The sequence below is a fragment of the Myotis daubentonii genome, chromosome 8 (assembly GCF_963259705.1).
Source record: "Myotis daubentonii chromosome 8, mMyoDau2.1, whole genome shotgun sequence".
Classification (NCBI taxonomy): Eukaryota; Metazoa; Chordata; class Mammalia; order Chiroptera; family Vespertilionidae; genus Myotis; species Myotis daubentonii.
Genome location: NC_081847.1, coordinates 38,487,278 through 38,611,134, shown reverse-complemented (window position 1 = coordinate 38,611,134; position 123,857 = coordinate 38,487,278). Strand labels below are relative to the sequence as shown.

The 123,857-nt window shown below is 45.4% G+C and overlaps 3 protein-coding genes and 3 pseudogenes across 12 annotated transcripts in view; 3 read left to right on the top strand and 3 right to left on the bottom strand.

Moving 5' to 3' along the window:
- Window positions 1-4,410: 4,410 nt before the first annotated feature.
- LOC132239593 (large ribosomal subunit protein uL14-like) lies at window positions 4,411-4,911 on the bottom strand (annotated as a pseudogene).
- Window positions 4,912-9,320: 4,409 nt separating this feature from the next.
- On the top strand, window positions 9,321-74,260 carry SAMHD1 (SAM and HD domain containing deoxynucleoside triphosphate triphosphohydrolase 1). Of its 3 annotated transcripts, none has more exons than XM_059706078.1 (16): window positions 9,322-9,600; window positions 15,167-15,233; window positions 22,297-22,366; window positions 28,258-28,418; window positions 31,203-31,318; window positions 33,230-33,300; window positions 34,452-34,607; window positions 36,831-36,931; window positions 37,131-37,239; window positions 38,892-38,983; window positions 41,112-41,227; window positions 55,472-55,608; window positions 56,469-56,564; window positions 67,163-67,267; window positions 68,072-68,209; window positions 72,182-74,260. In XM_059706078.1, exons 1-16 carry the CDS (start codon window positions 9,396-9,398, stop codon window positions 72,305-72,307), a joined length of 1,866 nt encoding a protein of 621 aa, XP_059562061.1. In that variant the 5' UTR covers window positions 9,322-9,395; the 3' UTR covers window positions 72,308-74,260. The 3 variants fall into 3 exon arrangements, with proteins under 3 accessions (XP_059562062.1, XP_059562061.1, XP_059562063.1); XM_059706080.1 differs by lacking the exon at window positions 9,322-9,600 and adding an exon at window positions 9,898-10,026; XM_059706079.1 differs by lacking the exon at window positions 34,452-34,607 and having other exon boundaries at window positions 9,321-9,600.
- Window positions 49,785-51,579, bottom strand: LOC132239587 (rRNA N6-adenosine-methyltransferase ZCCHC4-like; annotated as a pseudogene).
- LOC132239591 (heat shock cognate 71 kDa protein-like) lies at window positions 56,575-63,053 on the top strand (annotated as a pseudogene).
- Window positions 74,261-76,257: 1,997 nt separating the features above from the next.
- On the bottom strand, window positions 76,258-88,648 carry TLDC2 (TBC/LysM-associated domain containing 2). 6 transcript variants are annotated; one of them, XM_059706084.1, is made up of 7 exons: window positions 88,283-88,648; window positions 86,196-86,306; window positions 83,809-83,943; window positions 82,972-83,124; window positions 82,680-82,805; window positions 78,596-78,669; window positions 76,258-77,159 (listed from the first exon to the last, which is right to left on the bottom strand). In XM_059706084.1, exons 2-7 carry the CDS (start codon window positions 86,226-86,228, stop codon window positions 77,024-77,026), a joined length of 657 nt encoding a protein of 218 aa, XP_059562067.1. In that variant the 5' UTR covers window positions 86,229-86,306; window positions 88,283-88,648; the 3' UTR covers window positions 76,258-77,023. The 6 variants fall into 6 exon arrangements, with proteins under 6 accessions (XP_059562067.1, XP_059562066.1, XP_059562064.1 ...); XM_059706083.1 differs by having other exon boundaries at window positions 83,782-83,943; window positions 86,196-86,277; window positions 88,283-88,623; XM_059706081.1 differs by having other exon boundaries at window positions 83,782-83,943; window positions 88,283-88,622.
- Window positions 88,649-96,391: 7,743 nt separating this feature from the next.
- MTCL2 (microtubule crosslinking factor 2) overlaps window positions 96,392-123,857 on the top strand; it is a 59,901-nt gene continuing 32,435 nt past the window's right edge. Inside the window, exons 1-3 of one of the 3 annotated variants that reach the window (XM_059706070.1) lie at window positions 96,392-97,517; window positions 115,471-115,695; window positions 121,720-121,878. In XM_059706070.1, the coding sequence (XP_059562053.1) occupies window positions 96,843-97,517; window positions 115,471-115,695; window positions 121,720-121,878 (1,059 nt within the window). In that variant the 5' untranslated portion in view covers window positions 96,392-96,842. The remainder of the gene's footprint in view (window positions 97,518-115,470; window positions 115,696-121,719; window positions 121,879-123,857) is intronic. The other 2 variants (XM_059706072.1, XM_059706069.1) reach the window with 2 other exon arrangements.

Genomic DNA, 123,857 nt, shown 5'->3' with positions numbered 1-123,857 from the left:
ACCTGCTATCTCTCTTTTCCTTCTGGTACCCCTATAATGTGAACGTTGGTACACTTGATGTTGCCCCAGAGACCCCATAAAATTATCCTCATTTTTTAAGTTTCCCTTCTCTTTTTGTTGTTCTGACTGGTTGTTTTCTGCTCCCTCCTTCTTCCAAATCAATAGGTCAATCACCTCTTGCCCCTCCCATTTTCCCTTCCCTTGACTCAAATCAAGACTGAACTCTGTACTTTCTTAAGATGGATTTGAGGCACCACTAGAGCTCCCACTTTGTCAATTGGTACCTTCTTGATCAGTAAGCCTTTCCTTACTTCAAACTCTGACATTTTGGTATTTTTGTTCTTTTAAAAAATATATTTCTTTATTGATTTCAGAGAGGATGGGAGGAGAGAGATAGAAACATCAATGATGAGAGAGAATCACTGATCAGCTGCCTCCTGCATGTCCCCCACTGGGGATTGAGCCTGCAACCCAGGCATGTGCCCTTGGCCAGAATCGAACCTGGGATACTTCAGTCTGCAGGCTGATGCTCTATCCACTGAGCCAAGCCGGCTAGGGCAGACATTTTGTTTTGTATTAATTCTCATCTGAGTATATTTTTTTCATTGATTCTTTTTTCTTTTCTTTTTTCTTTTCTTTTCTTTTTTCTTTTCTTTTCTTTTCTTTTTGAGAGAGTAAAAGAGAGAGGGAGAGACAAAGGGAAACACCCATGTGAGAAAAACACATCAACTAGTTGCCTCCTGCATGAGTCCTGACAAGGGCCCATGCCAGGGAGGAGCCTGCAACCAAGGTACGTGCCCTTGGTCAGAATTGAACCTGGGACCCTTAGGTCCACAGGCAGACGCTCTACCCACTGAGCAAAACCAGTTAGGGAAAACTGACATTTTGAATTCTGGCTTTTCAAAGCATTGGGCACATGGACTTTGGACCAATAACAATTGAATTTGTACCCAGTTCAAGTTGTAGAAAAGAACAATGGTTTTCAAGGCAGATCTAGTTTCAAATCCCCATAACCTTAATACATGTATTTGACCCTGGGCAAGTCATTAGACCTCTCTGAGCTTCCTTTCAGAAGGGTATAATACTGGGATCTTTGACCAGAACAATTTTCTTTTTCCTGATAAAAGACTTTGTCCTCTTACCCAAAGGGTAAGATGTGACATGATTAGGTCAGTCATTTTATAACACAGCAATTGGCCCAGGAATTAATGCAATCCAAACTTGAAGTGATCTAGACAAATAAAAGAGAAACATGCAAATTAACCATCACTCATCACTTTGCCACTCTGCTACACCCACCAGCCAATCAGAGCGACTATGCAAATTAACCCAACAAAGATGGTGGTTAATTTGCATACACAGGCACAGAGCTAAGACTGAAGACGACTGAAGAAGGCGGTGGCCATGAAGCTGGAGCGAGCAGGAGCTTGGGTTGCTCCCAAAGATGGAGGAAGCCAAGCTTCCTGCCAGCCCTGTACTCTGCTCAAGGAGTGGCTGGGGGCCTGGGTCACCAGGGGAGACCCAGGCTTCTAGCAAGCCCTGGCCTCCGCTCGAGGAGCTGGAAAAAAAAAAAAGGAGCTTGGAGCAGCTAAAGTGGAGAAGCCAAATCTCACTGCTGCGGATGGACCAAAGGCCTGGGTCCCAGGTGCCGGAGGAAAACTGGTGCCGGCTGCCAGGGGAAGGAAGGCCTCTTGTGCGAATCTTCGTGCAATGGGCCACTAGTCTCTTTATAATTTTCTGTTGTAACTGGAGAAACAGAGGCTTTCTTTCATCTCTAAATGTGGAGCCATTGAGATGGGACCTCAGAGCTGCTTGCAGCTTTTAAGTTTTCTTATTCCTACATGGTTTGCATTCAACTTGACCTCATTTCTTAGCACTTCCCCTTACTCAGTTTGTCCATCATCACTTACTGTTTCTCAACTCTGGGCATACTTCTGCTTCAATGACTTTACACTTTTACACTTTCAAAGTCTTTGCTGTTCTTTTTGTCTGGAATGCTTTTCTTCCAGGTAACCACATAGCTGACTCCTTCATCTCCTTCAAGTCTCTGCTTAAATGTCACTTTTTCAAAAGGACAATATGACAACTGAATCCAAAACTGTGACCCTATTCTCCTCCACTCCTCTTCCTTTCTTATTTTATTCAACTAGTGGCCCGGTGCACGAAAATCGTGCACATTAAAAGGGAATTAATTAGCGGAAATATTTTAATATTGCTATTTGCCCTTTCTCTATAATAGAAGTGTGAGAGATGAAAGGAAATTAGTAAAATGTATATGAAAATAATATATAAATCTATTAATAAATAAACAGTAACAAAAGGATATAACAACAGAGGCATGATATAAAAACAACAAAAACATGCCCTAGCTGGTTTGGCTCAGTGGATAGAGTGTTGGCCTGTGGACTGAAGGGTCCCGGGTTCGATTCCAGTCAAGGGCACATGCCTGGGTTGTGGGCTCCATTCCCAGTAGGGGGCATGCTGGAGGTGGCCGATTCTCTCTCATCATTGATGTTTCCTATCTCTCTTTCCCTCTCCTTTCCTCTCTGAAATCAATAAAAGTATATTAAAAAAAATTTTTTTTTAAAGCCAACAAAAACATGATATGAAAATGATAAAAACATTATGTGAAAACAACAAAAAAATGATATAAAAACAACAGTGGTGCAAACAATGACTGATAAAGTGATTTAACTTATTCTAATATCTCCCTGTACACCACATTAAAAGTGAAAACACGCCGAGACCGGTTTGGCTCAGTGGATAGAGCGTCGGCCTGCGGACTGAGGGGTCCCAGGTTCAATTCCGGTCGGGGGCATGTGCCTGGGTTGCGGGCACATCCCCGTTGGGGGGTGTGCAGGAGGCGGCTGATCGATGTTTCTCTCTCATTGATGTTTCTGACTCTCTGTCTCTCTCCCTTCCTCTCTGTGGAAAATCAATAAAATATATTTAAAAAAAAAAGAGTGAAAACACTTTGAGTGCTTGACTAATTTCCCTTGTGCTGAAGTATTTAGAACTTTAACTTTAATGTCACATGCTCTTCGAACTCGAGAGAAAGCAACATATAACTGAACATGTGCGAAAACGGGTTCAGGTAGGAATATACCTACTCTGTCTAGAGATTGTCCTTGTGATTTATTAATAGTCATCGCAAATGCTGGCATCATGGGAAACTGTCGTTGAATCAATTTAAATGGGAACCCAGTGTCAGATGAGGACAAATCAATTCTTGGAATCAGAACAACCTCTCCCTCTGCAGATCCTGTTAATACTTCAGCTTTGATAATGTTAGGTCGTAATCTTTTGATAATAAATCTGGTACCATTACAAAGACCCCATTTACTATTAAGATTTCTCAATAGCATGATGATTGCACCCACTTTCAATTTTAATTTATGACATGGCATTCCCGAAGGAGTAATACTATTAAGAAATTCGATGGCCGGACCGGTTTGGCTCAGTGGATAGAGCGTTGGCCTGCGGACTGAGGGGTCCTGGGCTCAATTCTGGTCAAGGGCATGTGCCTTGGTTGTGGGCACATCCCCACTGGGGGGCATGCAGGAGGCAGCTGATCAATCTCTCTCATCGATGTTTCTAGCTCTCTGTTCCTCTCCCTTCTCTGTGGAAAATCAATAAAATATATTTTAAAAGAAAGAAAGAAAGAAAGAAATTCGATGGGAAAATTTTCCTTTTCAGCATCATCTGTTGAGTCAATGGAATTATCACTCAAATATATGTGAAAATCTCCATTAAGTATATCCAAAATTTCTTCATTTAATTTTTGAACGTGCTCATTTTTTGGACATTTTTTGGACACACGTTTAGATATATTTTTAATATTATCTATAGATAAACTATTTCCAAAGGTAGCTTCAATAATAGATCCATTACAAATCATTTCACAGGGGATTTCAATATCCATTCCTAAATGAAAACTGCTATCAAGTTTGCCATCTCCAAGTTTTACTAACCATTCACTATAAGCAGAATCCTCTGATCTCATATTTGTTGTAAGAGATAACTTTCTGAAACATCCCCAAATATTACAGTACTTTAAACTCGTTTGTACTATGGCTGATTGCATAGCATGCGGTACAATACTGAGTCATTGTTGAAAATCCCCTCCAAGAAGGAGAACTTTCCCACCAAGTTCATAATTTCTCTTAGTAATCTGTCTATGGCGTTTATAGCATGACTGGATGCCATGGTGCATTCATCGATAATAAGCTGGGCCTTTTTAATAGTTTTAGCAACTTCACTGTTTATATCAAGTCTAGAAATTGAAGTTTCATTTAATGGAATTGGTAATTTATATTGGGAATGAAAGGTCCTTCCACCGAGGAGTAAATTTGTAGCAATTCCTGTAAACGCTGTGGGTAAAACAGTACCACCACGACCTCTAATATAATATTTTTTTTCATGTCATCAATTTTTAATGGGTTTTTCCTTTACAAATACACCAGAGAATCATGCAGTGCTGCCAGCATTGGATGCAATCCTGGGCCACAAGTCTGCACACTCTTTTGCAACTGGTCCTGTGATGGCAGAACCTTTCATTTCCCCTTTATTGTTTACTATGACCCCTGCATTGTCCTCAAAATAAGGAAACATGCCATCTTTTCTCCGGTATGACTTTCGTTGTCGAATTACCACCGCTGGATGTACCTTCTTTCTGAGCTCCGGTTAGCCTTTTTTGACTGTGGCCATCACCATGTCACCCACACCAATGGCAGGAAGTCTGTTCAGTCGTCCCTTGATCCCCTTCACGGAGATTATATACAGATTTTTGGCTCCGGTGTTGTCAGCACAGTTGGTCACAGCTCCTACCGGAAGACCCAGAGAAATCCGGAACTTCACCCTGGAGGACCCACCACGTCCTCTCTTCGACATCTTGGACGTCGGAAAAGGATGGAAAGGTCTAATATAATATATTAAAACTTTATAAAGATATGCCTCCACGCTCCGAGGGTGGGTTCCTGCCTCAAACCTTGCCCTCGTGGGAAACAGCTCGGGGAGGGCGCAGCCATTTCCAAGGCGACCCCTACAGGATTGACTTCCCTCCGGTTGGTTGAGCTTCAGACATGACGTGTTACACCCAGGGTTTTTATATAAATAGATCCTCACCCAAGGACATGTTTAATGATTGTTGATGTTCTTTGTGAACAGTGACGCTGAGATGAGCTTGGCGTGCAGGATTAAGTTTAGAGAAGCAGAGGGCTATTGCTAGTCAGGCAAGTAGCAAAGCCCCCAAAGCCCTCATGACTCTTATTTGGGGAGTACAGCAAATAACAATGGAGTACAGCAAGTAACAATGATTAACAAGCATGCTTATGAGATCATCTGAGGAAAGTTATACATTTAACTATTAATTTCCTATGTTATACAAAGACTCTTTCCACCTGCAGCAGTGCACCCTCCCTTGAACTTTCCATGCCCTCATGGACTATTTATCACCTCAAGGAAAGTTCTGCCCCTAAACAATAAGTCTTGCTTGCAAGACTTTGTTCTGACGTGGCCTGCTTGCAGGCTCCCATCTTTTCTTGGCAGAACGTCCTCTTCTAGTTAACTTCATTCTGCTTGACTAGCTACAATGATTTTAGGTAGAGGAGAAGGGAAAGAAACATTGATCAGTTGCCTCCCATACAAGCTCTGACCAAAGATGGAACACACAACCTAGGTATATACCTTGACTCGGAATCAAACCCAGGATCTTTCAGTATACAGGATAATGCTCCAACCAACTGAACCACCCAGCTAGGTCTCCTCCTCTCCTCTTAAAAAATTATTTTTCCCAGAGCAACAACTTCTAACATATAAATTTATTATTGCTAATTATATTATTACTTAGAGACCTGATGCACGAAATTCATGCAAGAGTAGGCCTTCACAGCCCTGGCTGCCTCGGCTTTTGCGGCCCTGTCTGCCTCATGGCCCTGGCGGCCTTGCGGCCAAAGGAGAGAGATAGAGAGAGAAACATCAATGTGAGAGAGACTCATCGTTTGGTTGCCTCCTGCATGTACCCTGACTGGGGCTGGAAATGAAACCTGAAACCCAGGTAGGTGCCTTTGACCTGGAATTGAACCTGAGACCCTCAATTTTCCATGCCTACGATCTAACCACTGAGCCATGCCAGTTAGGGCTATTTATTTTTTTTAAATTATTGATTTATTTATTTTAGAGAGAGAGAGATTTGTTGCTCCACTTTTCATTGATGATTCTTGCATATACCCTGACCATATCAGGATGATGCTCTAACCAACTGAGCTACCCAACCAGAGAGTTGAGCATTATTTTTATCAGACAAGAAAATAAATACTTTTAAAACATATACATATTTTATTGATTTCAGAAAGGAAAGGAGAGGGAGAGAGAGACATAAACATCAATGATAAGAACCATAGGTAAGCTGACTCCTGCAAGCCCCAGCCGAAGATTGAGCCTGCAATCCCAGTATGGGCCCTGATCAGGGATTGAACCATGACTTCCTGGCTCATAGGTCAATGCTCAACCACTGAGCCACACCAGCTGGACTTTCTTTTGTTTTAATGTGTTTTTTTAATTGATTTCAGAGAGAGGAAGGGAGCGGGAGAGAGGGATAGAAATATCAATTATGAGAGAGAATCATAGATCAGCTGCCTCCTGCATGCCCCCTACTGGGGATTGAGCCCACAACACCAACATGGGCCCTGACAGGGATTAGAATCATGACCTCCTGGTTCATGGGTCTACGCTCAACCACTGAGCCACACGGGTCGTGCAAACACCTTCTTTTAAAATGAATTTTCGCTTGGCTTTGGGATTTGGGCAGATGGGTAAAAAATAATGTCTTGAGGAAGTTAGGTTTAGTAAAGGTTGAAGAGGAAGTGATAAGGGACCAGGACTGACACTGAGATCCAGCAGCACTGGTTGAAGATGAAGTTGGGGAGAGATGTAAAACCACACGTTAATGCTGCCATAAACAAAATTGCTTAGCTCATCTGGATGGGTGGAAAGTAGCTGGGGAAGGGCAGGGAAGAATTGCTCGGAATATTCAAGGTCATCAAGCAATGGGTCTTAAATTAATTGAATGTATAGTCTTTTCTAGTCCTAATATGGTGAGATCAGAGGAGAGCTTAAGCACTTATTTTTCTCAATATGAACCAAGCACAGAGACTGTTTAAAAAATATATATATATACATATATATATGTGTGTGTGTGTGTGTGTGTATATATATATATATATATGTATATATATATATATATATATATATATATATATATATATGTAATTTATTCTTTTACAGAGAGGAAGGGAGAGGAATAGTTAGAAACATCGATGAAAGAGAAACATCCATCAGCTGCCTCCTGCACACCCTGCACTGGGGATGTGCCCGCAACCAAGGTACATGCCCTTGACCAGAATCGAACCTGGGACCCTTCAGTCCGCAGGCCGACGCTCTATCCACTGAGCCAAACCGGTTAGGGCCAGAGACTGTTTTTAGTAAGTATTTGTTCCCAGATTGTGGAGTATGGATGGAATAAGAACACCAGGACTGTAAGTGGAGTTAAATGCACTGACAATCTAGAAAGTGCCCAAGTTTTGGAGTCAGCTTTAAAATTCAATTCTGTCACTTGTTCACGGGGGCTTGAGCAAGTACCCAGCCATCAGAAGATTGAGGGCCCCTAGAAAGTAGGGGATTAGAGGGGAAATAATAAATATGGCATTAAATTACATTCTTTAACAAACAAAAACAAATGGAAAATTAAAGTTCTGAAAAGCAATTTGTTTTGAGCAAACCCAGGGATTAAATGTTTATATCACCTGCTTTTATCTTACTAGGAAATCTTACTGTCAGGGCAGATTTCCTCACAAATCTTATAAATACAAGTTTTCAAACCAGCCGTTTCCAAGTTAAGTCTTTCAGATGTATGTTATTTGTTATTTTACCCTCTTGTTTCGGTTTCACAAGTCTTGACAACTGTCTGGTCTTTTCTCAAATTATTCTAGGGCTTATGGGTGTGGTTTTCCGGACCTGGCCCTTCTGTGCAGATTGAGGGCCAGTAAATCACTCTATACTTTCCCCTACAGGTCTATAGGACAAGGAAGCCATACAAAATTTTGATTTAACTAATGTAAAATAAGTTTATATCAAAACTCTCATTAACAAACAATTGTTGGCAAGTGATTAAGAGCAAAGATTTTGGAACCAGGCTAGATTGCATGGATTTGAATCTTCTATGTTTCATCACTTTTTAGCTGTGTGATCTTTGGCAAATTATTTAATTTTTTCTCTTTACCTTATATCCTAAAGTCATTGTGCTATTTAAATGAATAAATATTTGTAAAGCCCTTAGAACAGTGCCTGGCACACATTAAAGCTCTGTTTGCTAAGAGTATTTTGTTTACCTTTAGCCTGCTATTTCATACTGTTTGATTATTTGCCTCATTCATCCTTCATCCCCTAGCTGGGTCTATGGCTGGGTTGATATAAAGTTGTACTGGCTTTAGTAGTGGTAGTACGTGTCCTTTTACCAGTTAATCACATGGACCAGGATTTATAGGGAACTTTGGGTCCTGTCCCAGAGTGGCTAAAGTGAGGGGGAGATGCCTGCCATTTTCTCAAGCTGTTACCAACCGGTAGTAAAAGTACTTAAAGATAATTGTAAGTAATCAGATTGGCCCCTTTCTTTCTTCTGGGCAGGGGGCTAGAATGGAGAGAGGGGTTGAGGATTCTTTTAGAGAGAAATTTGAAGTCAGCTTCCCTATGGAAACCTGAAGATAGGCTAAGAATTCATGGATAGGCATCCCCTATTCATGGATAGAGCCCTCTCACGGGCAAGCAATACTGTAGAACTTGTGAAATGCAAGAAGACATTTTCCCATCAAATTTGAAATCATTCCAGGGTCTTTCAGTTCAGCTTCTTGCCCATTTTTTCTCTTAACTGGAAAGATGCTGGAAGCCTTGATGGCCTTTTCGGATTCTTTTCAGTCTGGTGCATCTGAAACACCGGTAAGTCTGGGGTACTCATTTGGAGGAAAGTACCCTCAACTCACCTTAAGAGCTCCTGCTACGGACGGTGGCCTGACTTCCACGGGTAGGGGGCACAATCATTTCTCGCGCCTGTCTTTATTAGCATCACCCTGAGTTTTGCTTCTCGCCGCTCAGTTTCCCTTAAACGCCCAGGGCTCAGTAGAGGACCTCTGGCTGGTCAGTGCGCTTGCGCAAAGGACCGGCGGCTGAACTGGCTGGGCTGTCTTGCCCCCAAGGGCTGTGCTGTCAGGGCGCCTGCGCAGAAAGCCAGTAGGCTGGCAACGTTAAAAGGACTCGCTGCCAGCGTCGGGCGGTCAGTGCGCCTGCGCGAGAGCTGAGCGCCGCGGTTCTTGACTGTGCTGCGCCGGACGCTGTGTGGAACGATGCAGGGAGCCAATTCGGAGCAGCCCCCGAAGCGGCCCCGCTGCGATAGCAGCCCAAGGACGCCGCAGAACACCCGTTTCAAAACGGCGGAGGGGTCCCCGGATCCCCTACCCTCAGACCACAAGACCTGGAACCCGGAGCAGGTGTGCCTCTTTCTGAAGCGCAATGGCTTCGAGGATTCCGCACTGCTGGACCGCATCCGAGGTAGCAGGGCTAGAGGGCTGAGGGGCTGGGGGACGGCGACCCGAGGCGGTGACCGCAGGCCTGAGGCAGGGCGCCTGCGGGCAGTGAGCAGGGGGCCTCAGAGAGGACCCAAAGCGGAGGAGCGAGACGCGACGCGGGAGGCGGCAGAGGGACGGACCCGGGGCGGGGGCGCCAGGGCGGGGTGACCTGAGGCGGAGAGCCTCTGAGAAGGGGGCCTGAGGCGGGGGAGACCTGGCGTGGGAGGCGGCAGAGGGGACGGACCTGAGGCGGGGGCGCCTGAGTGGGTGATACCCCGAGATGGTGGAAGGAGAAGTGGGGCGTCAGGAATGGGGGTCCCGTAGGAAGGAAGCTAACATTGGGGCTTATGAAGCTGCGTGGGGCAATCGGGCTAAGTCTTCAGGGACTTGCCACCCCGGCGCCGGACAGGTGAGACTCTAGAGATTTCTTTTCTTTTCTTTTCTCTTCTCTTCTCTTCTCTTCTCTTCTCTTCTCTTCTCTTCTCTTCTCTTCTCTTCTCTTCTCTTCTCTTCTCTTCTCTTCTCTTCTGTTCTCCCCTCCCCTCCCCTCCCCTCCCCTCCCCTCCCCTCCCCTCCCCCCCTCTCCTCTCCTCTCCTCCCTTCTTCTTTTTCTTCTTTTTCTTTTCCTTCCTTCCTTCCTTCCTTCCTTCCTTCCTTCCTTCCTTCCTTCCTTCCTTCCTTCCTTCCTTTTTTCTTTACTTTTCTTTCTTTTCTTTCTTTCTTTCTTTCTATCTGTCATCTATATATCTGTGTAGATAGATATATAGATGTACATACATATAATTGATTTCAGAGAGAAAGGGAGAGGGAGAGATAGAAACCCCAATGATGAGAGAGAATCGTTGATCAAACCCCAATGATGAGAGAGAGTTGTTGATCCGCTGCCTCCTGCACGCCCCACACTGGGCATTGAGCCCACAACCCCGGCCCGTGCCCCGACCGGAATCGGGTCCCTTTTTTGGTTAGAAGACCCTTTTCCTCAGACCTTGGCCAGAGGATTGCTGTCATCCAGGCCCACCAGGCTTGGAGATCCCGCAGCGCTTGAACACTTTCCCCGTTAGAGTGTATTCTGATGCTTCATAGTTTCTCTTTCCTTTACACACCCATTTCCCCGTTAGGGTGTCTTCTGATGCTTCATAGTTTCTCTTTCCTTTACACACCCATTTCCCCGTTAGGGTGTCTTCTGATGCTTCATAGTTTCTCTTTCCTTTACACACCCATTTCCCCATTAGGGTGTCTTCTGATGCTTCATAGTTTCTCTTTCCTTTACACACCCATTTCCCCATTAGGGTGTCTTCTGATGCTTCATAGTTTCTCTTTCCTTTACACACCCATTTCCCCGTTAGGGTGTATTCTGATGCTTCATAGTTTCTCTTTCCTTTACACACCCATTTCCCCGTTAGGGTGTCTTCTGATGCTTCATAGTTTCTCTTTCCTTTACACACCCATTTCCCCGTTAGGGTGTCTTCTGATGCTTCATAGTTTCTCTTTCCTTTACACACCCATTTCCCCATTAAGGTGTCTTCTGATGCTTCATAGTTTCTCTTTCCTTTACACACCCATTTCCCCATTAGGGTGTATTCTGATGCTTCTTAGTTTCTCTTTCCTTTACACACCCATTTCCCCATTAGAATGAATAAATATTTGTAAAGCCCTTAGAACAGTGCCTGGCACACATTAAAGCTCTGTTTGCTAAGAGTATATTCTGATGCTTCTTAGTTTCTCTTTCCTTTACACACACCCATTTCCCAAAACTTGGGGATTTCCCAAAGGGGATGGAACTTGTTGGGTTAATCTCTGAATTCCCAGGAAATAGCATTCCAATTAGGGGTCAATGTATGTTTGTTGACTACTTGCAGAGCTTGGTAATGATCATGTTTTCTTCTCCAAAACCAGTTTCTCTGGCTAAATCTGGACACTGGGGTTGTTCAGTTGGTCTCTGGACGCCCAGCAGCCCACCACTCGGCCATGTCACATGGGGAGGTGTGCAGGTTGTGAGTTTTAAGCAACTTGACTGACTCATCCATCCACTTGAAATCTATTCAACTTCCCCTTACTGCCTGTGAAGCTTAATTTATCTGGCTTTGTCCTCAGTAGAGAGGTGGTGTGATTTGCATATTCTGTGAACTTTTGCAATGTTGGCTGCAGCCCTGTTTGCCTAGGCTGGGGGACTAGGGTGGGAGGAACTTCAGTGGTCCAACGTAAAGATAACTTGATGTGTATAGAAATTGTACTTCTCTTTTCCCCTCTCCCCGTTTTAATTTCCTCCACTACTGGGATTGGAATTTTTCTTTGAGAAGTAACAAGTGGGGATGAAGTAGTTTTACAGTTTCTGTCTCCAAAATGTGATTGGCTATGTTGCCTCTCTGTTTCAGTGGTGTTCTGTAGATTAATTCATCAACTTTCAAAATGACCTGTTCTCTTGAGTCCACCGTCTAATGCCAATACGAGACACTGCATGCTTTTAATTAGTAAAAACAGATCAAGTGTTTGCAGTTGCTCATTTCTTACTGCCTGCTTTGTCTTGACCAAACTTTAGTCAGGCTTCTCTAACTCTTGTTTGCCTCCAAAACTGAGCAAACACTGCACAAGTGAAATATGCCCTCTGGTCAGCTTTTCCTGGGGACACTGCCCTGTCAGACCCCACTGGGGTCCAATACCCTTCAATGATTCTGCTTATCTCCGCTTGCCTCTCCTTAAGTCTAAAACAACAACACCACCATTTTCTGTTTGATTTTTAAAAAATATATATATTATTGATTTTTTACGGAGAGGAAGGGAGAGGGAGAGAGAGTTAGCGATGAGAGAGAAACATCGCTACTGGGATGTGCCCACAACTAAGGTACATGCCCTTGACCGGAATTGAACCTGGGACCCTTGAGTCCACAGGCTGACACTCTATCCACTGAGCCAAACCGGTTAGGGCCTGTTTGATTTTTTAAAAATGTATTCTTATTGATTTCAGAGAGGAAGGGGGAGAGAGAGAGAGAGAAACATCAATGATGAGAGAGAATCATTGATTGGCTGCTTCCTGCACGCCCCTACTGGGGATCGACCCCACAACCAGGGCACATGCCCTTGGTCGGAATCAAAACTGGGACCCTTCAGTCCACAGGTGGACGCTCTATCCAATGAACCAAACCGGCCAGGGTTTCTGTTTGATTTTGAGCTGATTATTTATTTTTGAGATTGGATTGTTCTCCCTACTGCAGCAATCTTTCTAAGTCCAAATTTGTTTTTATATGACAAAACTAAGCACAAGGTGCTGGGGTCCTTTTCCTCATGATGAAATACAGTCTTACAGGAACCCTGAAATTCAGAGGCTATAATATATATATTTTTACAGGGGATGTGTTTGAGGTCCAAATATGTTAACTAACTTTCCACAGGTTACACAGCTAGAAAAAGGCAGAGTTTGATTTTAAAGAGGTCTTTAGATTCCAGAATTCATGCCAACTATACCTTAATAAGTGTTCTCTTCAAAAACCATTGGATTCCCCTCAACAGTAAAGGAACAAACAAATCAATAAATAAATAAAAAAAATTGGAGCCCTAGCTGGTTTGGCTCAATGGATAGAGCATTGGCCTAGGGACTGAAGGGTCCCAGGTTTGATTCCGGCCAAGGGCACATGCCCGGGTTGTGGCTTGATCCCCAGTAGGGGATGTACAGGAGGCAGCCAATCAATGATTCTCTCTCATCATTGATGTTTTTTTCTCTCTCTCCCTCTCCCTTCCTCTCTAAAATCAATAAAATATATTTAAAAAAATAATTGGAGAGTATTCCCAAAGTTATAAAATCAACTAAGAGGGAGGGGAAAAGAATGGAAAAATGAGCAAAACATAAGAACAGACTATTGACAACCGGCCAGGAAACAGAAAAAGACATTGTCTCAAAAGTAATTGTAAAAATACTGATTTTTAAAAAAATATATATTTTATTGATTTTTTTTTTTACAGAGAGGAAGGGAGAGGGATAGAGAGTTAGAAACATCGATCAGCCGCCTCCTGCACACTCCCTACTGGGTATGTGCCTGCAACCAAGGTACATGCCCTTGACCGAAATCGAACCTGGGACCCTTCGAGTCCTCGGGCCGATGCTCTATCCATTGAGCCAAACTGGTTAGGGCTGAAAATACTGATTTTTAAGTTTAGTTTGGAAAATGTTTAAAGGTTGATAATAGGTGATAGGTGCCCTGGCCGGTGTGCTCAGTGAGTTGGGTGGCATCCCTTGCATGAAAGCGTTGCTGGTTCTACTAGTTTTCCCCGTCAGGGCACTTGCCTAGGTTGTGGGCTTGATCCCTGGTACAGGGCATTGTTGGAGGCAGTTGCTCAATGGTTCTCACAGATGTTTCTCTCTCTCCCTCTACCTTTCTCTCTTTCTAAAAAATAATAAAAATATTTTTAAAAGATTGATAAGAGAAGAAATGAGTAATCCAATATTAATGAAATTGTTAGTAGAATGGGGAAAAGTAGATTATAAACTGTAATTTTATTTGTGTAAAATTATGTAATTACATAGGTAAATGTCTTGAATGATATCCAAAATGTTAACAGTGGTTATCAGGAGAATGTAAGTTTTGATATTTGATATTTTTGTATTGTTTGGATTTCTGAGATTGCCTAATTTTTTTTAATATGCATATTTATTGATTTCAGAGAGGCAGGAAGAGAAGAGAGATAGAAACATCAATGATGAGAGAGAATCATTGATAGGCTGCCTCCTGCACGCCCCCACTGGGGATCGAGCTCCCAACCTGGGCATATGCCCTGTATGGGAATTGAACCGTGATCTGGTTCATAGGTCAATGCTCAACCATTGAGCCACGCTGGCTGTGCACCTTTTCTTTTTTCTTTTCCTTCCTCCCTCCCTCTCTCTCTCTCCCTCCTTTTCTCTCTCTCTCTCTCTCTCTCTCTCTCTCTCTCTCTCTCTCTTTCTTTCTTTTTACGTGACTGTGAAAAATAGATATTTTTATAAAAAATATTTCCCACCCACCTCCACCTCCCCTTTGGTAATCATCATTACCTTTAGAAAGATTTTTGTTTGTTAGAAAATAAATAGTCCAGAGTTCTAGAATCTGAGGTCAGGAAGGACTAGAATTAATTATATAGAAAGAGAAAGAAAAACCATATATGTAAGTCTTTCAAAACACAGAGTATTGTGTGCTTTACTTGAAGGTTTTAGAACTAAATCAACACTTGGCCATCCCTCAGGCTGTGGGTTTGACCTGATTATTCTAAGAACAATAGGATTTCCCTATCCCCTCCCAAACCTTAACTGCTTTAGGAGGAAGCTACCAGTTTTGCAGCTGCACTTCCTTGCAAATAATTTACTCAATTAATTAAAAAATGTTTACCTGATTTATTATAAAAGCCTTTCTAATTAAAAGTAAGACCTTCTCAGATGCAAATAGAAAAGTGCCACAGTCCCACTGCCTGTAGTGGATGCACTCAATAAATGTTAATCTGAGTAAATTCTGGTGGGTTCAAATGGAAAGAAATTGTTGTAAATACTGAAATCATTCATCTCTTTTTTACCTTTTCCTCCATAGAAAAGGAAATCACAGGTTCATTACTGTTCAATCTTGATGAATCTCATCTTGATAATCTTGGAATAAGGTAAGAATGATAAAATTCACATTGTAGCCAACAGTGCTTGCTATCTTTATTTATTTTTAAACATTTTTTTATTGATTTCAGAGAGGAAGGGAGAGAGAGATAGAAACACCAATGATGAGAGAGAATCATTGATCAGCTGTCTCCTGCACATCCTACTCTGGGGTTCGAGCCCACAACCCCAGCATGCGCCCTGACCGGGAATCCAACCATGACCTCCTTGTTCATAGGCAAACGCTCAACCACTGAGCCATGTCAACTGGGTTCTTGCGGCCTTTTTATTCAACTTTGAGGGACAAAGCCCAAGATTGCTAATATTAACTGTCTACATTTTAAATCTTGAAAGTATTTTATTTTATATTTTTAAAAAATATATTTTTATTGATTTCAGAGAGGAAGGGAGAGGGGAGAGAGAGAAAGAAAGAGATAGAAACATCAATAATGAGATAGAATTATTATTTTTTAAAATGTATTTTTATTGATTTCAGAGAGGAAGGGAGAGGGGGAGAGAGATAGAAACATCAATGATGAGAGAATCATTGATAGGGTGCCTCTTGCATGCCCCCCACTGGGGATCAAGCCCGCAACCCAGGCATGTGCCCCTGACCAGAATCAAACCCAGGACTGTTCAGTCCACAGACCGATGCTCTATTCACTGAGGCAAATTAGCTAGGGTGAGATAGATTATTGATCATCTGCTTCCTGCACCCCCCCCCACCGGGGATCGAGGCAACCCAGGCATATGCTCTTGACCGGAATCGAACCTGAGACCCTTTAGTCTGCAGGCTGATGCTCTACCACTGAAGCAAACCAGCTAGGGCAAATCTAGGAAGTGTTTTTAAAACAATCCACAGTTTTAAACAAAAATACAGTTGTTTTTGTTTGTATTTGCTGTGTAAATTCTGTTTAATATTATTAATGATTCCTATTTTTTAAAATGAGCCTTTGCAAAGTTGGTAGCAACCAAATTTTTACTCTCAATTTCAGGATTAATTGAATTATACACATCAGAATATAGTTAAGAACTCATAGGGGCAAAAATGTTGGCAAGAAGAATCAAGTCTAGAATCCTATCTTGATCATATTTCTAGAACTTTTAAAGCTATCTTAAGACTGGAATATGTCTCGGTTATTAGATTTAGAGACACAAAATAATTTGGCACTTTTTAGTTAATTAATTTGGGACAAGTTATTTAACCTTCAGGTTCTGCACCTGTGAAATGGATAATAATAATAAAACAATGTATGTCAAGTGATTAGTACATGATAAGCCCTTAATAAATGACATATATGTTTTATATATATCTTTATGTATGGCTGGAGGTTCTAAGGTCTAGATCAGTGTGGGTCCATTTAGAAGACCTCAGTTGAGTCCTCACTGGTTTGGCTCAGTGGATAGAGCATAGGCTTGCAGACTGAAGGGTCCCAGGTTCGATTCCGGTCAAGGGCACATGCCCAGGTTGTGGGCTCAATCTCCAATGGGGGGTGGTCAGGAGGCAGCTGATCAATGATTCTCTCTCATCACTGATATTTCTATCTCTCTCTCCCTCTCACTTCCACTCTGAAATCAATAAAAATATATTAAAAAATAAAGACCTCAATTGAGGCCCTGACCAAGTAGCTCAGTTGGTTAGAGCATCATCCCCATATACCAAGGTTGTGGGTTCATTCCTGGTCAGGGCACATACAAGAATCAATCATCAACTGATGAATGCATAAAATAAGTAGAACAACAAATTGATGTTTCTCTTTCTCTCTCTAAAAATCAATAAATAAAAATTTAAAACACATAAAACTCAATTGAGGATGCAATATTTAAATATTCCTTAAAATGGAGATTTTGCTTCTTTTAGAGAATTGACAACAGTGGTGAAATGTAGTCTTTTCTTATGGAATTCCACTTACCTAAATGTTGTTTGTGGGAACAGTAACCAAAGAATCAAATCAAGAGATTATTCTGAATTGCTTTGTGTACTTGTTGCTTAATAATTGATAACAGAAGTAGATTGTGAAAAAAGATCACTGTTCCCCCCCCCCCCCCATTTATTTTTATAAAGAGTGGAAGAGAGGAAGACAGGGAGGGGAAGAGAAAGACAGAAACATTGATGTGAGAGAGACACGTGGATTGGTTGCCTCCCACACGAACCCGGACCAGGGCTGGGGATCAAACCTGCAACCCAGGTACATGCCCTTGACTGGGAATCAAACCCTTGACCCTTCGGTCTGAGGGACAACACTCTAACCCAGTGGTTCTCAACCTTCTGGCCCTTTAAATACAGTTCCTCATGTTGTGACCCCAACCATAAAATTACTTTCATTGCTACTTCATAACTGTAATTTTGCTACTGTTATGAATCGTAATGTAAGTATCTGACATGCAGGATGATCTTAGGCGACCCCTGTGAAAGGGTCATTCGACCGCCAAAGGGGTCGCGACCCACAGGTTGAGAACCGCTGCTCTAACCACTGAGAAACACTGGCCGGGGTGAAAATAGGGACCTCATCTTGCTTCTTCATAACCACATTTCAACCCCCTTCTCTTTCTCAAAGTCTCCCTTACTACCTATTTTCTATGTATAATAGTTGCTTACTATTTTTTAAATATATATATATATATTTTAATTAATCTTTATTATTGAGATTATTACGGATGTCCCTCTTTTTTCCTCCCATAGCTCCCCCCCACCTGGTTCCCACCCCAACCCAGGCCCTCCCCACCCTATTGTTTGTGTCCATAGGTAATGCATACATGCATATAAGATCATTGTCTAATCTCTTCTCGCACCCCCCACACACACCCCGTTTCCTCTGAGAACCATCAGTCTGTTCCATTTCCATGCCCCTGATTCTATTCCATTCACCAGTTTATTCTGTTCATTAGGTTATTTATTTATTTGATTTTTAGATTCACTTGTTGATAAATATGTATTTGTTGTCACTTTGTTGTTCATGTTTTTTATCTTTACCTTTTTCTTCTCCCTCTCCTTAAAGAATACCCTTCAGCATTTCATATAATACTGGTTTGGTGGCGATGAACTCCTTTGGCTTTTTCTTGTCTGTGTAGCTCTTTATCTGACCTTCAATTCTAAATGATAGCTTTGCTGGGTAGAGTATTCTTGGTTGTAGGTTCTTGCTATTCATCACTTTGAATATTTCTTGCCACTCCCTTCTGGCCTGCATGGTTTCTGTTGAGAAATCAGTTGATAGTCACATGGGCACTCACTTATAGGTAACTAACTTTTTTTTCTTTGTTGCTTTTAAGCTTCTCTCTTTGTCTTTTGCCCTTGGCATTTTAATTATGATGTGTATTGGTTTGGTCCTCTTTGGATTCCTCTTGTTTGGGGTTCTCTGTGCTTCCTGGACTTGTAAGAGTATTTCTTTCACCAGGTAGGGGAAGTTTTCTGTCATTATTTCTTCAAATAGGTTTTCAGTATCTTGCTCTCTCTCTTCTTCTGGCACCCCCATAATTCAGATGTTGGTATGCTTGAAGTTGTCCCAGAGGCTTCTTACACTATCTTCATATTTTTGGATTCTTTTTTCTTTTTGCTCTTCTTGCTGGGTGTTTTTTGCTTCCTCGTATTTCAAAACATCCATTTGATTCTCGGGATCCTCTAGTCTACTGTTGAACCCCTGTGTATTATTCTTTATTTCTGTCAGTGTATGCTTAATTTCTGACTGGTCCTTTTCCATTTTTTTTGGCATTCTCACTAAGATCCTTGAAAGTCTCACTAAGTTCCTCAGAGGTTTCTTGAAGATTCTTGAGTAACCTTATAACCATGGTTTTGAACTTTATATCCAGTAGTGTAAAATATATTTTTATTGATTTCAGAGGGGAAGGGAGAGGGAGAGAGAGAGATAGAAACTGGGAATCAAGCCTGCAACATAGGCATGTGCCCTTGACTGGAATTGAACCTGGGACCATTTAGTCCATTGTCCGACACTCTATTCACTGAGCCAAACCAGCTAGGGCAAGTTGCTTACTATTTTAATTGGATGGAATTTGTTCCAATAGAGTCTTTCTTTTAAAGGAAACTATATACTTTGTGGACCCAAATATTATTCTTTTATTAAATAATATTTATAGAGGGCTCACTATGTGTTAGACACTCTTCTAGGAATTAGGGACACATGAGTAAACAAAATAAACAAAATTCCAAAAGGAACACCATATGGCATACTTATGTGCCTGCCTCTTATAACCCTGAGGTAGATTCTGCAGGACTCCTCATGCTGTGTTTTCCTATACAGCGGCCACTAGCTACATGTTTAAATTAATTTAAATTAAATATAAATGTCAATTCCTGCCCAGCCAGCGTGGCTCAGTGGTTGAACCAGGAGGTCAGGGTTCAATTCCTGATCAGGGCATATGCCTAGGTTGTAGGCTTGATCCCCAATAGGGAGCATGCAGAAGGCAGATGATTAATGATTCTCTCTCATCATTGATGTTTCTATTTCTCTCCCTTTCCCTTCCTCTCCGAAATCAATAAAAAAATATATATATTTTAAGGAGTCAGTTCTTCAATTACACTAGCAATATTTCACATACTCAATACCACTTATGGCTAGTAGCTACTATGTTGGACTAGACAGACTTTACTTTTCCATCATGGCAACGTTCTACTGGACAGAGCTGCCCTTGAGGATCCTAGTGGGGCCAGCGAAACTTGTTCCTAGCAGTACCAGTGCAGCAAACTTCCAATATACCCTTGTACTTTTTCCTGCTCTGCCGGGGTCGAACCCCAGCAGGTCCAGGGGTCCCCAAAGGTGTGGACGGAGTCGGTGAAGAAGGAATGACATGGAGGCAGCGTTCAGGTGATCATCATAGCCAGGTTCTGTAGCTAGGTTCTCCAGACTGGTTCTGTAGCCAGGTTCTGTACAGGCTCTCCAGTCAGGTTCAGTGTCCAGGTTCCAGTCAGGTTCTCCTGCCAATCTCTGTAGTCAGGTTCAGTCCAGGATCCCTTGCCATGTTCTCCCGCTAGGCTCTGTCTCTAGGCTCCGAGGCCAGTCCCTTTCCAGGATCCTCCGGCATGCTCTCTCCAGCGAAGTTCTTCTGTCTCTAGGCTCCGTGTAGGTTCTGTCTTCTTGATTCTGTTCTAAGTTCTGAATTGTTGTCTTGTTGCATCTGTATTTATACCAGTTGATTCTAATCCTGTCAATTTCTATTACAAAGGTTAGGGCGTTTCTTATCTCCATTCCAGGGAGTAAAGATTATGTAGCTTAAGCATGATTGTTTGTAGTTAAATTGATTAACTACCCGACTAGCACTTAGTTAAGGAGTTTCATCCCCTCCCTAACTTCAGGGGAAAATCCCTACCTGGGGATTCAACCTTTCTCGGAGAGGTGACCTTGGTTAAAACACAGCACCAAGAAGGTGAGCAAACATATTAAGAACCGTATGCTATATATGCCAGGTCCCTTGAAACAGCAAGGATGGACCGGCTCCCGGCACCGCTCATTTCCTGTTTCACTCTTCCTAGTCCCCCACTCTTATTCCCTGGATTCACATCCTAAAATACATTACCTCTATGTCAGCCCTCATCCTAGACCAGGGGTGGGAAACATCCAGCCTGTGGGCCATATAAGGCCTGCAAAATCATTAATTAACTCACCCTAGGGGTGAGTTAATTAAATGTTTGACCAAATATAGTAGGCTAATTTTTAAGTTGATAATTTTGTGTGTCTGGAGAATGATGTTATAAATATCCAAATGGCCCTTGGCAGAGAAAAGGTTCCCCACCCCTGTCCTAAACTCTGCTTTCTGGGGAGAATCCAGTTTAGGCAAGTACTTGTATTTCCTTAATTTTATGATCTGCTGTTGATTTAAAAGGTTTTTCTAGGAAATAAGAAACATTGTCACATTAAATGTGTGCCCCCTCTATCCTCCCTCTTTTTCTCTAAAAAAATCAATGAATACATTAAAAAAAAAAACAGCTGATGAGGAGGATAGAGGACTAGTAAAACACAAGATATGGTGCTTTGATGATTATCACCTTAGGTCTCAGGGTACAATATAGACGCCAATTGTAGCGTTTCTGACTCCAAGTCTATGTAGGGCTTTTAGCAAAATATTAATTTTTTCAATCCAGTTAGCTAGTAGATCAGGAAAGGTGAACCCCTTGCCTGCCAACAGTCAGCTGGGCTAATATGCCTGGACCATTTAGTAAGTGTAAATTAAACCAAACCCAGCTTTGGTTACCTGCCACAACAAAAGCCAAACTTGTGAGATAGGTACTGGTGTGAAGGAAAGAGGTTTTCAAGTTCCAGCCACTTGAGAAAATGGGGGACTCTCATCCCAAAGCCATCTTAACATCTCAGTGGAGGCAGGGGTTTTTATCAGGAAGGAGAGGGGAAACAGAACAACGAAATCTGGGAGGGGGCTGTGGATGTGCAGGCAGTTTTTGTTGGTCCAAACATGGAACTTGTCAGCCAAGTCTGGTGTTCAAGCTGTCCCAGGCCCAGACAGGACTTAGGATACCCGGTTTCTACAATATGCTCAAGAAAAGGCTGTAATTGATTTATGGCAGGCATAACTAACCATGCCTTTGTGGTAATTGTTTTAAAAAAATATATATTTTATTGATTTTTTACAGAGAGGAAGGGAGAGAGACAGAGAGCCAGAAACATCGATGAGAGAGACACCGATCAGCTGCCTCCTGCACATCCCCCACTGGGGATGTGCCTGCAACCCAGGTACATGCCCTTAACCGGAATCGAACCTGGGACCCCTCAGTCCGCAAGCCGACGCTCTATCCACCGAGCCAAACCGGTTTCGGCTGTTTTTTAAAATATATATTTTTTATTTCAGCGAGGAAGAGAGAGGGAGAGGCAGAAATGTCAATGATGAGAGAGAATTGTTGATTGGCTGCCTCTTACATGCCCCTACTGGGCATGGAGCCTGCAACCAGGTCATGTGCCTTGACTAGGAATTAAACTGTGACCTCCTGGTTCAAAGGTCAATGCTCAACCTCTGAGCCACGCTGGCTGGGCTTGTCATTCCTTTTAATCTTCTGTAATGATTATTATTACGCAAATCATGATAAATTTGCTTATCCTGTTAAAATTTTAGGTCCCTGGGGGAGAGAAAGAAGCTGCTTAATTCTATGCAACTGAGTCAAATTCATGTTGATACAGTCAAGGTAAGAATAATCTAAGGTTATTATGTTTTTATTTTATTTTATTTTTTTAATATCTTTATTGATTTCAGAGAGGGAGAGGGAAAGAGAGAGAGAATCATTGATTGGCTGCCTCTTGCACCTCCCACAATGGGGATTAAGCCCACAACCCAGGCACGCGCCCTTGACTGATCGAACCCAGGACCCCTCAGTCCGCAGGCCGACGCTCTATCCACTGAGCCAAACCAGCTAGGGCAGTTTCTTATGTTTTTTGAGTATAAAGTGAGAATAGAAGGAAATCTGCTTCTCAGTAATAGGATTGTGAATAATGGGTTTTGGCTTTTTTAAGCTTTCTGCATTTTCTAAGGTAAGTACAAAATATTTACATCAAAGGAAAACTAAAATATTTTAAACACATAGAGAAGCATAGATCACTGCCCAGCCTGTCAAATCTTAACATTTTGCCCAACTTGCTGCAAATCTATTGTTTTTAGAACAAAATATTAGAAACAATGTAAGAGTTCCTTTGTACCCCTACTAGATTATATTTTCATCCTTTCTTCCTCAAAAGGAATCACCATCCTGAATTGGTGTTTAGTAATTTTCATGAATGGCCTTGGCTGATGTGGCTCAGTTGGTTGGAGTGAAGTCCTATACCCCAAAAGGCAGCAGGTTAGTTTTCTGGTCAGGGCACATACCCAGGTTTTGGGTTTCATCTCTGGTTGTAGTTCATGTGGGAGGCAACTGATCAAAACTTCCCTCTCACATTGATGTTTCTCTCTCTTTCTAAAATCAATAAGGGTTATTGGGTAAGGATTAAAAAAATAATTTTCATGAATGTTTTGTACTTTTATTACATATTTGTGTATAGCCATAAATAACGTACAATATTGTTTTACATGTTTTTAAAAATTTTTACATAAATCATTTCACAGTAAGTAACATTCTAAACTTTTATTTAACATTATATATATTTTTTATATTTATGTATATATATATATTTTTTAATCCTCATCCAAAGAATTTTTTTATTGATTTGGGGTGAGGAAAGACAGAGAAAATAAAACATCGAATGGTTGCCTCCAATACTCGACCTGACTGGGGATCAAACCTGCAACCTGAATATGTGCTCTGACTGGAACCAAAGACTCTTGTGTGCGCAGAATGACACTCCAACCAACTGAGCCACACTGGCCAGAGCTAACATTCTATTTTTGAGAATCATCCACAGCGACACAAATAGTCCAAGTTACCCTTAGCCATAGAATAACTTTTGTTTTTTGTTAACTTTAGAAAGAGGAAGAGAGGGAGAGAAAACCAATGGGTTGCCTCCTACATGAACCCCAACTGGAGACTGAACTGGCAGCCTGGGTGTGTGCCCTGACTGGAATTGAACCAGCAACCTTTCAGTGCATGGGACAATGCCTCACCCACTGAGTTACACTGGCTAGAGCAACTCTTTTTTTATCTAAACAGCTTTACTGTGATATAATTCAGTACCTTACAATTCACTCATTTCCTTTTTAAAAATATATTTTTATTGATTTCAGAGAGGAAGGGAGAGGGAGAGAAAGATAGAAACATCAATGATGAGAGGGAATCATTGATTGCTGCCTCCTTCACACCCTGGACTAGGGATCCAGTCTGCAACCCCGGAATGTACCCCGACTGGAAATTGAACCACCACTTCCTGGTTCATAGGTTGGCACTCAACCACTGAGCCACACCTGCCAGGCTAAATGTTTTTTAAAAGCTTCTCAAGTTGATTAGTCATTATTATAATCTAAATTATAAGAGTTCTTTATATATTCTGGATACAAGTCCCATATCAGATATAAGATATGCAATTTTTTCTCCCATTCTGTGGATTGTCTTTTTTACTTTCTTATTGGTATTCTTTGGAGCAGAAATTTTTAAAATTTTGATGTAGTCTAGTTTACCTATGTTTTCTTTTTTTGCCTCTTGTGCTTTTGGTGTCATATTTAGGAAACAATTGTCTAAACCAAGGTTGCACACAACCTTTTTTCTTGACTCTGTTTTCTTCATGCTAAATTTAGTTAAATTGGCCTCTAAAGCCAGGAATTACATAATGGTGAGGAGGAAATATAGAGCTTAACACAATAGGCACTAATTTGTCAAATGTATTAATCTTAAAGTGCAATGCCTGCTTTATGTATTTTCTCTTACCTATTATGTGTTATTATAGAATCACCAACTCTGAATAATCTTTTTCTAATGAGTCCCTCTTTCCTTTCTTCTGGGTAGAGCTGAACACTCCTTTGTTTGTTTCTCCCCATTCTCTTTCCCTGCTACTCTGAACATAGATTCTGTTATCTTTCCAAGAGGGCAGAAATGATACCTTACCCATCTGTTATCCCCAGTACTTGGCATATACAGAGGATTTAATAGACTTGTTTCATTTTGCTTGGCTAGTAACACAGTAGAGTATATAGCCTTTAAAAGTGACAAGTAGCCCTAGCTGGTTTGGCTCAGTGGATAGAGTGTTTGGCCTGCGGACTAAAGAGTCCCGGGTTCAATTCCGGTCAAGGGTACATGCCTGGGTTGCGGGCTCGATCCCCAATAGGGGGCATGCAGGAGGCAGCCAGTCAATGATTCTCTCTCATCATTGATCTTTCTCTGTCTCCCTCTCCCTGAAATCAATAAAAATATATTGAAAATAAATAAAAGTGATAAGTGGACCATGTAACTATATAAAGGAGCAGTTTATTTATTTTTGTTAATCCTCACTGGTGGATAATCTTTCATTGTTTTTTAAAGAGAGTGGGAGGGAGGGGGAGAAAGAGAAAGACAGACAGAGAGAGACACATTGATTGGTTGCCTCCTACATGCACCCCAACCAACCGGGGCCTGGGATCAACCTGCAACCCAGGTAGATGCCCTTGACTGGGAATTGAACCCTCAAGCCTTTGGTGTGTGGGCTGATGCTCTTACCACTGAGTCTCCAGCCAGGGCTTCTTTGAAATTTTTAACAATACATAGATTCTTATTTGTTTGTGATGGTTGCATTGATTTCCTGTAAAGGGGAAGAAATAGACTAGTACAGTAAGTCCTCATTTAATGTTGTGAATACTTTCTTTGAAATAGCAACTTTGAGCAAAATGACATATAATGAAACCAGTTTCACTAAAGGCTAATTGATATAAATAAGAGTTAAGTTCCTATGGCATATTTCTGGCCACAAAAACATCACCAAACCTCTAAATAAGGACCCCAAATACTTGTAACATAAAACATTGAAATTAATGTGAACTATACATACATTTAAGAACAATTAATAAAAACAAGGTAAGAGAATGATTTTCCAATATGCTTATTCCAGTTCAGGATTGCAAGTGGCCGGACTCCATCCTGGCAGCTCAGGATGAAAGTATGACCTTCCATCACAGGGTGCTCCCACATGCACATCCACATTCACTCAGACTTGTAGACATGCCAGTGAACCTCATGCACACATTTTTGGGGTGTGAAAGGAAACCGGAACACCTGGAGAAAACCCATGCAGATGTAGGGAGACGATACAAACTCTACACAGACAGTGGCCCTGGCCAGGAATCTTTTTTTTTCTTTCTTATCAACATTATAAGGAAGCATTGTTTATTGAAATGATGTTATTCAGTGACCTGCTCTTTATGATTTTCATGTATTTAAAGATTATGGAACTTGTTTTTTTTCTGCAAGGATATTCACAGGGTTGAATTATGACATTTATGGGTCCTTCTCCTCCAAGATATTTTGACATCCTCCTTGGTGTATTATTAGAAGTGACTAAAATTGTTATCTTTTACATTATAAAGTAGTTTTATAGAACAGGGTGAAAAAATTCATACTCACTAAATACCAACCATAAGTCAAATTTTTATTAATGTACATACATATTGTTTAACAAAGTTGTAAATTCTAGGCATTACTTGACTCAGGCTTTTGGTACCCAATGTGAATTGAGCTATTTTTAAACTCATCGCCAACATGTTTAAATGTTGGACCAGATGACCCCTTTAAGATTCTTTATAGTGTTGAGCTTCTGTAATTCATGTTTTATATATTTCTGTGTATGGACATGGTACACTTTAATTGTAAAGCATGTTAACATACATTAGTTGGCAATAGTGCTTCAACAGTAGTTGTTGAAAACCTGTGTACCAGACACACAGTTTGATGGGTTCTGAAAACATGGCAGTAAACAAGACAGACAAGGTTCTTCACCTTCCAAAATTCCATATATTTTTAAGGAACTTCAATTTGAAGCAGTTTGAAAATTTACCAGGCTCCTTTTTTATTCTGTAGCTTTCTCTTTAAAAGTCAGTTATAGGTAGTTAAGAAAGATGTATTTTTAAAGAAACAGAGAGGGACATTAAATCTTCACCCATATTTAAAGCTATTTAGAGTAATGGTGAATTTATCTTTAATAAGTATACATATTTCTGAGTGACATTATAAGTATTATATAATTTACTAGTGGCCCAGTGCACAAAATTCATGCACGTTAAAAGGGACTTAATTAGAGGAAATATTTTAATATTGCTATTTGCCCTCTCTCTATAATAGAAGTGTTAGAGCTGAAAGAAAATTAGTAAAATGTATATGGAAATCTCCCTCCTGTCAGAGTCTGGGGTGTGCCATGGGACCTAGAGTCAAGTCCCTGCCTACCACCCATACGCACTTAAACGCAGGAGACCCAGACCCAGCCGGCCCCACCCCCATCAAGCCCCTCCAGGCGGGGGGATGCAGCCTCAGGTCCTCCAGCCCAGCGCCAGGTGGGGGGCGTAGTCTCAGGTCCCCCATCCTGGTGCTGGCATGGGGGCGCAGCCTGAGCTCCCCCATCAAGCCCCGCCAGGCGAGGGGTACAGCTTGAGGTCCCCCGTCAAGCCCCGCCAGGTGGGGAATGCAGCTTGAGGTCCCCTGTCAAGCCCTGCGGGGCAGGGGGCATTGCCTGAGGTCTCCCTGCCTGGTGCCGGGGTGGGGGCGTGGCCTGAGATCTCCAGGCCTGGCACTGGGGCAGGGGGAGCGGCCTGAGCTCCCCCACCAAGCCTCGCCGGGCGAGGGGTGCAGCCTGAGGTCCCCTGTCAAACCCCATGGGCAGGGGACATGGCCTGAGGTCCCCCATCAAGCCCTGCAGGGCGGGGGGCGTGGCCTGAGGTCCCCTGTCAAGGCCCGTGGGGCGGGGGGTGCAGCCTGAGGTCCACCGTCAAGCCCCGTCAGGCGAAGGGCGTGGCCTGAGGTTCCCCGTCAAGCCCTGCCGGGCGGGGGGCTTGGCCTGAGGTCCCTCGCCCCAGACAGGCACCATGCAGCCTCAGGTCCCTGCTCGCCCCAGACAGGCACCATGCAGCCTCAGGTCCCTGCTGTTCAGTCGTGATGTTACGGCGTCCCAGCTAATTTGCATATTTCTCTATTATATAGATAGATATGTTCCTGCCTATGATTTCTTACCTATATGATAGGAGGGTTTTTTCTTTTCTTTCTTTTTCAATCTTTCTTAGGATTTTAGTGGTGGGTACTATATAGATACATTCAGAAAAAGATGTAGACACAATGCCAGTAGTAATATGGCTTATGTGATCTGAATGAGAGTGTTAAAATAGTATGTTTAACTTGAATACAAGACTAACTTATTAATGGCTAGTTAAGTAATATATAATAAAAATATTGAAATCCTTATATTTCTGTTTTTAGGTTCATTAGAAGAAGTAAAATACACCCAAATCTAATATACTTAATCTGTCTAGTAGTGATATCTAAATAAGATAATGATATTAATACCTTGTTATTTTCCTTAGTATTAGTCTTGAGACTAATTAAATGGCTTTGACTTTGCACTATAGATAGGCATGGCTACATAAAAATTTTAAATAGAGTTATGAATTTTTACTTATATTAGTTTAAACATAATTTTCTAGGTTATTAATGATCCTATCCATGGCCATATTGAACTTCACCCTCTCCTTATCCGAATCATCGACACACCTCAATTTCAGCGGCTTCGATACATTAAACAGTTGGGAGGCACTTACTATGTTTTTCCAGGAGCTTCACACAATCGATTTGAACATAGTCTAGGGTAAGAAGGGGATCTGGGTGGGGAACTTACAGTTACGTATTAAGTATCTTCTCTATCTCATTAAATGATTGTCTGGTCTTTTAGAGAATAGTTTTACAAAAATGGTAATAATATGAAACATTCGAGGTTTTGATTTACTATGCTATATTTTATTTATTTTATGTACTCTTATAAGCCACTATAGATCCTTCCTAGGAAAATAATGTAAGTGTCTATTGAGTGGTCATTTGGTTGAAATATTTGTGTTTAAAAAAAGTTACTGGTATAATTAACTTTGTAAGTTTGATTATATAATTTTCTTGTAGTCCCTGTATAGTTGTATACAGATTGTCCTTTGAAAACAGGAAATGTATAAATCAGATAAGCATTCATAAACTCAGAGAAGATGGCGCTTCCTATGCATACAACTAAGTGGAGACTGTGGTCTGTTTTTCCATTATCAAATGTAGGGGTGGGGCGCGTGGGGACGTGGGAAAAGAATAATCAAAGAACTTATATGCATACTAGAGGCCTGGTGCACAAAAATTTGTGCACTCGGGGTGGGGGGGGTCCCTCAGCCCAGCCTGTGCCCATTTGCAGTCCAGGACCCCTTGGGGGATGTCCACCTGTTGACTTAGGCCCACTCCCAGGGGGATCAGGCCTAAGCTTGCAGTCAGACATCCTTCTGGCATCCAGGGAGCCCTTGGGGGATGTCCGACCAAAGACTTAGGCCCCCAAGGGAGCTGTGATGAGGAAGCTGGGGTGACAGAGGAGCCACGCTATCCTTCCCTGCCGCCCTGAGTCGGGTCGCACACGGGACACCCGGACAGCAGGCGGGCGGGCTGGCGGATCGCTGCTGCCCCGCCCGGCCGCCCCGGGTCGGGTCGGGTCGCACACGGGACGCCTGCCGCCCCAGGTCACAGATAGCAGGCCTGAATGGCAGCAGGGCAGGCGGGATGGCGCTGTCCCACCCCACCACCCCAGGTGGCAAATAGCAGGCCTGGATGGTGGCGGGGCAGGTGGGATGGCACTGACCCGCCCTGCCTGCATTATACAAATTAGCCACCATCTTTGTTGGCAGTTCATTTGCATATCACGCTGATTAGCCCATGGGAGGCGTAGCGAAGGTGTGGTCAATTACCATGCTTGTCCATTATTAGATAGGATGGACACAGACAATAGAGTGGTGAAGGCCTGGGGCAGGATGCTGGGGGTGGGAGTAGGAAGGGGGGGTATCTAATACTTTTAACAATAAAGATAGTTGTAATTCCAGTTTGGTCCTGGGAGTGTGTCCATGCAGCATCGACCTACTCTGCCACTATTTTTAATCTCTGAACAATAAAGATGAATTTTTAAAATAAGTAGAGCCAGGAGGACATAAACAGGGAAGAACTAGACAATTTTCCATATTTTCTTTTAAGAACTCATAGTATTACTTTTAATATATATATATTTATTGATTTCAGAGAGGAAGGGAGAGGGGAGAGAGAGAGAAACATCAGTGATGAGAGAGAATCATTGATTGGAAGCATTTTTAATTATCCAGAACACATGTATCTACTCAGATGTTCATTCATCAACAAATATTTATTGAAAACTTGCTAGGCCCTACCAAATCAACAAGATAGCAATTATCTCTAACCTCATGGGGCTCAACATTTAGAGAAGAAAGGTACTGTATTCATTCAGAAATTACTTTCAGAGGGAAGTGCTAAAAGTGCATTTAATATTTGTTAGGCATTTTATCTCTTCAATCTGTGTTGTAAACATTACAAAGTAGAAGTCCTCCCTCTCCCCAGCCCCTGGCAACCACCCTTCTACTTTCTGTTTCTATGAATTGTACTATTCTAGGTACCTCATATTAGTGATATCATACAATATTTGTCTTTTTTGTGACTGGCAGTTTCACTTTGTATAATTTCCTCAAGGTTCCTCCATGTTGGAGCATATGTCAGAATTTTCTTACTTTTTAAGAGTAACTAATATTCCATTGTATGTATCTATTACATTTTGTTTATCCATTCAGTGGTGGACACTGAGTTGTTTCTACCTCTTTGGCAATTGAGAACAGTGCTGCTAGGAACATGAGTGTACATATATATCTTAAAGACCCAGACTTCAATTGTTTTGGATATATACACAGAATTGGAGTTGTTGAATCATGGTAATTCTAGTTGTAAATTTTAAAAAAATATGTTTTTATTGATTTCAGAGAGGAAGGGAGAGGGAGAGAGAGAGAGAGAAACATCAATGAGGAGAGAGAATCACTGATCGGCTGCCTCTTGCATGCCCCACCCTGGGGACTGAGCCCATAACCCAGGCATGTGCCCTGACTGGGAATCGAACCGTGACCTCCTGGTTCTTTGACACTCAACCACTGAGGCACACCGGCTGGACTAGTTTTCATTTTTTGAGGAACCACCCTAGTGCCTGCATTATTATACATTTCCATTAATAGTGTACAAGGGTTCCAATTTCTCCACATCCAGGCTAACACTTGTTATTAATTATTTTGTGTTTTTTTGTTTTGTTTTTGAGTAATAGCCATTCTAATGGGTGTGAGGCATTGTTGTTTTGATTTTGCATTTCCCTAATGATTAGTGATGCTGAGCCAAGAGGTCCTGCTTTGGGGATTCTGTTTGTGTGTTCCTATCAAGTTCCGAAACACACTATTCTGTTAAGTTGCCTTAGAGATATATGACAACATTTGAGAAACATTAAAGTTCTTCAGGGCCAAAATATCACTTGTATCTTCAAAACTAAAGAGTGATTTCTTTGTTTTGTTTTGTATTTTTTGCTCTGCAGTGTAGGATATCTAGCAGGATGTCTAGTTCGAGAACTGAGTGAAAAACAACCAGAGCTGCAGATAAGTGAACGAGATATGCTATGTGTTCAGATTGCTGGGCTTTGTCATGATCTCGGTAAGCTATACAAAAGCCAAGGTTGTTATGAAAAACTATAACATCTTTGAAAATAAAAAATCCAACTAACCAAGAGAAATATGAAAATTGTGTTTTAATTCTTCAGTTAACATTAATATAAATGTGCCACTGCATCTTCCTAGAATCATCCATAAGGCCAAGGGGTTGCTATTTCATTTTTTTGTAGCTTTTCAGTGAATTTCCCATGTCAAACATCGTTGCTACAGGTTATAAGAAAGGACTTTCTGATAGTGAGGTTTTTCTAGTTACTCTGTTTAAGATGATGTGAATTTGATTTTTTAAATATATTTTTATTGATTTCAGAGAGAAAGGGAGATGGAGAGAGAGATAAAAACATCAGTGATGAGAGAGAATCATTGATTGTTGCCTCTTGCATACCCCGCACTGAAAATGGATCCTGCAACCCAGGCATGTGTCCTTGACTGGTCCCTTCAGTCTGCAGGCCAACACTCTCTCCATTGAGTCAAACTGGCTAGGGCAAGACTGTATTCTTTTATCACAGGAGTTTTGCCCCATCCTTGTAGTTTAGTCCTACCCTGATAATTTGTGTGTGCCCTTAGGGCAGGAAAGCGGAGGTGTCTGTGTTTCAATAGTGATACTTTTCTTTTTTAATGTTTAAAAAATATTTTTTTATTGATTTCAGAGAAGAAGAGAGAGGTAGACACATCAGTGATGAGAGAAAATCATTGATTGACTGCCTTCTGCATGCCCCCCACCCCACCAGGGATCGAGCCCACAACCTGGGCTCTGACCAGAAATCAAACCGTTACCTCCTGGTTTATAGATCAACCACTGAGCCACACCAGCTAGGCACTATACAGATACTTAAAGGGATAGGACACTCTCTTCACCATGTCCCCTTGGAGATGTCAATAGGATTAAATTTGATAGATTCCTGGTATTTTAAGAGGGAATCATTGGGAAATCTTTGCCAGTCCCCAGAAGTTTGAGTACTACAGTAATAGGCCTTTATGGGTGACATGCAAAAGGGCCCAGGCCTGGTCCAGGTGGGTTCCCTCTCCAGCAAAGTAATTCACTTCTACAGAAATTCTGATAATTCCAGAATTTGGTTTCACTTCAACCAAATTTCATATTAGTAAATGTTATGAAATGTTAAAATCACTTATGATTAAGATAAACTTGTGATTTCCACTTTGATGGTTCATATTATTGGTAAAAACCCAGGAAACAATCTCAACGTGTGTATATTTATTCTGAATATATTATCTGCATTATAGAATTTACATAAAAATAGATGTTTTAAAGGATGAGCATAATAAAGTTTTGATATTTTATTCCTGCATCCCAGTGGATTGTCTTAAAATAACTGCTATTTTAATGCAGATATTCAACCTGCAGTTGCCAAAAGTTTTTTGCCATTAACATTCTTTTAAGTTACATAAAACTGTCTTTTCACCAGTTATGCGAGTTCTGGTGACACAGAGACCCCTCTATAAAGAGCTTACTTTCTGCCCTAGCTAGTTTGGCTCAGTGGATAGAGTGTCAGCCTGCGGACTAAAAGGTCCTGAGTTCAATTCCAGTCAAGGGCACATGCCTGGGTTGTGGGCTCAATCCCCAGTAACGGGGCGTGCAGGAGGCAGCCAATGAATGCTTCTCTCTCATTATTGATGTTTCTATCTCTCTCTCCCTCTCCCTTCCTCTTCTAAAATCAATAAATATATATTAAAAGGAAAAAGAGCTTACTTTCCCATATGGTTCTGCTTCCTGTTCTCTTGTTTTTAGAAAATAGGAAGGAAGGATTTATCCCTGTTTGTGATGTATTTGTAGATTATTGATTTCTGTTGATATTCAAGGTAAAGCTAAAACGATTTTAAAAAATAAACTCAGTTTTTACATTTTTCTTGTTCTAAGGCTGCTTTTGTTTTTAAGGTCATGGACCATTTTCTCATATGTTTGATGGGAGATTTATTCCACTTGCTCGCCAAGGAGTGAAATGGAAGGTATGTATTCACATATTCAATAGTCAATAAAATAATGACTATTTAAGCGGCCATTATTGTGTTATAGTATACTTCCTTCCCCATTACAGTTTTCAGGTTGTTTTTATATCTATGTTTTTATTTGGTTCTCACACTCTGTAAAGAAGGAATGATTAGCTCCATTTTTACAAGTGTAAAGGAACTTGAAACACAGAGGTGTATTGATATACCAAAATTCAAAAAAACTATTAACTGGTAGAGCCAGCAGTAGAAAACCTTATGTTTCCTAGGTGCTAATTTAATGCTTTTTCTATTCCATCATACTACTGTAAAATAAAAAAAGGCCAACTCTGGTTTTCATTCATTTTGTATGGCCATGAAGTAACTACATACATACACACACACACACACACACACACACACACACACACACACACACACATATATATACATATATATATATATTTTTTTTTTTTTTAAGAGAGAGAGAGAGAGAAGAGTAACCAATTTGTTGTTCCACTTATTTATGCATTCATTGGTTGATTCTTGTATATGCTCTGACCAGGGATCAAACCCATAACCTTGGTATACCAGGAGATGCTCTAACCAACTGTGCTACCCAGCCAGAACTCATCATATATATTAAATCATCTATTTTATAATTAGGGATTTGCAGGTTCAATCCTGGCCCAGTTTGGGCTGCATTCGGGAGGCATCCAATCTGTGTGCCTCTCTCACATCACTGTTTCTCTCTCTTTCCCCCTCCATCCCTTCCTTCCACTCTCTCTAAAAATCAGTGGAAAAATTGGGTGAGGGTTGCCTGGCCGTTGTGTCTCAGTGGTTGTGCATTGACCTATGAAGCAGGACACAGTTGTTTCCTGGTTGTGGACTCATGGTGTGCAGGAAGCAGCTGATTGATGATTCTCTCTCATCATTGATGTTTCTATCTCTCTATCCCTCTCCCTTCCTCTCTGAAATCAATAAAAAAATATTTTAAAAAAAAATTGGGTGAGGATTAACAAAAAAAATCTGTAAGACTGTAGTTGGAAACTAGATAATGAACATTCAGTAGATTCTTATCTCTGAATTACCTGAAATCAAGAGTACTTTGGATAATCTGGGGTCCCTATTGGTCTAGAATCTATAACAGACCATATGTTGACTTTTCCTAGCATGAACAGGGCTCAGTTGATATGTTTGAGCACCTCATTAATTCCAATGATCTCAAACCCATCATGGAATACTATGGTCTCATCCCTGAAGAAGATATTACCTTTATCAAGGAACAAATTACAGGACCACCTAAAACACCAGTTAAAGATGTATCGGTAAGTTTGTATACAACTTAATTTGAAGTGACTCATGCTTTTCATCTAGTCTTTTCTTGATTCCTTCAGAGCTGTTTAAAGAGGAATATTTGGCTATTCTAGAGGGACTGAGTTAAGAGGTGGGAAAAATACAAATACATATATAAATTAAAATACACATTACAAATATTTTGTAATGAATATTGTGTGCAGTATCCTATCTAATAATAGACAAAGATTGAAATTAACCATACCTCCGCTACGCTTCCCATTGGCTAATCAGTGAGATATGCAAATTAACCCAACCAAGATGGCGGCCGGCAGCCATGCAGCTGAAGCGAGCAGGAGGCTTGCTTGCTCCAGTGATGGAGGAAGCCAAGCTTCCTCCCTTCTACGGCCCGGCTCTGATCTCAGAAAGCAACAACGTTGCAATTATAGAAGCTAAACAAACCCCAGATACCTGCTTTCAGCAGGCCGTGGCCTCAGAGCTGGAGCGGCAACAAAGTTTCAATTATAGAAGGTAAATAAATCCCATAATAAATAAAAAAAAAGGAAAAAAGGAGAGGCTGGGAGCTTTAGTCGCTGGCTTGGCCAGCCTGAAAACAGCCCTCAGCCCCTCATCCAGACTGGCCAGGCACCCCAGTGGGGACCCCCACCCTAAAGGGGGTGTGACCAGCTGCAAACATCCATCATCCCCTCACCCAGGCTGGCCAGGCACCCAAGCGGGACTCCCCACCCTGATCCGGGACACCCTTCAGGGCAAACCAGCCGGCCCCCACCTGTGCACCAGGCCTCTATCCTATATAGTAAAAGGGTAATATGCAAACTGACTCTAAAGCAGAAAGACTGGGAATGACTGGTCACTATGACACACACTGACCACCAGGGGGCAGACGCTCAATGCAGGAGCTGCCCTCTGGTGGTCAGTGAGCTCCCACATGGGGGAGCTCTGCTCAGCCACAACCATGCTGATGGCTGCCAGTACAGTGGTGTTCGTGGGAGCCTCTCCTGCCTCCTCAGCAGCGCTAAGGATGTCCGACTGCAGTTTAGGCCTGCTCCCCGCTGGCAAGTGGACATCCCCCGAGGGCTGCCGGGCTGCCAGAGGGATATCTGATTGCCAGCTTAGGGCCCAATCCCCCAGGGAGCAGGCCTAAGCCAGCAGGTGGTCATCCCCCGAGGGTTCCCAGACTGAGAGAGGGCACAGGCCGGACTGAGGGACCTCCCCTCACCCCCCCACCCCCGAGTTCACAAATTTTTGTGCACTGGACCTCTAGTTTTACATAGAAGCCTAAAGTAACTTTGGAAAATGTAACAGTGTATATTTTGTTTATCCACCAAAACTAACTTATTTCAAATATTTAGATTATGAAGACCTAGTTCAGAGGAAAATCTGTTTTGTTTCCTTTTTTATCTTTTTATTATTACAAAATAAGTTGAAAAGTAGTTTTTGCTCTGTTTTTAAGGTTTTTTTTCATTTACATGCACACATTTACTTGTAAAATAAACAGGTGAATTTTGTAGCAAATACCCTACTTGCAAAATAATGGAGCTCCAAAAAGTCTTTGAATGATGCATATCATTTAGGGTAGATGTGTAACTACTTTGAAAGATAGTATAATTTTCATGTTTGAATGCAAGCATTAGCATGTTAGAACATTCTTGCTAGTTCATAATTGGATCTTATATTTTTAAAAACTTTGAAACCAAAAAACAGAGCTTGCTTGTTGGTTATGGGAAATGTAGTAGAGTTAGGATCCTTTCAATGGCACTAAATACTAAAGAGGTTTAGTATTAACAGGATATCATATATCTTAGCATTTCTTTTCTCTTTTCTACTAATTTAGGAATTAAATGGAAAGAACCTTCTAAATTATTTCACATTCTCATTCAAATATCTGTTTATAATTTTTAGATTAATAAATTGTTTTGCTTTGCTTGTACATAAATTTTCTTCTTATCCTAAAACGTTTTTATTTTTAATTTTTTAATTGATTAAGGTATTACATATGTGTCCTCATCCCCCCATTACCCTCACCCCCCGCCCCCCCGCTCATGCCCTCACCCCCCTGTTTGTGTCCATTGGTTATACTTATATGCATGCATACAAGTCCTTTGGTTGATCTCTCCCCCTTACCCCTACCCTCCCCTACCTTCCCTCTGAGGTTTGACGATCTGATCAATGCTTCTCTGTCTCTGGATCTGTTTTTTATCCTAAAACTTTTAATGATTTTTCTTGTCTTCTAGTGGCCATATAAAGGCCGTCCTAAAGAGAAAAGCTTCCTTTATGAGATAGTGGCCAATAAAAGAAGTGGCATTGATGTGGACAAATGGGATTATTTTGCCAGGTATGCACTGAACACTCCAGAGAAGCTTGTTAAAATCTTTGTATGCTCTCTCTCTATATATATAATATATGTATATTATATATAAAATTTTTATTTACGTAAGCAAATAAAATGCTTGTATAAATATATTATTAGCATTTAAGGTACAATAAGTAATCTTGTTGAAGAATTTTATTTCTCTGCTTTGGAATCTTTCTAGGGACTGCCATCATCTTGGAATTCAAAATAGTTTTGATTATAAGCGCTTTCTTAAGTTTGCCCGTGTCTGTGAAGTAGATAATTCGAAGCATATTTGTACTAGAGAACAGGTAAGCTATGTCAGAGGAACAATAAGGAAGATATAGTTCCTAGTTTGAAATCTAGAAATAACCATTCAATAATTTGGAAAAATCAGTACCTGGTAAATTGCCAATCTCTTTACTTTATGCTGAGCATTTATAAATATCTTAAGGTTCTTTCACTTGTATTGTGTTGTTAAATAATAATAAAATTACAATAGACATTTATTGAGTGTTGTGCTAGACCAGGGGTGGGGAAACTTTTTGACTCGAGGGCCACAACGGGTTCATAAACTGGACCAGAGGGCCGGAACAAAAGCATGGATGGAGTGTTTGTGTGAACTAATATAAATTCAAAGTAAACATCATTACATAAAAGGGTACGGTCTTTTTTTTCAATAGTTTTATTCATTTCAAACGGGCCGGATCCGGTTCGCGGGCCGTAGTTTGCCCACGGCTGTGCTAGACACTGTTTTAAGTGCTTTAGATGAATTAACTCAATCCTGACAACCCTATGAGATAGGTACTATAATTATTTCACTTACTAGGTGAGCAAACTGAAACACAGAAAAGACATACAATTAATAAATGGCAGAACTAGAATTTTAACCCAGATAATTTGACTCAATTCTCATCCTTAATCACTGTTAGTGTTTCATTTAGTTAAAGTACTAAAATCATTAGGTCCCTGTTAGGTTGGAGTCATATGACTAATATGCTGTCTAATAAAGAGGGAATATACTAATTGACCCTCACACTGTCGCAAAGATGTTGGTGCCCACAGCCAATAAGGAGGAACACACTAATTGACTGCCCCACCCTCAAAGATGGCAGTGCCCACAGCCAATAAGGAGGAAATATGCTAATTGACTGCCACACCCTCAAAGATGGCAGCGCCCACAGCCACAAGATGGCTGGCAGGAGAGGGGAGTTGTGGGTGATCAGACCAGCAGGGTAGGGCAGTTGGGGGCAACCAGGCCTGCAGGGGAGGGCAGTTAGCAGCGACCAGGCTGGCAGGGGAGGGCAGTTAGGGGCAATCGGGCCGGCAGGGGAGCAGTTATGCGTCGATCAGGCTGGCAGGGGAGTGGTTAGGAGGTGATCAGGCTGGCAGGCAGAAGTGGTTAGGGGCAATCAGGCAGGCAGGCAGGTGAGTGGTTGGGAGCCAGCAGTCTTGGATTGTGAGAGGGATGTCCGACTGCCTGTGGGATCAGGCCTAAACTGGTAGTTGGACAACTTCTGAGAGGTCCCAGATTGGAGAGGGTGCAGGATGGGCTGAGGAACACCCCCTCCTCCAAAGCATGAATTTCATGCACCGGGCCTCTAGTTGTATTATAAAAGTCTTTTTTTGAGAATGAAGAATATAAGAATAATAATACCTAATTTTTAGAGTCAATGGGAAGATTAAAAAATGTATTACATGTAAGATATCTAAAACAACCTGCCACAGAGTTAATACACATGGTAATAGATTTTGGTTACTAAGAATGAAAGTTATAAACCAATGAATAGTTTGACTCATCTGCCTTGTATTTTTTAGTGGGCTCAAAGATTTTAATGAAGTAGTCCCTGGGCATAGCCTTCGTGTCTGCCACCATCCCTTTTTCTTGTTTTATATACTTCTCTACTAACAGGGGTAACATAATTGGATCCTTCATTAATATTTACTTCATATTTTCCTGCAGGAGATTGGGAATCTGTATGACATGTTCCATGTACGCACCTCTTTACACCGTAGAGCTTATCAGCACAAAGTTGGCAACATCATTGATACAATGTAAGACATTTGATTGTTATTTCCCTATAAAAATCTCTATGGTGCTTGTTCTAGACTAGAGTATCATACATGGATCAAGTTGAGATTTCTAGACAAATTCAAGGGAATTTTAAGTGACTAAATCTTAAACTCTTCCCTTAAAACAAAACTAGCGTAAACTTAACTTAGTTGGAGGAAGAGTTATAAAATGGATGAAGGGGATAGATGAAGGGCAGAAAAGCTGGCTTAGGCTAGACATGAGGAATTAATGCTGAATGGCATAGGACCTCTGCACAGGCTGTCGCTTATGTACTAGATATAAGTCATCAAGGTGAGAGATGGGATGTGGATAATTGACATTCTGAAATTAATGACAAATATTAATTTTAAAAATTAAGATTCATGTCTGTCCTTAACATGTCAATTATTTATCAAAATTAGTAGCAAATAGTAAAACCAACAGGAATTTCACCTGATCCTTGCAGAAAAGTGCAGCCTAGGCTCTAGGGACCAGACAACCCCATGAGGAGTTATCAAAACTTGGGTGTGAGTTCATTTAACACCATGTCTCTAAAATGTCTTTAAATTGATGTGTATTATAAGCCTTCATGTTTGTGTTGAGGAAATAGATTTTCTTTCTTTCTGTCTTTCTTTTTTTTTTTTGAGGAAATAGATTTTCTTTTTCTGTTTGTTTCCCATCTTTTGTCATGAGCAGACTAGTTAGAATACATTATCCTATTTGTATGGTTGTTAGTTTGGTGGAAATTTTTGTTAGTTTTTTAAAAATACATTTTAAAAAAAATACATTTTAAAATTATTTTATTATTGATTTTAGAGAGAGCGGAAGAGTAAGAGAAAGAGAGAGAGAGAAAAAAATCATTGACATGAGATACATTTATCCGTTTTCTCCCATACTCACCCTGACGGGATTTAACCTGCAATTTGGGTATGTGCCCTGACCCTGTAATTGAACCTGTGACCCTTTGGTGCATGGGACGACGCTCCAACCAACTGAGCCACACGGGCCAGGGGTTAGTTCATTTTTATTTTTTATTTATTTATTTATTTATTTATTTATTTATTTTTTAAATATATTTTATTGATTTTTTACAGAGAGGAAGGGAGAGAGATAGAGAGTTAGAAACATCGATGAGAGAGAAACATCGATCAGCTGCCTCCTGCACATCTCCTACTGGGGATGTGCCCACAACCCAGGTACATGCCCTTGACCGGAATCGAACCTGGGACCCTTCAGTCCACAAGCCGACGCTCTATCCACTGAGCCAAACCGGTTTTGGCTAGTTCATTTTTAATTTGGAGAGTCAAAGAGATCAAGGTTCAAAGCCTGGTACTTGAACCTTGGTAAAATAACTTGGTAAAATAAACATTTTATTTTACTACTAGAAATGTTTACTGCATGATTTCTGTTGAGAAATCAGCTGACAGTCGTATGGGTACTCCCTTGTAGGTAACTGTTTTTCTCTTGCTGCTTTTAAATACAATAGCACTTTTATTGTATTTTTACAAAAGTATGAAGCTGTGAGGGGTTGGAAATGAAGAATGTTTGAGAGAAACTGGTTTAGGTTTCACTCTGGCAGTGTGCTACAGAAAGAATCTAGCAGCAATAGAGCAGCAGTAGCACCCCAAACAGAAAACTAATATAGAGTGATCTTGGCTGTGTGTCTTGGGCTGCTCTCTGTCTTCTGGCACCCCTATAATTCAGATGCTGGAACGCTTGAAGTTGTCCCAGAGGCTCCTTGCGCTATCTTCATATTTTTGTATTCTTTTTTCCTTTTGCTTTTCTGGTTGGGTGTTTTTTGCTTCTTCTTTCTAACTTGGTAAAATAAACATTTACTTAATTTCTGTATCTGTAAAATTAAGGCTAATTACTCATATCTATATTACTGTTAGAAAGATTAACTCAGACAGTGGATCTAAAGCTCTGCTATATACCTAAAACACAGTAAACACAATAGCCCACAAGTAACAATGCACTTATTTAGTATGATTGAGTAACAGGTGTCTTTAAAACATCATGTCTCAAGATTTTATTTTCCTAAAGTAGAAAGATTTTTTTAACTTTAAGCAAGGCCTAAAGTACATATTTAAATTTTCTCATAAGCATAAATTTTTATTAAACAATCTTTAGGATTACAGATGCTTTCCTCAAAGCGGACCCCTACATAGAGATTACAGGCACTGAAGGAAAAAAATATCATATTTCTACAGCAATTGATGACATGGAAGCCTTCACTAAGCTGACAGGTAAGAACTAGAAGGTAACATAGATGGTCCATCACAGATAAAATATATGCTGTCCCTGGATTGCAAATGGGTTCTTTTTCAAACATTCCAATGGATTTAGCTTCTTAAGTGATTTAATACTTTTGGATATGAGTTTTATCTCTGCTTTGTACTAACAAGATAACCTTGATAAAAGTTATTTAATGTCTCTGAACCATACTTTCCCCTTCTATAAAATAGGAGTAATGATACCTAATGTATACTTTTGTTGTGATGCTTAAATAATGCATAGCACTTAGAATGGTACGTGGCATATAAGAACTCAATATTTATGATTATAATGTAGCTGGACTAATAATATCAGACAAATGATAAAAAACGGATTCACCCTTTCAGCATTATTTTTGTTGCAAAACACAGTATGCCAAGAACATTTCTGCATACTTAGCAAAAACAAAATCTGCAGCTTAGGGTGGGAGGAAGAGAGTGAAGGTGTCACAACTGGTTCTTTCATGTGTTAAAGTGTAGACTGAAAAAAAAAAAAAAGATCCGTAGAGCAAAAGAAGCAGACCAAAAAGTATATACCAGCCAGAGTTCTGAGTTGCAAATCATGAAACTGACTCTGTTTAACTAAAAATAAAATGAGATAGCAATCATATAACTTACAGAATCAGTAGGATGGCTGGAGGTTCTGCAAATGAGCAAAACAACAGAAGCTGAGCAGTCCAAGGCACACAGCCAAGATCACTCTATATTAGTTTTCTGTTTGGGGTGCTACTGCTGCTCTATTGCTGCTAGATTCTTTCTGTAGCACACTGCCAGAGTGAAACCTAAACCAGTTTCTCTCAAACATTCTTCATTTCCAACCCCTCACAGCTTCATACTTTTGTAAAAATACAATAAAAACCAATTACTAGGAAAATGTAATGGTCAGGGAGGTCAGGGGTGGGTGGGGGAGAGATATACAAAATATAAGCCCCCAAATTTTTAAAAAAATAAATCTTTATTGTTCAGATTATTACAGTTGTTCCTCTTTTTCCCCCCATAGCTCCTGTCCACCCGGTTCCCACCCCAGCCCCTGCCCTTACCCCCTCCCCCCCCACCCCCATCCTCGTCCATAGGTGTATGATTTTTGGCCAGACTCTTCCCGCACCCCCCACACTCCCTTCCCCCCAAGAATTGTCAGTCCACTCCCTTTCTATGCCCCTGATTTTATTCTATTCACCAATTTATTCTGTTCGTCAGATTTTTTATTCACTTGGCTTTTAGATTCCCTTGTTGATAGATATATATTTATTGTCACTTTGTTGTTCATATTTTTTATCTTTACCTTTTTCTTCTTCTTCCTCTTCTTAAAGAATACCCTTCAGCATTTCATATAATACTGGTTTGGCGGGGATGAACTCCTTTAGCTTTTTCTTATCTGTGAAGCTCTTTTTATGACCTTCAATTCTAAATGATAACTTTGCTGGGTAGAGTAATCTTGGTTGTAGGTGCTTGCTATTAATCACTTTGAATATTTCTTGCCACTCCCTTCTGGCCTGCATAGTTTCTGTTGAGAAATCAGCTGACAGTCGTATGGGTACTCCCTTGTAGGTAACTAACTGTTTTTCTCTTGCTGCTTTTAATATTCTCTCTTTGTGTTTTGCCCTTGGCATTTTAATTATGATGTGTCTTGGTGTGATCCTCTTTGGATTCCTCTTGTTTGGGGTTCTCTATGCTTCCTGGACTTGTAAGTCTATTTCTTTCACCAGGTAGGGGAAGTTTTCTGTCATTATTTCTTCAAATAGGTTTTCAATATCTTGCTTTCTCTCTTCTTCTGGCACCCCTATAATTCAGATGCTGGAACACTTGAAGTCTTCCCAGAGGCTCCTTGCGCTATCTTCATATTTTTGTATTCTTTTTTCCTTTTGCTTTTCTGGTTGGTTGTTTTTTGCTTCTTCGTATTTCAAATCTTTGACTTGATTCTTGGGATCCTCTAGTCTTCTGTTGGATCTCTGTATATTATTCTTTATTTTAGTCAGTGTATGCTTAATTTCTAGTTGGTCCTTTTTCATATCCTTGAGGGTGTCACTATATTTCTTGGCAGTTTCTTGAAGATTCTTGAGTAGCCTTATAACTGGTTTTGAACTCTATATCCAGTAGTTTGCTTTCCTCGATTTCTGTCATTTGTGACCTGTTTCTTTGTCTCCGCATTTTGGCTGCTTCCCTGTGTTGATAGAGTGGCTTTCTGTGCTAGGTGTTCTATAGGGCCCAGTGGCTCAGCCTCCCTAATTTCCTGAGGTGGACACTCTTGGTGCACCTTTTTGTGGGCTGTGTGCACAGTCTTGTAGTTAAGCCTTGATTGTTGTAGGTATCACTGGGAGGAATTGACCTCCAGGTAAGTTGGCTGTGAGGACTAGTTGTGTCTACAATGGGAGAACTTCTGTGCTGGAGACACCCTCATGGAGCAGGACTTGCTTCAGTGGGGCTTTGGCGCCGCTCACTGAGTCTGCCCCGAGTGTGTCTCTTATGGATGTGAAGAGTTGTAATCTGGATGGTCTCACTCTGACCACTGGGTAGACTGGCTCTTGGATCTCCAAGGGGGTGCAAAGCCACACACTTCCTGAGGCTACCCAGCAGGAGCTACAGAGAGATCTGCAGATTCCTCTTCTTTGTTTGGGGTTTGGAGGTGCCTAGATGGGGTGTAGCTGTGAAGTAATGCAGGCTGCTGATGAGCCTTAGGCCTTTTGAAAGCTCTGGGTTTCTCTGACCCACCTGCAGTTTGACAGGTTTTTAGGCGGGGAAAAGGCCAGGCTATTATTATGCAAAAGTCTCTGCCCACAGCTTGGGTGGGGTTGTAAATTGGGTGGGGCGTGGTCTCAGGGAGTCGAGGGGCAGTGTAAACAGCAATGGTTGCCATTGGCCCTCCCCCGATAAGTCCCTGGGTCTCTAAGTCCCTCTGCCCAGTGCAAGAACAATGGACGCTGCAAGCACCTCTGCGAGAAAGCCCCTCTCATGTTCTGCCCGATGCGAGACAGTACAGTTTCTCTCTGTGTGAGTCTGGGTCCACAGATTCTCGCCCAGAACTGGATTTCAGAGCAGTTGGGAGCTCGTATCTCCCTCCCAGTTGAAAAGGACAACAACTGTACCCCGCTGCCAGCCCCTTTCACGCGTGCCTCCGTACCTCCACACTTCCACCTCCTGCTGGACTCAATGCACTTTTCTCTTTCCTTCTAGTTGTAGAATTTCCACTCAGCCAGCCTTCCCGTGGTTCTGGATGCTATTCGTTTGGTCTTTTAGTTGTAGTTTTAATGTGGTTGTACCCGGCTGCAAGTTCAGGTGTTTACCTATGCTGCCATCTTGGTTGTCCTATAAGCCCAGATTTTTATTATTGAATTTGGTAGATTTACCCTACATTTTAATAAATATAATTCAAAGGAACAGAATATAGAAAAAACTTAATTCAAAAAAGTATATGTTGTTCTTTAAAAATACACACATAGTTCAATTCATAGGGTTCCTCTGACACTTATAACTTTTTAGTCATTTTCCAATCATAACAATCAAAATTTAGAAGTAAAATAGTGATTCTCCATATTAAATGTATTTTTATACTGAGAACACTGTGTATATCAATATTTAAGGTTTATAATGTGATGAGTTTGTTTCTTGATTGTTAATTAATCTAGGCTGGATTGAAGATACAGTTACAGAGAATAATATATAACTAAATTGTTTCTATGTTTTGTTTTAATAACATTATAGTAGATAAATTAGTCTTCCTTTGTTATATTGATAGGAATAAAAGAAGAGATTATGAAACAGTTGAGCAACCTGGGGATATTTATTTTTAACTTTTGTTCATAATGAAGCAGGTGATGCTTTGTTTCATTTTAATTTTTTTTATCAATAATAACTTTATTTATTTCTTAATGCATTTTTTATTTTTGGTAGTATTACGAGTATCTCTCATTTCCCTGTTCCCTTTACATCCCTCCTCCCAGCTTCTACCCACCCCCCAGGTCTTCATTACCCTATTGCCCGTGTCCATGGGCTATGATATATAAGTTCTTTGGCTTATGTCTTCTCGTCCCCCGCACCCCACATCAAGGTATGTCAGTCTGTTCCATGCCTCCATGCTTCAGGTCTTATTTTGTTGGTCAATTCATTTTGTTCATTAGATTCCACAAATAATTGATATCATGTGATATTTGTCTTTCTCATATTGGCTTATTTCACTTAGCATAATATTTTCCAGGTCCATCCATGCTGTTTCAAAGGGTAAGAGATCCCTCTTTTTTACAGCTGCATAGTATTCCATAGTGTAAATGTCCTATAGCTTTTTTATCCCTTCATCTATTGATGGACACTTGGGGCTGTTTCCAAATCTTAGCTATTATAAATAATGCTGCTATGAACATAGGGGTGCATATATTCTTTCTGATTGGTGTTTTGGGGGTTTTAGGATATATTCCCAGTAGTGGGATTGCTAGGTCAAATGGAAGTTCCATTTTTTATTTTTTCAGGAAACTCCATATTGTTTTTCATAGTGGCTGCACCAATCTGCATTCCCACCAGCAGTGGACTAGTGTTCCCTTTTCTCCACATCCTCGCCAGCACTTGTTGTTTGTTGATTTTTTGATGATAGCCATTCTGATCAGTGTAAGGTGATACCTCATTGTGGTTTTAATTTACATTTCTCTAATGATAAGTGACTGAGCATTTTTTCATATGTCTCTTGACCATTTTTATGTCCTCTTTGGAGAAATGTCTATTCAGGTCTTCTGCCCACTTTTTTAATTGGATTTTTTGTCTTCCATTTGTTGAGTTGTATGAGAACTTTATATATTTTGGATATTAATTCCTTATCAGATGCATCATTGGCAAATATGTTCTCCCATAGAGTGGGTTCCCTTTTCATTTTGATGGTGGTTTCTTTTGCTGTGCAGAAGCTTCCTATTTTGATGTAATCCTATTTGTTTAGTTTCTCCTTAGTTTCCTTTGCCCTAGGAAATGTGTCTGTAAACAGATTGCTATGTGAGATGTCTGAGATTTTACTGCCTATGTTCTCCTCTAAGATTTTATGGTTTCATACCTTACATTTAAGTCTGTTATCCATCTTGAGTTTATCCTTGTATATGGTGTAAGTTGGTGGTCTAATTTTATCTTCTTGCACGTGTCTGTCCAGTTTTCCCAGCACCATTTGTTGAAGAGACTATCTTTTACACCATTGTATATTCTTGCCTCCTTTGTCAAATGTTAATTGACAATAAAGGTGTTGGTCAATTTCTGGAGTCTCTGTTCTGATCCATTGGTCTATCTGCCTATTCTTGTGCCAGTGTCAGGCTGTTTTGGTTATAATGGCTTTATAGAATAGTTTGATAGCCAGTATTGTTATCCCTCCTACTTCGTTCTTCTTTCTCAAAATTGCTGCAGCTATTTGGGGTCTTTTATGGTTCCATATAAATTTTTGGAGTAGTTGTTCTAGCTCTGTGAAGTATGTCATTGGTATTTTTTTAAAATATATTTTATTGATTTTTTTACAGAGAGGAAGGGAGAGGGATAGAGAGTTAGAAACATCGATAAGAGAGAAACATCGATCAGCTACCTACTGCACACCCCCTACCGGGTATGTGCCCGCAACCAAGGTCCATGCCCTTGACCGGAATCGAACCTGGGACCCTTGAGTCCGCAGGCCGACGCTCTATCCACTGAGCCAAACCGCTTAGGGCTGTCATTGGTATTTTAATAGGGATTGCGTTTAATAGGGATTGCTTTGGGTAGTATAGATATTTTAATGATGTTAATTTTTCTAATCCATGAGCATGGTATACGCTTCCATTTGTTTATATTTTCCTCTATATCTTTTTTCAATGTCCTATAATTTTCCAAGTACACGTCTTTTACCTCCTTAGTTAAGTTTATTCTTAGGTATCATTATTTTTTGTTGCAATGGTAAATGTGATTTTTTTTAACATTTTCTCTTTTTGAGAGTTTATTATTGGTGTATAAAAATGACATTTATTTTTAGATGTTGATTTTGTATCCTGCTACCTTGCTGAATTCATTTATTAAGTCTAATAGTTTTTTGGTGGAGTCTTTAGGGTTTTCTATGTACAATATCATGTCATCTGCAAATAATGACAGTTTTATTTCCTTCTTTCCAATTTGGTTGCTTTTTATCTTTTCTTCTTGTGTGATTGCTGTGGCTAGGACTTCAAGTACTATCCTACCTAATAAAGAGAAAATATGCTAAATGACCCACATGCCATTGCAAAGATGGCGACGCCCACAGCCAATAGGAGGAAATATGCTAATTGACTGCCCCACCCTCAAAGATGGCGGCGCCCACAGCCAATAAGGAGGGAATATGCTAATTGACTGCCCCACCCTCAAAGATGACAACGCCCACAGCCACAAGATGGCAGCACCCAGTCCCCTCAGCCCCGCTGGGACGGCAGGCACGCAGCAAGGCCAGGTCCACCCCCAGGTGGGCCCGGCTGCTCTGTGTGCCTGCCTCTGGAGACCCCAGTCCCCTCAGCCTCCAGCTGCTCAGGGCCTGCCTGAGGCACAGGCAAGCCTTGGATGGCGGCTGCCCAGCTGCCCAGGGCTGGCCCAAGGCACAGGCAAGCCTCGGCTGGTAGCTTCCCAGCCGCCCAGGGCTGCCTGAGGCTCAGGTAACCAGGGCCAGCCAAGGCTTGTGCTGCCAGAAGTGCAGCCATCTTTAGAGGTGTGATGGGGCATCACCTTCCCCTGATCGCCAGGTTGCCTCCCAGACCTGAGGGCTCCCAGACTGTGAGAGGAGCCAGGCCAGGCTGAGGTACCTCCCCTCCAGTGCACGAGTTTTCATGCACTGGGCCTCTAGTGTTGAACAAGAGTAATGAAAGCGAACATCCTTGTCTTGTTCCTGTTGTTAAGGGAAATGCTTTTAGTTTTTGCCCATTGAGTGTTATGTTGGCTGTAGGTTTATCATAGATGGCCTTTATTATATTGAAGTATGATCCCTCTATTTTCACTTTACTGAGAGATTTTATCAAAAAAGGGTGCTGGATTTTGTCAAATGCTTTTTTTGCATCTATTGATATGATCATGGGGTTTTTATCTTTCAATTTGATGTATCACATTTATTGATTTGCGACTATTGTACCAGCCTTGCATCTCTGGAATAAATGGTGTATAATCTTTTTAATATGTTGCTGGATTTGATTTGCTAATATTTTGTTGACAATTTTAGCATCTGTGTTCATCAGGGATATTGGCTTATAATTTTCTTTCTTTGTAGTGTCTTTATCTGGTTTTAGAATTAGGATAATGCTGGCTTTGTAAAAAGAGCTTGGAGAAATGTTCCTTCCTCTTGAATTTTTTGTAATAATTTGAGGAGGATAGGTGTTAGTTCTTCCCTGAATGTTTGGTAAAATTTACCTCTAAATCCATCCAGTCCAGGACTCTTGTTTGCTGGGAGTTTTTTTTTTTTGTTGTTAAATATATTTTATTGATTTTTTACAGAGAGGAAGGGAGAGAGATAGAGAGCCAGAAACATCGATGAGAGAGAAACATCGATCAGCTGCCTCCAGCACATCTCCCACTGGAGATAATGTCCGCAACCCAGGTACATGCCCTTGACTGGAATCGAACCTGGGACCCTTCAGTCCGCAGGCCGACGCTCTATCCACTGAGCCAAACCGGTCTCGGCTGCTGGGAGTTTTTTAATTACTGCTTCTTTTTCATCAGTTGTTATTGGCCTACTCAGGTTTTCTGATTCTTCCTGATTGAGTTTTGGAAGATCATATGTTTCTAGGAATTTGTCCATTTTGCCCAGGTTGTCCAGTTTGTTGGCATATAGTTGTTCATAGTATTTTCTTATAATTCTTTGTGTTTCTGTGATGTCCATTGTTTTATGGCCTCTTTCTTTTCTGATTTTATTTATTTGGGTCCTCTGTCTCTGTTTCTTGATGAGTCTGGCTAGGGGTTTATCTATCTTGTTTATCTTTTCAAAGAGCAAGCTCTTAGATTTATTTATCTTTTGTACTTTCTTTTTTTTACTTAAAAATAAATATTTATTAATAATGTAACCATAATTATAATCTTTATATCTTTAGACTGCCTTTGTCAAAATTCTTTCCATCATTTTCAGATTATGTCTGAAAAAAACTGTACATTGTACTTCTTTTTACAAGTGGGGTTTAAGCCATTGTACAATATTTTAACATTAATTTAAAACATTTATCTTAATTAACGTATTCTTATGTAATGTAAACAAAACCTCAGATTTTCATTTTCTTCTAACTCTGCAAAAGAATGCTGTATACATACTTTTCAGATAAAAGAGGCTAAAATAATACGATTGGAAGGGAGTTAAAGAGAAAAAAGACACAGAGAGACAGAGCTAGTAAACCAGCTAAGATGGAACAACTCACCAGGTCTCCAGAGACACCGCTGAGGGGTCTATAAACGAGCAAATACCACCTGCCTATTATCTAGCTTAGAAAGGTGCACACCTTTGACACTGTCAGAATTTAAGTACAGCATGGCACTTTCAGAAAATGACATCAAAGGTTAAACTATAAATCTTTCTTATTCTCAAGTCACTGGACATTTAAGAGCAAAGATATTGAGGGCTCTTTCTCTCCTTTTCTTCTTCCTTGTAACAGATGTATGATCCATGGCTTGTCCTTTAGTGGTGTGCATTTTCATCTTAACACTTTTTCTTTGCTTCTGCTTTCTGACAGCTTTGCTAACTTTCGTAGCTGCAGAGATGTTAGGACAAGTACTGCGTTTGTGATTTAATTCACCGCAAATGAAGCAGCCATCTTTAGGGCCCTCACAAGAATGACTGGGAAGAGCACAGTGATTGCAAATGCTACAGTGGTTCCAGGAAGGCTTTACACACTTTTTGCAGAGAAATCAATGGTTCCATTTCCTGCCATCCTTGGATGTGCATGAATTACAGTGCTCACAGTGTTGATTCTCTAGAAAAACATATCGTTGACACAGAGGGCAAAACCTATACCCATCTTCCACAGGAAGGATTATTTTGTTGGGTTGAATATTGGTGAAAATACGCACAGGTGACTTTCTGACCTGTCTTTCCATGTTTATGAATCACATGATTATCATAATCTACCTGATGATCTAGCATGTGAAAGCTTGGAAAAAGCTGACAAATTCAGGATTCAGAAAAAATAGAGAAAAATCCAGAAAATAGGTAGTTCTTTGTGATTGTTTATCTTGACTTTGACCTTTTTTCCACATAGCAATTAACTTCTTGAATGTAACAGCCAGAGGTTCAACGAAGCCACCAAAAGGAGGGTCTGTCACCATAATGACTCCTTCCCTTTATCTTCCTGTAAAAAATGTTCTGCATACTTCAAGGGCAGTCTGTCCATCAAAGAAGTGATGGTTAAACATGTTACAATGGCAAAAGCTATCTTCCATATAAAACTGCGAATACCGAAAATCAGTATCCAATAAAAGGCTTTTAATGTTAGGCTTCTTGTCACCTGATGTTTTCAACCAGATCAGCTCATGCAACCTCGGTGTTCCAACACACAGCACTCTTCTGAACCCAAGGGTAGAAAGTAGGTCTATCAAGAACTGACAGCTCTGCCGAAACCGGTTTGGCTCAGTGGATAGAGCGTCGGCCTGCGGACTGAAAGGTCCCGGGTTCGATTCCGGTCAAGGGCATGTACCTGGGTTGTGGGCACTTCCCCAGTGGGGAATGTGCAGGAGGCAGCTGATCGATGTTTCTCTCTCATCGATGTTTCTAACTCTATCTCTCTCTCTTCCTCTCTGTAAAAAATCAATAAAATATATTTAAAAAAAAAAAAAAAAGAACTGACAGCTCCTATCAGCAAACAAATACTGCGCATTTGTCTTCTTCTTTTCCAACGGAGAAAGGAGCTGACTGGGCCTTTTTAACTGGGTGACAGAAATATCACCCATGACCTGGTGCTCACGATGTTTCTCCTAGTCATCTGGCAGGAGCAACTGCTGACATCTTTGACAAAACTTTCTCTGACACAATGGCAACTCAATGAACTTCAAATACCTTTGCACACATTGCATTCGGGAGAGAGGAGGCTGACATCTTTGGTTATGAGCTTCTTGGGCAGCAAATCTAGCACCTGACAACTTTTCATCTTCCCATTGAAAAAAATTACAATCTTTTCTATCTCGACAGGCCGAGCAGGCATAAGACCTCTGTGTGTCTTCTTTCCCTTGGCTCACCTTTACAAGCAAAAGAGTGGGTCCGTGAGGGCACCATGGGGCGGGGATGGTGGGGCTGGGGATGGCAGATTGGAGGAAAGCACCACCTCCACTCCTGAGCTGCCCAGGCTGCTCATGCTCCCCTCTCCCTCCCCGGCTCCCAGTCTGTCCATGAGGGTCACCATCTTCCCACCACCATCCCAAGAGCCTCATTCTGTACTGTTTTGTTTTGTTTTGTTTTAGTCTCTATGTCATTTATTTCTGCTCTGATCTTTTTTATTTCCTTCCTTCTACTTCCTCTGGGCTTTTCTTGCTATTCTCTTTCTAATTCATTTAGTTGTAGGGTTAGATAATTTATTAGTCCTTTTTCTTATTTCTTGAGGTGGGCCTGTAGTACTCTCGGGACTGCTTTCACTGTGTCCTGTAGGTTTTGGGTGGTTGTGTATTCATTTTCATTTGTTTCCAGGAAGTTTTTAATTTCTTGCTTGATCTCATTGGTAACCCATTCATTGTTTAATAATATGCTATTTAGCCTCCATGTATTTAAGTGTGTGTTTTTTTAATTGTAGTTAATTTCTAACTTCATGCCATTGTGATCTGAGAAGACGCTTGGTATTATATCAATCTTCTTAAATTTGTATAGATTTGTTTTGTGCCCTAATATGTGGTTTATCTTTGAGAATGTTCCATGTGCACTTGAGAAGAATGTATATTCTGTTGCTTTGGGGTGAAATGTTCTATAAATATTGGTTAGACCTACTTTGTCATTTAAGGCCTCTGTTTCATTGTTAACTTTTTGTTTGGAAGATTTAACCAGTAATGTCAGTGGGGTGTTAAAGTCCCCTGCTGTTACTGTATTGCTGTCAATCTCTCCTTTAAAGTCCATCAAGATTTTTTTATATACTTGGGTGCTCCTATATTGGGTGCATATGTGTTTACAATCCCTTTAATATTATGAAGTGGTCTTCTTTGTCTCCTATTATGGCCTTTGTTTTGAAGTCTATTTTGTCAGCTATGAGTATTGCTACCCTAGCTTTTTTCCCTTTCCATTTACATGGAATATATATTTTCCATCCCTTCACTCTCAGTCTATGTTTATCTTTTGTTCTGAGATGGGTCTCTTGTAGATAGCATATATATAGGTCATGACTTCTTATCTATTCAGTCACCCTATGTCTTTTGATTAAAGCATTTAATCCATTTACATTTAAGGTTATTATTCATAGGTATTTATTGCCATTTTATTTTCTTTATGCCTGTTATCCTCTGTCTCTCCTTTTCTTCAAAAATATATTTTTATTGATTTTAGAGAGGAAGGGAAAAGAAGAGAGATAGAAACATCAATCCCTTGAATATTATGTTTCTCATCACATTTAATGATGAGAAACAATCATTGATTACATGCCTCCTACACGCCCCCTACTGGGGATGAAGCCTGCAACCCAGGCATGTGCCCTGACTGGGAATCGGAACTATGACCTCCTGGTTCATAGCTCGATGCCCAACCACTGAGAAACGCTGGCCGGGCCTTTTCTTTTTCTTAAAGCCCATTAACATTTCTTGCATTGCTGGTTTGGTGATAATGTACTCCCTAAACTTTTTTTTTGTCTGGAAAGTTTTTTTTTTACAGAGAGGAAGAGAGAGGTTAGAAGCATTGATGAGAGAGAAACACCGATCAGTTGCCTCCTGCATGCCCCCTACTGGGGATCGCGCCTGTAACTAAGGTACATGCTCTTGACTGGAATCAAACCCGGGACCCTTCAGTCTGCAGGTCAGCATTCAATCCACTGAGCAAAACGGTTAGGGCTGTCTGGAAAGCTTTTTATTTCACCTTCAATTTTAAATGATAGGTTTACTGGATACAGTAGTCTTGGATTTGGGCCCTTGTTTTTCATTACTTTGAGTACTTCATGCCACTTCCTTCTGTCCAGAAGTGTTTCTGTTGAGAAGTCAGCTGACATTCTAATGGGAACTCCTTTGTAGGTAATTTTCTGTCTCTTGCTGCCTTTAAGATTCTTTCTTTATCATTAACGTTTGCCATTTTAATCATGATGTGTCTTAATTATGGGTCTCTTTGGGTTCATTTTGATTGGGACTTCCTGTGCCTCCTGAATTTGTGTGACATTTTTCTTCACCAGGTTGGGGAAGTTTTCTGTCATTATTTCTTTAAACAGGTTCTTTGTTCCTTGCTCACCCTCATCCTCTTCTGGTATTACTATAATGCAATGTTGTTATGTTTCATGTTGTTCCAGAACTCCCTTAAGCTATCTTTTTCTATTTGCTGTTCTAATTAGATATTTCTACCTTGTCTTCCAGTCACTTCATGCAACCATCTGCTTTATCCAGTCTACTTTTATTACCTTCCAGTGTGTTCTTGATGTCAGATATATCATTCTTCATTTCTTTCTGGTTCTTGATCATGGCCTCTGTTTTCCTTTTCATGCTGTTGTGACTTGCACTAAGTTTCTTTCTTTCTTTTTTTTTTTCCAATACATTTCATTGATTTTTCACAGAGAGGAAGGGAGAGAGACAGAGAGTCAGAAACATCGATGAGAACGAAACATTGATCAGCTGCCTCCTGCACATCTCCCACTGGGGATGTGCCCGCAACCCAGGCACACGCCCCTGACCGGAATCGAACCCGGGACCCTTCAGTCCGCAGGCCGACGCTCCATCCACTGAGCCAAACCGGTTTCGGCCGCACTAAGTTTCTTAAACATCTTTATAGCCATTGCTTTGAATTCTGTGTCTGACAGGTTGCTTGTCTCCATTTCATTTACTTCTTTTTCTAGAGCTTCCTTCTTTTTTCTCATTTAGGGGTTGTTTCTTTGTCTCCCCATTTTAGCTGTCTCTTTGTATTTGTTTCTTTGTATTAGGTAGATCTGTTATGCATCCCAGTCTTTGTGGGATGGCCTTATGTAGAAAGTGTCATGATGGGTCCAAGAGGTTGCTGATTTGATTCCGTCAGGGCACATGCCCAGGTTTTGGGCTCCATCCCTAGTGGGGGGCATGTAGGAGGCAGCCGGTCAATGATGTTTCTCTCTCTTTTTAAATGATTTTTTTAAATATTATTTTTATTGATTTCAGAGAAGAAGGGAGAGGGAGTGAGAGAAACATCATTGATGAGAGAGAATCGTTGATTGGCTGCCTCCTGCACACCCCCCCATTGGGGGATTGAGCCCGCAACCCAGGCATGTGCCCTTGACCAGAATAGAACCTGGCACCCTTCAGTCCGCAGGCTGACTCTCTATCCACTGAGCAAAACTGGCTAGGGCAGATGATGTTTCTCTCTTATCGATGTTTTGATCTCTCCCTTCCTCTCTCTCTAAAAATCAATAAAAACATTGTTTTAAAAGTTGTAATAAAAAGAAACCACCTTCTACTTTTATCATGGGATAGAACTTTAAAAAATTTTATTAAAGAAATTTACATCACTTAGCTTTAACAATTGTCAACATAACAATTTTGCTTCATCCCTTCACTCCCATCAAACACTGGACCATTTTGAAGCAGATTTCAGACATAATTTTGTAATTCCTTAAGTATCATTCTTTTTAAACAAAACATAACAAATTAATATAATCCTATGTACACATAACCCAGCCCCAAATCATCAACTCCAGTGCAGTCTTGTTTCATAACTACCCTTTCCCACTCACTAGATTACCTTGAAGCAAATTCAAGACATTGACGAGAATGTTTTTACAAAGGTTTTTTTCATTTAAGGCTTAAAAATATTTTTTTCCCCTGGCCCATGTGGCTCAGTGGATGAGCATTGGTCTATGAACCAGAAGGTCAGGGTTCGATTCCTGATTGGGGCACATGCCCAGGTTGTGTGCTTGATCCCCAGTAGGGGACATGCAGGAGGTAGCGATCAATGATTCTCGTCATTGATATTTCTCTTCCTCTTTGAAATCAATAAAAATATTTAAAAAGATGTTTTTACATTGTTATAATCATAGTGTGCCTACACTTCTAAACTGCTCAAAATCACTTCAGAGGTACAGCAAGATATGAGTCTATAAATCTTGTGTGTTTTTTCATTTTAATATAACTGAAATTTCATCAAATTGGCAGATAACATTTTTCTGGAGATTTTACACTCTGCTGATCCCAAATTGGCTGCTGCACGAGAGATTTTAGAAAAAATTGAACGCCGTAATCTATATAAGTATGTGGGTCAGACTCAGCCAGCCAAAAGGAGAATTACAAAGGTAAGTTGAGTTGTCAAGCCTCTTCCCATTACTGAAAGGTCCTCTTTCCTCCATGAGGAAAACCATTAACCTATCACAATACCATGATTCTGTTCTTAAGCCCTTTACATTTATTCTCATTTACATCAACACTGTTCTTAGGTCTGTCCTGTAGATGAAGAAACTGAGGCTTGGGAAGAGATTAAATAACTTGCCTATGGAAGCACAGGTAGTGAGTCAGGATTCAAAGCCAAGTCTAATTTACTCTGTCATCCTGTAAGTGAAAGGGACCCTCAAAATAAGGAATCTCCATGAGCTTCACTGAAACTCTAAGGACCTGCTACTACTTTACTTCTTTCACAGTTTCTCCCCAATGGCACGTGCCTATCTTTTTCAGTTTATATATCTATTTTCCTCTCCTGCATGTTGAAGATTTTGCTTTTCACCAAAAAATGAATAACATGAACCATGATAACCACACCCTGCTTTTAATACCTCCTTGGGTGCCTCTGGTTTTTCTAATAGGTTAATGCCAGATTTTTTTTTAACATGAAAATCCTGTTATAAAAATTACTATGATTTGATTAAAGGACAGTATAAGCAAATTTATAATGTTTCCTGCATGATCCAAATTAGTAGATAATTAGACATAAAGGGTCCTTACATAGCACTATTTTGTAATACACTATTTTCTGTAAGTTTAGTTAGAGATGGGAAAATTATGACTGAAAGAAGGAAAGTATAGAACCGTGTTGTCCAATTCACTAGGCACTGGTCACATGGTGCTAAAATGCCATTTTCAAAGAGAGAAACTATTCATGGCACAAGGACTTAATGGTGAAGAACTGGAGTTCTAACATGGGGAGTCTTGTCTTTTCTAGGAAGACAGTGAAAAGTTTCGAGAAGAACTTGCCAAGGCCAAACCTGATGTAATTACTCTGGAAGTTGAACTGCAGGCTGAAGATTTTATAGTGGATGTAAGTAGTTCACCTGATAATATGCTAAATAAACAATTTTTTTTTAAAGAATAAAGATCCTCCTCTCCCCATTAAATGCAGGGGGCAGCCGTTCTGATCAGGTCTTTGTAAGCCATGCATACACTCAAACAACCATGTCTAAGGGACCCGCAGTTGGTATTGATTTTGGCATCACCTACTCTTGTAGGGGTGTCTTTCAGCACAGAAAATTGGAAATAATTGCCAATGATCAAGGAAACCAACCACCCCACGTTATGTTGCCTTTATTGATACCAAACGATCAGTGATGCTGTGAAGAATTAAGTTGCAATGAATCCTACCAACACAGTTTTGATGCCAAGCCCCTGATTGGATGTAGATTTGATGATGCTGTTGTCCAATCTGATATGAAACATTGGCCCTTCGTGGTGGAGAATGATGCTGGCAGGCCCAAGGTCCAAGTAGAATACATGAGAGAGACAAAAAGTTTCTATCCAGAGGATGAAGGAAATCGTGGAAGCCTACCTTGGGAAGACTGTTACCTATGCTGTTGTTACAATACCTGCTTAATTCAATGACTCTCTGAATCAGGCTACCAATGGTGCTGGAACTATTGCTGGTCTCAATGTACTTAGAATCATCAATGAGCCAACTGCCACTGCTATTGTTTGTAGCTTAGACAGAAAGGTTGGAGCTGAAAGAAACACGCTGATCTTAAAATTGGGAGGTGGCACTTTCGATGTGTCAATTCTTACAATTAAACATGGAATCTTTGAGGTCAAATCTATAGCTGGGGACACCCACTTAGGTGGAGAAGACTTGACAAGTGAATGGTCAGCCACTTCATTGAAGAGTTCAAGTGCAAGCATAAGAAGGCTATCAGTGAGAACAAGGGGGCTTTCTATCGCCTTCGTACTGCTTGGGAACGTGCTAAGCATACTCTCTTCCAGCACCCAGGCCAATATTGAGATTGATTCACTTTATGAAGGAATCAACTCCTATATCTCTATTACCCATGTCCAATTTGAACACTTGAATACTGACCTTCTTCACAGCACCCTAGACCCTGTAGAGAAAGCCCTTCAGGATGCCAAGCTTGACGAGTCCCAGATCCGTAATATTGTCCTGATGGATGATTTTACCCATATTCCCAAGATTCAGAAACTCCTACAGGACTTCTTCAGTAGAAAAGAGTTGAATAAGAGCATCAACCCCGATGAGGCTGGTGCTTATGGTGTAACTATCTAGGCAGCCATCCTCTCTGGAGACAATCTGAAAATGTTCAAGATTTACTGCTGTTGGATGTCATTCCTTTTTCACTTGGCATTGAGACTGCTGGTGGAGTCATGACCTCATCAAGCACAATATTACCATTCCTACCAAGCAGACACAGACCTTCACTATCTACTCTGACAACCAGCCTGGTGTGCTCATTCAGGTTTATGAAGGTGAGTATGCCGTGATCAAGGATAACAACTTGCTTAGCAAGTTTGAACTCAGACATACCTCCTGCACCTCATCGTGTTTCTCAGATTGAAGTCACTTTTGAGAGATATATATATATATATATTTTTTTTACTTTATTTTTTTATTTTTTTTGCAGAGAGGAGGTAGAGGGATGGAGAGTTGGAAACATTGATGAGAGAGAAACATTGATGAGCTGCCTCCTGCACACCTTCTACTGGGAATGTGCCCACAACGAAGGTGTATGCCCTTGACCAGAATCAAACCTGGGACTCTTGAGTCCGCAGGCCGATGCTCTATCCACTGAGCCAAACTGGTTAGTCATTGATATTTTTTTTAAAGTACATTTTTAAAATTGATTTCAGAGGAAGGGAGAGGGAGAAAGACAGAAACATCAATGATGAGAGAAAAATCATTGATTGGCTGCCTCCTTGCTATGGCTTAGGCAGAAAGGTTGGAGCTGAAAGAAACATGCTGATCTTTAAATTGAGAGGTGGCACTTTCAATGTGTCAATTCTCAGAATTGAAGATGGAATCTTTGAGATCAGATCTACAACTGGGGACATCCAGTTAGATAGAGATGGAGCCCATAACCTGGGCATGTGTCCTAATCAGGAATCAAACTGTGACCTCCTGGTTCATAGGTTGATGCTCAACCACTGAGCCAAACCAGTTGGGCTACTTTTGATATCGATGCCAATGGCATCCTCAGTGTCTCTGCTGTGGATAAGAGTGCAGGAAAAGAGAACAAGATTACCACCACTAATGACAAGGGTTGTCTGAGCAAGGAAGACAATGAGCGCATGGTCCAGGAAGCTGAGAAGTACAAAGCTGAAGATGAGAAGCAGCAGGACAAAGTGTCTTCCAAGAATTCACTTGAAACCTATTCATTCAACAATCAAATAACTGTTGAAGATGAAAACTTTCAAGGCAAGATCAATGGTGAGGACAAACAGAAGATTCTTGACAAGTGCAATGAAATCATCAAATGGCTTGATAAGAACCAAACTGCAGAAATGGAAGAATTTGAACATTAGCAGAAATAATTGGAAAAAGTCTGCAACCCCATCATTACCAACTTGTACCAGAGTGCAGGAGGCCTGCCAGGAGGAATGCCTAGGGGCTTCCCTGGGGTGGAGTCTTTCCACGTGGTGGTGCCTCCTCTGGGCCCACCATTGAAACAGTTGATTAAGCCAACCTTGAGCATAGATTTAGCATTGTTCCACACAAAATATGGAAGGGCCCTAATTTGTAGCAAATTCTATAGCAGTTTAAAAGTTGAGAGGCTGTATAGTAAGTAACTGGGCATTCTTTTTTCTTTTTTAAAGATACAACTTTATTTTTTAAAATTTTTATATATTTTGTTAATTTTCACCTGAGGATACTTTTCCATTGATTTTTAGAGAGAGTGGGAGTGCGAGAGACAGAGAGAGAGAGAGAAACATCAGTGTGAGAGAGACATCAGTTGGTTGTCTCCAGCACGCACCCTGACCAGGGCCAGGGATTGAACCTGCCACGGAGGCACGTGCCCTTGACCGGAATCAAACCCGGGACCCTTCGGTTTGCAGGCCAACACTCTATCCTCTGAGCCAAACCAGCTAGGGCTGTTGTCAATATTGTAATTGTTAATGTAATTATAGTCAGGTGATTAGTAGAACATTGTAATAAAGGGTGTCCCAAAATTCACGCAAGAAGTAATTTTGATAGAAAACACAGGTTTATAATTAAAAATTGTAAATTTTTTATTTTTATTTTTTAATTTTATTTATTTAGTTAGTTAGTTAGTTAGTTAAGGTATTACAAATGTGTCCTCATCCCCCCCATTAACCCCCAACCTCCCCCCCGCCCCACACACTCATGCTCCCATCTCCCTGTTGTCCATGTCCATTGGTTTGGCTTATATACGTTGTAAATTTTTTATTGATTCATAAAGTATACAGTATACTTTATGTATGGAATAGCTATCGGGTAAATGGCCTCCACGGCTTTGCTGGCACATACGCACTCTTTTGTTGAAATTTTCCATGACCATTTTGCATAAATGTGGCTAAATTTTGATGAGGCTCATTTTCATCTTGATGGCTTGGTTAATCGACAAAATTGTCGCATTTGGGGTTCAGAAAATCCACGAGTGATTGTTGAGAAACAAATGCATCCACAATGTGTCACTGTTTGGTGCGGATTTGGGGCTGGAGGCATCATCAGACCATTCTTCTTTGAAAATGCTGCTGCTCAGGCAATAACAGTTAATGGTGCTCGCTATTGCGACATGATAATCCAGTTTTTTGTGCCTAAATTGCAAGATATGGATGTGGACAACATGTGGTTTCAACAAAATGGTGCCACATGCCATACAGCCCGAGAAACAATTCAATTACTGCATGAGTCATTTCCTGGTCGTGTAATTTCCCGTTTTGGTGATCAGAATTGGCCACCCAGATCATGCATATGTACCAGCAAAGCCGTGGAGGCCATTTACCTGATATGCTATTCCATACATAACCCTATACTGTATACTTTCTGAATCAATAAAAAATTTACAATTTTTAATTATAAACCTGTTTTCTTTTTTTTCTTTTTTCTTTTTTGAATATATTTTATTGATTTTTTACAGAGAGGAAGGGAGAGGGAAAGAGAGTTAGAAACATCGACAAGAGAGAAACATCGATCAGCTGCCTCCTGCAAACTCCCTACTGGGTATGTGCCCGCAACCAAGGTATATGCCCTTGACCAGAATCGAACCTGGGACCCTTCAGTCCCCAAGCCGATGCTCTATCCAGTAAGCCAAACTGGCCAGGGCATAAACCTGTGTTTTCTATCAAAATTACTGCTTGCATGAATTTTGGGACACCCTTTATATTGATTTTTTAATGTTTCTTAATCACGAAAGTAGTACATGCTAATTAATTTTAAAAATTGTCTACACACACAAAGGAAAAAGGTAAGACTTTCTTACTCCTATTATCATAGAAGCTATAGTGTCTTCTTGTATCCTAATGAGAATACCAAATGGCTTACTCATATTTTCTTTTGTTTCTCATAGGAAATCCTTTTCAGAGTTCAGCTCCTTTGAAATCTCGGGACTCTCTTCCCTATGTATTTTTTTCATAAGGCTCTCGTTTGTTATTTTCTTGTTGACGCATCTTTGAGTGAAGGGCGATCTCTCCATAACTATTCTTTGCCAAGAAATATGAGTGAATTGCCCTTGGATCCACTCTGTTCACTTGGCTGCATGATGAAGTGCCTCAGATTTGCAGATCAGGCTGCAGTTTCCTTTTCATTAGATGAGGTTCCACCAGAATAAAGGGATCTCACATCCTGACTTCCTGAGACTCTGACAGACTTTACTCTCCAGAATGTTTTCCTGACTCTCACATGTCTGCCCTTGCCCTCAGTGCTTTACTGGGGAGACTATCACCCTCAACACAGTGCACTACTCCTAGTCACTCCCTGACCTCCCATCTGTCTTTTTCTCTCAAAGTGCAATCTCCTAATGAATGTACAATCACTGGTTTCTAAAGAGGCCATGCATAGGAGATGACATACACATGGCCAGTGTTTGTTTTGTTATTGTTAATCCTTGCTTGAGGTTAATTTTCCCAATGATTTCTAGAGAGAGTAGGAGGGCGGGAGTGGGGGGAGAGAGAGAACATCGATGTGAGAGTGAAACGTCAATCAGTTGCCTCCCACACACACCCCAACACCAGGGATCAAATCTGCAACCTGGGTATGTGCCCTGACCAGGAGTTGAATTGGCGACCTTTCAGTGCATGGGACAACGTTCAACCATCTGAGCCACACATAACGTCAGGGCTAACATCAGCCTCTTGACTGAATAGCTCTTTGCCTTAGTTGTAGCCTAGCTGTCCCCTGAGAACCTGGTTTTCCTATAGTTTGTTTAGGAGAACACATTCCTCAGGGTCAGGAGACCTTCCTGTTCATCAGTCCTCATGTTCTCTAATACCTACCATTCAAGACCCTAGCATCCCTGGTCAGTTTTTCTCAGTGGTTGGAGCGTCGGCCCACAGACTGAAGAGTTATAGGTTTGATTCTGGTCAGGGCATGGACCTCAGTTGCAGGCTCAATCCCCAGCCCTGGTCAAGATGTGTGTGAGAGGCAACCAATCAATGTGGTTCTCTCACATCAATATTTTTCTCTCTCCCCCACCCTCCTTTCCACTCTCTCTAAAAATCAATGGGAAAACATATCCTCTAGTGAGGATTACTATATATATATATATATATAATGCAAGATCCCTGTTCCTCTGAGACTAACATCCTCAAAGCACTTACTGTCCTCTTGTTGAAGATTTTGGCATGATTTAAAGTCTTTGTGTCTATTCCAGTTCCTGCCATTATCCTTAATGACTTTATAGTCCATATGGCCAACCAACTCTGATCTCTTCATCCTCAGTGACCTCATTCACTCCACCTCAGCCAGCACTCTCAGCATATTATGCTCTGAACCTTATCAACATTTGAAAATACCCTCCCTCTAAAAATCATTTATTTCAGCCTTCCTTCTCTATCCGCAAACCCCATTCTGTGTGCTTGTTCCTAGCTCATCAGGACCTCGGGTTTATTATCTCCTTACTTCTAGCTTGTCAGTGACCTATTTTTATCTTCCAATCTAACTCATATTTTGTGAGCCATTAATTCAGTCATTTTCTGCTATTACCCTCAACTCCCTTGCCTGTCTTTGCATCTAATTGACAGTTCATGGTCACCGACCTTAGCTAGGCCCCCTGAACTTTCTGGCAGGCTTAGTGCAATTCTCCAGTTTCCATAATGACTTTCAAATCATCTTCACTCCTCTAAGACCTCCAACCCTGCTCCTCAACCCCAACTGTATTACCCTCAGTGACTAACCCCACCGTGGCTCTTATTTCAGATATAAAATATAGGCCATTAGGTAGGAACTCCCTCAACCCACATCACCATATAAGCAAGCCTGCCTCCATCTGCAGCTGTGTTCAGCCATCCCTCTGGTCCTGTGGGAAATGTTTTCTCTTCCTATAAAAAGTAATCCTTCTAACTGTGATCTAGACCAGGGCTGTCATTAGAACTTTATATATATATATATTGATTTCAGAAAGGGGGAAGAGAGAGAGAGAGAGAGAGAGAGAGAGAGAGAGAGAGAGAGAGAGAGAGAGAAACATCAATGATGGGAGAGAATCATTGATCGGCTGTCTCCTGCATGTCCCCTACTGGGTATTGAGTCCGCAACCTGGGCATGTGTCCTTGACCATAATAAAACCCTGGACCCTTCAGTCCACAGGACGATGCTTTGTCCACTGAGCCAAACCTGTTAGGGCCAATAGAACTTTCGATGATAGAAATGTTCTGTATCTCTACTGTCCATTTTGGTAGTCACTAGCCACACATGGCTACCGAACATTTGAAACTGAAGAACTAAATGTTTTATTGTATTTGATATTAATGATTTGAAATCTAAAAAGTCATGTGGCTCGTGGCTACCACATCGGGTAGTGCAGCCATAGGGCCATTTGTTTCAGCAATTCTGTGGAACCTTATGGAATTGATTCTCTCCTCTCTTTCGGACTTTCCCATTAGCAGTTAAACAGACTTTTATCTTAATAAGCATCACACTCTAGTTGTCTCCCATTACCTTTCCTAGATACCTTATTTCTCTCTTGCATCTTCTTTATTATTATATATTTTTTAATTTTTAAAAAAGTCTTGATGTGGCTTCTACATATTCTTACTTACAGGACTTCTGTTCAGCTAGACTTCAGGCAGTTCCCAATGGTGGTAGTTATATAGTTGTAATTTTTTTTTTTATAGTTGTAATTTTGAAGTTGTCACGAGAGGAGGTGAGACAGTGTTTACCTACTCTGCCATCTTGACTGGAAGCCTCTCCTGTCTCCTAACAGCCGTAACTTCTAAAGAGTTGTCGTTGTTTTTTTTCATTGCTTATTTACTTGCAAATCTTTTTCTGTCTCCATCACTATACTAAAATTACTCGCACCAAGATCACTAATGGCTTCAATGTAACTAAACCCAGCAGATAGTTTCAGTTCTCTGCCCTGGAGCTGTTTCTTTTCTGCCTGGCATTCTTTTTCTTTTTTTTTAATCTTTATTTCAGATTATTACAGTTGTTCCTCTTTTTTCCCCCCATAGCTCCCCTCCACCTGGTTCCCACCCCACCCTCTGCCCTTACCTCCCCACACTGTCCTCATCCATAGGTGTACAATTTTTGTCCAGTCTCTTCCCACACCCCCCCCCATTCCCCTTCCCCCACCCCCGAGAATTGTCAGTCCACTCCCTTTCTATGCCCCTGATTCTATTATATTCACCAGTTTATTCTGTTCATCAGATTATTTATTCACTTGATTTTTAGATTCACTTGTTGATAGATATGTATTTGTTGTTCATAATTTTTATCTTTACCTTTTTCTTCTTCTTCTTCTTCTTAAAGAATACCCTTCAGCATTTCATATAATACTGGTTTGGCGGTGATGAACTCCTTTAGCTTTTCCTTATCTGTGAAGCTCTTTATCTGACCTTCAATTCTGAATGATAGCTTTGCTGGGTAGAGTAATCTTGGTTGTAGGTTCTTGCTACTCATCACTTTGAATATTTCTTGCCATTCCCTTCTGGCCTGCATAGTTTCTGTTGAGAAATCAGCTGAAAATCGTATGGGTACTCCCTTGTAGGTAGGTAACTGTTTTTCTCTCGCTGCTTTTAAGATTCTCTCTTTGTCTTTTGCTCTTGGCATTTTAATTATGATGTGTCTTGGTGTGGTCTTCCTTGGATTCCTCTTGTTTAGGGTTCTCTGTGCTTCCTGGACTTGTAAGTCTATTTCTTTCACCAGGTAGGGGAAGTTTTCTGTCATTATTTCTTCAAATAGGTTTTCAATATCTTGCTCTCTCTCTTCTTCTGACACCCCCATAATTCGAATGTTGGCTCACTTGAAGTTGTCCCAGAGGCTCCTTACACTATCTTCATATTTTTGGATTCTTTTTTCTTTTTGCTTTTCCGGTTGGGTGTTTTTGACTTCTTCGTACTTCAAATCTTTGACTTGATTCTTGGAATCCTCTAGTCTGCTGTTGGATCTCTGTATAATATTCTTTATTTCAGTCAGTGTATGCTTAATTTCTAATTGGTCCTTTTACATATCCTTGAGGGTCTCACTAGACTTATTGAGGGTCTTACTAAATTTATCGGCAGTTTCTAGAAAATTCTTGAAAAACCTTTTAACTGTGATTTTGAACTCTATATCCAGTAGTTTGCTTTCCTCCATTTCTGTCATTTGTGACCTTTTTCTTTGTCTCCGCATTTTGGCTGCTTCCCTGTGTTGATAGAGTGGCTTTCTGTGCTAGGTGTCCTATAGGGCCCAGTGGCTCAGCCTCCCCAATTACCTGAGGTGGACACTCTTGGTGCACCCCTTTGTGGGCTTTGTGCACAGTCTTGTTGTAGTAAAGCCTTGATTGTTGTAGGTATCACTGGGAGGAATTGACCTCCAGGCCATTGGCTGTGAGAATCAGCTGTCTATGGTGGGAGAACTTCTGAGCTGGAGACAACCTTCTGGGGCAAGACTGGCTTCAGTGGGGCTTTGGTGCTCACTGAGTCTACCCCCTGAGTGTGTCCGTTATGGATCTGAGGAGTTGTAATTGGATGGTCCCACTCTGACCACTGGGTACACTGGCACTTGGATCTCTAAGGAGGTGCTAATTTAGCCTCTGCCTGAGGCTACCCCGCAGGAGCTACAGAGAGATCTGCAGATTCCTCTTCTTTGTTTGGGATTTGGAGGTGCTCAGATGAGGCCCAGCTATGAAGCAATGGAAGCTGCTGTGGGGCCTTGGGCCTTCTTTTGGAAGTTCTGGGTCTCTCTGACCCAGCTGCAGTTTGTTAGGTAATTTTAGATTGCAAAGGGCCAGGTCATTCATATGCAAAAGCCTCTGCGCACAGTTTGGGTGGGGCAGGGACTCAGGGAATCAACAGGGCAGAGCAAACAGCTATGATTGCTCCTCAGCTCTTCCCTAAGAGGCCCCAGGTCTCAGTGTCCCCCGGTAATTGCCGCAAGCACCTCTGAGAGAAAGCCGCCCTCGAGTTCCACCCGATGCCAGACAGTCCAGTTTCTCCCCGTATGAGTCTGGTTCCCCAGAGACTCGCCCAGAACTGGAATTCAGAGCAATCGGGAGCGTGTGCCTCCCTCCCGATTGAAAAAGACAACCGAGTCCTCAGTTGCCAGCCCTTTCCGCGCATGCCTCCGTACCTCTGCACTTTACTTCCGCACCTCCTCTGAGTCTCAGTGTGCTTTTCTCTTTCTTTCCAGTTGTAGAATTTCCACTCAGCCAGCCTTCCTGTGGTTCTGGCTGATGTCCGTTTTGTCTTTTACTTGTATTTTTTTTTTAATATATTTTATTGATTTTTTACAGAGAGGAAGGTAGAGAGATAGAGAGCCAGAAACATCCATGAGAGAGAAACATCGATCAGCTGCCTCCCGCACATCTCCCACCGGGGATATGCCCGCAACCCAGGTACATGCCCTTGACCGGAATCGAACCCAGGACCCTTCAGTCCGCAGGCCGACGCTCTATCCACTGAGCCAAACCGGTTTCGGCTTTTACTTGTATTTTTGAAGTGGTTGTGCAAGGCAGCAATTTCAGGTGTTTACCTATGCCACCATCTTGGTTTCTCCCTGCCTGACATTCTTGTCTTCCCTACCTAGGCCTGGTTAATTCCTGTTCTCTTAGTTATTCACTAGCCATTCTCTGGTTACGAACTTTCATGGACCATTTGTTTCTCGTTGGTAGCTCTTACAACAAATGAAGTTATATAATTACCTTGATAATCATTTGTTGAGCCTCAGTCTAAGCCACATAGTCCAGGGGACTGGGATCATATCAAGTTTCTTTATTATTATCTCTAGTGCCTACCACAGTGTCTATCACATAGTAGGTATTGACTTTACACCCTACTTACACTGAAGGCACAAATACCCCACAACCACCCAGATTTCAAGAACAAATCCCTATGGGTCATATACCATTTTTATTCCACAATGAGCCGATTTACCAGTGCTCTTCTGAACCTTCAGAAAGCTCTGCTCCATTTGTTGTGATGCCCCTACAACCCTGAATTCAATTTTCATTAAATATGTGTGACCATTTATTTCTTGCTTTTATTGAGGTTATCAACATGGATTATGGAATGGAAGACAAAAATCCTATTGATAATGTTCACTTCTATTGTAAGGCTGACCTCAACCAAGCATTCAAGATTAGTCAAAAACAGGTAACTACTTAGGTTAAAACAAAACACTGTAGTGGCAAATCTTTATAGAAAATTTGCATTTTACATGCAGGTTAAGTCCTAAAGTCATTGTATACAGTAAAAAAAAAAAATCAAATAAGCTTATCTTTTTTATTTTTATTTTTTTAGAATAGGCTTATCTTTAAAATTAAAGGTGTGCCTGATTTTATGTAAACTAGATCATTATAACAGCTAGTTTTTTCTGTTTCCTGAACCTAGATAAAAGTACTGTTTTTGGTGTAAAGGCTAGGTTTTAAATCTGCTGGTAAGGGAGTGTTATATGGTTGAAATCATGTAGGTTAAATGTGCTTATTTGCCTGTCTTCTATATGAGAGTCTGTAATCTACATACAATTATATAATACAAACCTTTAGTCTCTTATTTATTGACATAGAGTTGTAGGGCATTTAAAAAATGTCTTTATTTATTCTTAGAGAGAGAGGAAGGGTGAGAGATAGAGAAAAACATCAATGAAAGAGGAACATCATCATTGGTCAGCTGCCTCCTGCACGGAGCCCACAGTCCGGGCATGTGCCCTGACTGGGAATTGAACCCATGACCTCTCAGTTCCTGGATTGACACTCAACTGCTGAGCCACACTGGCCGGACTGTAGGGCATTTTTTAATGACAACTACCATTAGTTCTTTTCTTTGGATTATAATTAGGGTAATATAGCAAAGCAATGTGGTGCTTTTAATATAACATCAAGAATGGAACTTAGGAATGGCTGATCTCTCTTCATAGTGTGAATTCAAGGTGACAGTGAAATCTTTTTCTTTAAAAAGGCTTCACAGCTTTTGCCAAAACAATTTAAGGAGCAGCTAATTCGAGTATATTGCAAGAAGACGGATAAAAAGAGTGTGCATGCTGCACAACAATATTTTGTTCATTGGTGCGCAAAAAAAGATTTCACCAAACCGCAGGTAGGTGGCTTATTACTCATTACTTTGCACAGTTTTTTAAAATACTATTTTTATTGATTTTAAAGAGGAAGGGAGAGGGAGAGAGGTTAGAAACATCAATGATGAGAATCATTGATCAGCTGCCTCCTACATGCCCTCCACTGGGAATGGAACCCTGACCTCCTGGTTCATAGGTCAACCACTGAGCAACACCAGCTGGGCACAACATTTTATATTTAAGTAAAGACAAAAGGGATCCTTATGTCCCTATGGAAAGTTCTCATTTAAATTATAGTCATTTTGGTTATGGTTTTGAAAAAAAAAGTTTTCCACTTTAAGCTTTTCTTTTAAAATGTCTGAATCTATGTCAATCTATAGGTTTTCTTCCTATACCAGTTGTGAGTGGGTACTCTGTTTATCATTATTGTCTTAATAAATGTTTAAAATGGTGGCATGTTATTAGTACTTCGTAATGTTCTTACCAGTTGTTTTTTCCAGTCCTTTTAGTGACCCTGGGAGTGAGTCATAGTGTCCTCATCTTTCAGAGGGCATTGCAAACACTGAGTAGTTAACTTGCTTAAGTACACATACAACTGATAATAAGTTTTCTAACTTCTTATTTGAAACCCAGTTCTCTAAAATAAGAGTGTGGAGAGGAAGTAGAACCAAGCTGTGGTTGCCAATCCTGTAGAGAATGTTGTCAAAATTATCTTTCATTGACATACACATAGTAGGTGCCTGGCACAGAGAAAGTGACCAATCTATATTTGTTGACTGAATGAATATAATTAGCAGGCAGGTGGAAAATAGCATTCTACTTCCCAGTCTAGGACTCCCTCTCACAACACCATAGCTGCCTTTTCCCTCGATGCAGTGGATCCTAAAGGAAACAAACATGACATGGAAGAGTAGCTGAGTACATCAGTTCTTTACCAGGTGCCAGATGGAGTGGTCCAGGTGATTTCTGTCAGGATTCAGAGTTGAGAGAGCAGACAGAAAAGCCTTCTGAAAGAGGAAGGCTTCTACTCATTCCAGAAGGCCAGTTGTGTTTGGGGGAGTTAGCAGAGAAGGGTGCACACATTTGGCAATGAGAGCATCACAAAAGGGCATGAAAGTGGAACAAGCTGAGTATGTCTGAGAGGACCCTGCGGAGACCTGCTGACGGGGGTAGAAGAGTTGTGAGAAATTAAGTGGGAAGAGTGAACTAGATTATGGAGCACCTTGTATAATCAGTTAAGAAAGATTTTTTTCTTATGTACAGCTGGGAGGGAATCATGGAGAGTATTCAAGTCTTACTGTGCTGCTGTAATTATTACTTCTGTACTGGTCATCTCCAACTAGAGTGAGTCCCATGGGAATAAGAAAGGATGTCCCTGTCTTCGGAACTATAGCATCTAAGGAACTAAATCCTATATAATAAAAGCATAGTATGCAAATTGTCCCCTCAACCGGGAGTTTTCTGGGAGCTCAACCAGGGGCGGGGCCAGCCCGGGGAAGGGAGGAAGGCCCAACCAGTGGTGGCGGAGGCTGTGGCAGGCAGCTGGGGGAAAAGAGGAGGGAGTACCTGGCCGGCAGCCACTAGGGACCCTACCAGGCATGAATTTTGTGCACTGGGCCTCTAGTCATTGAATAAGGAAGAAAACTCTAGTGGCAGATGGATAGGAACTTGAAGAGATGGAAGCAAAGAGGCAAGAGGCTATTAAAGTTCAGCCATTGGGGCAATAACTATCTTAAATCTAGATATATTCACTCATTGAATGAGTACTTTTGCCAGATCCTGTGATAGGTACTAGGGATGGAACAATACCTAAGGCAGACATAGTTCCCACAGATCTCACTCTAGTTGGGGATGACAGGCACACAAATCACAATTACAGGAGTATAATTTAAGCCAGACTTGGTTGGTTGGGAAAGGCTTATTTAAAGAAGGATTTAGGCTCTGGCCGGTATGGCTTAGTTGGTTGGAATATCACCCCGTACACCAGAAGGGAACATACCCAGGTTTTGGGTTCAATCCCCAGTCTGGGCGCATATGGGAGGCAACTGATCAATGTTTCTCATATCAATGTCTCTGTCTCCCTCCCAATCCCACCTCTTTCTATATAAATAAAATAAAATAAAGAAGGATTTAGAAGCTGAGACCTGAAGGATGGATGAGAAGGAGTCAGCTAAATTAAAGGGGGGAGGGGAGATCAGAAGATGCAAAAGAATATGGTGCATTTAGGGGAGGGGTCTAGGACATTGTGCATAGTCCTTTAAGCCATGAATAATGGGAGCCAATGTAGTGTTTTAAGCAGGAGAATGACATATTCATATTCAGGTTTGCATTTATAAAATTCACTGGAGTTGAAATTAGAATGGGTAGAAATAAGGACATTTGGTAGAAAGAGAGATGGATTTGAAGACAAATAATGTTGACTTTGAGATAGATCTTCCAAATATGAGTATCATGGCAATTAAATGGCTGCTTTTCATAGCTGTATCAAGTCAGACCCAGTGTAATTCAAAATAAGAAATTTAAAATGGGGCCTTTGATACAAATTTTTGGCAGAGCTAAACCAGCAAATGGGATGGTTGAGACAACAGTAGGAAGCTCTAGGGTAGGAGGTGGGAGTTGAGGTGCTGGGGTAATCTGCAGAAGCTAGAACCACAGAAGCGTCACAGTTACTGCTGCCTGTGCCAGAGGGTTAGGGAGAGAAATACCCAGGCTTCTCTGCCCTCTTTTCAAATATGGTGTGCGGGTTTTTAATTAACATTGATTTCAGAGAGGAAGGAGAGGAAGGGAGAGAGAGAGAAACCCCAATGATGAGAGAAAATCATTGATTGGCTGCCTCCTGCACGCCCCTCATCGGGTATCAAGCCCACAACCCGGGCCTGTGCCTGGACTGGGAATAGAACTGTGACCTCCTGGTTCATGGGTTGATGCTCAACCAGTGAGCCATGCTGGCCGGGCTCTGCCCTCCTCTTTTGCAATCTTCCACCAGTGCCTCCCATGGGCCAAACCTAACTGGAAGCCAATAGGTTGGGAGCTGGGAAATGGGAGTTTACAAGAGCAGCCCCATAATACAGAGTGAAGGAGAGGGAAGGTGATGAGAGGATCTGAGAGCAAACAGGCGAATGAGCACAGCATTCTACCACAGACATCACTTTCCTGGTACACGAAAGGCTGTCAAAGGTCCTGCGCTCTTATATAACCTAAAAGAATCTATTCATAAATTCAAGAATGGTTTATGTAGGATAGAGTCAGGTATTAAAACATCTTGCTTCTTACACTGTTCCTCATTTTGGGCAGAGTCTATGCTGATGAGTCTAGGTTATAGCTCTGCAGAGAAAAGTTCAAGTTCTGTAGGTACATACCTGTTCTTCCCGGTTTTTTGTTTGTTAGTTTGTTTTTGTTGTTTTTGCCATCTTGTAGACCAGGGCCATGTATTGCAGAGGGAACTGGACAAAGGTCCTGACCGGGTAGCTCATATGCAAGGTTGCAGGTTCTATCCCCGGTCAGGGCACATACAAGAAGCAGCCAATGGATGCATAAATAAATGGAAGAACAAAACAATGTTTCTCTCTCGTTCTTTCTCTTCTTTCTGCTCTCTAAAATCAATACATAAAATGTTAAAAAAAAAAAAAAAAAAGGGTGGGGGGGGACTAGGCAAGGGAGGAGCAGGGGTCCAGTTAAGTCTCTCTTTATCCTGGGAAAACAGGACAGTATGTATTCTGTGAAGGTGTATGAAGGGAGGGGGTTAAAGAACTGGGCAGTGTGCTGCTTCTGACCATCTTTGAAAAGAATAGGTCTGGTGACTTTTGCTAAGCAAAGCTCTTATCTGCTTAGGACTTTGGTGTTTCTAATTTGACCCAAATGCAGGGTGTATTTGTAATTTGGGGTTTCTCAAGAATAAGTAGGTCTGGACATGATCAGTCTGCATGTACCCGAGACTTTCCCTGAAATTATGAAAACTGGCTTTTCTCAGTTCCTGGTATTTTTCCCTTTGACAGGATGGCGATGTTATAGCCCCACTTATAACACCTCTAAAAAAGGAATGGAATTGCCCAAATTCAGCTGAGAGTTCAGCTTCTACCCACGCAAGGAGAACCCTGGACTTTGCGGATGCCTCTGGATGAATGTCTGCAATCATTTGTTTACAAAAGTCCCTCAGCCCAACACAATTAAGTAATTGAGGGAATTTGATCAGAGTGCGCCTATGCTGAACAAGTAACTTTATTTTATATTTTGAATGTATACCTATGCTGAAGCTAAACAATTTTTATTCAAAGAAACTACAAGGTACTAGGCAAATCTTGCTATGTATGCTATAAAAAAACCTTACCTATTTTTAGTATTAATTAAAGCCTTTCTCTTTTAGTAGTCTATTTTCTTAGAAAACTTTTGTGACATATGATTGTTTTTTAAAAAAAGAAAATTGGAAGTGATACAAGGGTACACATTGGAATTTGAAGTTGCGATTGTCATGAACAGCAAAGGTTAAAACCAACCGAAATCCTAGCCTCTGAGGAAATGTCACCTTGAGGACATCTCCCCTTAAATGATCTAAACATTAGAGAAAGACACCTTCCCTCACCCTTTTAGCCAAGTTGGGGTAAGCAATAAGAGATGAGAACCAGGAGTGGGCTCCAACTCTTCAGTGAGAAGCCTGATTAAATTATTGAAAAAATCAGAGGACTCTGGCCTCTGAAGTGAGACATAAAATACCTTTGAGGAGACCCTACCCTCAGTGGCAGAGGGATCCCCCAAACCAGGCTGTCCTCTGGGTCAGTTGTGCCTCCAGACCCAGGCAGTTTCTTTCTCTCCTAAATACTCACTGCCCAAGTCTTGGCTATACCACTGCCCAGCCTGGAAAAGGAGCTCCCCTCCGACTTGCTCCTGCATTTCGGGAGCTGAGCAGAGGCCGTCACAGGAACCCCCCTCAGGGCTGCTCAGAGCTGGACTTGGTTGGTGCTGGTTCAGTGCATTTTATGGTTTCAGAGCAAAGACGGAACTGCCTGTGCTGAGCTGAGTGATTACCCAGGGAATTCCAGGTTCCCCTTTGTAAATTGATTTTGTTACCTTTAGCTGTGGAGTGGACGCCACTGTGGTTGAGCAGTGCTCCTGTGCTGAGCAACGTGCCCCATTCCCCCCCCACCCCCACCCCACATGTCCAGCTCTACAGAAATTCACCAAGAGCAAAGTCTGGAGTTAGAGCCAAAGCCAGTGGTGGCCAGAGGATCCTGAAGATGCAAGGTAGTGAGGAATGGGAGTCATTTTTTTGTGAGCCCTTCACCTCTTATGGGAGCCAGCCCTGGCTGTGGCAGGAGTGAGTGGAGGAAGGGAAGAATTTGAACACAGGCCAGCAGATTATCCCAACTCTTAGGAGTGATGCCACCTCCCACTATATAACCAGGTTCTGTTGACACCAGAGTGAAAAATATTCGGAATGTCTGCCGTTCTATATAGTCTCACTCCCCCTCCTCCACCCCGATACAGATAATCAAGAGTTGACCCTAATTAATAGAATGATTAAAATCCTTTTCTCACTTCCACTGTGATGCCATGTGGGTGGGGATGTGTTCACATGGGGGCTCGAGAAGCACAGGTGAAGTCAGCCATGGTACGGGGCCATACCTGTATTGGCCATGGTGCCTCTACAACATCCAGTGAGAACTCTGGGCTTCAGACTTCGTGTACCCAGACCCACAGTTAAGAATGTAGTTTTTCTGCTAAGATTGTTTTATTTTTGCAACTCCTACCTTTAAATCATTGTGGTTTACTTTGGAATTTTGTAGTCCCAATACTGTATCATTGTCCTGATAAATAACTTAAATCTATTGCATATAAGGCAGCTGCACTTTATGCTTTTTACAATTATTTTAATGATGAGAACCATGTGTCATTTACAAGGTTAGATTTATTTTAAGAAACATCATCACTGTTTGTATAAAAATGGAGACTTTAACAGCTTAGTCTTTGGAGTTACTGAATCTTATCACCTTGAGACTGTAAACAGAACTGCAAGTTTAAATGACTGGTTACTTAATTTGGGTAAATATTTAATACCTGCAATAAAGCTTCATAATGTATCTCCATCTTAAAACCAAAGTTGTCTTCCTTAATGACTCTCACACTGTGCCCAGTTTTGACCTTTTTGTGCCAAGGAAACAGGTCTAGGAATTTATCCACATAGTTTTTAGTACCTCAATGCTATGTTGGATCTGTGAGAGAGGGGGTGATATTTAACAGGATGTGTGTTATTTAACTTTTCTTAATCAATTATGGTGAACAATAGCATAATAAAGAATATTTTCCTCTGGTAGGAGGTGGGTACAAGTATGGGAAGGGATATGGATTTTTCTTAGTTTTCTGAACTCCTGTTGTGCCTGAAAACATATCCTCCCTCTGTTTTAAACTCCCCAAGGTTCCCATCTACAGAGTTCTAGTTTCTTTATTAAATACTAGAGGCCCAGTGCACAAAAATTTGTGCACTTGAGGGGAAGGGGGGGTCCCCTCAGCCTGGCCTGTGCCCTCTCCCAGTCTGGGACCCCTCGGGAGATAACGCCCTGCTGGCTTAGGCCTGCTCCCGGGTGGCAGAGGGCAGGCCCAATCCCTAGGTGCAGCCCCTGGTCGGGCTCAGAGCAGGGCTGATTGGGGAGTTGGGGCGCCGCGGCCCCCTGTCATGCACAGTGCAGGGCGGATTTGGAGGTTGCGATGCCACCCTAGGTCACGCTCAGGGTAGGGCCGATTGGGGGGTTGGGGCACCGCCCCCTGTCACACTCAAGGCAGGGTCGATGGGAGGTTGCAGCGCCACCCCCTGTCACGTACAGAGCAGGGCCCATCAGGGGGGTTGGGGAGCTCCCCCCTGTCACGCACAGAGCAGGGTTGATCAGGGGGTTGGGGAGCTCCCCCGTCACTCACAGAGTAGGGCCGAAGGGGAGTTGGGGCACCACCCTGTCACACACAGAGCAGGGCAGATCAGGGGGTTGGGGCACCGCCCTCTATCATCCACAGAGCAGGGCCGATCAGGGGATTGGGGCGCCGCAACTCTCACACTCAGGGCAGGGCCGATGGGGAGGTTATGGCTCTACCCTGTCACACACAGAGCAGGGCCCATGGGGGGGTGGGGGGAGGTTGGTGCGCCTCACCGTCACACACAGAGCAGGGCTGATCAGGGGGCTGGGGCGCCGCACCCTGTCACACACAGAGCCGCAGGGCGATCAGGGGGTTTGGGCGCTGCCCCCTGTCACGCTGATCCCGGTGCTGGGAGGCCTCACAGCTCTGCTGATCCCAGTGCTGGGAGGCATATTACCCTTTTACTATATAGGATAGAGGCCTGGTGCATGGGTGGGGCTGGCTGGTTTGCCCTGAAGGGTGTCCTGGATCAGGGTGGGGGTCCCCACTGGGGTGCCTGGCCTGCCTGGGTGAGGGGATGATGGCTGTTTGCAGCTGGTCACACACCCTTCAGGGTGGGGGGTCCCCACTGGGGTGCCTGGCCAGTCTGGGTGAGGGGCTGAGGGCTGTTCTCAGGCTGGCGGGTGACTGAAGCTCCCAACTGCTCCTTTTTTCCTTTTTTTTTTTTTATTCTGGGCCAGCTTTAGCTCTGGCTCCAGCTCTGAGTCCTCTGCTGCTGCTAAAAGCAGGTATCTGGTTTGTTTGGGTTCTATAATCGAAACAATGTATAACTCCAGCTCTGAGATCCCAGGCTCACTGAAAGCAGGTTTCTGGGGTTTTGTTTAGCTTCTGTATTTGTTACAATGTTTCAAACTGCAGTCTCAGAGGCCGGCAAGGCAGGCGGGGAACGTTGGTTTCCTCCATCACTGAAGCAAGCAAGCCTCATGTTAGTTTCAAGCTGCCTGGCTGCCGGCCGCCATCTTGGCTGGCAGTTAATTTGCACATCGCCCTGATTAGCCAGTGGGAAGGGTAGCAGTCATATGCTAATTACCGTGTTTCTCTTTTATTAGATAGGATGCATACTGTTCATTTGCCGCTTTCATATCTTCCTCATGAAATTAGATTTGCAAGTACCCGGCACACAGCCCTCATTGTTCTAGAAAAAGAATGATACTACTAGAGTCTTTATTAGTTTCACTAAGCCCAGGTGTCTGTGGTTTGACAATAGTCTTTAAGTTAAAATAATTTCCAAAATATATAGAGTAGAATCCCATTTTTGTAAGATATATATCTCCATGAAAAATTATCTGGAAGGATATACAGTGGGGCCTTGACTTACGAGTTTAATTCATTCCGTGACGGAGCTCATAAATTACTCGTATGTCAGATCAAGAAGTGAACGAGGGAGACACGTGATGCTGGGCTGATGTTGTGGCGTTCACTGTGACGTTTGCTGCGCCAACTAGCGGTGGGGTATCTGAAGCTGGCTCGTAACCCGAATTTTAGCTCGCAACTCAAAGCAAAAAATTGGCTGAGAGACGGCTCGTATCTCGAAAAACTCGTTAGTCGGGACACTTGTAAGTCAAGGCCCCACTGTACATGAAAATGGTAGTGTTTTGGGGGGTGGTTAAATTTGAGGCAATTTAAGTTTTTAATGTCTTCTGTTTTTTTTCTACAATAAACATGTATTCATTGCATAATTTTTTAGAAGATAATTTTCATGAGGGACTTTGCCCTGCTCAGGTGAGGTGTAACTGGCTTTCACTCCTTCCGTTTCGGCCCCGTGCCTGTCTTGGGTCCCCAGGCCACCGGGAGGCTGGCTCACAGCCACAGTCGGCACGAGGACACTTCACCATTGTGTTTTGGACAGAATGGCCTGCCCCATGTAAGGGCCTGGATGGCATCCATGAGCAGGTCGGAGCACCTGCTACCTCAGGAAGCTGCCCACTGTGAGGCCATCAGCTCAGAACCCAAGCCTCCAGCTCCTTGATGCAGAACTGCTCCTGCCGGGCCAGCACCTCATTGTTGAAGGTCGCACAGGGGTGGCTTCCTCCGTGATACAAGTCTCCATCCAGCCACAGCCCAAACTGGCCACTAGAGAGAAGAGGGAAGTCGTGGCATGGCTCTCTCCTGGGTGTTGAGACCTTTCAGGCCCACACCACGACGGCTTGTATTTCAAAGTCCCTTCAACCGATTTATCCTGAATTGTTGGGAGACTCCACACATTATTCCCCACAGGTTTTAGAGTATTTTTTTTTTTTTTTTACAGTTCAGTGGTTTTAATAAATATATACAGTGGTGCAACGCTCACCACAGTTTTAGAACATTTGGAATGTATTTAAGATGGCAAGGTTTGTTTTCTGTTTTCGCTTTTTGTTGCTGTTGGTAATCCTCACCCAAGGATATTTTTTCCATTGATTTTTAGAGAGAGTAGAAAGGAGAGGGAGAGATATAGAGAGATAAACATTGACGTGAGAAAGACATTCATTGTTTGCCTTTTGCCTCCTGCACATGCCCTGGAGTGTGGAGAATCGAGCCTGCCCTTGACCTGAATCACACTCAGGACCCCTGTGGGTCGACGCTCCAACCACTGAGCTAAACCAGCTAGGGCAAGATAGCAAGGTTTAACCAAAGGAGTGAATCTCAGAGGTGTGGACTCTGAGCCCAAAACACTTCAGAGAGCATCCACGTTAACTCCTTCACCTGACAGCAGACCTAGGCTGGAGCTGGGAAGCGAGTTACTGCAAGTCAGAAAAAGCTGGTGGGTTCTGTGTCCAGCTGCCTCTGAAGGCTGTTCAGGCAGCTGGGAGAGCAGCTGCCTGGTCCTGATCAGTGTTGTCATCTTTGTCCTCAGGATAGGATTAATTCTGCCTCAATTTGCAGGTCATACCAGGGGCAAGACTAACCTTTTCTTCCTAACCCACTCCACTTCCCACCCCCAACACACACATATACACACCCTTAGGCAGGGTTCCTGGGAAGACTCCAGTGAGTTACATTCCCTAGGATCACGGTGCAGACAGGTAAATTTGAGGCTAGCCTCATCCAACCACGTGGAATGCTCTTCCCAAAGTGACATAAATTCGGACTAAGCGGTCACCGACTGCAAACACTCAGAGGGAGCGTCCATGCCATCCTTTTTCTTCAATGTTGTCTTAGAGCAGTGGTTCTCAACCTTCCTAATGCCTCGACCCTTTAATACAGTGCCTCATGTTGTGGTGACCCCCAATTTCATTGTTACAAATTGAACATAAAGCATAGTGACTAATCACAAAAACCATATGTAATTATATATGTGTTATCCGATGGTCTTAGGCAACCCCTGTGAAAGGGTCGTTCGACCCCCAAAGGGATCGCGACCCACAGGTTGAGAACCGCTGTCTTAGAGGGAAGTTGGGCTGCGGAAGGGAGAGGCCTGAAAGTGAACCACCAGCCTCCTCATTTTATGAGACAACCTAGCTCAGCCTTTCTGGATAGAAGGGACCAGAACACAGACCACCCTGAGACTCAGGGAGGACTGAGACACCCACCTGCCACTGCCCATCATCAGTGAATCCAAGTCTCCTTTCACAAAGAAAGAGTTGCTTCCTGTCCACTTAAAGACCTGGCATGACAGGAAAAGGTTCGTTACTGCCCTGCAGTTCAGCTCCACACCACTGGGTGGCAGTATTGTAAAGGGAATGGGACATCCAGGCCCCAACTAAGCCCAGGAAGTATTCTAGGCTCCTGGCTCTTGAAATTTTTTGCCATTCTCTCTGGAGTTCACCTCCTCTTGCTCTCCAGTCTGAATCTCACAGCCCCTCTGTTCTAGTAATAAAACAGAACCTCTGAGGCTTACTGCTTCCAAAGCTGGAGAGAGGAGGGGAAAAGCCCACAGGAGGTAGAGTCGGGAGTCGGGCCCTAATTCTACTATTAACTAACTGTCCCCTCATCTCTCACTGGAGGTAGCACCAAGCCCGCCCATCCCCCAGGGCTGCCTCACACCAGCTCCTCAGGAAGTCTTGCAGGCCCACCCCAGACACCCCCTGACTACCAGCATTTCTGTCCTATCCATCTCTACTCATTCTTGCCCACACATCCACGCCAAGTCACTCCTTGCTGGATCGCAGCTTCCACTGTCTCCTGCCCACAGCCCATCTCTACACTGCACTCTGAGTGACCGACTCAGAATCGAATCAGATATTATCATTCCTCTGCCTAAAGCCCTCCAATGGCTTCCCAGTGCAATGGGAACAAAATCCAACTCCTCACTGTAGCTGGAAGCCAAGCCGGCTCGGACCCCTGATTTTCTCTCTGATCTTTTCCCTTCCTTTCTGACTGCACTTCAGCTACACCGGCCTTTCTGGCCCTGGGACACCCAAAGCTATTCCTGCTTCAGGACCTTCACGCCTTCTGGTCCCTATGCCCAGATGGTCTTCCTGCAGATCCTCAAATGGCTCACTTCTCATCCTTCATCTCAAATGTCATCCCAGAAACATTTCCTGGACCACCCTATCTAAAGTAGCCCTTCCTCCCAGACCCTTTTTCCTTTCTCACTGAGGTGCCCTGTTCATGTGTCATTGCTTGCCCCCTAACATATAAGCTCTGTGAGAGCTGTCTTGATTCCTGGCAGTATTCCTAAGACATGGTATAGATGTGTTTTCTAGTTTGTTTGTTTTTATTGATTTTTTTTGAGAGAGAGAAACATGGATTTGTTGTTCTACTTATTTATGCATTCATTGGTTGCGTCTTGTATGTGCCCTGAATGGAGATTGAAACTGCAACCTTGGCATATCAGGACAATGCTCTAACCAACTGAGCTACCCAGCCAGAGCAGTATAGATGTTTGTTGAACAAATAAATTACTCAAGAGTTAATTCAGTTAATACAAAGATTTTTAAAAGGGCTGCAAAAGCATAGTATATTATTGCCCATAATTAGTTGTAAAAAAAAAAAAAAAAAAAGCGATGAACCAAAGAGTTTTTAGAAAAAAAAAAAAAAGATTAAAAATAAATAAATGGACTAATAAAAGATAAGCCTGGTCTCAGAAGAGATGAGACAATATTAACAAGTGACCACGAGAAGACAGAACCATTCAAGTCCTCTTCTACTTTCATCAAGGAACATGGCCTTTGAACTTGAAGGAGTAAGGTAAACATTGCTACAGAAGAAATTAAGAGCATCTTCATGATGCTGCTTGGAGTAGTGATCAAGGAACTGCTGGGAATTCATGAAGAACGTAAGTCCCAAAAGATCAAAGACAGGCACAAATTAACCAATTTTTGAAAAGTAAGACTTCATAACGATAGGCTAGGAAGACAGATAGCAAGCCCCTGAGAAAATTACTCATTTGTTTTTTTAGCATTTAGCAGCAGGTACTGTTTTAGGGAATGGGTAGAATGGTGACCATAACAGACAAAAATGCCTACTTCATGGGACTTCCATTCTAGTTGGAGGAGGCAAATCCATAAGTAAAATAAATAGTGTGTTAGGTGGTGACAAATGCTAAGTAGAAAAAGGTAGAAAAGGGCTAACAGGTTTCCCGGGGGTAGAGTATTATAAATTTAAATCAGGTGACCAGGGAAGGCCTCTCTGAGATGGTGACATTTGAGAACTGAAGAAGGTGAGAACTAAGCCTTGTGGAGACCCAATGGAGGGCGCTATAGGCAGATCATGTGCAAAGGACCTGAGGTAATAGCAGGCCAGCGTGTTTAATGACCAGCTCAGAGGTCAGTGTGGCTAGAACATAATGAGGTAAAGGAAAAGTAGCAAGAAACAACAACAACCTAGCTGGTATGGCTCAGTGGTTGAGTGTCAATCCATGAACCAAAGGTCACTGGTTTGATTCCCAGTCAGGGCACATACCCAAGTGCAGGCTCAATCCCCAGTAGGGGGTATGCAGGAGGCAGCCAATCGGTGATGTTTCTCTCTCATTGATGTTTCTATCTTTCTCTCTCTCTAAAAATCAATAAAAACATTTAAAAAGAAAGAACAGTGAGAGGTCAGAAGCTGTAGGGACTTGTAAGTTATTTTAAAGACTTTGGCTTTTCTCGGAGTGAGAAAGGAAGCCATTGGCAGCGTGGAGTCCGTGACATGCTCTGACTTAGCTTTTAAAGGGATCATTTCATCTACTGTGATGATTGAAGGTAGAAGCAGTAGGAAGTTAGAGCAAGAACACAGGCAAATAATGATGGTGGCTTGAACCATGATGACTGCAAAGGGCATGGTGAAAAGTGGTGGATTCTGGATATAGATAGAAAGAGAAGGCAGGACAGTCAAATTTCGTTGACAGCTCAGATGTGAGGTGTAGAAGAGATGTTAAGAAGGACTCCAAAATTTTTGGTCTCAGCAGCGGGAAAGATGGAGGTGCCAATTAACTTTGTTGGGGAAGATGGCAGGAGGTGCTGTTTTATGGGGGAAAGTCAGCTTTGGACATGTGAGATCTGAAATGCCATGTTTGAGATTTGTGGAGCTACTGGATAGTGTTTGGATGTATGTGAGTTTGGAGTCCAGGGGAAGAGGCCATGAGCACATGGACGGCACAGAAAACTGTAAGAATGGATAGGACCTTGAAGAAAAAGAGGGTAATCAGAGAAGAGCGGAGAACCCAAAACTGAGCTCTAGGACTTGTGACATTAAAAGGTTGGGGAAGATGAGGAGGAACAAAGAATTCTGCCAAGGAGTTGTCAGTTCAGTAAGAGGAAAATTCTAGAATTCTAGTATATGAACCCCGGAAGGCAGGCGGCGATGACTAGTCTCCAGTGTGGCTTCACTATGGACAACTGACCCCTTTCCTCTTTCCTGATGAGATTACCAAGCAATGCAATAGATAAGGTGCATTCGCCTATAGCAAGGCAGTCCCTAGCTCCTCGTGACTTCCTCATCATACAACCAGATGTTTGTGCTGCTGGATGTGTCTGTAGGTGTCTTGGTCTGTGCACTGGAGAGGAGGTACCTAATCGCAAACCAAAGTATCCAGCACTACTTCTCCCTCCATCTTGTATTTCCACTCCCTTCAACTTCCTTTTCCCTCTCTCCTCTCGAACAGCTTGGCCAAACCCCTCACGGATGAACCCTCCCTCCACTCTGCACGCTCTCCTTTGCCTGAACCTGAAGAGCTGAATGTTGCTGGAGGGAAGCACATGCCAAAGCACCTGGCTTGCTTTAAAATTCAGTCTCAACCCTCCCATCAGCATTGCCTGGCTGTCCTTCCGTGTCTCTAGTTTTCTCTCATGGGCTTCCCTTTCCACCCTCGTGATCACTAGTTGATACTTTCTCTCCCCTCAACCTTCACACCACCTCCTCCATCCTTGCTCGCAGCGCCCCCAGATCTACCTGCACTTCGACTAAACTTGTCTTTCCAGCCTGTATCTGGTGAGCAACAAACCTCTTCCTCTCAGAGCCAGTAAGTGGTTGCCAAGGACCTACTGAGTATTTAAACAAACACACACAACGATGGGAAAGGCCAAGGCGGGTGTTCTGCCTGCCACTGCCCTCCTGCCTTCCCTCTGTGGGAAGATTGGAGGACACCAGGCACCCCAGCACAGGGGATGGAGCTGGGGGCCACTGGGACCCTGGGATCTTTGTCCTGCCATAGACCCCCTCCCATCCCCTCCCAAAGGGTGGGAGCATCACCTTCAGCCGTGGGGAGAAGGAGAAGAGGAATGTCTCGCCAGTACCATAGAAGCCTTTGCTGAGTCGAAAAGCTGAGGAGGAGAAGGCCCCAAATATCTGGAAAGCAGAAGAACTTGCATTTTGCAGCTGGAAGGAAACAGAGGATCCTCTGGAAACCCCATTTCCAAGCTTGGTGATATAGGCTCATCCTGGAGGGGCAGTTGCGGGGCCTGGGGCAGTGCTGGAGGGTGGAGAGGCCCCCCAGGGCCCATCTACACACATCCTTTCCTTAACACTCCCCAGCCCGGCTCACCTGCCCATCCTGGTCCTTCAGCACCAGCAGCACGGGCCCGCTGTGGCCCTCCATCTGCCTGTACAGGCTCCGCAGACTGAAGCCGTCCCTTGCCGTGCAGAAGGCCAGACTCCAAGAATATCCAGTGACTCTCGGGGGGAGGTGGAGGCTGAGCTGGGGACAGGTCCAGAGGTCAGTGGGGGGGGGGGGGGGGAATCCACATCCTCCCAGTCTCCTTTTACTATCCCCAGGGGTGGCCCCACTCACACAAACAAGGTACTTTATAGTTTACAGAGTGGTTTCCTGTTTCCAGGGGACTTTCACACCTGTTAGGAGTAGCCCTCAGAGAGGGACTATTTTACAGATGAAGCTAGGGGCGGTGGTCAGCTTGTCTAAAGCCCACACGGGCAGCAAGTGGCAGAGTCAGGATTTGAACCCAGGTCAGGTCTCTCTCTGCTTGGTCACCCTGGCCTCTAGTGGCTGGAGAATAGATGAGGTGCTGAATCCCTCCTCCTAATCCCCCTCCCCTCATCCTCTCATTCCTACCCTAAGTTTGGCTTCAGTTCCCAAGGGCTGGTTCTACTTAAACATTAGCTTATTTCAAATCTCCTTCACTTCTTGGCCCAGTGAAGACGGTGACTGGTATTACTGGATTGTTTGACAAGTGGGAAAGGAAAGCCCAGAGGAGAAATGATTTGCCAGGGTGACACAGTGAGCGGGGTTCAGAGCAGGAGTGATCCCAGGTGTCCTTGGACCTGGCTGGGAGTAGGACAGGCGGGTAGGACTCTCGGTCTCAGGGCTGAAATCCTTGCACCATAAACCAGGCCGAACCTGCCTAATCTCTGAGGCTCCCAGAACCTGGCTGGCTTCTGCCAAGTGGGGCTCCACGGGATCTTCAGGAGCTGGGGCTGGAGCTGGGGCTGCCTCCTCCTCCTCTTCCTCTTCCCCCTCCTCACCCTCCTCTCCAGACAGAGTGTCCTCCACCTGGCTGGGCTGTGAAGACACAAAGAGGCCTGGTGAGTCAAGGGACAGAAGATACCAGCTCCCACATCTCCCAGGCCTGAGAGCCTCAGCCACCCCTGCCCAGGCCCCTGCCAGCCCAGCCAGAGGAGGCTGGGAAGTGTCCATCACAGACAAGACTCAGTCCCACCAGCCAGCTTCCTCCCTGGTACCTGCTAGCTAAAGTCTGGAATCACACACGCCCATCAGATGTGGCCCTGGGCCCTGTGGTTTGTCTGCCTGTGTGCTCTGGACCCAGGGTGGGTGCCAGATTTTCAGTTCTCAGCTCGGGGGCAGGAGAGAAGGGCAGGTGACAGCCCAGCCCTGGGTGCTGTGTGAAATTGTACATGAAATCATCTATAATAATAAAAGTATAATATGCTAATTAGACCAGACGTCCTTCCAGATGTCCTTCCGGATGACCTTCTGGACAAAGCCAGGGCTGCAAGGGAAGCCTGGGTCCCAGTGCCAGAGGGAAGCAGGTGCCAGCAGCCGGGGGAAGGAAGGCCTACTCTTGGCATGAAATTTTGTTCATCGGGCTTCTAGTGATCATAATAATAATAACTAGAGTGGCTGACATTGATCAGCACACACTTGTCCAGGCCCTTGTGAAGTGCTAGCTGTGCACGATCTCTCCGAATTTCCCCAAGAATCCTAAGAATGTGCTGCTTATTCCATTTTACAACGGAAGACAATGAGACCCCCGTCAGCCAGTGAAACAATCATGTCATAGGTGAGGCGTGTGCAATTTCGTGTAAAATGTGCAATTGTCCATGTGAATGTGTGTGTTCCCTTAAAATAGAGTTGTGCAGGCAAATCAGTGTGAGAAGGTGTTGAGTGTAACTTTGTGTTTACCTGTCAATGTATTTGTGAGTGTGAGTTGGGATTGTATAAATACGGGGTGTCCCCCCAAAATGTATACACACTTCAAATGATTATAAAGTTGGTGTTTATTAACATACAGTTCATTTTCAAAATTCAAAAGAATCTACAGAAATGAATAATTTTTTTTGTCAATGCCTGTTTTCAAACTGATGACTGTTCTGGTCCAGGCATTGCTGGTAACTCGAAGTAATGGAATTGCAAACATCAAGAATCATTTCGGCCTGGCAGGCATGGCTCAGTGGTTGAGCATCAACCTATGAACCAGGAGGTCATGGTTTGATTCCCAGTCAGGGCACATGCCAGGGTTGCAGGCTCGCTCCCCAGTGAGGGGTGCACAGGAGGTAGCCGATCAATGATTCTCTCTCATCATTGATGTTTCTGTCTCTCTACCTCCCCCTTCCTCACTCTGAAATCAATAAAAACATATTTTCAAAAAAGAAGAAAAGGGTTAATATGCTTGAAAACATTTTTAAAAAGAGTCATTTTGTTTAGTATTTGTGTACCCTCAATTTGTAGATTGTTGTTGGTTTTGAACCATAAACTTTATCTTTTATGGATCCCCATTAAAAACAAGTCTAGTTGCCGAGACCGGTTTGGCTCAGTGGATAGAGCGTCGGCCTGCGGACTGAAGGGTCCCGGGTTCGATTCCGGTCAAGGGCATGTACCTGGGTTGCGGGCATATCCCCAGTGGGAGATGTGCAGGAGGCAGCTGATCGATGTTTCTCTCTCATCGATGTTTCTAACTCTCTATCTCTCTCCCTTCCTCTCTGTAAAAACTCAATAGAATATATTTAAAAAAAAAAAAGTCTAGTGGCATTTTAGGATAAATTTTCTTTGTTCAAAGCTTAGTCTGGCTTCACCCATTATTTCAAATCAGATAAACCTGGAAAGGAGTGAAAATTCAGTGAATTATGAGCTGTTAAAGTGTGCATACATTTTTGGGGGATACCCTATATATATGTGAGCAGGGGGCATGTATGTTATTACATTCATTCATTCACTCACTCGAGCTTCCACTCTGTTTCAGACATTGCTTTCCTATTCTCCACATTCAGGCCTAAGGAGGGGGTCCTAGCTGTGTGGGGCTTCTGGACAGAGCTCCGTCTGGCACCCCCTCGAGGGAGGAAGAAACGGAACAGCAGTCTATGCTCCTTGGGGGTCTCAGGACCATGGGTCTGGGAGCGAAGGCCCTGGGCTCCTGAGTTCCTGCTCTGAACTCCAGGCCAGCTGGAGAGGGACTTGGAAGAGGAACAAATTATTGCCTGCCTGCATTCATCCCTAGCTCAGGCCCCACCCTGCCCGAGAGCTTACCTTCCCCCACCTTTCCTGACCTAACACCCAGCCCAAGCTGGACCCCTTACCAGACGAGTGTAACGCCAGCGAAGTCCTTTCATTCTCCTGTCTGAATCCAGCCGCCAGCAGTGAGCGAGCGAGGCCTCGGTCCTGCCGGGAGGAAGCGCCCCTGGGCGAGGCTGACAGATGAGAGGTAGAAGTCTGGGGCACACCTGGCTTGCTCTATGCTCACCCAGCTGCCCTTTGCTCACTCTCGCTTGTCACTCCCAGCCTGAGTTGTCACTGGGTGTGTCTGTGAGGTCAGCTACACTCGACATTCACGGCCTCACTTGCATGTTAGTTATGAACACACGTTAGCCACAAACAGTAAATTCTAGGAGTGATTCCCTTCTGCCTCCTTGCCCTCCTAGCCGTCTGGCCCTGGAAGTTTGGACAGGTCCCTTGCACCCCCGGGCCTCGCTTTCCCCACATACAACATGTTGGACCAGATCATCTCAGTGACCCTCGCAATACGGACAGCCTGAGATACAGTTTCCTCTTCAAGCCAACGAGTGCAATATAACAGAGAAGGGCTGCCCAAGGCCAAAAATCGGATTTAAAAAAACAGAAGCAGCCCGACTGGTGTGGCTCAGTGGTTGAGCATCAACCCATGAACCAGGAGGCCAGTCGGCAGCACATGCCCTGGTGCTGGGCTCCGTCCCAAGTAGGGGCCTGCAGGAGGCAGCCAATCACTGTTTCTTTCTCATGTTTCGATCTCTCTATTCCTCTCCCTTCCTTTCATTCTAAAAATAAAAAAGATCAATAAAACCATAGTTTTCAAAAAAAAACACACCTTCATTTTTCTAATTAAAAAAGTAGTACACGTGTATTTTTGTAGAAAATTTGAGGAATCTAGACATGAATAAAGAAAAATATAAAAATATTCACACTTCCATCTCTCAGAGATAAACTCTCAACACTTAGGGGTATTTTTTCTGGTTTTTAATATTTGTTTCATAAACCTATGTATATACATATTTATAAATAGATCATACCCAGGCATAATTTTATAAAGTGCTTTTTCCACGTAACAAATGAGAATTTCCCAAGAACATTCAGTACCCTTTGAACATGTGCTGCTGCTTATGATTTCATCATAGGATGTACATAATTTTTTCCTCAAATTTGTTTGCTTCTAATTTTCTGTGATTAAAAGGAAAACTATAATGAACTTCCTTATTCATAAATCTGATTATGTCCTTTATGATAAATTTCCAAAGTTGAATGCTGGATCAAAAGGTATTAGACACATAGTTCTTGACAAATGTTTCCAAAAAAGTTTCCTAATGTTTAAAGTTGACCCATGTCCAGGTACCTTTAGGGAATCTCAAGGCAATATCTTACACACTCAAACTAGGATAAGGAAACTGCCCCTCAGAAAGTGGAAGGGACTTACCACAGCCACATGATAGCATAATATGGACGTTAAGAGCACAGGCTTTGGAGGCAGAGAGTTCAAATCCTGGTTTTGCTACTTACTTGCTATGTGTCTGTGGGCAAGTAACTTAACATCTCTGTGCTTCTGTCTCCTCATCTGTAAAATATCTACCTCATAGGGCTGTTGTAAGAGTCAATGAAGGCCCTGACCGGTTTGGCTCAGTGGATAGAGCATCAGCCTGCGGACTGAAGGGTCCCAGGTTCGATTCCGGTCAGGGGCATGTACCTTGGCTGCGGGCACACCCCCATTAGGAGGAGGCAGCCGATCGATGTTTCTCTCTCATTGATGTTTCTAACTCTCTATCCCTCTCCCTCCTTTCTGTAAAAAATCAATAAAATTTATTAAAAAAAAAAAAAGAGTCAATGAAGGTAATACCTCGAGAACTGGGATGCAAAGCCAGGCCTCCATCCTCTGGCTTCAACTTAGTGAGTTAACCCGCAGTGCCCAGTGTTTGGTGAGCACAGGATAAATGATAGTGCTTCTGCTACCTTGCCTTCCCCCCCCATTACCGCCCCCCCCCCACACACACACACACTGCTTCTTTGAGAGATCCAGGGCTCAAATTCCTGACAAGTGACAAGTGGCCACTCAGTCTCCACTTGGCACCTCTGGGACAGATAGTCACTCGTAGGGCCAGGAGCTTGTGGGGAAAGGCAGGAGCCATGGCAATGTACTCACCCTGCTGAGTTAAACTTCTGGTGACTTCCTCCAACCAGTGCAGCCCAGTGGTTTCCTTAGGGCATCTCCCAGACCTTCCAGAGAGGGGGCCACTTCCAGAGCCGACCCTGCCCACCTAGCGGTCTGAATGCCGCAGCTTTAGCTCTGCACCCTGGTGTCCCCGCAGGTGGCTGGCACCTCTGTCCTGGCGCGGCTCCAGGTCCTCTTTGGCTCTTATACTTGTCCTGAGGGTGGTAGGCCCTGGCACTGTGCCTGCTCCAGTTCCAGCTGGGGAGGCCTGGCAATGATTATCATCTATCAGAAACTCAAGTCCCACAAACACACACCAACAAGACCTGGCACCCGCTGGCCTCTGGCTCTGCCTCCGCCAGCCCAAGGGGTGGGGACACTGAACTCCTTGGCTCTAAGACAGAACCTCTCATCTCAGCTACCAGGTGCCACCTGGTGCCTAACACCTGCTACCCAGGCCCTTTTCTCATGGGGCATAAATGCTACAGGAAAGGGTTATGCTGTGGGGTTCTCCCTCAGGTACTCTGTGCTGCAGGGGAAGCCTGGGGCTGCCCTTCCTGGTTCCCCACCCTTAGATGGGTGATGATTCTTTCCTCATTGGCTTGTCATGACATGAGGTGACAGCATGCCCAGGAAGCCCAGTGTTTGGCACACAGCAGGGACTCCATCAGTGGAGGATTACTTCTCTGTCCCCAGCTCACAGTGGGGCTTCAGTGAATGCTGCACTGTTGAATCACAGAACCTCAAAGTTGGAAGGGGTCTGGGCCAGTCCCAGAGCAATCGGCCTCCACCGAGGGCTGGCTCCCCTGGAAAACATCCCACCAAGTGCCCCCCCCCCCGCCCCCAGCCTCTGTTGGGCAGGTGAGCCCATTATTTCACTCACTCCATCCTCACACTCCTGCTGGGCTTTGTGGAGGGCACCTGGGTCCCTAGATACTGTGCCCATGGCCAGGTGTGCTGGGGCAGTGCCCCTCCAAGTAGGGTGGGGTGGCAGAAGGACCTCTATTATGGGGGAAACAGGCACGTGAAGGGCCCTGTTGTCACCTCAAACATGGCTGTTGCAATACATGTTTAAACTGTAAATGGTTCAGGGGTCATACACCTGGCCCTCCCTTTTCTCCGGGACCCTCTCCCCACCTTCATTCTCCCAGGCTCCACACCTGAACCATGGGGCACTTTGAGAAGCCAGAGATATTTGCTTTGCTGTTCCATTCTTTGTCCTCACGTCCAGGAAAACCCAGCCTGTGGCCTCTCGGGAACACCAATTCCCATGCTTCCCTGATGGGTCCCAGCTCTGCCTTGTAACTTACTTGCTTTTTTCTTAGCCAGACACACGCCACCTCTTTCGGAATGGCAATAGCAAGGAAACAATCGAAACGTCCAATAAAAGGGGGGACGGTTAAATGACCCATGGAACATCCACTCCGCGGATTATTTCTAAGAATTAAAATCGATGTTTGCGAAGAGTTTAGGAAGGCGCGGGGAAGTGCTCCTCCTGCCCCGTAAGGTGTAAAGCAGCAGGGTATAAAATTGTATGTGCAGTATGGTTTCAGCTGCTCTGCAAAACAAGCCTGCAACGTTCAAGAACATGACTGGAATCCCTTTAGAATATCCCTGGTGTTTGCTGGGCTGACTGGCTTCACTTTGAACCTCAAATGGGTGCCTAAATGGCCTGTCATACACCCTCTCTCATCCTGGGAAGTCTGGTTTATTGTTCTCCTCAAAGACTCTCACTCTTGTCTCCTCACTGCATTCTTTCCTGAGAAAATAGAAGCCGTCATCAGTCACTCCCTCACCTTCCAGACAGCTTGACCTACATCTCACCCATCTCCACTGTCCTCCTTCCAGGGCAGTGGATGAGGGTCCCTCTTCCTTCCAAAAGCTAGACCCCATCACTGGGTCTGTCTCCCCTTCTCCTGCCCTCACTTCTCTCTCTGCTCATCCATCTCTCGCCTGCCCCTCCCTCTCATCGCAACAGTACCCTCCACAACTGCCTGTTTTGATTCTCCTCACCCTCCTCTTTGACCCATTCTAAAACTAGGATTCTTTTTTTATTTTTAATTAAAACATTTTCAATTACAGTTGACATTCGATATTATATTACCTTCAGGAGTACAGTATAGTGGTTAGACAATTACATAACTTACTAGAGGCCTAGTGTATGAACTTCGTGTACGGGTGGGGGTCCCTAGGCCTGGCTGGGGCCATCTCGCCCAGTCCTGATCGGGCCGGGCTGGCCGGGGCCTGCCAGACGGGGGAGGGGCCCGGGGAGGGGAGGTTGGCTGTGGGAATGCACTGACCACCAGGGGGCAGCTCCTGCATTGAGCGTCTGCCCCCTGGTGGTCAGTGCATGTCATAGCGACTGGTTGACCGGTTATTCCAGTCGTTTCGGTCGTTCGGTAGTAACAGCCACTTAGACTTTTATATATATAGATGAAGTGATCCCTCGGATAAGTTTACTACCCACCTGGCACCCAACATAGTTATTACAATATAAATAACTCTGTTCCCTGTGCTGTACTTTACATCCCCATGACTATTTTGTAACTGTCAATTTGCACTTCTTAATCCCTTCGCCTTTTCCACTCAAACCCCTAAACCCTCTCTCATACTGCAGCCACCAGTTTGTCCTCTGTATCTATGAGCCTGTTTCTGTTTGTTTGTGTGTGTGTTTTGTTCTTTAGATTCCACATGTAAGTGAAACCCCTGGCGTTTGCCTTTTTCTGTTTGACTTATTTCACTTAGCATAATACCCTCTGGGTCTATCCATGTTTCTGCAAATGGTAAGGTTTCATTTTTTATGGACAAGTAATATTCCATTGTATATACAGATATACCACTTCTTCTTTATCCAATTGTCTATTAATGGATACTTAGGTTGTTTCCATATCTTGGCTATTGTAAATGATGTTGCAGTGAGCATAGGGATACGTATATCTTTTTAAATTAGTATTTTGGATTTCTTTGAACAAGTACCCAGAAGTAGGATTGCTGGGTTATAAGGTAGTTCTAGTTTTAATTTTTTGAAGAACCTCCATACTGTTTTCCATAATGGCTGCACCAGTCTGCATTCCCACCAACAGGGCTCGAGGGCTCCCTTTTTTCCACAACCTCACCAACACTTGTTTACTGACCTATTGATGACAGCCTTTCTGACAGGTGTGAGATGATATCTCATTGTGGTTTTCATCTGCATCTCTCTGATGATGAGTGGCACTGAGCATCTCTTCATATGTCTATTGGCCATCTGTCTGTTCTCTTTGGAGAGATGTCTACTCAGGCCCTCTGCCCATTTTTAATTGTATTACTTGTTTTTTGGGTGTTGAGTTGTATGAATTCTTTATAAATTTTGGATATTAACCTCTTATCTGATGTATCATTGGCGAATATCTTTTCCCATTCAATAGGTTGTCTTTTCGTTTTGTTGATGGTTTCCTTTGCTGCGCAAAAATGTTTTAGTTTGATGTAGTTGTATTTATTTTTTCTTTTGCTTCCCTTGTCTGAGGAAAGATGTCAAAAATATATTACTAAGAGCAATGTCAAAGAGTTTACTGCCTATGTTTTCTTCTAAGAGTTTCATGATTTCTGTTCTTAAAGTATTTAATCCATTTAGAATTAATTCTTGTATATGGTGTAAGAAAATGGTTAGTTTCATTTTTCTTGCATGTATCTACAGTTTTCCCAACAGCATTTATTGAAATGATTGCCTTTACCCCATTGTATATTATTGTCACCTTTGTCATAATTGACCATATAGATATGGGTTTATTTCTGGGCTCTCTATTCTGTTCCATTGATCTATGTGTCTGTTTTAATGCCAGTACCATGCTGCTTTGATTACTATAACCTTGTAGTATATCAGGTAGTGTAAAACCTCCAACTTTGTTCTTCTTTCTGATTGCTGTGGGTAGTCGGGGTCTTTAGTGGTTCCACATAAATTTTAGGATTATTGTAGAAACAGGATTCTTAATTCCTAGTTCTAGGTCAGTTTTTTTCTCCCTACATGGCCTGAGGTGGTCCCCTGGATTTAAATATTGTTTAAATGTTGATGACTCATCATGACCTCAGACCAGCAACCACTCTGGGCTCCACGCTCATGTCAGTTGCTTATATGTTCTCCACTTGGATGTCTCCATAAACATCTCAAATGGAATGTGTCCAAAAAGAACTGTTCATTTCCCCCTCCAAACCTGGTCTCTCTTACCCCCGACAACCTCCAAGCCTGTCCTCTCTTATTAAATGATACCATCATTCATCCTGAAACTAAAGCCAGAAACTGGGAGTTGAACTTAACTTCCTTTCTCTGATCTCTCACTTCCAACCAAGGGTGTCTGACTCTTTGAAGCTCCAGAACATCTCAAGACTACCCTCTCCTTTCCTTCTCCACTGCCTCCACCCTCACCCACGCCACCATTGCCTCTCAGAGGCTGGTTCAATAGCCCTTAACCTATTTTCTAGCCTCTCTTCTTACCAACTGCTAGTGTGATCTATTTAAAACACAAATTAGATTCTACTGTGCCCCTGCTTACAATCTCCAATGGGTCATCATTGCATCAAAAACAAACCCCTGCTGTCCAGTCAGCATGACTCAGTGGTTGAACCTCAACCTATGGATCAGGAGGTAACAGTTCCATTCCCAGTCAGGGCACATGCCCGGGTTATGGTTTGTGGGCTGGCTCCCCAGTGTGGGGTGTGCAGGAGGCAGCCAATCAATGATTCTCTCTCATCATTGATGTTTCTCTCTCTCCCTCTCTGAAATTAATAAAAATACAGCGCTGCCCAGAACATGCCTTGCTCCTGCTGTCCACTCCAGCTTTATATATATTGTCTTTGTTCCATTGCCCATCAAGTTCCAGTCACATTGACCTCATTTTCTTGAATATCTATCAAGCTTGTTCCTCCTTCAGGTTCCCCTACTAACTCCTCTAATTCTCCCTCGGCCAGTTTCTTTCATGATTGATATAATGAAAAACACACACCACACTTCAGTTTTTCAAAAAATCATCTCCTCTAAGAGGCTTCCAGGGTTTAGCCTCCATTTAGTTTCCATTATGTTGGTAAATTTAGCAGCTTTGATGAGAGAAAACAAACTTTTCCCCTGGGTAGTCAGCATCCTCATTTCTAACAATCTGTTAGAATTATTTTTTCTGACATATTCTTATTGCTTAAATGATATAGTGTCCTAATCCGTGCCTTCTTGAGTAGAGCTTTTACAGCACACACTGGGTGCCTGAGCTGGACACTGCCCAATGGGGCAGCACAACAGGCTGAGATTGGATGGCCCTGGGGTAAAATCATTTCCAGTGCTGCTCTTGCAAGCTGTATGACCTTGGACAAGCATGCCAGCTGTCCAGCGCTGTGTAACAAACTACCCCAAAATGTAGTGGCTTAAAACAACAGTATTTATTTTGCGTTTTGGGACAGCTCATTTCTGCTCCATTTGGCATTAGTTGGGGCAGCTCCAATGCTGGGGGCTGAATTATCTGGAGGTTCACTCTCTCACATATCTGGTGGTTAGCAGGAACCAGAGCTGGAGTTGTTGGCTGGAACCTTCACGTGGCCTCTCCATGAGGCCTGGCCTTCCTCCCAACACGGTGATTGGGTTCCAAGAGTGAGTGGAGAGAGAAGAGGCGGGGAGTAGGTAAGGGAGAGAGAGGGAGAGGGAGAGGGACAGGGACAGGGACAGAGAGAGGGAGAGAGAACCTGGATTGTGTTGGGTGGAGCCATATTGCCTTTTATGGCCTAGTCTTGGAAGTCATAGTGTCACTTCTGCCACTCTCTATTGGTTGAGGCAGTCACAAAGTCTGCTCAGGTTCAAGGGGAGGGAACATAGACCCCATCGCTCAAGTAGAAGAGTGTCAACGCCACATGGTGAAAAGAGTAATTGGGATGAGCTATATACTGCTGTGCCTATTTTGGAAAATACAACTAGCCGCAAGTCTTAACCTTTATTAGATCCTTTAATGAAGTGTTGAACACAGAGCCTGGCATAAGTGAATGCTCGTGGGCCAAGAAGCTGCAGTCTCTGCCTGCATGCAGCCAATTCCGGACTCCCAGCAAGTCTCACTCCTTTTGTGGTTTCCCTGGCCTAAACTAAGTCCAGTCCGGGGCACCCGCCTTGGCCCCACTCAACCCCAGAATCCCTCCCCACCAGGCCTTGCTGCTCCTCGGCTCTCCTGGGCGGTAATGTGGATTCATGGCTCCCCTAAAGCCAAAGACCCTCAGGGCAGGAAGGACCCTCAGCTCCCTGCTCAGCCATGGATTTGTCGGAGCTCAGACAGGATTTGTGGTAGAGCTAGGACTTGGGGAAATCCAAGCCACTCTAATTTCAGGACCATGGTGCGTTAGGAATGGCTGAGCTGGCCTGGTCTAGCATGTCCCCTGCCTGAATTCACACCATTCAACATCTCCAACCCACATTCTGCATAGGGGCAGAAACTGAAGCACAGAGCGGGTAAACAATTTCCAAGAGCTACAGAGCATCTCTCCCTCTGGGCCAGACCAGAACCACCTTACACGAAACAGGAGCCTCTGAGCCGGAAGGGTCCTGTTACCTGTTCCAGCAGACTGGATAGGCGGGGACTCTGAGGCCAGGAAGTGGGAAAGGCTCTCTGGCTACTCCGTGATGAAGCTTTTGTGGCCAGGTCCCTGCATATACCCTGTGCGCCAGGAGGCCAGGAACATACAACTGACAAGTCTACCCCTGTGTCCTTCAGGCCCTACCTGGTGCCTGTGGACAGGTGAGTGGACAGTCAGTGAGGGCAAGGGAGCTGGTGCCTTGCCAGGAGGGGGTGGGAATGCCCCTGAAGAAGTGTTTCCCCCAAACCTGCTGAGTAGCAGCTTGTATTCACCCAGAAATGTATTCACTGCCGGGGGGAGGTGGGAGAGAAACAAAGAAGTGGACCTGGTGCCGGCTGTGCATCTAGGGCAGGAGGAGGTGAAGAAACAGGCTTGGGGGAGGAGGAGGAGAAGGAAGGAGAAAATGGGCAGGTGGAGGAAAAGAGAGAAATGGAAAAAGGGAGCCCACTGCAGCTTCCTGACCCATGGGCACCTTTGGAGGAGAGAACGGAGGGGAGGGAGTAACAGGGGGAGGAACAAGAGGCTGCAGGAGAGTAAACAGCCTTGCCCCCGACTCCGCTAGCAAGGGGGTGCCACCCAAAGGGTGAGTGCGCGCGGGAGGACAGCCAAAAGACTTAATCTGGTTCTGCCCAGCGGAGGTTCCACCACAGGGAGTGGCAGCGGGGAGCAGGGTAGGGGAAGGGGGGTAGGGAGGTGAGACAGACGTGTGGAAAAGTCAGCAGCCTCCGAGGCAGCCCTGGAAGGGAAGAAAGGATTCCCCCAGAGCCAGGGCTCCGGGGTCGTCCGCAGTTGCTCTTGGGAGGGAAGGTGTGGGGCTCAGGGCAATCGTCTCCAGCCCGCGCCAGGCACCACGGCGGCCAGAACCTACTCCCAAAGCATAACTATTCTGACATCTCATAACGGGTCACTTCCTTCTTAGCGGTGCGGAGCCTGAAATCGGGGTCTCGGAGGAGAGAGTGTGCCTGGGATCACTGCGGGTCAAGGCGTGCAGGGCCCGGCATGCACCCAGGGCTCCAGGTACCTACGCCTCTGACGGGGAAGCGGAGGCGGGAGGACCCAACACGTCCTCGAGATGTTATGTTTGCGTTCCACCCCGGCTCTGCCAGTGACTTTGGGGTAATCGCGAGCCTTCCGAGGCTTCAGTTTACGCATCTGTACAATGGGATGATGGGTCTTGCTTTGCACGGTTAAGGGGGCGGAGTTTGCGCACGCTCGCAGAGCGGCGAGGGGCGAGGTATCGGGTGTGTCTATGGATGCTTGCTCCAGCGTCCTGAGGTCTGCCCGGCCTCTACCTGGCACTCCCCTCTCTCGCGGCTCGCGGGGCCCCTGCCGGGACCCTGGGTGCAGGGGAGCCCCCGCCGGGTGCATTCCCCAGGCCCGCAGGGAAGGGGGCGGCGGCGGAGCGACCGAGGAGAGAGCCCGGGCCGCGGCAGCCCCGGCCCGCCTGACCCTCGAGGGGGTCGCTGTTGCCTCGCAGATCCCTCCCTCGCTCGCTGCCAGCGTCCCTCCCTGCCGCTCCCGCCGCGTCCGCCTTTTGTTCGTGGAGCCGCGCGCCCCCGAGCCGAGGCGGCGGGGCGGGGAGCTGGCGGGGCTGCGCGGGGGACGGACCGCGCCGGGCGGAGCCGGGGCCCGGGCCGCAGCCGGACTCGGAGCTCGAGGGGACGATCGGCGCGCGGGCAGCCGGGGCCCGAGCGCGCTCCGGGGGCGCGGCGAGGCCGAAGGGGCGGGCACCGGGCGGAGCCGCAGCCGGAGCCGGGGCGCCTGGAGGCGAGCGGGCCGCTCTCTCCGAGCTCAGAGCGGCGGAGAACCCGTTCAGCGCGGGCCGGGGCCTGAGCGCAGTCCGGGGGCTGAGGGGGGCCGAGAGGAACCGCGACCCAAGCGGCCAGAGCGGCGCCCGGACCCTCCCCTGGGGCGCGGAGGCCGGGCGGGCCCGGGCCATGCGCGCCGCTCGCTGAGGCCAAGGGAGGCCGAGATGGAGGCGCCAGTGGGGGAGCCCCCGGCCCGGGGCTGCGGCCCCCCGCCCGCGCCCGCCCCGGAGAGGAAGAAGAGCCACCGCGCGCCGTCGCCGGCCCGGCCCAAGGACGTGGCCGGCTGGTCGCTGGCCAAGGGCCGCCGCGGCCCAGGCCCGGGAGCCGCAGCCGCCTGCAGCGCCGCGTCCTCCGCGCGGCCCGACAAGAAGGGGCGCACGGTAGTGCCCGGGGCGCGGGGCTCAGGGACGCGGGTCGCGGGGGTCCGTACCGGGGTCCGTGCCAAGGGCCGCCCGCGTCCGGGTACCGGGCCGCGACCGCCTCCACCGCCGCCCAGCCTCACCGACAGCAGCTCGGAGGTGTCCGACTGCGCGTCGGAGGAGGCGCGCCTGCTGGGCCTGGAGCTGGCGCTGAGCAGCGACGCCGAGTCGGCGGCCGGGGGCCCGGCGGGGCCCCGCACCGGGCAGCCGCCCCAGCCCGCGCCGCCCGCGCAGCAGCCTCCGCGGCCGCCGGCCTCCCCCGACGAGCCGTCGGTGGCCGCGTCGTCGGTGGGCAGCAGCCGCCTGCCACTCAGTGCCTCCCTGGCCTTCTCCGACCTCACCGAGGAGATGCTGGACTGCGGGCCCGGCGGCTTCGTGCGAGAGCTGGAGGAGCTGCGCTCGGAGAACGACTATCTCAAGGTGGGGGCGCCGATGGGGGCGAGGGAGGCCTGGGGAGGCGCCGGGTGTCACAGCCCCTGGAGGCCGAGGCACCAGCTGCCCCACTGAACGAGCTGGATAAAGGGGCCTGAACCCTCCGGGCCCACCCTCACACCGCCTCCCATTTTGTTTTAGGAACCGGAGAAGGAAGTTGGATGAGGAGACGGACAGAGGGCTCTGGTTTGGGAAGGGGAGGGGTAAGAAACTGCTTTGGAGGAGGACTGGATGCATTACTTGGAATGGCGGGGTGGGTAGTCAGGGGCCGCCTCTGGCTTCCGCTGCTCACAAACCCCATTCCCAGGACAGAGGCCCGGCCTTTGGTGGGTCTCCTTTCTGGGACGGGCACTGCTGTGCGTGCTGCCAGGGAGACCTGTGGCCAGCCCGTGCCAAGCAGGGGCTGGAACACCTTTCTTTACCCAGGGCTTTCCCTGGCACAGGCCCCGCCCCGCCCCGCCTGCCTTTCAGGGCGAGTCCCGTTTGAAAACATGACATCTGGGAACATCCCTTTGGCTAGAGTCCCACTTCCGCCCTGTCTAACGGTCCCACAGCCTGGGAGGGGGATGTCATGGGAGAACCGGTTCAGAGGCAGCTTTCTAGATCCCAGGATACTGCCTTCTGCCCTCTCTGGGACAGACTCTGAATACACAGGGCTCCATTGGCCCCGCATAACCTGGCCCTTGGCCTTCCCAGTTCCCAGTACGAGGGAAGCTGCCGATCTGAAAGGGGCGTTTCCTCTGGGCATGTGGGGACCTGAGAGCTTCCCCAGGAGAGTGGGCTTTGCCTTCACCTTTTCCGTGGACCTGGGCCACTGCTGGGTGCAGGCCAGGCTTGGCACCGTGGCCGCTTTGGGGACAGCCCAGACCGAGTGTGTCGACCTTGGCTGGGCAGACTGGAAGCTTCATGGGCTCTCGTCTGCTGCCACTGGCTGGGCACGATTTGGGAAGAGGTTGAAATGTTACCTGCTCTTGTCAGTTGATGGCCTGGCACAACACCCAGCGTGCCTCTGGCCGAGAGCCACAGAGTTAACTGCACTCTGCTGATTTATGCCTGCCTGGCAACACTTAGCTTTGCATTGTGGTTCTTCTGGCCAGATGGATTTCTCTCTCGTTAGAGTTTCTGAGGTCTTGCTCAACGATGTCTCCCCCTCCTCATTTCCCCAGGATCTGCTACCCAGAATGTGTTCAGTAAATGCCTGTAGAATAGAAGGACAGGGCCTGTCTGAATCCACCCCTGGTTAAGTCTTCCCAAAGGCCCCATTCATTCCGTGTTGACAATCAGTGCTTCATTCAGCTCCTATAGTTTTCAGAAGCTAGCGGTGAGGAGAGGACAAGGAGGAGAGTGGGTAGAAGGAAGGAGAAAAGCCAGAAGGAGGCCTGGCCCTGCCCTCTTGGTGCTCTGAGCTGCTTCCTGTACTCACTGCCTGAGATGCTCTAAACTCACACCCTGCCCCCACTGTTCACCCTGGGTAGTGAAGGTGGGCCATAGAGCTTTGCTTCAGGGTCCCCTCACGCACCCACCCCCGTGGCCTGCTGTCCATCCCAGGAAGTCACCTGGCAGAGCTCTGAAGTCCATCTGAGCCACCCATGACAGTTATGATGAAACTTCGTTTCAGAAGGCTGGGGGTTGAGTCCAAGGTCTCATAGGGGCCAGGGTCTGGCTGGGGACTTCCATTGGCTAGGCCAGGGCTAACCCTCAGTTTCTCCCATTCATTCAGAGTTTCAGGCTTTGTGTATTGAATTTGGGGTCTTTAGCTTCCTGGCTCTGTGGTCTTGGTAAGGTTACTCAATGTCTCTAGACATTAAGTTTCCTCATTGTAAAAAGACACTTTACATAGCACATCTTCCAACCATAAGGGTTAACTGAGATAATGTGTGCAAACACCACTAGCGCATCTGGCATGTAGTGAGCCTCGGATGAGAGCAGTTGTCATCACTGCTAGTCTCAAGTGGTATGTGACACATTTCCATGGACGCCTTTTATGTTCTCTTGTGGATTCTGTGGGGGCAGAGTAGATCTTTCTCCCCATCTGAAGCAGACTGGGCTCTTTCTCCTGGCTCCTCATGCATTCATTCACTAACTATTTATTTAGTGCCCACTGTGTACCAGGTACTGGTGCAGATCGGGGGAATGCAGCCGTGGACAAAGATGAAGAATCTGTTTTCATGGAGCTTTGGGTCTAGCCGGGGACCAAGCAATAGTCATAAGTAAATCACAATGCCAATCATGACAAGGGTGGAGAAGTATGCAGTGTGCCAAGAGCACATGGAGGAGGTGGAGCTGGAGATGCTCACAGAGGCTAAGGGCTGAAGGATTCGACAAAGCCAACTGAATAGGAGAAGTAGAAAAAAGCTTGTTGATTTCAAGGCTGAATAGAAGAAGGAGTTTGGATGAGAGGCAAGCAGGGCCAGAGTGTGCAATTCTCGCTGTGTACACTTGGGTTGGTCCCCAAACTTCTCCAGAGCTTTGTTTAACCCAGCTGCCAACCTCACAGAGGCGAGGTGAAGATCTAGAGACTGGATGTGGACCATAAGTGTAGGAACTAATACAGGAGGTTCTGGTTTGTTCATTCTATAGATGGTAAACCATGGCCAGAGTGGGGAAGGACTTGCTCCAGGTCCCAGAGCTGGTTCTCCAGGCTGCATAAAACTCTTGACATGTTTCCTGTCCCTCTGGGCCACTTTGCTTCTAAGATGCAGGACCTGGTTACCAGGAGAAGGACTCCAGATCTCCAGCATGTCCTCTAGAGGCCCTGTACTCCCTGGCTTGAGTCCCATAGAGTCTGGTGGGGCCCTGCGCAGGCTCATCTTCCAGCTGGTGGGGGGCACTGGGAATTGTCAACTGGGGAAGGCTTCTCGGGTGATGGCAGCTCTCCTGTCACGTGAGGCCTGCTCTGGGGCCCAAGTGGGGCAAGTGTAAATGGGCAGCTCTCTCCCAATGAAATGATGGAAGGAGCTACTACAGAGACGGGAGTAAAGTTGTTGTCACTTGAGTTGTTCAGAGAGGCTGGGTGACCTCGCATGTTCGGATGAAGACGTAGGGTGTGTGGAAAGCAGCTTGTAAACTGTACAAAATGTTGGTGGTTGTGATTACTTGAGGATTCAGGAGGAGATTCGTGTGGTGGCTACAGTTGAGCTGCCTGATCTCAGGGTCCCTTCCCGCCAAGGAAGTCTGAAGATTAACTTTTAAAGTTCTAGGATTCTAAGGTGCAGCTTCTTTTTTGCTGCAGAGCAGACACATTGATGATGTTTGACATTCAAAACCCTGGTGGTCTGAGAACTTCCAGATCCCCATCACCACTACCTGTCACCCACCATGTAGTGAGGACATGCTAGGAACCCACGGGTGTGGGTGGACGAATCTGAGAGTTGGAGCCCAAAGACCTGGCTTTGAGACCTAACTCTGCCTTTTACTGTGTGGCCACGGGTAAGTTACTTGGCCTCTCTGAGCTACTTTTTGTTTTCATCTATATGATTAAGGTTATGGAACTTGCCTTGGCAACTACATAGGATTGTTGTGAGGGATAAGGGAGGTGTGAATAGACAAAAATAAAAAGAAAACATTTTGTAAGCAGTGAAATCTTGCATCTCTTGGGAAATTGTTAACCAATGAGTAGACAGGATGTCTGTGTTTTCATTCTTGGGGGAGCTGTGAGAAGCCTGGGGGTTGGGTCCCCTTAGCTGTAGGATGCTAAAAAATAGGGAGCTGCTCCAGGGAGGACAAAAGGTATGATCATACCCCACATGTGGGCTCTGTGAAGCCAAGCCTCTCTCCCTTCTTGGAGGAAATTTGAATGTTTGAAGTGCAGCCAATCTAGGTGTCAACCCAGAAGGGCCCAGGGGAAGCATCTAATCCACCCTCAGTTCCCATTGTACAGTTGGGTAAATGGAGGCGCCAGGTCACACAGCCAGGATTCCAAACCTGATTTGTCCAACTCTGAATCCTGTCTTTCTGCGGGATGACTGGGACAGTGAGCTTTTGGTTGCTAACAGTGTGTCTAGTCTGGGACACGGGTTGGTGAGAAGAATCCTGTTGTATGCCAGGCTCTAGGCTAGGACTGGTTAGGCTCTTGTCTCACAAATGCTATCAACTACTGATCCCCTCTACTGTGCCCAGCTCTGGGTTAAGTAAGCCCTTTGCTCCTCTCAGCAATACTGTGTGGAGGGTTCTGATACTAGACCCACTGGACAAATGAGGAAACCAAGAGGCTATGTAACGTGGTCAAGGTTGCACAGCTGATATACTCGGGAACCTCACTAGATGACCCTGCGTCGTTGCCCTTCCCCCGTCGCTCTTCCATTCTCTCCCAGGCAGGAGGCAGCCTGAGTTTCAGAGAGGCGGGTTCTTGCGTGGCTTTGCCAGTTACAAACTGTGTGACACTGGGTGAGATAATTAGCCTGAGACTCTGTTTCTCTCTCTGTAAAACAGACCTAAGCATGCTTGCCCCAAGGTGCTGGGGAGCCTTTTCAGTGTGATGATGTAGATCTAGAGCACAGAAAATGTCAGTGCCTGCTCCAGCCCTCACCTTCCCCTTATCTGCTTCTCCAGGCATTCATTCATTCATTCATTCACTCATTCACATGTTTTCCGAGTGCCTCCTGAGTACCAGGCCAGCAAGTTGTGAAGGTCTTCTCAGCTCCTGGGAGCTGTAGGGGGAGGACTCCGGTCTATCTGTCACTGGATTGGGGGAGGGGTGGTAATCATGGTCAGTAAACCTACTGGCTGGTCCTGCCTGAGTCCCGGCCCTCCCTGTGGCAGCTGAGAAGTGACCTAGAAGAAGCTGGTCTGAGACCTAGGTCTGTAAGATTTTTCTGCAGTTTGTCAGTCATGGTGGGGGAGTGTGTGTGTGTAGCTCCAGCAAGATGGAAAAGGAGATGGAAAATGTGAGGCGGTTGCTGCTGGGGCCTGGGGGGACCACGTCTCCCAGGGCTCCCAGCATTCCTCACAGAGGGGCGGGGCCTGTGTCCCTGGGCACACTCGCTTGCATATACAAACACACTATTCACAGCTTGTGCCCAGAGATTCACACATCTCACATACACACCCAGTGACACGCTTATGTTGCATGCTTCCGGAAGCATAGCTCCAGACATGTTAGAGAGGAGATATGCTCAGAGAACTACACAAACCCAGGCAGATACACAGCCTCCTGTGTCATCACACCCATACATTACCAAACATACGCAACGGAGACACACCATTTAGGAAAACCTGGCTCAGAAACATACCCTCACACAAAACTTACACCCCCAAGACATGCTTGGCTGTGTCCCAGAGATGGATGAACAGCCTGGGGACACCCTCAGACAAATCGGAAGTACACATATGTATGCAGGCACACACACAAACCCACGCAGACTCATTACACACAGGTGCTAGCATCCACAGAAACCCACAGATCTGCCCATTCCAGGCCAGCAGAGACACGAGCCCACAGCCCAGTTACCTCCACTGCCTCTTCCACAAAGAGCAGCAGCCGCCCTTGCACAATACCCCAGAGACACCCGCCGACGCGTGGCCACGTACACACAAGGGACACGAGCACAGAGCACTCAGGTGTCAGGCTTGTAGCATTTGCTAATGGAGCCAGAGACCCACAAACCCAGGTGCCCAGGCACACACACACACACACACACACACACACACACACACACACACTGGCTGTGACATTTCGCCCACACAGAAACACAGGAAATCCTGGTCCATGTCTCCTTGGGGCTAATGTGTACAAACTACTGTTTCAGCTCTTCTATAAGGCTTCCTTCTGCAAGGCTTCTGGAAATAGGAGTATAGTGGAGGCTTGATTTTGTCACCTCCTGGGTCTGGAGGCCCTAGGAACTAGGCTGGGGCTGGGTGGTAAGGTGGATGGAGGCTGACAGGTCACCAAGTCAGGAGAAGCTACACTAAATGCCCTCCGGCCCTGCTGCCCAGCACTTGGGCCTAGGCCAGTGGGCTGAGTGAAATGGAGCAATCTTTAGGCCTGCCCACAGGAGAAACATTGCCCAGGGGCAACTCCCTTCTAATCTCAGGATTTCCTGCTTGCCCTTGTCTCCCTCCTTCTTCCCCTCTCTCTTTGCTGGGGGCTATGGAGAGCCATGTTCCTCCATCCCTAAAACATGCCTGGTTCTGCCTGGGAACCAACGGAAGAGGCCAGGATAGAGGAGATGTGGACACCCAGAGGAGAGGCCTGGAAGACTTCCTGGAAGAGGAGGCATTACAGCAGGAGAGTTAGCCTTGAGTGGCTGTTTCTGTGTCCAGCTGCTGTAACAGTGCCTGACACATCATAGGGACTTGTGTTTACTAAATATTTGTTGCAGGATTGAATGAAAGACAGTGATCAGAGTCTGCAGGTGAGCTGTAGGCAGGCTGCAGGCTTAAAGCAGGAAAGCTGAGGGAAGGATGGCTGGTGGCAGTGGTGAGGGAGAGGCTGGAAAGCAGAGTTGGGCCCGTTGGGAAGGACATTGGATGTCGAGCTGAGCTGAGGTACTGTGAACACCTTGCTGAAAGGGGGCCATATTGACCTATAGCAAGGCTAGGAGCTGCCCTCTTTACATGTGTCTGTAGTACTGAGCACAGGCTCAGGGTGGGAGGGAAGGAAGGCTGTTTGGTCTCATGGACAAATTCCACCTTTGGGCCGGGTCTGGGGCCAAATCTGCTTTGTCACCTACTCCTGGTGCATGATCTCATGTGTAAGTCCCCTTATTAAGCTTCCGTCTTCCTGTGTGTAAAATGGGAATTCAATCCTTTTTTTCTGCAGGGCACTCAGGAGAATTAGTGTTCAGGTGTATGGTACTTCCAGCTCCTCCCTGGGCACAGAGGAGGGGAGGGAGCCCTCTGGGGCAGGGGTAGTTCCCAGGATTCCAGGCAGGGGCTGGACCAGCAGCCAAGGTTATTACTAAAGTCATTCCCTGGTGCCCCAAAGGAAAGACCTCATCTGTGGTCACATTCTCTGCCCTCTGGTGCCAGAGGAACTTGGAGCTGGGATGGGGGAAGAGCCAGAGACACTGGGGTGTTCTGGGCCAGGCTGACCCTGGCCTTCACCGGAGACCCACGGGTCTGCATTCTTAGCAGATAGTGCTGGCCTTTCTGAGGAGTGGCAGTGAGTCAGAGGAGGTGGAAGCAGCAGGCCAGCCCTTCCCGAGTGTCCACGGTGGTTACGAGCACTGGTTTGAATCCTGGCTCAGTCTTTTCCTCTGTGAGCTTCCCTTTATGAGCCTCAGTCTTCTCCTCTGTAAAGTGGAGATGCTGGGAGCACTTACCCTACAGTGTTGCTGTGGAGATTAAATGAGAAAACACATGTATACAAGGATTTGCTGGAGCAGCTTGTGATAAGGACTCAACAGCTATCTGCCCTCATCACTCATTAGCAGGCTTGGTTCTGATTGCCTGTGGCCCCTGGATCCTTGATGGCAATGTGTGTCTGGCTCTGGGTTGTGGGTCTGGGGATGGAGCAGGGGCCTGGGAGGTATGTGCGGAGCTGAATTGCATTATGTGCCTCCCCAAATACATCTCTCCCTCGTGTCCCCCCTTTCCCTCCCATCCCAGTCTTCTCGGAACAGCTGAGGCCAGTGCTGCAATGGAATACTGTAACCCAGAATACTCCTTTGCTAATGGAGGGTCGCCTTGGGGGGGCGGGAGGGGGGCGGGGGAGGCCCTTGTTCTAAGACCGAGGTGAATAATCTCCCATTGCCTGGGCCACAGAGAGAAGCTCAGCTCCAGTGGAAAACCAGTTTGGGGTCTCATAGTCAGGCTGGACCAGCTGAACATCTTGCCCCGGGTTTTGCCCAGATCCTCATGGGATCTTCTGGGCCAACTGCATCAAGCCTCTCCCTTCTGCACCTCTCCTTGCCCTGCCCCAGTGCCTGAGCAGCCTGTGTGGCCCTGCCTCCCTCAGCCTCACCCTGCTCCACCCAAGCTCCCAGTGCTCCATGCACCCCAGGTCTGTTCCTGTGCTGTTCCTGGCACTTGCTAGGTCCCCTCACCCTTCCCTTGGTTTCCTCCTCCACCGATGTGCATTCAGCTCCAGGCCAGGCTCTGTCAGACACCTAGGAGCTTCCTGTGGGCTCCTTTGGGGCATTTATCTCAACTGTAATTGGATTACTAATTGGGTAATTACAGGTTTCATGTCAGTCCCCCCCCCACCCCCCTCCCCGCTGTTCTGCACTAGGGCAGAGACCTTACCAGAGTGGGACTTAGTCCCTTCCTTTTACATAGGTATCAACTGAGGCCCAGAGAGGTCCAGGGGATTGCCAGGGCTCACACAGCCTGCAAGAGGCCAGAGGCAGAAGGACTGGAGTCTCCATGCTCTTCCAGTTTGCCAAGCAGAGGGAATGGCAGGAACAAAGGCTCAGTGGTGTGATGTGCGAGGGTGTGCTGGCTTCTCAGGCTGTGTGGCCTAGGACCACTCCCTTGACCCTCCGTGTCTTTCCCTCCCCAAAGACCTCTGAGCCCTGTCCTCGCCCTGCTCAGAGATTTGGCTGCAGCCCAGAGGCCGTTTGGGGGATGTTTTAAAAACATCCAGATCTAAATGCTGCCTTCCTTCCTGTCCACACAGAAAGGACAGGAGGAACATGGGCAGGCACCTCGGCTGTGAGCATCCCCCCAACCCCAGGCAGCGGGGACTGCAGATGTCTCCCTGCTCTTTCTGGCAAAGCCTGGAATGGGGCATTGACAAGCCAGGCGTGACCTTGGTGGGCACCAGTCTCTGGGCCTCCCCTCCCTCGCCCCCGCCAGCACACCCATAAATGTACCACAACCCACCCACACACCCACGCACACTCGCTTGAACAGCTTCCCACCAGAGGGAGTGTCTTCAGTGTCCATCACAGAGCTGTGTCAGATCTGGGCGCTCTCTCCTGACTGGCTGTGGGGACTTTGTCTTCCTGAGCCTCCATTTGTTTATCTGTAAAATGGGCATAAAATAATAGCACCCCCTCAAAAGGACTGTTGTTGAGCACAAGATAATGGACCTCCATTTAGAGGTTAGCCCGTTGTCTGGCACAGGGTAAGCCCGTGCAAAAATATCAACTATAATTATTGTCACTATTGTTCCGTCATCGAGACTACGTAGTCTAGTTTATCTGTACTCAAACTGGACTTGTTGTGTGACCTTGGGCAACATAGTTGACCCTTCTGACCTCGGTTCTTCATCCGTCCGTTGGAGCCGGCTGGGATACGAGATAACGTGTGCTGCCTTTCATGTGGCTGGCTGAGGGGGAGCACTCAGGGAGCAACTTGCTCGTTACTTATTGGTGTTGGAGATGCAAGTCTAGGACCCTTATCTTCCCTTGTGACCCTCTAGGTCACTGGGACCAGGCAGCCTCTGTGCCAGCTGGAGTAGGGGCATTGTGTGGCACAGCAAGGCCTGGCTGGCGTCCTGGCCCTCCTCAGGACCATTGACTCTTGACTCCCCCATAGCTAGAGCCCAGCTTCTACCCAAGGAAGCGAAGCTGGATTGAGCTCTGGGCTGGGAGGCAGGAGCCCAGAGCCCCTTCCTGCTCAACTGTGGACCGTCTGGGAGACGATGGGATTATCCCAGTCCCTCTCTAGGCCTCGGTGTCTCTGTCTGTGAAAGGACAGAGTCTTTGGGTCCCCCTGGCCCTGCCGCTTTGTCCAGAGTCTGCTTTTGAGCTGGGAGGAAGTGAAACTTGCAGAGCCTTCTGCCCTCCTTGGGGTCCAAGTGTGATGATCTCATCTGGAGCCTTGACAGGCCCTGGGGGATGGGCAGAAGGGACAGCAGATGGATGCCCTGCCTCTCGGGGGGCTGGCATGCTGCCCCTGTGGCCCCTGCTGGCCCACCCTGTAGGTCAGCCCTTCTGGGCTGGGCTGAGTGGCCCAGTCCAGAGCCAGGGTGGCAGATGGGCAAGCAGTCTGGGCTTTGGCCCGAGGGAGGGACTGTGGTGGCCAGGGCAGTGTGGGAGAAGGAGGGCCAGGCAGAGGCTCCTGTTCCTCCATGGAGCGGTTGCTGTCCCACAGAGCAAAGGTTCTGGATCCTTCATTCTGCTCTGTCATTCTATCTGGATCTGTTTGCCCAGTCAGGCCCCTAGAACCTAGGGGGGCGTACATTGGGTAAGGTTTGGAATCTGGCAGGGATGCAGCCTGGGAGTTGGTGGGTTGGGATTTGAGGCCCACCACTGGGGTCTGAAGCCTCCATGGGCATTAACTTTACAGAATCAGAGAATTTAATTAGACACAGTAGTGCTGGCCAGAAGTGGTGTTCTGGAGGGAAGTGGACCAAGATGGTAATCTTCCCCTCCTAGGGCCCATTATTCATTCAGAAGCTATTTCTTGAGCTGTTCCTATGTGTGCCAGGCACTGTGCTAGTCTCTGCCCTCCTGAGACTCACACCCTATAAGCAAACAGACCAATAAGTAAAATAATTAGTATCACAAATAAGCCTGTGATACAGTTCATGAAAGAAACACAGTTTTGAGATGGACACAATAGGCCTAGAGAGGTCTGGAAGGCTTCTCTGAAGGGGTGGTCTGGAGGGGGAGCAAGTAGTACAGAGGTGCAGGGCAGGGAATCAGGCAGAAGGAATGGCAGGAGCAAAGGCTCAGAGGGGAGACCGGCCAGGCGTCTTCTGGAGAAGCCCCAGGTGGCTGGAATGTAACCAACAAGAGGAGGACTGGGGGGAGAGAAAGATGGGGAGGTGGGCAGAGGCTTTTGTTGGCTTTCAGTTTAAGTAATTCACATATTGCATAATGAGTTTTGACAGATGCATACAGTTCTGTAACTACCACCACAATCAAGATATCGAACAGTTCCATCGCCCCCTAAAATTCCCCTGTACCCCTTCGTAATCACTTCCCGCTCTACCCCCAGCCCCCGACAACCACTGATCTGTTTTCTGTCCTATGGTTTTGCCTTTTCTAGAATGTCATATAAATGGAATCATACAGTATGCAGCCTGCTGAGCCTGATCACTTCGCATGATCAACTTGAGCTTCAACCATGTTGTTGCAGTATCAGCAGTTCATTCTTTTTTTTTATTGCTGAGTAGTATTCCATTATGTAGCTGTACCACAGTTTATCCATTCATCAGGTGAGGGACATTTGGGCTGTTTCCATATTTGGGTGATCATTGGAGGGTTTTAAACAGGAGAGTAATGTGGTTTAAAAAAAAAAAAATCCCTCCACTATGTGGAGAGCAAGTTAATGGGGTGCAAACTGTCCGTCATGAAGATTAAGTCCATTGATTCCGTGATGAACCTGGCCTACCATAGATGGTTCACCAATTGTTCTCACCTAAGAGCTGTGCCCTGGGGCAGCTGGGAGGTTTCTTGTTGGAGGTGGCGTTTGAGGTGGAGGGGTGAAGAGGTGGGAGACCGGTAGAGAGTGGACGGAGGCCGAGGCAGTGCAGTGTCCCCTGGGAGCTGCGTAGGCTGAAATGTCTGTTCCTGGAGCCTTGAATACCAGGGTTTCTAGAATGTGATCTGCAGGACCCTTACCAGAGTTCCCTGGGGGAGCTAGGTGAACAGGTAACTCCCATGGCCCACCCTTAGCTGTATGGGGGCTGATTCCAGGAGAGGAGGTAGCCGGGGGACTTCTATTCTGGAACAGCCCCTCCCTGGTACCCGGTAAGAGGTGACTTTTCTGCCTTAAGGAACCTCCTCTCTCCTCAGGGTCAGCTGGGAGTAGTTTCAGGGCTTCAAACAGGGGCCCCCTGTTTAGTCACTTTCCTCTCCAGTCCCACAGGTCAGGAGACTCACCATCCACTCCTACAGACCAGTTCCATCAGGCCCGTGCCTCTGGGCTCACTTGCAAGCGTTCCAGTGGGCCCCAAATCTAAGCCTCGCCCTTCTGCCCTCGTTGTACAAAGATGAATCATCTTACATGGATCTAAGTTTCCCACAGAAGCACTCTTTCCTGGCACATCGAAAATATGGCTTGCAAGCGGAGCTCTGCTTCTCCAGCTTGATGCCTGATGGTGGAGGCCAGGGCTGGGGTCGGGACCCAGACCCCGCAGACCAGGCGGCTCTGGAGAGAACAGAGGCCGCATCTGATTTCATGCCTTAAACTCTCTGCTGAGAATAATTCTCAGAATAATGTTTTAAAAATACTTAAAGCATAAAGGAAGCCAAATACAGCTATCAAAGTATATTTTTTTAATTGAGCTATAGTAATATGTGTGTTTGTTTACTCATAAGATCTGGTGACAAGTCAACTTACTACTGCGATTTTAACGCCCTGATGCGTGTAAACAATATTGTGACATCTTTGCAGCAACTGTTTTGTGATATGAAAATACCGGTGGTTTCTCTTGGTGGCAAAGCCACAGGTACTGCTAATATAGCTGTGGCTTGTCCAGAATAGAAGGATATGGTCATTTTTAGTTAGAGGTTAGTGAAAATAAAGATGTGATTTGTTTTTTCCCTTCCCATCCAAGTTCGTGGACTTCCTGAACTCTGGTGAAAACAAAAGAGCCTGCAGTTCGCTCTCTGAGTCCTGCTTGGAGGTCCCTGTGCGTGACCTCGGGCATGGCCCACTTTCCCTGTGTTTCTCCCCATTCTTCGTCTCTAGAACAGGGATGGTGATTCCGGTCCAGCCTGTCCACGGGGTTTCTGTGAGGACCCAGGAGATGATTCAGATGGAATGTCTCTATAAACTGTGAGGCCCTGTGCAAGCTCTCGCTATTATTAGCAGTAGTGTGAGCTCATGTTTGGCCCTGCAGCCCAGCGTGTATCAAGAGACTCTTCCTGGCGAATTCCCCCGGGATACCTGGGAACCAAGCCATTGCAGGGAGCCGGTCTGCCTTGGAGAGGCTGCTTCCTGCAGGCTGACTTCATAGATCACCGGGGTCGGGGGAGGATTTGGGAGGATGGACAGAGATGCACTTTGTGGACAGGGAGTGGGTGGGTGAGCAGGAGGTCCCCTGGGTAGACAGACCCTGCCCCACCCCCTCCTGGGGTGTCATGGGGGCCTGAGCCCAGCCCAGGCTCTCCCTGACTCTGCAGCTGGCTGGGGGCTGGGATCAGGAGGGCCTAGCACCCTGAGCTGTGCAGAGAGACTGGGCCGGGCAGAAGCCATACTCATACTTTCATTCATTCATCCACTCGGAGACAGTGTTGCGTGCGTGTTCTGTACCACATGCTGAGTAATGCAGGGGACCAGACGCAAGTCAGACCTGGCACCTGCCCTTCCCCCAAACCTTGACTTGAAAACAGGCACATGCCACTTAAAGCTGTTAGCACAAGAGACAAATAGAGTTCAGAGTGTGGGAGTTGAATCAGATTAGGGGAGGGGATGTTCTGGAAGGATGACATTTTTAGGAGTTAGCCTGGCAAAGGCCATTCTAGCAGAGGGAACACCCGAGCAAACCTGGGTGAAGAGCACAGTTAAGATGCAGCAGCCCAAGGCCACAGGCCTGTTTGGATCCAGCTGCACCCCTCCCTTGCCTGAGCAGCTCTGGGAAACTCTGAGCCTCAGTTTCCTCATCTGCAAAATAGGGACATTTTCAGTACCTACTTCACAGAGTTGGTGGGAGGATTGTGCACATCCTGTGCTTGGGCTGGGGCCCCAGTGTTAGTGAGCTTCCCGCTGGGTGGTAGCTGTTTTTATTTTTCAATTGCAGTTGACATTTAATATTGTTTCATATTTGTTTCAGGTGTACAACATAGTGGCTAGACAGTTATATAACCTACGAAGTGATCCTTCCGATATTTCATGTATCCACCCGGCACCTATGTGGTTGTTACAATATTATGGACTATATCCCCATTGTTGCATCTTACATCCCAGTGACTGTTTTGTAACTACCAATATGTACTTCTGAATCCCTTCACCTTTTTCACCCACCCCCCTACCCCACTCTCCTCTGGCAGCTATCAGTTTGTTCTCTGCATTTGAGCTGTTTCTGTTGTATTTGTTCATTTATTTTGTTATATAGAGTCCACATGTAAGTGACATCACAGGGTACCTGTCTTTCTCTGATTTCTTTCACTCAGCATAATAGCTGGTAGCTATTTTTAATCGTGGCATATCTGGGCGGGGTGGGTGGGGGGCAGAAGATGCAAGGTCAGGGGCAAACCAGGAGTGGGGGTGGGAGACCAGGGCAGCGTGGGTTCCAGGGGAAAGGGCGTGGACCTAATGCAGAAGCCAGTGGCAACTAGTGGAAGGCAGCGAAAGCCATCTGCTTTTTTTCAAACTTTGCCCAATAAATAGGTATCACATCTGTAATCAGAGCAAAATAAGCATTTTCTATAAAGGGAAGGGCCGACTCCCCTGGCATCAGTGTGGGTGCCTCATTCCTATCCCTCATCCTCCCTCCTCCACTCCCTATTCTCAGTCCTGCTTAAAAGAAAGGTCAACTGAAAGGAGTGGCCAGATGGGATGGGTGTGGAGGGCTGGCAGGCTGTGCTTGGTCTGGGCAACGTTCCCCAGCTTCTGTAGGCTGGCGTTTCTGATGGGGGAGGACCGGGGGCCTCCAGGCCCAGAGGTCAGCACTGCTGGACAGCATGGCCTTTTCCTGTCTGTGGTGGAGGAAGATGTTTGGGGTTTCCCCATCCATGTTGGAGGACTCAGACAACCTTGTTGGGTGGCCACTAGGCCTGTTGAGTTCCACAGAGTTTGGCCCCTCCTTCCCCTTTTCCACACAATTGGGGGATCTAGGAGCTGGGGAGGCTCAGCAAGGCCACTGACCTGTCTTTGAAGAAGTTAGAAAGCTTGGGTCCCCCCCCACCCCCACCCCACCCTCCCAATCCCTTAACTGGATCAGCCAGTCACTGGAGAGCTTTCCAGGGACAGGGATCAGACTGCAGGACCCAAGAGCCCCAGGAGATTCGGAGGCTCAGTGAGGTCTTAGAACCTCTGGAATAAAGCAGGATCCTGTTCTCCTGGGTCTCCTCCCCTTGTCCCAGCAGCCCCTTGTCCCAGCCCCTACCTCAGCCCCCAAAAGCTCAGCCTCTGCCTAAATCCTGCATTCACCAGCTTCTGCTGCCCACGCCCCAGCAGACCCAGCCTCTGCAGCCACAAGCCAGTCTTTGTGGACTTGCCCTCTCACATGGGCCGTGCCAGGACGGGCTGACGGCATTCTGCCTGCAGCTGGGAAAAGCCCCCAGGGGCTTGGGCCCCCCTTGGCCACCATGGAGAGAGAGAGCTGGCATGAATGCAACATCCTGCATTTTCAGAAATTGACTGTGGTGAAGGGCAGGCCCCGAAGAGACAGCTGCTCACATGAGAAAGATCATTCATTCATTCATTCACTTACTCAATAGATTCTTACTGAGACCCTGCTCTGTGTCAGGCCCTGGGCTAGGGACTTGCGGTGCTGAGACACATGACTCTTGCCCTTTTAGGGAAAAAGACTGAAAGAAAACTCCCTGCATTAGAGTCCCTTATGGGCCCCATCCCTGGAGTTTCAGATTCAGTAAGCCTCTGTTGGGACATGAGAATTTCTGAAAAGTGCCCCAGTGATGCTAATGCTGTTGTTGGTCCAGGCAGAAACTATGAGTGATTTGTATTTTGTGTATTTTCAAAACTGTCTCTGATCACTGTTTACTTTTATAAATAGAAAAATCAGTTATTTAAAACTCAAAAGAATAAATGGTCCCCCAGAATGACTGCAGTGCTCTGGCTAAGGCCCTCTGTTGAGGGATGTGGCCTCCCATGATCTATATGCCTGTCCTCTGTACTTCCCCTTGGCACATTCCCAGCTTTGGGTCTGTTCAGACCCCCACAACCTCCCCATCACAGGTCCTGTCAGTGTGACTGCAGAGAGAAGAAGTGAGATGCTAGTAAATAGCAGGATGAGGATTTGAACACAGGCCCAGCTGGAGGCTGGTTTAGCTTGGATTTTGCCGGCCGGCCTGCAGATTTTGCCGACTGAGTGCTGTTGCTTTTATGCTTCTTTAATCTGTCAGCTGAAATGGCATGTGGACCCCTCACTTCCTTATTTCTTTAACTGGTGTGATCATTGACGGTCCCGCTTCCTCTTTTCCACTTTTAGTTTTGTCCACTTGGCTTGGTGGTGGGGTGGTGAGTCTGTGTGTGCAAGGGGTGGGGGAGGGGATCCTGGTGCGGTGACTATTCCTCTGCAGCTGGTGCTGCTCAACCCACCCAGAGGAGAGGGGCTGTGGTGGCAAGTGAGGATTGACCCTCACTTGATAGTGGGAACAGGACCACGCCTGTTAGGGTTGGGAGAAGCACATACCTGTCCCCTCTGCCTTCTCCAGAGTTGAGAACCATTTGAGAAAGAGTCCCATGAGTCAAATAGACAGATGTGAAAACCTCAGTGAGCTTTCTTCCTAAGAACTGCCTCTGAATTAAATCCACCCTCCCAGTCTCAGGGGGCACTGGACAACCTAGGCCATTCCCTCGGAGGGAGCCACCCATTCTCTTTGGGGAAAGGGAGGCTCAGAGGGCGGTGAACCTAGTTCTCTAGACTGGCCCCCTTCCAGGGCCTGCAGAGCTGTGTTTTCCTTCTTGGCCACCCCCCTCCCATCAGCACCGTCCTTTCTCTGGCTCCTCAGGGATGCCTTTGGCAGATCATTCATCCTCCATGACTCAGTTTCTCTTTTTAGTGTACAGTCTCATTTAATCCATTTGATCACTAAGAGCAGATATTATTCCATTTGTGACTCAGTTTTCACATTTGTTATTAGACATAATAAGCATCCATTTATTCTGCTAGGTCTTCCCACTCATCCCCTTACACTTTGTTTTACATTGGTATGTCTTTTTGTGGTTGTTCACCTACCTAGACATGTATTCATTCATTCAGGTAATATTTGTTGGGAGTCTGCAAGATGTTAGGCCCTGTGCTGGCTGTGGAGGATACATCAGGGAGTGAGGTGACCCTCCAGACCAGTGGTTCTCAACTTGTGGGTCGCTACCCCTTTGGGGGTTGAACAACCCTTTCACAGGGGTCGCCTAAGACCATCGGAAAACACATATATAATTACATATTGTTTTTGTGATTAATCACTATGCTTTAATTATGTTCAATTTGTAACAATGAAAATACATCCTGCATATCAGATATTTACATTATGATTCATAACAGTAGCAAAATTACAGTTATGAAGTAGCAACGAAAATAATTTGATGGTTGGGGGTCACCACAACATGAGGAACTGTATTAAAGGGTCGCGGCATTAGGAAGGTTGAGAACCACTGCTCCAGACACTTGCAGTGTCTCTGGGCGACAAACTGTTCAATAAAGAATTGCAGATGTGCTCATGGTGACAAAGGGGAAGTGAGGCACATCTGGGAGCTGCTGACAGAGGTGGGCAGGAGCTGCCCTGAGGAAGTGAGGTCATCCATTCACTTAAAACCCAAACCCAAATCTTTACTCAGCCCTTCAAGTTCCTGCATGGCTGATCCCTGTCTGTTTTTCCAGCTTCAACTTCCCCCTGTCGCTACTCTGGCCTCCTTGAACTCTTTACAGCCTCTGGGCCTTTGCACATACTGTTCCCGAGTAATCTCTCCCTGGCTGTCTCTTTGCATGGCTGTTCCTTTTTGCTTCAGCTCAGATATTCCTGCTTTAGAGATGGCCTTGGCAGAGCTGCATTCCTTGTGAAGGCTCTGAAGGAGAGAGATCCTTCCTCTTTCCGGCTTCCGAGGCTGCCTGCATTCTTTGTTAATGGCCGTTCCTCCATCTTCAAAGCATATCACTCCACCCTCTGCTTCCTTGGTCACATCGCCTTCTCCCACTTTGCTCCCCTTGCCTCCCTCTTATAGGGACCCTTGTGATTACCTTGAGCCACCCAGATAACCCAGGGACATTTCCCAATCTTTAACTTTATCACATTAGCAAGATCCCTTTTGCCATGTAAGGTAACATATGAATAGATTTTGGAAATTAGGACATGGACATTTTTGGAGGGTGGCATTATTCAGTCTACCATACCCAGGCCCCCAGAGGTGCCTAGGATCAAGTTGGGTAGGGCCTGTACTCGTGCACAGGGCCCAGTGACCGTATCGCCCCTTCTCCCTGTAGGATGAGATCGAGGAGCTGCGAGCAGAGATGCTGGAGATGCGGGACGTCTACATGGAGGAGGACGTGTACCAGCTACAGGAACTGCGCCAGCAGCTGGACCAGGCCAGCAAGACCTGCCGCATCCTGCAGTACCGGCTGCGCAAGGCCGAGCGCCGCAGCCTCCGCGCTGCTCAGACTGGCCAGGTGGACGGCGAGCTCATCCGAGGCCTGGAGCAGGACGTCAAGGTAAGCCCAGGGCCTTCCCCAAGCCTCATAGGTGCCCTTGTTTGGGGTGGGACTATGCGCCTGAGCAGGACCCAGGTCAGACTGCAGCTCACTCCTTGTGTGTCCTTGGGCAAGTTGCATCACTTCTCTGGGCCTCAACTTTCTCATCTGTAAAGTGGGGATTCCTGGTGAACTGATAGGCCATTGACCAGGGGTATCCCATGGTGATATAATATGCATCCTCCTAACAGCAGCTACTAGTACTGTTTGAATAGCAACCACACAACCTGATGGTGGGCTCCAACTTGTCGGTGCACAGTTCCATGGTGCACAGTTTCTTTATTGCACTAATTAATGGAAAGTAGTGAAGGCCTGGAGTTGGATCAGGCTGGTTTAAATCTTGACTCTCATATGCCCTAATTCTGTGATGTTGAGCAAGTCACCTGAGTTTCAGTTTCCTCATCTGAAAGACGGGTGTAACGGCAGCCCCTGCCTCATAGGGATCTGTGAGGGTTAGTGAAATAACGTGGGTAAAAAGTCACTATAAGCACCCCCAAATGGTGGCTGTTATTATTATCCTCATTTTCCTGATGAGGAAAGTGCGGCTCAGAGAAAGGAAGTACCTGTCCATGGTCATGTGACCCTCAGTGTGTATGTGGCAGAGCTCCTGCTCTTCAGTCTCCTATACCTCTGCCTAACCTCCTCCCTCCGCCTCGGTGAGCAGGAGTAGGATGGGATGGAGGCTGGCAGCTGGGGCCTCCAGAGGAGAGGGCCACCCTGCCTGTGTGAGCCCTGGTCAGGGGCTGAGAACTTGGTGGAGGGAGGACTCGGCTCCCTGCTCTCAGAACTCAGCCCAGTGTGACCAGGGGGATGTAGGAACTGGGAGAGGGGTACCTGGGGAGTCTTCCTGCAGGGGTGACATCTGAGCCGAGGCCTGAGGGAGAGGGGGCGTGAATCAGGAGGTGAAGGAGGAATGCTGGAGAAAGGGGTCCCTGGAAGGGCAGGGGAGGTGACCAGTGACTGCCTGCCCCATGCAGGCTTCTGCAGCTGTTGTCTTATGTGCACAGAGGGATGATGGTAAGGAAACTGATCTCAGAAAAGTTATATCTCTGAGTCCAGAGTGCACCTCTACCTGAGAGGGCAGCTCTGGGACAAATGGTGACCCAAATGTTCAAGTGCCAGGCACTGGATTGGGAGCGTGTGGGGTAAGGAGGAGCCCGGGAAACTCAGAGGAAGCTGAGTTTGGACCCAGGTAGTTGATTTCAGGCCGAGACGGAAAGTCAGCCTTAGAGAGATGAGGAAGGGTAGAGGATCTCGGACTGGGAGCAGGCTAGCTGGGTTGCCAGGGCCTCTGTGGGAGGAGCTGAGAGCAGCCCGAGTGAGCACACACCACAGTGGTGAGAGGGGGGCCTCTGCAGTCGGCGAGGGGAGGGGAGCAGCCCCTTCTGTTGGGATTTGAACTAGCCAATCAGCATTAGCCTTGCCCCCTTCCCTCCCTCCACTCCCAGCTCCTGCAGCTGGAGCTCTGAGCTCATCGGAACAGGCCTGGGCTGGATGCCTCTGGCCACCTCACTTCGCCCCACGTGCTGGGGATGTTGTGGGGTGTTTTTAAGGTCCTCAAATCCTGACTTCCCTGTGTCTCCTGGGAAAGCTGATGGACCCAGGTGGGAAGGGTCTGGGGCTGCCTAGGAAGGTATCCAGGGGGACTCTGTGACTTGCTCTGCCACCTCTTTGGCCAGTGCCCTAACTGGCCCCCACTTCTTGGGTTTTGGAGCTTCAGTTTCCCCTTCTGTTAAATGTAGGGCTTAGATCAACCGAATCTTCAGGGCTTTTGCAGCTCCAGTACTTTTATTGAACAGGTAGGTTATTGGTGAGGACGTCATGAATGAAACCCCAGGCCTTGGTTGCCCCTTCTTCTCTCCCACGCCCACACCCACACCCACACCCACACCCAGCTCTTCATCCCCTGCCAAGCTCTCTCACTCTCTGCTGGTCCTCACAGCTGACAGGACCCACAGAATCTTAGTGGGAACATTGCCTGGCATGAGGAGGTCAGGGTCAGGGGCCAGAGACCTGCTCCGCCTGTTGTTTGCTGTGTGGCCTTGGGAAAGCTTCTTCACGTCTCTGAGCCTCAGTTTCCCCATGTGGAAAATGGAGATAAAACCGGTCCCTATTTGTAGAGGTTTTTGTGAGGATAAAATGAAATAACTCAAGTGAAGAGAATGCTATGCACAAAGGTTGGCTCTGGATACTCAGCAAATTGAGCAAATGTTGGTTGTGGTGTTGTTCAGGAGAATTTTAAGGCTTGAATGCATAGGACAAGTGGCTGGGGCAAGCGTGGGGAAGAAAAGGCCAGAATTTCACCCGCCCTGGCTGGACAGGAATCACCTGGAAGGCTTGCTCACAATGCAGATTCTTGGGGCATAGTCCCACCCTCGGAGCCTGGGAAGCCCATGCAGTGTCAGGTTTCTAAATCCGAGGTCTAAATTTCCACCTGGAGGGACTCCTGTGGGAGGCCCAAGACCCACCAGTATGTTTCCTTTCTTAGCAACAGATGTTGCTGGAGAAGAAGTTCTGGCTTTGGTTTTAATTTCCTGGATGGACCCGGGCAGCTGCCTCAGTTTTTTCATGTGCAAAATGGGGGCGACATTCCCATCCTTTCAGAGTTCCTGGGAGAATTTAGTCACACAGAGCCCTGCAGGGGACTTCCTTAGTGAGAGTTCCCATCCTCCCTGAGGATTCAGAATGACCAAGACACCCTGAGGCCCATGAGCTGAGGGCAGATGGGCCAGTCATCGAGCCAGCCAGCAAGCAGGGCTGCTGTGGCCTGGAGGCTGCTGGTTGTGTTTGGCAGGAGCCAGGTCCCAGTGCTGTAAACAGTGACCTCATGACTGAGGGCATTTGTTTGTGCTTTGGGAATTTGCCCTGGTTTCCGGAAGCTGCAGCTGCTTCGCCTCCACAGTATCTCAGCCCCCTGCCATGGGAGGAGTCAGGAGGATCAGGAGCCGATCAAATGAGACTGGCAGGTGGGGTCCTATGAGGACCTGACAGTGTGAGCCCACTGTCGGGCTTACTGTTGGTATTCTCATTGTTGCTATTAATATAATGTGTCATCCAGCTTCAGGCCAACAGCAGGGTCAGGATAAGAGTAAGACTCCAGAGTTGACTCATCTCATTTAACATCGTGGTCTGTAGCTTCCTAGCTGTGTGACCTTGGACAAGTGACCTTTCCTTTCTGAGCCTCAGTAGGACTAGTAAAGCCCTTCTGAAGGGGATGACAGGCCCATGATGGGTGCTCAGGAAGTGACAGCTAATTTTATAATCACCTGTGAGAGCCGAGGGGGCCCAGGACCACTGAGACTCCAGAGGGGAGGGGACAGGCATAGGCCACAAGGCTCCTGCCCTTCAGGCTGGGGTGCTCTTTGCTCCCCTAGGCTGTCATTGGGGCTCTGGGATCTGAGATTTAAGGGCTCCTGTGTCCACATTGGAATTCTGTAAGCTGCCTGGGATTGGGCTTTTCAACATAGCATCCCTCAAGGGGTAGGGGAGGGGGGAGCACATTTGGAAGGGGATCCCGTGGGGAATAGAGCAGAATACAACTGGGGACTCATGGAAAGGACAAAATCTATAGAGTCACTCAGGAACCCAAGAGGATCCAGGAATCCACATGGATCATCATGACTTCTTGATGAAGAGCCGGTCACCTCCTCAGGTTGAGGCCATGGTGGGGACAGAATAACCCACCGGATGGAGAGGAGCTGGTCCAGGTAGGAGTGTACTTGGAGAGGAGCCCTGGTCCCCAGCCAGGGACAGCCCTCCCTGAACAGTGGGTGGGGTGGGTGGGTGGGGGAGTATCCCCAGCCAAGCTAGGGCAGGTGCAGCTCCCAGATTTCAGATGTTCACTCCTTCATCTTCCTCCATCTTTGCTTGCTTGGTGTGGCCTTGGATTTGTTTGGTTATCCAATAAAGATTTATTAGGCATTTAGTGTGTGCCAGACCCTGTGCCACTGCTGGGGCACAGAGATGTGAAGGAGCTCAGGCGTGGTCTGGGGCCTTGACCTTTGTCCCACCACTCCTGCCCCCAGGCCTCAGCAGGATGAATGAGTGAGTGAGTGAATGAATGAAGTCGTGATTAGGACAGGAGTTCTCTGGATGCCCTAACAGTCCAAAACTGGGGACCATAGCCAGGAGCCTGGGGCTGAACATTTCCAGCAAAAACCCTGCCATCAGACTTAAAAGGGAGGCTATGGAGTATAGGGCCTAATCAGATAAAATCAGTGTACCAGGGTATAGCAGTAATTTTGACAATATATTGAGAATTCTATTTTTTGAGCACCTACTATGTTCCGGCCACCAGCCCAAGCACTATATCATTTATTTCTCACAATAGCTCTCATGACTAGACTAAATCAACCCCCTTTTACTGATAACCAAACTGAGACTTTGAATGGTTAACTAACTTGTCCTGAGTCACATACTCAGTGAGTGCTGGGATCAGGCTAGATTAGAATCTAGCAAAGTCCTGGTTCTGATAGTGAGGACTGCTCACTCCACTCTGTGGATGAAGAAAGCTTGGTGGCCTAGAAAGGCTGTGGAGGATTCTCATGGGCCAGCTTCTGGCTGTCTTTGGAGATCTTCAGGGACAGAGAGAGGCAGTGGGCACCGGAGGGAGGGGAAGACCGTGCTGAATTTCCTTTCTGGCCGTTGTTTTTCCTGGCCTGCTTTGCACACTGCCAAGGGGTCTGTGCCGAGCTGGGCCTGGGCCCAGGCCGAGGGCAGAGCCAGGGAGGGCCCTCTTCCCTTCCGGCAGGGAGGAGGTGCCATGGTCATTTCCGAGCCTGGCAGGCATGGGAGCTGGGCTATCCACCTCACTCTTGCTGACAAAGACAGTGTACCCCTTGTGGAGGCCTGGCCATGCTGGCCCCTCAACCAAATGCCTGGGGCTCCCCCGAGCTCAGCCCACAATAGCTTTATGTGACCCTGAGCAGGTCACTTGCATGCTAAGCCTCAGATTCCTTGTCAGTAAAATGGGGCCCGAATTGGGGTGAAGATGAATGAAGCTGGCGCGCAGTAGGTATTCAACCAGTGGTAGTGCCCAGCCCACTCAGGGCTGGTTGTAGTTTATGAACTCAAAAGGGCCCTCCTCATTCCCAGAGGTCCCCTTTCCTGGCCTCTCACCCCCGGCCAGCAGGGGACAGGTCAGAGGGTGTCCTCGAGGAAATGGGTGCTGTTGCTGCAGAGTCCTGGAGCCAGGATTGGAGTTTGCAGCTCTGGTAACTCCTTTCTGCAGGGATGACGTGGACACCTGCCCAGGCCTTGTCATTTGAGGCATGTTCTATATCCCAGATGATTGGAAATAAGTCCTGGGGGTCACAGAGTGACCTCCACCGAGCCCTGCCCGTTTCTGGGCTTGTTTCTCGAAGCAGCAGCCACTGTTCGCCCAGCGCTCACGGTGTAGGCAGCGGGCCAAGCCTTTGTGCAATAGCTGATCTAGTCCTCCTGTGGGGCCTGTGCGGTCGGTCTGTTATTGTTGTGCCCAGCTTGTGTTTAAGAAGACTGAGGCACAGAGTGGGGAAATGATTCCCCGGGATGACATGTTGGTCCCTGGCAGAGATGGGGTGTAAATGGCTCGGGGGCTGCCCATCTTGCTCTGAGTTTCCTTTTTCTTTAAAATGAATTTCTGGTGCCAGCCACACGCTCTTGTGAGAGTTGGCAAGAGGGTGGCTAGGAGAGACTTTTGGAAGCATTAAGGAGCCCTGGGTAAACGAAAAGGTATTCCTAAGAACAGGAAGGGCCTTTTGAGCTTTCTGGGGGCTGAACTGTGACATGGACATGAGGAACATGGCGGGCCTGGGTTTGGGTTTTAGTTCTACTACTTCCTGGCTGTGTGACCCTTGGTGAGTTCCTTAACCTCTCTGTGCCTCCGTTTCCTCATCTGCTAAGTGGGGGTAATGAGAGAAGCTGCCTGCTCTGGGGTTGCTCTGTAGCCCAGATGGGATGACCCCTGAGCATGCCATGCTCTGTTCATCACCTACCCTTGCTCAGGTCTCTAAGGACATCTCCGTGCGGCTGCATAAGGAGCTCGAGGTGGTGGAGAAGAAGCGGGCGCGCCTGGAGGAGGAGAATGAGGAGCTTCGACAGCGGCTCATCGAGACCGAGCTGGCTAAGCAGGTGCTGCAGGCAGAGCTGGAGCGGCCAAGAGAGGTGAGGACCCCGTCCGTCCTGGTGAGGGCCAGGTGGGGGGTGCAGGCTGGTGTCAGCCCCATCCAGCCAGTGTCTCTGCACAGTTAGGTCTCCCTGGCAGAGTTGCTTATTCACTTGTTCCTCCAGCACACGTTTTCTGAGCACCTACTGTGTACACTATGTGCTGGCCACTAAGGACACAGTGGTGAGTGAAAGACATTCGGTTCCTATCTTCAAGGAGCCCACAGACTAATGAAGGAGACAGTCATTCATCATAGAACCACACCAGTTGGGGGATCAACCGAGAAAACATGCAGCCATGCCCAGCACGGGGCTGGCCCGCTGCCTTCGTTTCCTCATACATCAGGTGGGACAATAATGCCCAAGGCATTGTGAGGACGGGCTGGAATAGCGTATGTGCACATGTTTCAGGGACTGCCAGGCTCTGCCACTCAGTGCGGGGCTGGGCCTCGGACCCGTGTGTCATAGAGATAGGGACACTGGACACTTCCTGAATATGACCCCCAGACACCAGCTTCTCTGTCTTTGATCATGCCAGCCTTTCCCCCTGGCATGTCCTTTCTTCCTCCTCCTGCTAGGCACCATGCTGGACACTTTATCTTAACAATTTGCATAAAGGCCCAATGAGGTTATGATCTTACCCATTTTATAGATGAGGAAACAGCCCCTGAGAGAGGGATGGATGTCCTCAAGGTCACGCAGGGCCCAGTGGGCTCTGCAGAAGGAAAATTGGAAGCCATCAGCCTAAGTGACCCCTGAGGGTGGAATCCTCCAGACTCCAGGGATCTGTGTTCCAGGCAGCTTCTGGCTCCAGAGGTGCGGCTGGGCCTCAGCTGTCCTGTTGCTCATGAGGTACCCTAGGATCATACATTGTTCCGGGGCACACTCCTCACCTTTCCTGAGGGCAGGCATGCCAGCATTCCAGGGGTACTGAGACACCACAGCCCTGAGCCGCCCTTCAGCTGCCCTATTCGCAGAGCGTGTTGGTGTGATGTGCCAACAGCTTGTTGATGTGCAGACGGGGCATTTGCTGCTACGGGCTGCTCTATGGCCGTGCCCCTCTCCAGGGCTGGGTGGGAGGCCCCTCTCTCAGGCGGTCTCCTGCCTCCCAAGGCCTGGCCCAGAATACAGGGCATCATCTTCACACATCTCATTGCTGCCATCCTTGGTAGTGAAAAGGGGAGACAATTTGAGAAAGTACCTTGAAGGTCAGACTGTTCCTATTGTGGTGGAGAGGAACCTGAGGCCCAGAGAGGGACAGCAGCCTGCCTGAGTTCACCCAGCCTTTCCTTGGCAGAGATGTGGCTGAGGCTTCTAAGTCTCTGTTCTTCTGTGACATCAGGATAATAACAATAACCAGTTTACGAGATTGTTTATGATTATTAATAAGATTGGGGTAGCCCTAACCAGTTTGGCTCAGTGGATAGAGCGTCAGCTTGCAGACTGAAGGGTCCCAGGTTCGATTCCGGTCAAGGGCATGTACCTTGGTTGCGGGCACATCCCCAGTAGGGAGTGTGCAGGAGACAGCTGAATGAATGTTTCTCTCTTATCAATGTTTCTAACTCTCTGTCCCTCTCCCCTCTTCTCTGTAAAAGAAGCAATAAAATATATTTTAAAAAAATAAGATTGGGGTAACCATAGAACAACATGAAGAAGTTAAAAAGAATAAGGTAGTGTGGCAGTTCCTGAATAAGTTAAACATAGATTTACCAAATAAGCCAGCAATTCCACTTCTGGATATGTAGCCAAGAATTGAAAGCAGGGACACAAACAGATTTTTGTACCTGTGTTCATAGCAGCATTATTCACAATAGCTGAAAGGAATAAGCAACCCAGATGTCTGTCTACGGGAAAAATATAGTATATTCATACAATGGAGTACTTGTCAGCCGTAAGAAGGGAGGAAATTCTGATACAGGCTACGACATGGATGAACTTTAAAGAAATGATGGTAAGTAAAATAAGTCAGACTCAAAAGG

Bases quoted from the DNA above. Each gene is read 5' to 3' on its own strand.
- SAMHD1 (XM_059706078.1), top strand. From the start codon at position 9,396: ATGCAGGGAGCCAATTCGGAGCAGCCCCCGAAGCGGCCCCGCTGCGAT. The intron at 15,234-22,296 runs GTAAGAATGATA...TTAAAATTTTAG, and splicing joins CTTGATAATCTTGGAATAAG to GTCCCTGGGGGAGAGAAAGA. The intron at 38,984-41,111 runs GTAAGACATTTG...AACAATCTTTAG, and splicing joins GGCAACATCATTGATACAAT to GATTACAGATGCTTTCCTCA.
- TLDC2 (XM_059706083.1), bottom strand. From the start codon at position 86,228: ATGAAAGGACTTCGCTGGCGTTACACTCGTCTG. The intron at 83,125-83,781 runs GTTCGGCCTGGT...ACCTGTCCCCAG, and splicing joins GAGCCTCAGAGATTAGGCAG to CTCAGCCTCCACCTCCCCCC. The intron at 77,160-78,595 runs GTGGGTGTCTCA...TCTTCTCTCTAG, and splicing joins CTGATGATGGGCAGTGGCAG to TGGCCAGTTTGGGCTGTGGC.